The 142,995-nt window shown below is 46.5% G+C and overlaps 23 protein-coding genes across 23 annotated transcripts; 15 read left to right on the top strand and 8 right to left on the bottom strand.

The window, feature by feature from the left end:
- Positions 1–20,564: 20,564 nt before the first annotated feature.
- On the top strand, positions 20,565–21,882 carry JR316_0002851 (uncharacterized protein; the record flags this gene model as incomplete). Its single annotated transcript, XM_047888636.1, has 3 exons — positions 20,565–20,691; positions 20,917–21,605; positions 21,679–21,882. The coding sequence occupies 3 exons, from the start codon at positions 20,565–20,567 to the stop codon at positions 21,880–21,882; spliced, it is 1,020 nt and encodes a 339-aa protein (XP_047753559.1).
- A 401-nt stretch (positions 21,883–22,283) lies between these two features.
- JR316_0002850 (uncharacterized protein) lies at positions 22,284–24,257 on the top strand (the record flags this gene model as incomplete). Its single annotated transcript, XM_047888635.1, has 2 exons — positions 22,284–22,401; positions 22,444–24,257. 2 exons carry the CDS (start codon positions 22,284–22,286, stop codon positions 24,255–24,257), a joined length of 1,932 nt encoding a protein of 643 aa, XP_047753558.1.
- A 13,406-nt stretch (positions 24,258–37,663) lies between these two features.
- On the bottom strand, positions 37,664–38,026 carry JR316_0002849 (uncharacterized protein; the record flags this gene model as incomplete). The annotated part of the gene is made up of 2 exons (XM_047888634.1): positions 37,664–37,671; positions 37,795–38,026. The coding sequence occupies 2 exons, from the start codon at positions 38,024–38,026 to the stop codon at positions 37,664–37,666; spliced, it is 240 nt and encodes a 79-aa protein (XP_047753557.1).
- A 10,618-nt stretch (positions 38,027–48,644) lies between these two features.
- Positions 48,645–52,767, bottom strand: JR316_0002848 (uncharacterized protein; the record flags this gene model as incomplete). Its single annotated transcript, XM_047888633.1, has 7 exons — positions 48,645–48,994; positions 49,045–50,246; positions 50,296–50,760; positions 50,810–52,146; positions 52,199–52,386; positions 52,437–52,539; positions 52,684–52,767. The coding sequence occupies 7 exons, from the start codon at positions 52,765–52,767 to the stop codon at positions 48,645–48,647; spliced, it is 3,729 nt and encodes a 1,242-aa protein (XP_047753556.1).
- Positions 52,768–54,052: 1,285 nt separating this feature from the next.
- JR316_0002847 (uncharacterized protein) lies at positions 54,053–55,558 on the top strand (the record flags this gene model as incomplete). Its single annotated transcript, XM_047888632.1, has 2 exons — positions 54,053–54,250; positions 54,347–55,558. The coding sequence occupies 2 exons, from the start codon at positions 54,053–54,055 to the stop codon at positions 55,556–55,558; spliced, it is 1,410 nt and encodes a 469-aa protein (XP_047753555.1).
- A 503-nt stretch (positions 55,559–56,061) lies between these two features.
- JR316_0002846 (uncharacterized protein) lies at positions 56,062–57,800 on the top strand (the record flags this gene model as incomplete). The annotated part of the gene is made up of 2 exons (XM_047888631.1): positions 56,062–57,442; positions 57,496–57,800. 2 exons carry the CDS (start codon positions 56,062–56,064, stop codon positions 57,798–57,800), a joined length of 1,686 nt encoding a protein of 561 aa, XP_047753554.1.
- Positions 57,801–59,390: 1,590 nt separating this feature from the next.
- On the top strand, positions 59,391–60,017 carry JR316_0002845 (uncharacterized protein; the record flags this gene model as incomplete). The annotated part of the gene is made up of 2 exons (XM_047888630.1): positions 59,391–59,474; positions 59,499–60,017. The coding sequence occupies 2 exons, from the start codon at positions 59,391–59,393 to the stop codon at positions 60,015–60,017; spliced, it is 603 nt and encodes a 200-aa protein (XP_047753553.1).
- A 2,132-nt stretch (positions 60,018–62,149) lies between these two features.
- JR316_0002844 (Importin subunit beta-3) lies at positions 62,150–67,186 on the bottom strand (the record flags this gene model as incomplete). Its single annotated transcript, XM_047888629.1, has 16 exons — positions 62,150–62,639; positions 62,875–62,938; positions 62,996–63,157; positions 63,209–63,280; positions 63,336–63,441; positions 63,510–63,794; positions 63,857–63,881; positions 64,008–64,070; positions 64,128–64,159; positions 64,229–64,318; positions 64,394–64,510; positions 65,376–65,575; positions 65,696–66,194; positions 66,281–66,844; positions 66,936–67,029; positions 67,098–67,186. The coding sequence occupies 16 exons, from the start codon at positions 67,184–67,186 to the stop codon at positions 62,150–62,152; spliced, it is 2,952 nt and encodes a 983-aa protein (XP_047753552.1).
- An 833-nt stretch (positions 67,187–68,019) lies between these two features.
- JR316_0002843 (uncharacterized protein) lies at positions 68,020–68,339 on the bottom strand (the record flags this gene model as incomplete). The annotated part of the gene is made up of 2 exons (XM_047888628.1): positions 68,020–68,076; positions 68,136–68,339. 2 exons carry the CDS (start codon positions 68,337–68,339, stop codon positions 68,020–68,022), a joined length of 261 nt encoding a protein of 86 aa, XP_047753551.1.
- Positions 68,340–73,291: 4,952 nt separating this feature from the next.
- JR316_0002842 (uncharacterized protein) lies at positions 73,292–73,526 on the bottom strand (the record flags this gene model as incomplete). Its single annotated transcript, XM_047888627.1, has 2 exons — positions 73,292–73,354; positions 73,416–73,526. 2 exons carry the CDS (start codon positions 73,524–73,526, stop codon positions 73,292–73,294), a joined length of 174 nt encoding a protein of 57 aa, XP_047753550.1.
- Positions 73,527–76,916: 3,390 nt separating this feature from the next.
- On the top strand, positions 76,917–78,317 carry JR316_0002841 (uncharacterized protein; the record flags this gene model as incomplete). The annotated part of the gene is made up of 2 exons (XM_047888626.1): positions 76,917–76,964; positions 77,022–78,317. 2 exons carry the CDS (start codon positions 76,917–76,919, stop codon positions 78,315–78,317), a joined length of 1,344 nt encoding a protein of 447 aa, XP_047753549.1.
- Positions 78,318–83,022: 4,705 nt separating this feature from the next.
- Positions 83,023–83,876, top strand: JR316_0002840 (Guanine nucleotide-binding protein subunit alpha; the record flags this gene model as incomplete). The annotated part of the gene is made up of 3 exons (XM_047888625.1): positions 83,023–83,140; positions 83,306–83,490; positions 83,706–83,876. 3 exons carry the CDS (start codon positions 83,023–83,025, stop codon positions 83,874–83,876), a joined length of 474 nt encoding a protein of 157 aa, XP_047753548.1.
- A 1,469-nt stretch (positions 83,877–85,345) lies between these two features.
- Positions 85,346–85,781, top strand: JR316_0002839 (Guanine nucleotide-binding protein alpha-3 subunit; the record flags this gene model as incomplete). Its single annotated transcript, XM_047888624.1, has 2 exons — positions 85,346–85,474; positions 85,539–85,781. 2 exons carry the CDS (start codon positions 85,346–85,348, stop codon positions 85,779–85,781), a joined length of 372 nt encoding a protein of 123 aa, XP_047753547.1.
- A 6,371-nt stretch (positions 85,782–92,152) lies between these two features.
- JR316_0002838 (Importin subunit beta-3) lies at positions 92,153–94,077 on the top strand (the record flags this gene model as incomplete). Its single annotated transcript, XM_047888623.1, has 6 exons — positions 92,153–92,241; positions 92,310–92,403; positions 92,495–92,548; positions 92,645–93,058; positions 93,153–93,980; positions 94,063–94,077. 6 exons carry the CDS (start codon positions 92,153–92,155, stop codon positions 94,075–94,077), a joined length of 1,494 nt encoding a protein of 497 aa, XP_047753546.1.
- Positions 94,078–94,618: 541 nt separating this feature from the next.
- Positions 94,619–97,195, top strand: JR316_0002837 (Importin-5; the record flags this gene model as incomplete). Its single annotated transcript, XM_047888622.1, has 12 exons — positions 94,619–94,651; positions 94,824–94,940; positions 95,016–95,105; positions 95,175–95,206; positions 95,264–95,326; positions 95,453–95,477; positions 95,513–95,824; positions 95,893–95,998; positions 96,057–96,128; positions 96,187–96,348; positions 96,406–96,643; positions 96,706–97,195. 12 exons carry the CDS (start codon positions 94,619–94,621, stop codon positions 97,193–97,195), a joined length of 1,740 nt encoding a protein of 579 aa, XP_047753545.1.
- A 3,036-nt stretch (positions 97,196–100,231) lies between these two features.
- On the bottom strand, positions 100,232–100,599 carry JR316_0002836 (uncharacterized protein; the record flags this gene model as incomplete). Its single annotated transcript, XM_047888621.1, has 2 exons — positions 100,232–100,342; positions 100,402–100,599. The coding sequence occupies 2 exons, from the start codon at positions 100,597–100,599 to the stop codon at positions 100,232–100,234; spliced, it is 309 nt and encodes a 102-aa protein (XP_047753544.1).
- Positions 100,600–113,893: 13,294 nt separating this feature from the next.
- Positions 113,894–114,567, top strand: JR316_0002835 (uncharacterized protein; the record flags this gene model as incomplete). The annotated part of the gene is made up of 2 exons (XM_047888620.1): positions 113,894–114,004; positions 114,292–114,567. The coding sequence occupies 2 exons, from the start codon at positions 113,894–113,896 to the stop codon at positions 114,565–114,567; spliced, it is 387 nt and encodes a 128-aa protein (XP_047753543.1).
- A 3,496-nt stretch (positions 114,568–118,063) lies between these two features.
- JR316_0002834 (uncharacterized protein) lies at positions 118,064–119,369 on the bottom strand (the record flags this gene model as incomplete). Its single annotated transcript, XM_047888619.1, has 2 exons — positions 118,064–118,755; positions 118,808–119,369. 2 exons carry the CDS (start codon positions 119,367–119,369, stop codon positions 118,064–118,066), a joined length of 1,254 nt encoding a protein of 417 aa, XP_047753542.1.
- Positions 119,370–119,574: 205 nt separating this feature from the next.
- On the bottom strand, positions 119,575–121,485 carry JR316_0002833 (uncharacterized protein; the record flags this gene model as incomplete). The annotated part of the gene is made up of 7 exons (XM_047888618.1): positions 119,575–119,793; positions 119,851–119,980; positions 120,029–120,084; positions 120,317–120,391; positions 120,471–120,518; positions 120,674–121,083; positions 121,170–121,485. 7 exons carry the CDS (start codon positions 121,483–121,485, stop codon positions 119,575–119,577), a joined length of 1,254 nt encoding a protein of 417 aa, XP_047753541.1.
- A 133-nt stretch (positions 121,486–121,618) lies between these two features.
- JR316_0002832 (uncharacterized protein) lies at positions 121,619–122,383 on the top strand (the record flags this gene model as incomplete). The annotated part of the gene is made up of 2 exons (XM_047888617.1): positions 121,619–121,912; positions 121,967–122,383. The coding sequence occupies 2 exons, from the start codon at positions 121,619–121,621 to the stop codon at positions 122,381–122,383; spliced, it is 711 nt and encodes a 236-aa protein (XP_047753540.1).
- A 220-nt stretch (positions 122,384–122,603) lies between these two features.
- On the top strand, positions 122,604–124,926 carry JR316_0002831 (uncharacterized protein; the record flags this gene model as incomplete). Its single annotated transcript, XM_047888616.1, has 7 exons — positions 122,604–123,021; positions 123,073–123,361; positions 123,416–123,689; positions 123,754–124,074; positions 124,121–124,339; positions 124,397–124,522; positions 124,579–124,926. The coding sequence occupies 7 exons, from the start codon at positions 122,604–122,606 to the stop codon at positions 124,924–124,926; spliced, it is 1,995 nt and encodes a 664-aa protein (XP_047753539.1).
- A 6,190-nt stretch (positions 124,927–131,116) lies between these two features.
- JR316_0002830 (uncharacterized protein) lies at positions 131,117–131,876 on the top strand (the record flags this gene model as incomplete). Its single annotated transcript, XM_047888615.1, has 3 exons — positions 131,117–131,196; positions 131,254–131,273; positions 131,533–131,876. 3 exons carry the CDS (start codon positions 131,117–131,119, stop codon positions 131,874–131,876), a joined length of 444 nt encoding a protein of 147 aa, XP_047753538.1.
- Positions 131,877–136,480: 4,604 nt separating this feature from the next.
- On the top strand, positions 136,481–137,376 carry JR316_0002829 (Importin subunit beta-3; the record flags this gene model as incomplete). The annotated part of the gene is made up of 3 exons (XM_047888614.1): positions 136,481–136,532; positions 136,590–136,827; positions 136,890–137,376. The coding sequence occupies 3 exons, from the start codon at positions 136,481–136,483 to the stop codon at positions 137,374–137,376; spliced, it is 777 nt and encodes a 258-aa protein (XP_047753537.1).
- Between the last annotated feature and the right edge of the window lie 5,619 nt (positions 137,377–142,995).

Raw genomic sequence — 142,995 nt, 5'->3', positions numbered from 1 at the left:
TACGTTCACGACCTCGATGATGTTCGCCCGGAGCTGTTCACACAGATCCTCGTGGACGGAGAAACTGAGTTCGTACCGGATTTGAGGAAGATAGGACTACTCGGAAGTCGTTGGATAGTATCGCGAAAGCGCAATACTAATCTTTTCGACCTTGCAAATGTGTGGAAGAAAACAGTCTTTCGTAAACTGGATGAAAACATCGCTGAAAAAGGTGGTGTTGTTCCCGAAACTCAAAACGTTAATGAAACTTATCATTCTGCTCTAGTTGAAGCTGCTGAACAGATAAGTATCGAAAGTGATAACGAGATAATACTTCATAGACGTTCAATCTCACAAGAGAGGGAACATCCAGAATTCGGCAGAATATCCAAATCTTACAACCGATGAAAAGAATACTAGCGCGTAAGGCGTAAAGCATTAGAAAAAAACCCTAACCGTAAGTATTCCTTGCTATAAAGTAACAAACATCTACTTACAAGCAACACATTGGATTAAATAGCTAAACCTAAACCCTAAACCCTAAACCCTAAACCCTAACCTAACCCCAACCCTAAGCTAACTAAGTCTAACCTTAGTAGGAAGTAAGGTAGGCGTGTGAACTTCCGAACGGCATGTGATTGTGAAGGGCCGGATCTAATTTAGTACATGGGAAAAGTTACTTAGTACTTCGGGAAAAGTTCCTTAGTACCGTGGAAACATTTTTGATGGACCGGATCATGAACTGTCCAATTAAGATTCACAACAATCAATCATTCTATTGTTTGATTGTTAGGTAAGGACCCAGGTAAGCTATTTATACTCTAGACATGTGAATATTCCCATGTCGCGGTTACTCGGAGCCACGTAACCAGAGTAATCTATATCCATGTGATTCACATCACAGTCAATAACCCACAATGTCAAAGAACAAAAGTGTTGGATCCACTTTTGACAGGTTACCATGTGCCACATCGACCCGTGACACTCTGTTCATCAGAGACCTGTCTAACTTGACAATAAACATTGACAGATTTGTGATAGTCGGTAAGATACATGACAGCTGCGCAGCATCACTTCACGCGCTGTCATCGGATGTCTAGAACATTCCTTCTAAGAATAGCCACTGAAGAGTCTATAAAGACGAAAGGGCTGGTTGTTGGGATCCCCCAACAGCCCTCTGGCCTTCTTTCATTTTAACTCACAGTTTAAATAGTCGCTCGCACCTCGCTTCGCTCGGTGCTCGCTCCCCCCCTAAACCCTAAACCCTAAACCCTAAACCCTAAACCCTAAACCCGTACACAACTGCTGATAGATGCGGGGAGGGACTCTGTCAAGATGTGCAGTCAGTGTTTCCTTGAGCTGTAGTCACCACTCACCGTGTACAACTGGAATCATGCGGGCGGCGCTGGCGTGTTCAAATTAGCGTCGACGTCGAGAAAAGACTGTGGAAGGCTCACCGACGCGTCCGAACCTGTAAAACACACCGTCAGCGCGCTGTCGAATGCAACCCTGCCCGACTCACCCATCCATCGTGCATTCCACTGCGCACCATACAAGGAGCTGAGCCGCGACATCAAATTGAGGGTGGAAAGCGAGGACTCGGGATTCTGTTGCGCTGTAGCAGTTCAAAGGACAGGAGGGGAGAGGATGGGACAGCGGAGAGGGGATGAGGGGATGCAGTCAACAAACAAAGCACATACCAGAGGGATATGGGTCGAGTCTCCGTGCATATCGTCGAGTTTGAATTGAATTTGTTTGAGAATTATTGGGATTTATCGAGCTGACTCGTTTTGAATGTGCAGCAGCAGATTGTTATGCCCCATGCTTTCAGTATGTCTGTCCATCCGCCGCCATGCCCCTATTGTGTGTTTGGCTGTGCCAAACAACCATTGTTGGTGTGCACGGTCGCCACTCTTGACCTTGAGCCACACCGTTCAGTAAGTTCTTGTCTTGCTCTTCTTTTTTTACACGATGCTGACGATTCTTTGCAGATTGTGATTCGATTTTTGGACGTCCGCGGTGCGCCATTGCGAGGTTAAACGAAGGTATGTCCCATCTGTGACTTTGCTGATCCATTACTGACAAGGTCGTGGAGGTCCTCGAGGGGGAGTCTGTACAAGGAATGATAAGACGCATGAGTGTAAGTTGTATATCTGAGATCTATGATTCATGGTGCGCACCTGATTCTTCCCCTGGCGCTGTCCCTATGATCACATTTCGCCTTTACATCCTGAAAAAGTGTATAAGATTCAGCGGAAACATAAGGGAGAATTACGTTTGTAATTGGAAAGCATCTGGTCGACGCATGGGGAGTATGGGGCGTCACGCTAATCTTTTGTACAGCAGCGCGTTACGAGACAGTGTCTACCTGCACTTTTAACTCCACCACCGCCTCATTGACGTCTCTGCATTGTTACTTAATCCAATACAACCCCGCCACATCCCAAGTCTATTAAGATACCGCTTCTACCACTTCAACCAGTGACAATTCGACATGCAAGGAAACGATCCGATGGCAGAGGAGGAGGATAGAGGAATTATGACGAGGTCACCGTGCTGCGGAAAGAAGCTGGCTGTTGATGTAGGAGATGTATATTGCCAGCGCCAGGAGCAACAACGTGAGCGCCCGTTCAGAGACATACAGGTGCCTGCAGATAAGGTTGGGTATGGGATGGGGAAGTTTGAAATCAAACGGGATATTGTTTAGGGGATGATACTCAACATTATTGGCTACATACATACCAACCCTAAGCTGCTACATATATAATTGTATTTACCAACCCTAACCAGCCCTAACCAGCCTAATCCGTGCTTTTATGGTATTATCAAATCCCAACCAACCCTAAAACCTAAACCCTAAACCATCCTAATCTGTATTTTTGTGGTCATTACCAACCCTAATCCCTAACCCTAACCAAGGCTAATATGTGCTTTGTGGTGTAGGTGTTACATTGTGTTGTTATAATTGTATGGTGATGAATTAGTAATGTCGCTGGTTTGAATCAGGCAGGCGGAATTTATGTGGGCAACTGCCCAGTATATGACATTACATAGGGCTCCTACAAGTGGCCGTTTTGTGCAGATATGCGTGTTTTGACAGACTTTATGGTGCTCATCGGATGGTATACTATGTACCAATGGACCTGTGTGAAACCTGGAGAAATTTGAGACAGCAAAAAATGTTTAGCGCCCGGAGAGACTCATGATTGAATTAACACATCAGAATCTGATACAAAGACATACAGAGCACTGATTACTCGCCTTGACATGCCATAGTACACCCCTATACTCGAAAAGCTCAGCCCAATCAAGTTACTCGAGAAGAAATTTCAAAAATTAATATCATGTACGTGCACATCCTCCTGCTCCCCCGATTCCCGTTTTCAACCTATTTCCAACGTTTTCTGTCATTATAGACACGTCACGCACTAATCCATACCTACTCGGCTCGGCTAACATGACGTTACCACCTAGAAACTTTGAAAAAAAAATTGCAGAATGAAACAAAGGACACACTGGGATGATGCTCCAGAACGAATACATACATTATACGCAATTCTGCGTGTTTCCCAGGTGTCTTGGGTAGCTGGATACATTATACGGGTGGAGATACTGTTCTTCTAGGCTCGGATGGGTGGTTGACAGTGTGAAAGTTTGCGCTTGGTGTGTGCTGTTAGCGTGGATGCACAATCTATGCCCTCACTCTCAAATTGATGTGTTTCCCTGGAATATGTCACTTTCAAGTGCTTGGTATCCCCTGTATTGTGGTCAGCACACTATGTTTGAATGTATAGAGGTCCAAAAATCGAACCCGAGTGCGCGATTCAAAGTAAATGCCTCAAATCAGATTAAGTGCCTGCATTGAAGCACAATACGCAGTTAGAAACAAACATGTTAACACTGTAAAACAGGACTTTGAAAGTGATAGCATACTCACCTGTATTGCGCTTTTGCTTTCTTTCCCTGTCAAGACCTCTCGACCATTTCAATCTTTTCCAAACACTCCCATTCCATCCATACTCGCTCCTCCTCGCCTGAAACGCGGCTCCATTCAATTCCAATCGCAGGACAGTCGTGCTCGAGAACGCAGGGGAGTCCTCGATCATACACACAGTGAGTAGTCATACATCCGTCTACATCGTTACTCACAGCCTACCTAGTTTCATTCCACCCTCAATAGTGCGCTACACCCTTCCATTCAATGACATCCTGGGACCCTTCACACTCAATACCACGCTGCGCTCGTCGTCCATACTCCGTGTCGTCGTCAAGAACCCGTCAGTGGTGGCTGTAATTGTGTAGGGTGGGCGCAATCTCATGGTGGACAAAGGGAAGCGGGGTTGAGCAGAATGGGATGGTGGGCTGCTGCCCCTCTTGGTGAGTAGTTGCATGTGTCTTTCTACATCGTGATTCGCAGTTATTTCCACTCCACCGTCGACGATGGCGACCTGTGAACATGTCAGATTGTCAGAGCCAAATACACAGAACAAACACTCCCCCTCTGTAACATGCCAACAGACGATAACGATGGGCTGGAGGCCACGTCAAGGGTGTGGTGGTTCAGTAAAATGACAATGGGCTTCAAGACACGCGTTGGGATGAGGTAAGTCAGTGAGCATGTCTGTTTTATGGTGGCTGGGACTCACCAATGACGGCTTTCGAACGCGGGTCAGTGATAATCAAGGTTGTTGTTTCAAGGGGTCTTGTGTGCGTCGGACATGTCTGTGCTGGATTACTCACCTCTAGGTGTCAGACAACACGTTGACCTGGCATTCAAGACGCCGCTAGCTGGAAGAAACGCGTTGGGATGAGGTGAGTCAGTGACCGTGTTCCATTTATCGTGACTTGCACTCACCAATAGCAGCGCCACGGCGCATATTCACCAGCAAGAGCGGGTTGGTGAGTGTCGAGGTCGTTGTGTCAAGGAGTCTTGTGGTCGGCGAGGCTGCTGTTGCGTCAACGTGGCATCTGTGTGTCAAGGTAAGTAACTAGACGTGTCTGTGCTGGGCTACTCACCTCTCAGTGCATCTTCACCAGGGATTTGAGGTCGTTGTATCAAGGGGTCTTGGGTGCGTCGAGGGTGGTTTTTTATGTCTCTACATGGCGTCTGTGTGTCAAGGTGAGTAGCTGGACAAGTCTGTGCACAATCACTCACCTTTGGGCACCAGACGACACGGTGACCTGATATTTGATGGGTGGCTGGCTGGAAGAAACGCGCTGGGATGAGGTGAGTGGGCCATTTCTTGTCTTTTCATTATGATTGGGACTCACCGACAACGGCGCCGCGTCGTGATAGTCGTGGTCGTCGTTTTGAGGGATCTGGTGTGCGTCGAGGGGCTTGGATGTGTCGACGTGGCGTCTATGTGTCAAGGTGAGTAGCCGAAAACGTCTGTGCTGGACTACTTACCTTTGGGCACCAGACAACACGATGACCTGATATTTGATGGGTGGCTGGCTGGAAGAAACGCGTTGGGATGAGGTGAGTCAGCAAGCATGTTCCTTTCATTATGACTTGGACTCACCAATAACAGCGCCACGGCGCATCTTCACCAGTGAGTGTGGTTGGTGAGAGGCGAGGTTGTTGTCTTGAGAGGCCTGTGTGGTTCGACGGTGGGTGTTTGTGTCGACGTGGCGGCATCTGTGTGTCAAGGTGAGTAGCTGGACATGTATGTGCACAATTACCTACCTCCAGTGGGCGTCAGACAACACGATGACCTTTGAAATGCCGCTGACTGGAAGAGACGCGTCGGGAAGAGGTGAGTGAGCGTGTTTTTCCGTGACATTGTTATGTCTGGGACTCACCAATGACAGCGCCACATCCTCACCAGCGATCACGGCTGAGGTCGTCATCATGTCAAAGGGTCTGTGTGGGTGTCAAGGTGAGTTGCTGGACGCGCTTGTGCTGGTTTGCTTACTTAGCCTCGCGGCGTTTTATTCGATTGGACTACATTGGACCCGATGCTGTGTTGTGTTCCTGCCGTGCGACATAAGATTCCTTTGGATCCAGCCAGGGTAATTTCTTTTGTAAGTCCCAAGATAAAAACAGGCTCACTGTTATTGTCTGACGCCAGGTGTAGCAACATACTCTGACTCATACTTCTCTCCTCTTCCAGCCGTTGTGACTAGCCCCCAATATTTGCCAACCATTCAGTGCAGGCAAGCTACCGTGCTCCGTGTTGCGGACTAACAACTTATCCTTGTTACTGCATCTTGTCTCGTCTGACCATTTTCAAGTTTGCTTATGCGAACACATATAACTGACGTCCAAGAGGACGACCTTGAGGTCAATGAAACGTATGACGGGACACCAATAGTGGGTGAGAAGGGTAAGACAGCACCTGTGCTCGGTGGCGAGATCTCAGCGGGTGACATGAAGATGGTGGCGGATAGTACAGAGTTGAGCGAGGTCCGCAGGGAAGTATTTTAACTTGAACGTACTGGGTAAACAACATTGTGCAGCTAAATATTTAATTGTAATTACCAACCCTAACCAACCCTAACCAACCCTAACCGGACTAATTTGTGCTTTTGTGGTATATCAAATCCCAACCAACCCTAATGCTAAACCCTAAACCATCCTAATATGTATTTTTGTGGTCACCACCAACCCTAAACCATAAACCCTAACCAGCGCTAATATGTGCTTTGTGGTGTATGGTTAAACATGGTATGTCAACCGGGGTGCGAACGCTCTCCTTATGCCCTAATTCATCATTACTCCGCTTTTAAATCGTCTCATTTACCTCGCTTCCAGGAATAGGCTAGTCTAGATTGCTCAGATTGGTCGGTAACAAGAGTTGGAAGCTCACGGAACTGAGCAACCAATATGAATCCGCTGACAAACATACCTATATGGAAGCCGTTCCCAAGCCATTTCGCACTTTTTCGACATTTCAGGGTATTTTTCATACAGTCTAATGTAGTATATCCCAGGCCAAGTCGGTTTGTAAGTCATATGGCGACGCAAAATTGAGATAATCAAAAATACATCCATGGCATCTTAGGAGAGTTTTAAACACAAAAATAAGCGTTTTTGATACCCTGGAATCACCGTGAAGGTAGATAGCGACTATCTAAGTAATATACACTGTGTGTACCTGATGAAGAATTCAAATAAAGAAAAGAATGGGCAATATTTCAGGGAACAAATGTTAAGCGCCCAAGCACCCCGCTTCACAAATTCTGTAAATTAGCAATACACATCGATTCTAGCACTCTATAAACACACCTCACATACCATACATAGTGCAGAGTACACTGTAAAGTATGTCTACAGTCCCATAGCTCATCAACGAACCGTCAACTCCACAACCTCACACTCACGAACCTCCTCCCTGTGTGTGTGTTGAGGGGCTTTTATGTGTTGACGTGGTGTTTGTGTGTCAAGGTGAGCAACAAGACATGTCTGTACTGGACTACTGACCTCTAGGTGTCAGACAACACGTTTGCGTGGGCCTGTGAAGGGATCGACTATTTAATAATTGCTTTGAGCCTTGTCACATTGCAATTATTTATCAAATGTTGGAATGCAGTTCTATTGGAGAAATTTCGTTTCACGTTGGTAACTACTTTCATAAATTAGACGCGAAATCGCAATGTGATTCATTCATTAAAGACTATCTGTACGGCACCAACTTCAAAGCACAATTATTCCAAAGTCCAACCCACCCAACACCCAACTCACAATCTCAATACACCGATCACACCTCACGTAACGCGAATATACACCAACAAGCAACAGAAAAAAAAATCTGTATATTCGGTTGACTTACGACATGTAACAGACGTACTAGTAACACTCATACTAGAACCCTGACGGGTATATAAAGGACACGCACCTTGCTGGTATCCTTCACCCCATCCCCTTGTCTTCTCAGCCTCTCTCCCCTCGCCCTTTCAAGCCTCGTATGGCAGTGACTGCATCGAGACGGTAAGATGTGCTGTCAACGACGGTGCTAACGGTGTGCTCGACGGAACAGTTGTGAGGATGGTGAGCGGCATGCCCTAAACGACACCCTGGTACTGACTCGCCGCCCATCGTTGCACAATTCCAACCCATTAGCCTCAGCCTCTTTCGTCGGCAGCGCAATGCGATAGTGAGTGTTTGTCGCCATTCATGCTACACAGTATTTAATTGTATGCACAGAATTCGGATACGGTGGCACCGAGAAGAAAACGGTAAGCAGAAACATGACGACGTATACCTACAGTGCTGACGCACTTTGCCAGTGAACGACTCTTCGCAGCCTGTTGTGTACACAGATATGGCGGGAACTCTTGCTGCTAGGGAACAAGTGATGGTAATTAAAGTATAGAGAATTAAGAGGGTCACTCACATAATGCTAGGAGCGTCGCCCACTTGATGTTGGGTACTTCAAGTTTCCCTCATCTCCTAACACGAGGCCAACGTTGGCGATTTGAAGTCACTGGAAATGGTAAAAGAACGGTGAGCAGCAGGGTATGATGTATTGTTCCAATGACTGACCTAGAGTATTCAGCAGTGGTCGTACCCCGCAACTCCAGAACGCCGATGCATACACTTTGAAAAGAGGCAAAACGTGAGTAACGATATAATGCCAACTGCATAGGTAACTTGTATGTACCCGCAGTTTGTCACCCTGCTCCCGTGGCCCCGCGCGCAGTTGTCGTTGTCGTCAACCTGAAAGATGGAATGTCAGGTAAGAAGTCAGCACAGCGTTTAACTGTGCTGACGCACCTTGGCAGGACATTCCCAACGAGGCACATCGTGTACGACGTTGGGGTTGTGTTTTCTTGCCAGAGCTCGCACCCCGCCCTCTACTAGTATGGCAAACGATGGTAAGTGAGCAGAAAATAGTAAGAGTCTTACTCACTGCTGTCCCAGATTGCAAGCTCTCACTCGCAGCGCCGCCGTCTGGAACCCGAGGTGCGATTGGCTGGTAACAGTGAGATGAGGGAAATAGCGGGGGATTGAAGGATGCTGGAAGGGTTTAGAGTTTGTTCAAGCTCAGTGTGACTAGCTAAGCATGAATAAGCTGGATATGCTGGTGAGTAGGGCAGCAAAAAGAGGTTGTCGGGGTCTCTAACCTTGAGAAGAGATCTCACCGGCGTGGCGTTTTCGAAGCGGGAAGCACAGCGACGGGTTCTTTTGCAAGACGAGCACGCCACTACACGGGACACACCTACATGTGCGGAGACGAGTCAGCAATACAACTCGCTAGGCATGTACAAGTTGGGTATGGTGAGTACAGCATTAGATAGAGGCTGTCAACGACACTAACCTTGACAGGAGCCCTACACATGGATCTGCTCATTGTGACTAGCTGGCCATGAACAAGCTGGCCACGCTGGTGAATATGTCAGTAAAAAGAGGTTTACGGGGTCACCAACCTTGAAAAGAGACCTCAATGGAGCAGCGTTTCGAAGCGGCAAGGGCGGCGACGACTTCACTTTGGGAGGCGGGACACATGTCGAGACGAGTCGGCGAAACGTGGTTGATGCGACTTGCTAGGCATGTACGAGTTGGGTATGGTGAGTGCAGCATCAGATGGAGGCTGTCAGCAAAACTAACCTTGACAAGGGCCCTCAACAATATTCAAGCGCGTCGTTGTCGAGTCAGCAAAGCGTGTTCAATTCAACAAGAACCCTCAACGTCACGCAAACGCATCGTTTTTGAGGTGGGATGCACACCGTTTAGTCTTGACGAGCGTGTCAGAAACGCGTGTTCAACCCATTTTCTGGATGCGGATGTGTTGAGTCTGGTGAGTACACTGTCAAAAAGAGGCTGTGAAGGACACTAACACTTTGCAGGCCCGTCTACAGCGCGTCGTTTCGAGGGGGATGGCATGCGGAACCGCTCATGGAGGGTCCTTCAACGTCAGGCGAGGGCATCGTTTCGAGCTGGAATGGACGGTGGGGCGTCCGCGTCATTGTTTGTTGAACACATCACTACTCACCAGTGCTCTATCAGCCTCGACGATGCTCAACGAATCCACAAACCGTGTTGCAGGTGCTTTAAAGAGGTCAGTAACGACATTCTGAAGCCATTTTCATACTCACTCACATTGTGTTCGACGCGCCGCCCCCTTTGGATGATACTTTGCATGGAAGGTCAATGTCGTTGAAGGCCCTTGAGAAGGTTAGCAACCCTGTCAATCTCGTTTTTACACCGTACTCACCGACGTGTCCAGCCTGAATGCCTCATCTCGCGTTGAACACGGCCCACCGACACATCCTCCATCCATCCCAGCTCGCAAATGACCTGTTTCTCGGAGGGTGTCCGCACCACCATCCATCCCCGCACCCCCGCACGTTGTGCCGCCTCAAGAACGACATGTTTGGAGAACATGGAAGGGCCTGCTAATGGTGAGCGACCCTGCCAATATCATATTAACGCTCTATTCACTATGGTTGTCAGCATACACGACTGATGTCGCGTTGAACACAGTCGGCCGACGCGTGTTCCACACATCCCCGCCCAAACATGTCTAAAAGGCTGTAAGACAGCCTGCTTACCAGAACCACACCCATCTGTCTTCATTACAACCCCCAGGTATCAATACACGTTGACATTGGGTACAGAGCTGTCAGTACAGGGAGAATGCCGACACCACATCCTCTAACTTCTCCCTTTTTGCTCCCGTCGCGTTTACAAACAATCTTAATCATGCACCATCCGATGGCTGGAGACGACAAGTCAAGAGGAGACGAGAAATACATGAAGAGTGTGTGCCGTGTGTGTGTGAAGAAAAAAGCAGACGATGCCTAAAAGCAAGTCTAAGGCTGCATATTTCATATGAATAGACACGATCTCGATAATAGTTTAGAAAGATAAATGAACGAGGGATTGGTCAAAACTGCCACAAGGAGAACGATTATGGGACGGAGGATGGATAAACGACAGCACGAACTGGAGAGCACGTTTAACGAGCACAGAGGATCGCAGAAAAAGAAGAATAGATATTGTTGCACTCACTCACGCACAACATACAGATACACTCCTTCAAAATCATCCCTCGTCCCTCCTACACCTGCACCTACGCCAATGCTGCACCCCCGACCTTCCTTGAGCACATACACGTCCACACCGGCGCACATGCCATCGACGCCAAATTGCACAAGAGACCGAGACGTGTCCAGGCCCGTTAGTCTCATTGTACGCTTACGTGTGGTATTGTCCACTTGATACTGTCCTTGTTTTCATTGGCATCGAGCGGGAAGCAAAGGAGTACAATACCAATAAATAGTGTCTCTGGTGATACAGCATCTGTGCAAGGCAGAATTGAACGTGAATCTTGGTAAAGTGGGGTTGGAGAGTATGGAAAGGGATACAATGGAGGACTACAAACACGCTCGCCCAATTAAACCCTCTTCAAACATATCCAACCTGCAGACATCCATATCCATATCCGCATCCGCTTCCTCACTTACACTCACGCTGATGCTGAGATTTCCAATGCGAAAAATATCACACCTGGTACATACCCACCACCCAACGCATACACCCGCATACAGGTAGTCGATGCCAAAGTCCATTTACGTCGAGGTAAGTCGACGCCGAATTCTCCGCTGCCAGGTCGACCTTGTGTTCGTATTGACGCTCTCCATGTTCCGCTCGTATTGCCTGTGTTCTCGGGTAACGGCACTATATGGGGTAAAAGTGAAAAGTAAGAGTGCGCGATACTCGTTATAAGGAGTACAAATGGGTCACTCACCACTCGTTGTCAGAGAGTACAGATAACCAGATGAAAAGGGGAGGTTCCGGAGTTGTGGAGCCAAGCGAGGCCATGGATGGTGAGTGTGAACGTTGCAATGAGTATCGATAACATTAATGCAGCAGAGTGGGTGCGTGGGAGTCGGAGTAGGTGTTGTAGAAGAAACTCAATGGGCTGACGCACACGCGCGTACACCAAACACCTCCACTCACACAATTGCTCTGCTTTTTATCGAGGTCATCTTGACATTGTTAAGCGCCTTTTGTCTATCCCAGGAGCAATGGTCAATTCAGAAGGAATAAAAGGATGCACAGCTCTCATATATGCTCCAAAAATGGGGGACACGGAGATCTGGATATTTTGGCGCGGCAGTTAGATATTATTACATCACTTTGAAAGTGGAAGACTTACCCACACGGTTAAATAGACGAAGAGATGTAGTATCGGATTCGGAAGTAATGGAACAAATACTCACCCCCGCATGTCAATCTCATCGCCCGCTATTGTTCCCACAACTAGATAAATACCTATAAACACGGTTGAACGGTCAATCTTGGGATGTAAGGTACTCACTAAAATATAGCAAGTATCTCATTCCAGCAAAGTATAAATGAGAAGGTGACAATGCTCACCAAATGTCGCGTCATTGCAGTGAATCTCAATCTCCTGGGGCATGCCATCCTAACAAGGTGGTGATTACTTTAGCAAGTGATGAAGAGAGAGTACACAGACCTTGGAAATATGACCTCAGTGCAGTTGTATCCCTGCGCGTCTGCTTGAAACAGGGCACACGAGAAATACGCGCACAATCACGTCAACGGCGACAAGCCTCTGCTGGACGTTGAACTCAAGGCTCCGTGGCTGTATTGAGTACAAGGTTCATGAGTATGCTTCAATCATAATGAGAACGCGGGCACACCTAGTATTTCTTGAAGAGGGGGAGTAGTTGACCTAAAAGATAGTGAGGGAAGAGGGAGAGGCGTGGAGCCGATATCACTTTGCAGACTTACCATCCACACTGTGCAGTCTTTCGAAATGCAGGCTTTCTCCCAGATTCGCACCGCCTTTCTGGGAAAAGCAGGTATCGCATACAACGTCGCACTCTAAGCGACTTATATTTTGATTCTTCGGCTCTTGAAACTCGTAGACGGATGCCTGAAAGTGTTTTCAGTATTGATCATATATAACTTATGGTTATTTCCTGGGCTGCCACTATGCGCTGAAAGAGAATGACTCGGCGGCTTGTGCTCTGATTAGAACTGGGCAAATGCAGCCATTGCCCTAACGAGAGCTGCTGCTCAAAAATCAGCCATCATATTTGCTCATGACACAGGTGGGGACGTACCAGTAAACTTAGGGTGATGGAGGCAAAGAATCAAGGTGTAGCGATAGATAAATAAAGAGCGATATTCGAGTTTGAGTGATTCAAAGTACGTGCCACATCGCCGCGGGTGTCGAGTTGTGTGTTTCACGAGGCACTGTGTGCTGGGGATTCTGAGTATGTATAGATAAAACGAGGACAACGACTCTTTGTCTGCGATGGACACAGCACGAATCTTTAAATTCTTGAAGTGCAGGTGCTACAATGGCTCCCATTGGGCCCTCGAGGCCTCACCCCTCATAGTGGTATCACTAATCACCATTTAAACGCTTGTTTTCGAAAGTCCATGCGCAATCTCGTCTTGTCGCTGTATCTGGGACCTATATTCGCGATATGCAGAACTTGGAGAGACGATGGGACAGGTCCCAATTGAACATGGGGGACATTAGCCTGTATCTATGTGTGCGTGTTCCTCTGAGTGTGTGCACTCGCCCACTTGCGTCATCCCCTTCCTCTTTTTCTACAGCAGTGCCTGATCCACCATCCAACATCCAACCGATCTGCCTCTCGTGTGTCTTGCAGCTTTTGCTTTTCGAGAACGCTTTGGAGTTTCACTGAGAGTGGTGTAGAACAAGGGGTGGAAGATTGAAATGAGGGCGCGGAAGTGGAAGAGAGGGATTCACTCAAGGTGTGTTAAGACGCGTGAGGGTGATTTGCATGTATGAAATCAACGCAGTTAGTTGCCAGCAAGATATCTCGCTCTTCCTTTCGCGTTGTTCTTGATTGAACAGATACAGTGGGTATAGTGACTGGGCCTTGAAAATGGTGAAAGGCTGGCAGGTGAGTGATGCATAGATTCATGGTGTTGGTAAATACTTTGCCCGCCACGCAACAGCAGAAGAGAGTGTCGGGGAGAACGGGGGTCTATACGCACCCTGAAGTTAATTGAAGACGGCTGCTAGCTATTGGAAGGCAATACATGGCAGCGGTGTATATGTGGACGATGCGGGGCTGCGGGTACTTGATATGTAGCGAAATTTCGGGGTACGACATGAACAACAAAGAGGTTTTGTGGGACAGGGTGCTGGCCGAGGGATGCCCATGCACAGCGCCAGAGTCCTGGGGCGCAGCGCATCTGCATACCTTTCTCACCTGCTTTTACCCGCTTGCTGGATTCTGTGGTTATTTCGCTGCTTGTGAGTGATCATTACTGCTTATCCTGCTTCTTTCTTTTTTCAATGTCTGCAACATTCTGTGGTAAGTTTGAAGCACTGAATAGATAGAATAGTATTTATAGTACTTGATTGAATGTGAAAATTAAGTTCTGCGGTGTTGAGGAAAGTCGGACATGTCAAAAATTGTGGATACATTGGTACATACACACCAACCCTAACCTGCTACATATATAATTGTATTTACCAACCCTAACCAGCCTAATCTGTGCTTTTATGGTATTATCAAATCCCAACCAACCCTAAAACCTAAACCCTAAACCATCCTAATCTGTATTTTTGTGGTCATCACCAACCCTAACCAAGGCTAATATGTGCTTTGTGGTGTAGGTGTTACATTGTGTTAATTGTATGTTCGTGAATGTGAATATGGATAGTAGATAGATGACACTAAATACTTGAATGTGTATTGACTGTGAATATGTGCATTGAATGCAACTATACAGACGGAGCGCATACTTTAATGCAAATGCAGTCCGTGATGTCATGCTATTGACCACCATTTCAGAAGACTTGACGAGACGTGCTTACTTCAAGAGTCACAATCTCGATGCTGGTCAACACCAAACAAAAGTAGAACCATCGAAACCTGCACTGTTCAAATCTCAACATTCGTGCAGACGGAGGGTTTGCCGCAGTTGCATAACGGTTGCAAATTGCGAATCGGGACTAGCAAAACAGAAAAAAGGATGTATTTTCGGATGTCGGGTGGTAGAGTGCGGCTATTGTACGTAACACCCAGAAGGTATATAAAGGGTACTAACCTTGCTTGTTTCCATCATCCACTCACCGCCTTTTCTCCTCTCCTCTCTTACGACTTGTGCTCCCATCTCATGCCACGGACGGTGTGGGCCAAAAAGGTGAGTCGGTGTTTCTGGTCAAGGACGGATACTGACAGTGCACACCACAGTCCCGTCTATGCGAGTGTAGCTGGAGAATGCACGGTGAGTGAGGCCAAGCATACAAACAATGTGTGTAACTGTACTCACCGCCTTCTTCTCTTAGAACTGAGTTGTCCCCTGTACTTGCATTCCTATCTCATGTAACGGCCGGTGTGTTGATCCAAAAAGGTGAGCTGGGTGTTTCTGCTCAAGGACGGGTACTGACAGAGCACAACACAGGCCCGTCGATGCGAGTGTAGCTGGAGAATGCACGGTGAGTGAGCCGCTGATGACGCTTGGACATACTGAGAGACACACCAGACACGATGTGACACTCAAGACTTGAATTCCCATCTCATGTTGATCCAAAAAGGTGAGCGACGGCTACTGACAGTGTACATGGATGCGACGTGAGGTGCTGATGAGGGATGCTGAGAGATTTGTCATACGAAAACAAGGTCGCTGACGGTGTCCTTGTCGTTTCGCAGCAACTGTAGGTTGATGAGGAGGGGGCGTTGACGTGAAGACTGTCGGAGGTTACGAGCTAACCCACCTTGCTGTATTACGACGTGTCTTGAAGACAGGACTGGGACTGAGCGCTGAAAGGGTTGGCTGGAACAACGAGCCAGGCTGCAAGGAGACATATGGCTGGCCTCTGCAACTGCAGCACGGCGCAAGACGAGGTAAGAGGTGGTGAGTGCCTGCAAACAATGTTGTTGTGGGATACGACGATGACTGGGTGGAAACGAGTGGGCGTGCGTGTTTGCGACGTGAAGGACATTAGAAAGGAGATGGAATACGTGGGCAACACGGGACGGCGCGTTGTGAAAACGCGAGAAGAGACTGACTGCTGCGAGGGTAAGCAGCAATTGGACACGGCAGACTCGTTTCATTTGGTGAACAGCAACCACATTCAATAAGTCTAGAAAACCAATGCAATAAATGTGGTGCATCATGTACAAGTGTATGTAAGAGCATAATAAAAAGAGATAAGGGAAAAAGAACCAAAATCAAGAGATAGAGAATCATGCGTGCAAATAGAGTAAAGCATAAAGCTAAAAAGAAGTAAAAAAGACCCTCGTTTCCGCGTCTTTCCCGGAAAAAGGAGCTTCAGAGTACGTTGGTGGTCATGTAAGTCTGCCGATTAAGCCCGGAGTAATGCTTGGTAGGTCGGAAATTTTGTTCTAGTCGCGTTCTGTCGTGGGGAGTCATGCCCTCATTATTCAAATAAGGTTTTTACCTAGTATACGTCTATTTCAATGTAAAGCCGCCCCTAATTGGAGTGAAATTGTTACCTAAAATGTCCGTATGTCTTTGAGATTTACTGTGCCCGGAATGTGATATACAACATTGCATTGAATGTAAACATCAATTAAGCGCCGAAAATGCGCATCTTTGTGTACAACACCAATAACACTGTAAACAGAGATCACATACCTGTACTCAGCTGATATAGACGTCAGCAAACCCCTACCACACCCCTCTAAACCACCATCCCAGCTGAACATTTCCAACAGCCTACTCAATCCCCATCTAACCGGATCCGCTCCTCCTCTCCCAAATCAGCATTCCACCCCATTTCAATCGCATTCTTCAACTTTGGCTCCGACACGACACTAGCTCGAGAACCCTTGGCTATCCATAACGGCAGATCGACTAGCTGAAGCAGCGGCATTCATTTGTTGCTGCTCAGAAGATGGATTCTCTGGGTGAACTCCAGGACAATTGTTTGCACACCGGGAGTGCTAGAACGCGATTTCTGCGTCTATTTCGTTAACTGGGTGTTTTAGGTGTATGTTTCTCAGTACGTACGAGTTCCCAAGTGAAAAATAATCGTAAAATTTGGAGAGATTGATTGAGATACGTTGAGATTTTGATATCCGCGCTTTGGGCTATTTTGATTATCAAGGCGTATACAATGAATTACATGCTTTAATCATAGCTTGTACGATAAATATCTGTATCTTGTTGTTCTGTATACTTGTGTGTATGCATTAAATGCTTCTGTTGAGTGTTGTTAGCCCACGAAGACTGAAGGATGCAACATGCACGTCTCAAAGCTGGGTTTATTCCAGTCAATCTTCAAACACAATATCATGCAAATGGAAAGTACAATGCGTTCAGAAATGTAGATTCAACACAAACACACAATCGGCCCAACAGGCGCATAACAAAATCGAGACAAACAAGCGAGGCAGAAAAAAATCTGTATATTCGGCTACTTACGACATGTAACGGGCGTACTAGTAACACTAGTACTAGAACCACACGGGTATATACGGGGCACGCACTTTGCTGGCATCCTTCATTCCTTCATTCCCTCTTCTTCTCTTTGCTCTCAAATCCTCTTCCTTCATCGACGACGGCGGCAGCATGGTGGGAGGACCTTGACGCAATGGTGAGTCGCATCCCCTCGATGCTGAATAGCTTCTGACGCGCTCCCGGTCCTGTTCAGGACCACGAGTACAACAGCAGGGAAGTCCACTAAGCACACAACGTGTTCCCTCTTTTTCTCTCCGCCCTTTCCTCGTGGACCTTTTTCTTTAACGACGGTGGTGTTTTCATGAATGCGATGGTGAGTTAATTCCACCCGATGCTGAGCAGAGTCTGACGCGCCCTCAATTGTGTACAGGTCACAGGTATGACGGTGAGTCAGGCCAGAGTATAAGCAACACACAGAACGTTGACGACGCACCTTTGCAGACTGTCCCATGACCATGCTCAACGTCGGGCCCACAGAGCGCAACGCCATCGTGAGTTCATTTTTCAAAGCCTGATACATGTGTACTAACCTGCCACAGCATAGGTTGAATGGGATGCGGTGAGTTGATGACGGTAAGAAGCCACACCATGATGCTGATAATGGACCCACCTTGATAGCGCACCCCCTCTGCTATAGAATTATCCGCCCGACGCCCCGGAACATGTTGAATGTCAGCCCCGCAGACCTCAACACCGTGGCAAGACTAGCTGTAATTTGCAATACATGCGGAGACCAGGAACCTGCTGCATAGGTTAAGTGGGACACAGTAAGTCATCAACGACAGTAAGCAGTCATGTCATTATCCTAATAACTGACCGAATTCAATAGCACACCTCCTCTCCTGAAGTATTATACGCCCGATGCTCTAGAACACGCTGCATGTCGGTATCGCAGACCCCAACGCGGTGGTGAGACTAGGAAGGGATATGCAACATGATCGCAGCAGACCTGGGACGTGCTGCATAGGATGAACCGACCCAGTGAGTTAACGGCAGCAACCAACAAAGAAATGACTGACTCACCTTGATAATGTATCCCCTCAACTTTTCTGTCCCAGATCACATCGCAAGTCGATTCCTAATGCGCGCTGGTTAGTAATCTGGAATGTGCTGGACAGGTTGAAGATCTAGTAAGTAAGCAACGGTATGTAGTAGCATCATGTCTGATTATTGACGCACTTTGACAGTCCCTTCCAACTGCTGCATATGCAGGGTAGGCTGACGACACTTGGACTCGTCATTTCTGCACCCAAAATGGTATTCTTGGACTGTGCCGCGGACATTTGAAGGTATGCTGCTTCTTGGTATCGCAGACCCTGTCAACGCTGACCCCTTTTGGTTGCCTTATATGTACCAGGCGTTCCGAGGCTGTCAGGCAGAAACAGCATTGCAAGGTGCCGAGCAGAGAGAAAGAGAAAGGGATGGGACAGGCGGGTGAGAGAAGGTGTGGATGAAGAGGTTGTTAGGACATTTGTGAGTGTTATTGCAATACAACCCGAATGATTAACTCACCTGAGGAACCCATCGTCGCTGTCATTTACAGCACCCTCCCGTCGCTCTGCCTTTCATCTCACACCCTACAGCCCTTGCCGTCATGCCAGACAGCAACCGACACTGTCTTGTCGCATGTATCAGCTGTTTTGACATTCAGAAAGCGGACGCGCTTTAGCGGGTGCTTGCATTGGTTTAGAGATGGACAGATAGACGAGCGAGGGGAGGTGTAAATGAAGATGTGAGGAAGACACAAGAAGAAAGTGGTGAGTGCCATTACACAACACTCTCCCGTTGCCCTGCCTTTCACCCATCCACAACACCCTCCCGTCGCAATTCCTTTCACCCCACACCTCACTTCCCTTGCCATTGTTCCAGACAACGACGGACAACCTGCTGATTGACACATAGATGGAGAGGCCCAACCGTTTCGACACCCAGAAAGCAGACACGTGTTGTGGGTGCCTACGTTGGTGCAGAGAGGGACGGAAGGACAAGCAAGGAGGGGAGGAGGATGTGAGGGAGACGTGAGAAGGAAGGGGGGAGTGTGATTGCAATAGAAGCCGTGGACGAGAGCAACACGGCGGGAGTGGGTTGCGAGTGCACTGTGATGGAATGAGCATGTTTCAAAAGAAGACAGCCCGAGGCGGAGATGCCGTGTTGCGGGGCGCGGGTTTAGGGCTCAAATCGTTGGCGGCGGGGTGGGGGAGGCGGCAGCGGCAGCGGCGGCTGAAGCGCACAATTGACACGAGAGGTCTTTTTTGCATGGTTCGGAGTTTGAATGTCCTTGACAACAGCAAGGACAAACAATGTTGTGGCGAGTGGAGGCGGCGGTGGCAGCAGCGGCCCGGAGGTGGCGGCGCAACGACACGCAGCGGCGAGTGCGAGTGTCGGGACGGCGAGCGCAGGCGGCGGGCAGGCGGCGAGCGCAAGTGTTGGGACGGCGAGCGCAGGCGTCAGGAGACAGGCGGGAGGCCGGCCTCCACTCGTGCGTACGACGCGCGTACAAATCGAGGCCGGCCTCAGGTGGCCTCGACGCATTTATTTTTAGACGGAGGCCGGCCTCCAGTGCCTGTCAAAAAATATTTTTAGACGGAGGCCGGCCTCCAGTGCCTGTCAAAAAATATTTTTAGACGGAGGCCGGCCTCCAGTGACCTCCATCAATTTGGAGGCCGGCCTCCAGTGGCCTCCATCAATTTGGAGGCCGGCCTCCATAAATTACATGTTTAATTATGTAGCACCTCCGTATGTACAAAATAAAATATTTTGAAAGTGTATTTGGGGGTTTTTGAGGTCGAGGAATCCGAATCTGGCATCAGATTTCCGGAATTCTGAACAGGAGGCCCAATGCAACGAAGGCCCCCCCTTTGGGGGTGAATAAGCTTAGGAAGTAAGGTAGGCGTGTGAACTTCCGAACGGCATGTGATTGTGAAGGGCCGGATCTAATTTAGTACATGGGAAAAGTTACTTAGTACTTCGGGAAAAGTTCCTTAGTACCGTGGAAACATTTTTGATGGACCGGATCATGAACTGTCCAATTAAGATTCACAACAATCAATCATTCTATTGTTTGATTGTTAGGTAAGGACCCAGGTAAGCTATTTATACTCTAGACATGTGAATATTCCCATGTCGCGGTTACTCGGAGCCACGTAACCAGAGTAATTTATATCCATGTGATTCACATCACAGTCAATAATCCACGATGTCAAAGAACAAAAGTGTTGGATCCACTTTTGACAGGTTACCATGTGCCACATTGACCCGTGACACTCTGTTCATCAGAGACCTGTCTAACTTGACAATAAACATTGACAGATTTGTGATAGTCGGTAAGATACATGACAGCTGCGCAGCATCACTTCACGCGCTGTCATCGGATGTCTAGAACATTCCTTCTAAGAATAGCCACTGAAGAGTCTATAAAGACGAAAGGGCTGGTTGTTGGTACCCCCCAACAGCCCTCTGGCTACTTTCCATTTAACTCACAGTTTAAACTAGTCGCTCGCACCTCGCTTCGCTCGGTGCTCGCTCCCACCCTAAACCCTAAACCCTAGACTGCGTCTTTTTTGACTATCGTGCTGCCCTCAGGGAGTTTCTTCTCAACCTCGCATCGTGGTGCGATAAGAGAGAAACAGTCAAGGCTAGCCTCGAGCGCCTTGAATCTGCCGTTAGCGCAGGCAACACGCCCAATCGCCTTAAGGTGAAGGCGCCCGAGTTCCAACTCACGAAGGAATTCGCGGATGCCGGGTCAGCGGAGGCTCTTCGAGTCTCCACTACGTTCTCTACCGCTCGTGACGTCTTCCAAAAGGCGATTAACGACGGCGCCATTCAGGCGAAAAAGGACGAGCTGGCCTTTTGGGATGATAAATGCGCGCTCAACTCTTGCTACGAAGCTGCTGCCCTCATCGTTAAGGCAACTTACGATGACCGCAAATCCAGCTACAAGCTCCCTGTTTTCTCTACAGACAACAAGGGAGTCCGACGTATAGCAGAGTGGGTAGTGTCTCCGCAAAAGAAAGCCGAATGCAGTGCGCTGCAAACTATACTGCCGGCGATCTTTTCTCATATCAAACAAATTGTCAACATGCGCCACCGCGCCTTGGCAATTAAGATTGAGAAAAAGCGGACGACTGCGGCAACAGCCGATGTCGAGATGGCCGACGCGACCAAACCAGGTCCGTCGATTCAATCCCTTATTGATAAGGGCTTGAATGCACGTCTCAAAAAGCTCAACCTTGGATCTGTGGGCAAGAAGGCAAGTTTTCGTAACCCTTCACCCATAATTCTGGACACTAATTATTACTCTAATTACCCAGACTTTGTCTGGCCAGAATTCGTCCAAGGCTCCTCAACCTCAGGCCAGGAAAGCTGGCCCTTCGAAACCCAAGTCGTCGTCGACGCCTTCACAACGCAAGCCTCAAACCAAGGCTTCCAACAAGGTCGACAACAAGAAGAAAGGGAAGGGGAGAGCTCCCGTCAAGAACAACGATCCAAAGGGAAAGGGAAAGGCAAGAGCCTAGACGCGCGGTCTACTGTAGCATCATTTACGTCGGTGAGACCCGCCTTCCCCAACTCTATTCCTGACGATATACTCACCATGACTAAAACAGACGCGGTTTCTTTCGTACACTTACATACGCCGATCTCATTCTTGTTGGCTGGCCAGTATCGTAGTAGTGTACATTGTAGTCCTGGTGTGGTGGTCCCTGTAGATATAGCAAATGATTTGTCGCTCGGACTTAATTATATGTTTTTCACACTGCCTTCTAAAAGTCTGATCATGCAAGCATGGAATGATTTTCAACGAAGAATAAGATGGCGTATCTATTTTTTGTTTAAGGAAGGCATGAATAAACCTTTTGATCCAGATTATGGAGTAAGTTCTAAGAAAAAAGAAAAACCTCCTGTATTACCGCAATATATGGAACTTGGCCTTTCAATGGGACGTCGGTACGTGCAACGCACGATCGCAAGTATCCCGGAAGAAGCCCTCACGGAGATGCGAAAGCACGCGTTCTCTCCTAAAAGGGACAAGATCCGTAAGTTTCTTATCGATAACAACTATGTTATTACGATGACAGATAAGAATCTTGGCCTCGCGGTGTCTGAACGCGACTGGATAATAAGGAATGAGCTCAATCTTCTTGAAGATGAACGCAACTACGAAGAGTTAGAATTCGAAGTTGCTCAAGAAGTTATGAAGAGCAAAATGATTCAGATGCAAACGCTCGCACGTACTGTCGAAGATGAACATCTGTTTCTATTTGAACTTGGGTTGTCTCGATTTTTTCTATCAAATGTACCGGAAGACGGATCATCGTTCAAGTATCCTCAATTTCATGGTATACCTAAAATCCATAAAAAACCTACTGGATTTAGGCCCATAATTCCGTGTCACTCTGTAGTATTTAATCCTGCAGCCAAGTTCGTATCAAAAGAGCTTAAGCCGATTATTAAATCGACTCCTTCAATCATACACGGAACGAAGGATCTCTTTACGAGATTAAGCCAATTGCGTATAGACTCCAAAAGACAATGGTATTTTGTCACTGGAGATGTAGTTGCTTTCTATCCCAATATTCCGTTGGACTTGTGCATCGAAATCGTTTGTAGTATGTACGAGGAATGGTTACTCAACGCTTCGGAAGAAAACACTGCATTAGCTCATATTAATCCAAATTCGTTAGAGAATAACTTGGTTAAATTGGGCATCTTTAAACGTGCTATCGAGATTGGCAATACGCAATTGATAACACAACATGGGTCTAGATATTTTAGACAAAAAAATGGCCTCGCAATGGGCGTCGCGGATTCTCCCGACCTTGCTAACCTCTTTGGAGCCCATTTTGAAATAAAGTCAAAAATCTTAGACCACCCAAACGTGGCCTTCTATGGAAGGTACATCGACGATTGTTTCGCAATTGTTTACGCCGAGTCCGAAGCACTTGCACTTAATTTAATTAAAGAAACAATAAAGTTCGATGGTTGTGTTATCAAATGGGCTGTTTCCTCGTCGGGATGTCAATTTCTCGATGCTTTCATATTCAAGGAGTCTGGAAAACTTCATTGGAAGCCATTTGTCAAGACAGGAAACAACCGAGAACGAGTTCCATGGGTATCACATCATCCTTTGGACGTCAAACGTGGCGTATACATTGGAGAGTTATCCAGGTTAGCCGTGCTATGTAGTACCAAGGAAATCTACATCGGAGCAATTAGAGACCTTAACGCTCTCTATTTGATGCGCGGTTATCCCGAAAACCTAGTCATGTCTTGGTGTAAGAAGAATATACAAGAACGTTGGGAAAAGCGATTCGCTTTACGAGTCGCAGAGCACGACGAATCCATTCTTGTACTTAAAACCAGGTTTGATCAGGTATGGAATTGGTTTTCAGCTGCTGAACTTGGAAAAACTGTTACCGAGTACTGGTCGGCATGGTATGAACATGCCGAGAAAGGTCTGTATAGTGCAGACTCGTCCAGACCCCTTATCAAACCAGATCCAAATTACGTTCACGACCTCGATGATGTTCGCCCGGAGCTGTTCACACAGATCCTCGTGGACGGAGAAACTGAGTTCGTACCGGATTTGAGGAAGATAGGACTACTCGGAAGTCGTTGGATAGTATCGCGAAAACGCAATACTAATCTTTTCGACCTTGCAAATGTTTGGAAGAAAACAGTATTTCGTAAACTAGATGAAGACATCGCTGAAAAAGGTGGTGTTGTTCCCGAAACTCAAAACGTTAATGAAACTTATCATTCTGCTCTAGTTGAAGCTGCTGAACAGATAAGTATCGAAAGTGATAACGAGATAATACTTCATAGACGTTCAATCTCACAAGAGAGGGAACATCCAGAATTCGGCAGAATATCCAAATCTTACAACCGATGAAAAGAATACTAGCGTGTAAGGCGTAAAGCATTAGAAAAAAACCCTAACCGTAAGTATTCCTTGCTATAAAGTAACAAACATCTACTTACAAGCAACACATTGGATTGAATAGCTAAACCTAAACCTAAACCCTAAACCCTAAACCCTAAGCCCTAACCTAACCCCAACCCTAAGCTAACTAAGTCTAACCTTAGTAGGAAGTAAGGTAGGCGTGTGAACTTCCGAACGGCATGTGATTGTGAAGGGCCGGATCTAATTTAGTACATGGGAAAAGTTACTTAGTACCTCGGGAAAAGTTCCTTAGTACCGTGGAAACATTTTTGATGGACCGGATCATGAACTGTCCAATTAAGATTCACAACAATCAATCAATTGATTGTTAGGTAAGGACCCAGGTAAGCTATTTATACTCTAGACATGTGAATATTCCCATGTCGCGGTTACTCGGAGCCACGTAACAAGAGTACTCTATATCCATGTGATTCACATCACAGTCAATAACCCACGATGTCAAAGAACAAAAGTGTTGGATCCACTTTTGACAGGTTACCATGTGCCACATTGACCCGTGACACTCTGTTCATCAGAAACTTGTCTAACTTGACAATAAACATTGACAGATTTATGATAGTCGGTAAGATACATGACAGCTGCGCAGCATCACTTCACGCGCTGTCATCGGATGTTCCAGAACATTCCTTCTAAGAATAGCCACTGAAGAGTCTATAAAGACGAAAGGGCTGGCTGCTGATATCAATCAACAGCCCTCTGGCTTCTTTCCATTTTAACTCCCAGTTTAAACTAGTCGCTCGCACCTCGCTTCGCTCGGTGCTCGCTCCCCCCCTAAACCCTAAACCCTAAACCCTAAACCCTAACACTTTGTACAGTATATGACTCGGTTTTCAGTAGCTCAGATTGGTATTTTGTTCACGTAGCTTTTAGTATAAAAGCTGTAGTAGAATTACACGAAATGACAGGAAAGTTACACCCAGTCCCCACTTTCTTCAAAGCAAGTCAATTTTCATCCAAGTCAAGTCAATTTCAAGTCAATCCACATTGATTCATTTCAATTCCAAGTTCAAGTTCAAGCCAAGCCCAAACCCAAGTCTATTTCAGTCATCAGTTCCACCCTCCGTCGAAACCAAGTTTACTTCCATTCATCCGAAGTCATCTCGCTTTCCATTAAGAGAGGATTTCATCCGAGACCAGTCATCCTTCTCATCCAACGCCTCTTCTTCTCAGCGTTGAATATCCAACTTCTATCCAGACATCCAGTACTTCCCTACTTTCCCTCCTCCGTTCAATCCGTCACCGCTCCTACTCCTTCTACACCTTCCAACCATTGCCGTTAGGAGTGTATTCAAGACATTCTTTCCCTCCGTCAACTCATCTGGAGTGATTTCATTCGAGACAGACTTAGTCTTTCACCCTTGATTCAGTTGATACTCCCGCAACGTATAGCTTCATTCCAAGCATCAGAAAGATTGTCAATTTAAGGACACTTTCGCCTTTACCATCCGCTTATCAAGATTCAGCCATTCAACGACATCCCAACTCCTAGTCATCTCCTCATCTCCCCTTGGAACGTTCCCCACTCACTTCAGACAACCCCTCTAAGATTCACATTTATTGATTTCTCATACGCAATCTACGCATCTTCTTCACGCTTTCCATATACACCCGCCATCCAATTCCACGGTTCCATCCCATTTTCGGAAGGCTTATTTACTATCGTACCCAGACGACCCGGTTATCCTCTTCTTACTATTTCGCTTTCGTTACCCTTCACAATCCACACCATCCTAATCTACTTAAATCCTAGGCAGCGTCCTCCCTTAAGAAACTTAGGAGAAGGTTTCGTTCTATCCAGTCTGGACCACTCTTTCCCTGGAGTTTGTGTTTGTTGGATTACATATAGTTTATAACCAATCACAAACTTCGATCTTCATCTGGAGCCCACCGCGAGGGAGGGTTAATTAGGATTTTGTATTAGGAACACAGCAATCTACCACTTTATCACTTCCATTCCATCCATTTCGACTCTTTTTCTTTACAGGTTATTTCACTTCGCTGGTCTATTCTCTAGGCAACTTTAGGCAACAATTCTAGGCAACACTTTCTGACTCTGTAACTGGTTTACGCTATGACTGATTCTGGCAATCCGCTTCCATCCTCTACTCCCACTATGGCTACTACCATCATCCAACGTACTCCTGTCGATATGCTCGTTCCTAAATCTAGTGCTGCTCCAAAATTCACTGGATCTTACGTCGACGTCAAGAACTTTTTGGATCACTGCGACCGCATTTTTGATCAGTACAATGTCACTCTCGACGACGACAAAGTACGATACATGGTTCAATGCTGCAACCAAGAGAGCAGAGAAATCATTGAAGGTTTACCCAGCCACCATGCCAAGCAATGGGAACGACTCAAGACTGATATGCTCAAGATCTTTGACCATGCTAGGACGACGCAGAAGTTCACGTTGAGTACTCTTCGTGCTTACGCTTTTCAACACTCCAATCTTTCTATGCGTTCTCTTGATGACTTCCGCGAGTATCAGAAGCAATACATTCGCATCGCTGGTTGGCTTCTCAACAACAACAAGATATCCAAGACGGAATACAATCAATACTTCTGGCTAGGAATCAATGAATCCCTCCGACCTGCGCTCGAAAGCAAGATCATGGTCTTTAATCCTCATATCGATCTCTCCTCACCTTTTTCTATTGAAGACGTCACCAAGGCAGTTGAAATCATCTTTAAACGAGACCGCTTTGACGTTGGAATCTTTGACAACCCTTCTGCACGCCCCTTCACGTCTCTTATTCCTCCAAAGGATTCGTATTCAGAGCGCTCATCAGTCTTTGACGAGATCAAGAAGTACTTACAGGAGATGTTTCCTAACATCGAGACGCGCGATGCCCGTGAACGTCCATACAATCCCCCGGAAGAGACCAAGCGCATCTTTCAGGATTTAGACAAGGAAGAGAAGCAAGCACACAAGGACGACGAAGTGGAGAACTTGATCAAGCAGATGTCGAAGCTCACCATCCATGATTCTTCGTACGCCATTTACTATCTTCGCGCCATCAAGTTGGAACCCGCTCTTGCTAACATGCTCATTGCTCCGGCCATTATGAATCCAAGTGCACAGCCAGCTCAGCCAGTCCCAATCGCAAGTCAGACAGCACCTCCAGCACCACGACCACCACGTCAGTCTGCATCCGAGATCATCTGCTATGGTTGCCATCAACAAGGCCATGGAATCAACAACTGCCCAACGCTCATTGATCTTACGAACCGCAAGCTCATTTCCAGAGACAGTAGCAATCGAGTTGTCTTTCCTGATGGATCCCGCATTATTCGCCAGAATGGAGAGTCAATCGCACAAGCAGTCCTTCGTCAACAACAGCCTCCTCCTCCTCCTCCTCAAGTTGCTACCAAAAGCATAGCCGTATCCGAAGCATATTATGGTCAGATGTTCAAGAACTACAGAGCCATGGTCGCAGAAGAAGAAGAGGACGACATTGGAACCTGGGATGGAGAAGACGAGTTTGAGTTTACGCTGGCAGGTCCTGGTAATAGAATCCCAACTGAAAAGCGAACACGTGCTGCACGCAAACAGGTCATGGACGCTGTGGTACCTCCGGAACCCGCGTATCTCAAAGGGAAGCGAGCGGAAATGAGTAAAGCTAAGGATTCTTCTCAGATCCCATCTATTCTTAAACGTCCGGCTAACTCTGGATTGCCGAACAACGTGCCTAGCTCCACTTCCATTCAACCTGTCCCAATCCCGTCAATTAATCAACCTTCTGCCGAAATGAATCCATCAATTCCTGTCAAACAAGCTCAACCCAATGTCCCGATTAGGGCAAATCCAACGGAACATCCCGAGACTGCGCAACGACACGAGGTTTTTGATCCGGCCGATGATGATCAAATCATGGAAGATGTCACTCCTAGTCTAGAACGAGGCAAATCAGTTACTAAGCCACGTGCAGCCCCTCAGAAACGTGTCTCTGATATATCCCAAACTGTCGACACTATGGCCATTCTCAGACGATGCCTTAATCAACCCGTTAATGCGACGTTCGGCGAGTTACTTGGAGTTTCAAAGGACCTTAGGACCCTTCTTATCAACAGCATCAAAGGCAAGACCCTTACTGTCGACGAATTCAAAGCTTCATTGGCAAACGGCAACTTAAAGCTTTCCGATAAGGAAGTTCTAGACATCATTCGCAGTGCCGAAAAGGACGTACCTGTTCAATACATGCACGAGACCAATTCAGTCGAATCCCTTCGCGCTCACGAGCCCCTTCTTCGAATCACATTAATGTGTAATGGTCACGAACTCAATGCCTTGATTGACAGTGGATCTACGCAGAACATTCTAAGCGAACAGGCTTGGAAGAAGATTGTCAAGTTGCCGATGGACAGCCGGAATACTATTGTTATGGTTGATATTCATGGTGGCAAATCCCACATGCTTGGATTCGTTGGAAATGTTCAACTTGATATTGGTACAGTCAGGACGCGTGCTCATTGCTATGTATCCGACAAAGTCCAGTTTGATATACTCTTGGGACGTCCATGGACCCGTGACAACTATGTGGACATTCTAGAACGACCCGAAGGGACCTTCATTGCCTTCTATGACGTCAAAGATCCTACACGTGAGCAGAAATTCCTTGTGACACCTGATACTCAGCACAACCGGCATTACTTCACGGATACCATTTACGACAAGACCCCCCACACAATGTTAGCACACAACGACCTCTCCTTAGCTAATCCGGATGCCGAAGAAGGTGAAATTGAAGAAGATCTAGAACCTGGTGAATTATTGGACGACCTTCGCTATCCATCACCTACCCCTTCCATGATCGAGTTATCTATCCTTACTAGGCAACAATCTCTGAATCGGCACGAATCTGCTAACCCAAATGAGGACTTATCCACTTCACAAGATGCACCCTCTTTCTCTGACTCCAACTGCGAATATGACTCGACTCAGGACTCCTCTCACGGTCTCTACGCTTCCGATTATGACTCAATGTATCAAGATGACTCGGGAACTTCTCAATTCAATGCGACAGCCCATTATGGTCATATTTCCACACCATCTTACGATTCCACAAATGAGGCCCCACAAATAGAACAGCCACCATCACCATCTGTCAATCCGTCCATCAAATCCCACACTTCAGACAATAACAACCCACATGAAGAAGAACCAGCTGACGACGATCCAGAAATGGAACAATTGAGCTCACCCAAAGTAGAAGCTATTCAATTCTCTTCTGACAATACTCACCTTACGGCTATGGGAATGCTCAACCCCCACTTGCGCTTTGAAGACTGGATTCTATACAACGCCACTTATTCTTCTCCTACTCGTGTTGTTTCTGACCGAACAGGAACGGCCTTTGTCCATTATGTTTATCCGCAGAGAGACAGTCATATAAACTTGACGACGACTCCAACTATTCTACACTTCAGTCGCACTGGTATCTCGTCTCAATCTAACCACTCTGCTTCAGTCAGTGCCTATCCAATGGGCCAACGTCACTCAGCATCCTGGACTCATTTTATTCCCCAATCCATTCGCTCTCAAAATGCTTCTCCTATTCCCCAACCTCATTCCCGAAGTTCTGCTCTTCCAGAGACGCCTCTTTCGATTATGATTCACCAGGAAACACGTGTATCATCGACGGTCACCGCAAATGTAGACGAGCATCATCGAGGCCCGAAAGCTTTGGTACATCCTCTGCGAGTAGCCCACAACAGTCCGAAGGAGCCATTAAACGAGGATGAAGAAGAGCTACGAATCGCCCAAAATGGCAAAGAGGTCGACCACAATTCTTCCCTTTTACCTCTTCCCATAACCAGCACAATGCACGAATCACGAGCTTCAAATATGGATGATGGAAACGAATGGTACTATCAGTATGGAGAAGAAAGTCCCTTTGGTATCGACAACACGGAAGAACATCCCTTGGACGCCAACACATTGTACTGACTATCTGGATGGTGCATGGACATCAGCTTGCTTCCTCAACGCCCTCTCTTTGTTCTCCGATCCCCTCAATTTTTCTTTGTCACCTTTGCTGTTTCTTCTTCCTCATCGTTATGCCTTTATCCCACCTTCTATTTTATTTCCACATTTTGCGTTTCTCTTTTTCATTTCACGGACACTTATGTAGATTTTTCATTTGTGCAACGAGTTCTTGAACGCCTCCACTTTTCTTTTATGCGCCTTTTCTTCACATTCACACTCTCAATGGCAACTCCACGCCATACAACCTTTTCCTTTACCTTTTATTTTCATTGTCTTTCCACTTTATCCATTTGTATGTACGTCGACCGAAAAGTCGTTAAACTAACCTTTATTTATTCCTCCCTTTTATTTATTTGTTCCACCCCCGCTTTACCACTTCAGTCCGCAAACAAATCCTCAGGTCACCTATTGCAGAGTTCTTGGAGAAACACACGCAACCTCCCAAAGGAATGCTATACGGAATCTCTATCTCCAATATACACCACCATCACGCCTCCAATACACCTCAAACTCCTACAGAATCGGGAAGGGCTTCATCTTATCCACAAAGAGCGAAAAATCAAGCTTACGGACAAGATAAGAAGGACGACCACTCCATTACCTCTGATGGGTCAAGACCTACAGAAATTTCGGATAGATCAAAGCATTTATGCGAGATCATGGTCACTCAATTCAGATATTACTGCTAAACCCACCGTCAACCAAACTAATTCGGCAAGGTCGTCAAGCTCTCCTACAATTGGTTTTGTATTCACTGCCGCGTCAGGATCGACACTATCAACCTTCCGAGCCTCCATGAATCAATTCATATCACCTATTCTTTCCCCCTCTTCTGCCAATACAGCCTATAAACGAGTCGATCGGAAAGTTAGACCTATAAATCGGGTTACTCCAGAATCGGCCAAAGTTATACGACGAATTCCTGTTGATCCCTTATTATCTCTCCCACCTCTCCCACTCCATCCCCCTGCCTTTACGCCAACAACCAGACTCACTCTTGAACGCATACAATCAATGAACATTAACGCCAACAAATTCTTATGGCCGGAAGAAGAAAAGCTTTTCCTTCATATTCTTAAACTCAATGAACGCTCACTCGCTTTTCATCAGTCCGAACGTGGAACATTTTCTGAAGAATACTTCTCTCCATACATCTTTCCTGTTGAGGATCACGAGCCCTGGGTAGTCCGAAATATTCCTATTCCACCCGGCATCAAGGATCAAGTTATCAGTCTCTTACGTGAAAAGATAGACGCTGGAGTATACGAACCAAGCCAAGCTCCGTATCGCTCTCCAATTTTCTGGGTCAAGAAGAAGACATCTGGTGCTATCCGTCTAGTTCATGATCTGCAGATTCTTAACTCTATTTCCTATCGAGACGCAGGAGTTCCTCCAGTTCTTGACGACTTTGTGGTTCCCTTTGCTGGTCATTCTATTTACACGGTCTTTGACTTATATTGGGGATATGACGCACGCAAAATCCATCCTATGAGCTGAGATCTTACCACATTCCAGTCGCCTATTGGACCTCTTCGACTTACTTCAATGCCTATGGGATATACGAATGCAGTAGCGGAATTTCAAGCCTATACCACCTTCATTCTTCGTGATGAGATCCCTCACGTAGCCAATGTCTTTATCGACGATGTTCCTATCAAAGGCCCTCCAACACAGTACTTAGACGAGGACGGCAATCCAGAAACACTTCCAGAAAATCCAGGAATACGACGATTTGTCTGGGAACATGCTCAAGATGTTCATCGAGTTATGCATCGCATGGGATGTGCTGGTGCTACATTTTCTGGACCAAAGACTCAGCTTGCTCAGCCTGAAGTTCTTATTCTTGGACAGTTATGCACTCCGGATGGACGACTACCCGATCAGAGCAAGATACAGAAAGTCACTGATTGGCCACGACCAAAGTCTGTTCACGACATCCGATCCTTTCTAGGTCTATGCGGAACAATGCGTGTTTGGATCAGAAATTACTCAGCCCTTGTCCGACCGCTCACAGAACTCTATCGTAAGGACGAACCCTTTGTCTGGACTCAACAACGAGAAGACTCTTTCCAAACTCTCAAAGAAATCATTTCCAATCCTCCTGTTCTCACTTCTATTGACTATTCATCCGATCGCCCAGTTATTCTTGCTGTGGACACTTCTCACATTGCTATTGGTATCATTCTCTATCAACTTGACAAAGAAGGCATCCGACGACCTGTCCGCTATGGTTCTATCTCACTTAATCCACGAGAAGCACGATACAGTCAGCCCAAGCTCGAGTTATATGGTCTTTTCCGTGCTCTTCGAGAATTCCGCCTCTATCTTATTGGAGTCAAGAACCTCTATGTTGAAGTCGACGCCAAGTACATCAAAGGCATGCTCAATCAGCCTGACTTGCAGCCTAGTGCTAGTATGAATCGATGGATACAAGGCATTCTTCTCTTTGACTTCAAGCTCATCCATGTAAAGGCCGGTAATCATCGTGGACCTGATGGACTTTCAAGACGACAACCAACTTCTGAAGAGTTAGAAGAACCTCAAGAAGATGATGACTGGCTCGACGATATTGCTCTTCTTAATACGGTCAAATTTTTCCCTACTTTTCTTTTTACTCCCTCTTCTATGCCATCGTATGACTCTATCTCGCTTCCTTCTTTTATTGCTTCTTCTTCTTCTCAAGAACGGACACTTCGACAAATTCTTCAATTTCTTACAGACCAAACTATACCCCCTTTTCCCAATTTGCAGTCCCAACGACGATTCCTTGCTCGCGCTACTCAGTACTATCTCAAAGATGATCAACTCTATCGACGACGACAAGGAAGACCTCCACTCTTGGTTATTCTAGATCCAGACAAGCGATGTCTCATTCTTACTCAAGCTCATGAAGAACTTGGACATCGAGGAGTATACGGTGTGTTTGGAGTTATTCGCATTCGGTTTTTCTGGCCATTTCTTTTTCAGGATATCAAGCATCATCTCGCTACTTGCCATGAATGTCAGATCAGATCCACCAAGAAAAGCGAAGTTCCTATCACTATCACAGCTCCCCCAACTATCTTCACTATCATCAATGTCAACGTCATGTACATGCCCAAATCTGGACGCTTCCGATACGTAGTCCTAGCCCGAGACGACTTATCACGTGCACCTGAAGGACGTGCCCTCAAGTCTTTACGTTCCGAAGAGCTGGCCACTTTCTTTTGGGAAGAAGTCATATGCCGATATGGTGCTATTGCTATTGTACGCACAGACAATGGAGTAGAAGTCTCTGGCGCTTTCAGTCTTTTGATGGAAAAGTACGGCATTCCTCAAGTTTGCATTTCTCCTTACAACTCTAAAGCCAATGGATCTATTGAACGTGGTCACATTGACTTCCGTGAATCCATTCTCAAAGCTTGCGGCGACCGACCTCTAGACTGGCCACAGTACGTTCATCACACACTCTTCTCTGACAAATGCATCACTCGACGCTCTACTGGACATTCCCCTTTCTACGTCATGCATGGTGTTCATCCTGTTCTTCCATTTGATCTCCTTGAAGCCACATTTCTAGTTGATGGATTCCGACAAGGAATGAGTTCCGAAGATCTCTTAGCTCTCCGTGTTCGACAACTCATGAAACGAGATGAAGACTTAGCCAACATAGCCGACGTTCTGAAACAATCACGACTTCAATCCAAAGCTACTTTTGAACGACGATTTGCTCGACGTCTTCGACAAGAAAGCTTCAAGTTTGGTGATCTAGTCCTAGTCAGGAACAGTCAAGTTGAGAAGGAGATGAATCGCAAGCACAAGCCACGATATCTTGGACCTTACGAAGTTGTACGACAGACACGAGGAGGATCATATGTGCTTAGAGAACTTAATGGTACGCAACTGGCTCAAGGCGTAGCTGCTTTCCGACTTCTTCACTATTTTCCACGAGACGGTTCAGTCATTCCTCGACCACAGCTAGACCGGATGATCAGAGAACTTGGACATGAGAGTGAGGAAGATGAAGACACATGGAGCGACGACATGGACGACTTCTAATCTATTCCCCCCCCCTTCCTTCCGCAACCGGGGACGGTTGATTTCTCAAGTTTGGGACGGATATCATACCCCAATCCTGATTGGAGATGAGATGTTCATTTTGGATCTACACACGACGCCCTCAACCCAAGCAGTCATTCTTTCCATAAGTCATCCACACATCTTATCTTATCAACACTTGTCACATGGGAGCCACGTTATTCCGGATCATGTCACTTCGTCGGATCATCAAGGCTATGCGACGGATCAGTCAAACATCAAACTGCACAGCTTTCTACCCTGCCTTGCACAGCCGGACTGTCAACTTTATTTTTATCAATTCAATGGTCTTACTCAGCGTCATGCTTCGGATTACTCATTCCAACTTATTTTTGGTTTGTCTTACTCATCCTTTTGTGTTATATATATCTTTTCTATTGTCTCTTGCGCTTTTATTGTCTTTGTCTTACCAATCTTCTATGCTTTCTGACCCATCCTTGCTTCTTTTATCTAATCTGTATTACCATTCACCTTCGTCATACACTTCTTTCTTACTCATCCTATTCATTTCTTATCTGTCGTCGTGTCGATATCGACATGTCTTATTGTTCTTGCTTATTGTTACACTTGCGTAGCCTCATTCTTGACACTTTGTACAGTATATGACTCGGTTTTCAGTAGCTCAGATTGGTATTTCGTTCACGTAGCTTTTAGTATAAAAGCTGTAGTAGAATTACACGAAATGACAGGAAAGTTACACCCAGTCCCCACTTTCTTCAAAGCAAGTCAATTTTCATCCAAGTCAAGTCAATTTCAAGTCAATCCACATCGATTCATTTCAATTCCAAGTTCAAGTTCAAGCCAAGCCCAAACCCAAGTCTATTTCAGTCATCAGTTCCACCCTCCGTCGAAACCAAGTTTACTTCCATTCATCCGAAGTCATCTCGCTTTCCATTAAGAGAGGATTTCATCCGAGACCAGTCATCCTTCTCATCCAACGCCTCTTCTTCTCAGCGTTGAATATCCAACTTCTATCCAGACATCCAGTACTTCCCTACTTTCCCTCCTCCGTTCAATCTGTCACCGCTCCTACTCCTTCTACACCTTCCAACCATTGCCGTTAGGAGTGTATTCAAGACATTCTTTCCCTCCGTCAACTCATCTGGAGTGATTTCATTCGAGACAGACTTAGTCTTTCACCCTTGATTCAGTCGATACTCCCGCGACGTATAGCTTCATTCCAAGCATCAGAAAGATTGTCAATTTAAGGACACTTTTGCCTTTACCATCCGCTTATCAAGATTCAGCCATTCAACGACATCCCAACTCCTAGTCATCTCCTCATCTCCCCTCGGAACGTTCCCCACTCACTTCAGACAACCCCTCTAAGATTCACATTTATTGATTTCTCATACGCAATCTACGCATCTTCTTCACGCTTTCCATATACACCCGCCATCCAATTCCACGGTTCCATCCCATTTTCGGAAGGCTTATTTACTATCGTACCCAGACGACCCGGTTATCCTCTTCTTACTATTTCGCTTTCGTTACCCTTCACAATCCACACCATCCTAATCTACTTAAATCCTAGGCAGCGTCCTCCCTTAAGAAACTTAGGAGAAGGTTTCGTCCTATCCAGTCTGGACCACTCTTTCCCTGGAGTTTGTGTTTGTTGGATTACATATAGTTTATAACCAATCACAAACTTCGATCTTCAACGGGTGAGGGATAGTGGTAGTTGTGAAAAGCATAGATACTGGTGTAGAAATATAGAGGGTAAGACAATGTTTGCTCGCTCGTATTCACACACGCAAACACTCACCAGCACCTCTTACAAAAAGCCCTCTTTAAACCCATCATACACAGTTTTACACCCCTCACATGCGCACCTGTTCACACACTAGAACACCACTGCTCAACGGGCACAGCCAGACGCTGCGTATACACCCCGCTCGTCGTCGAATCAGTACTCGTCAACATCAAGGCCGATACATGCACATACAGTCCGTCAACGTTGATGGTAGGGAGTCTTGCCACCCTCGCTGTTCCATTCTCCAAATATTTGTGCTGGATTTAGCGTTCATGTTCATGTTCGCGTTTGTCTTCACATTCTTTGTCAAGGACACTGTCTGAAAAATAAAGCAAATTCAAAACTATCATGTGTCACGCTTATGGAGAGTGTAACTCAGCAACATACCAGCTATTCTCAGCGGCGAGGCACCTTCAGACGAGGACGGGTATGGGATGGAGAAGTTTGAAATCAAACGGGATAATGTTTAGGCAGTGAAACTTGAGATTAATGATAATAATAACGAGGCGAAGTAAAATTGTAGTTAGTATCCAATGAAAATAACAAGTTTAAGAACACATATACCGTGGATGTCACTGAATATTTTGATAAGTTTGTGCCCCAATTTAGTGTATTTTGATGTAGAACGAACAACATAGAGGTCACACAGGTAAAGTCGTCGCATAGTGAGATGAGAGATCACCAAGCGCTTTGGCAGATTTTGCGGCATGTACACAAATTCGCAGTGATGGAGAGACACGCCATGCGCATATATGCGTCAACAACCGTGGAATATATGCACAATTTGATAGAGGGTTTAGGGTTTGAGTGGATATTGGCGGACGTTGACAAACCTGAGGGTGTGTTTGCATTTCTCCTTTTATAAAATCAGTGCACTGGGTATACTTTGCTTAACTGACGGGCTACTCCCCCGAATGGCGGACACTGGTATGTCTTGTCAACAGGAAGGGTTGTGTGCTAGGTTGACTGCAACACAGTGTTGCCATGAAGGAGAACGTCAAGGTTCGTTGCTTTTCTTCCCCCTTCTGTATAATTCACCTTGCTTTTCAACATATATATCTCAAAATAACGCCTAAACCTGACATGTATCTCGCCTATGGGGTGAATCGTGATGTTCAAACTCAACACACGGTTCACAGACCCCTTCTCATCTTTCACGCACAACGCACACATTAATACATACGTGCTGGTGAGTTTGACCATACCGAGTTAACGCCCTCTGGGCTCATGTTCCAAATACCACGTCTTTGTTCATGTCACCGGGTACATCACGCACTGCAAGCCCAAGGTATGCCCTGCCTGCCGTCCCTTCCATCCCCTCAGCAGACATCTCAAACAAATCCCAATCTGCGTTCAAGACGCATATGTGCTTTCTAATTGCCTGCGCACAGCAGATTTCTGTCAACACCACTGGAACCCGGGTGGCTCTACTCAATGTTCAGTAGCCTACTAACCTACACTCTCCTCCCATCTTATCTCCTCATAATCTGTACATCCCATATCTTAAATCTTCTATGCCTCTCGCACATAGCATGTAGATCAAAAAAGTGTGTATACATAAGCATTCATCGTATAAAATCATCCATTGAAAATAAAATAAAATAAAACACAACGAAAAAAGAAAAGAAATACGAAAAAAAGACTCATAGACGGCGCACTAACCAACAACACCTGACTCCTCCTCACCAACACATCGTAGATTTCCTCAAACGACATCTGGTTTGCCTCCCTTTCTCCTCCTCCCGTGCCCACACCTGTACCCGCGTCGTCAACCGAAGAGGCAGAGGAAGAGGAAGGAGCACGTACAAATCCGATTTTGAGCGTGATAGTCCCCTGCGACAGCGTCAACGCACACGTCAAGACAAGCGGGATCATAAATGGCTGGTTTTTTTACCACTAAAATGAATCAATCAAAACCAGCAGCAAAAGAAGGGAAAGAGACGTACAATGTTCCCTTCCTCGTTGAACCCAAACACCCTCTCACCTTGTCCCTGCCCAACACAAAACCACTGCCCAACACCAACCGCCACCTCCCCCAAGGTGAGTACCTCTCGCAGTTGTGTTACAGACCTTTGATGCCGCTCCCTGATGGTCGGTAGGGAACGTTTGAGACAGCGCAGGGTTGTTTACTTGGTCAAATTTTGCCAGTGGCGCTTTGTTTGTCCTTGCTGTCGTCAAAAGACATTGAAACTCCGCTGCGCGGCGGCAGCGACAGGCGACGAGTGGAGGCGGGCGGCAGCAGCAGCGGCCCGGGGATGGCGGCGCAACAACACGCAGCAGAGTGCGTGTCGTGGTGGGCGGCGAGTAGACAAGACGGCGGGACGACACGCGGTGACAATGTGACGACAGGCGGCGACGGCCGGATGACACGCGGTGACGGCGTGATGACAAGCGGTGACGGCTGAACGACAGGTATCAAGTGGAGACGGCGGGGCAGCAGCAGCGGCCCGGAGGTGGCGGTGCGACGACACGCAGCAGCAAGCGCAGGCGTCGGGCAGGCGGCGAGCGCAAGCATCGGGACAGCAAGTGCAGGCGTCGGGAGACAGGCGGGAGGCCGGCCTCCACTCGCGTTTTAGTTGGAGGCCGGCCTCCAGTGACCTCCATCAATTTGGAGGCCGGCCTCCAGTGGCCTCCATCAATTTGGAGGCCGGCCTCCATAAATTACATGTTTAATTATGTAGCACCTCCGTATGTATAAAATAAAATATTTTGAAAATGGATTTGGAGGTTTTTAAGGTCGAGGAATCCGAATCTGGCATCAGATTTCAGGAATTCTGAACAGGAGGCCCAATGCAACGAAGGCCCCCCCTTCGGGGGGAAATAAGCCTAGTGAATTAGTCTAGTACATAGCGATCAATATAAGTATTTGGATTGAAATTCGGGCATGTTGTTCTCAAACACCTTTACACCTCACGTCGATTGACACGAATTAAATGTATATAGACACTATTCCAGCTGTAAAGAGCCTGGACTACTCTATTCAAACCTAATGAAAGAAAATGACATCCCTTTCCGCCAAAGCCTAGCCGCTCCTCCTGCCCTGCGATTCTGAACATTTATTGCTTCTACCTACCATCCCTGCTTCCAGACAGAGCATCCGGGGATACACAAATCGAGATGTTTCAACGCTGTATCACCGTGAGCCCGAGTTCAACGCATTCCAAAGTTGAGATTCCAGCTCATGTGTACCTTTCAAAAAACAGAGAATCTGCGGCTGTTCCGAGAGATATACGAGTGGTTCTGTAATAAAGCTGTTATAGTAGGTATTTAGAAGACGGGTACATACTTTAAAAGACCTCTGAATAAAATTTGAACTTGTCATTCGTTAAGCGCCCAAACCGTCATTTCCACAATATTCGTGTATTTTGCACTTGCCATGTGTGTTCTCTGTGCCCAGTAGGCTTATTAAGTAGTCAAATACAATATAAAGTAGCCACTCACACATAAAGTATCGACAGCCCAAGCTAATCGCGGTTTGTTTCAAAGATGACGAGCAGACGCGGATGCATATCATCCGGGTCTTGTCCTCCAGCTCCAATTGTCGTTTCTAGCGTAAAAAACGCATTCTCCCCGCATCTCGGGCGAGTATCACGACATTCTGTGAAGACTAGACACATTCGAGATTGGCCGAAAGGTTTGAATGCCAATATACATTTAATCAAGGAATGGGTATGGCATACCTTGCTCTATTATCCCATTTCCCTGCGGTTTAGCTGTTATCCAGCAGTATGGGTGTATAGGTAGTACTGAGAGTCAAGTTTAAATGCGTTATTGAAAGATTTTTTGAAAATTAAAAACTCACCGGATTCTCGAGATATTTGCCTAGCCGCCGTTGAACCACTGTTCAAACAGTGTAAACGAACCAATTACAGGGTAAAAGTATGTCATTCAGATGTATACTAAATGAGCTCACCCATTCACTGACTATGCCGCCTCAAATCCAACGGCGGAACCAACAGAGTACATTGGAGTCCAAGTGATCCAATCTGTTCCTCCTGGCCCTCTTCGCCAATATTTTCCATTCCAAACACCGTTTCTTCTGTATCTCATCTGAGTATCTCAGCATCTCACCATACTCAGGCAAATAATGTGAGCTGAAATGTTTGGTAGATGGACAATTAGTCGATTCGAGATTGAAGGCACGAAAAGCCTACCCTGTTATTCCGGTGCTTCTCCCGTGCTTGTAGATGACTGAAATGGCCTGGTACGAGATGGTATGTGCTATGAATGAAGAAGGTATGTGATGACTACCATTTCTGTGAATGAAGAATAGTCGACGGTTGTTCAACAACTTGAAGATGCACACCTTGATGTCACAATTTCAATCTTTGCGCAAAACTGCAAATCTTGCGTCGTATCTCTCCAAGCCACGGAAAGGTTCTCTATATGAAATTGTCAAAGGTAGAACATCAATTCACAAACACAAAGTCTTCCCAAAACTTACTGAACTTGATGGTCTCAATCTTGATTGCCATACCTCCTCCATCCCCCATTTGCCCTATCTCTCGTTTACAAACGATTGCTTCGCCTGTAGGTATACGACAATCTGAATTTCCTGGACATTGTTACGACACCTATCAGCAAAGATGTAAACGAGAAGACAAGAAACACTGACCAGAGTCCGTGAACATAACGAGGCATGCCCAGCAGTTCTGCATGGAGAACGGCGTTTATCGTCATAATTGAGTTGAATTAAATGATTGAAACAGGGATTATTACGCTACCATGAGTCCGAGTTTGCACACAGGTGAGGGGGTCGAGATTCGCTTCAACTCATTGACGATTCTTGAATATCTCATCAAACGTCTCAAATACGCATGAAATAAGACAAAACTGGAATTCAGGAGCGCTAGAGAGCGGCAGCTGGAGGTGCAATAGATAGACCAACTCGAGCTCAGAATCCTGGAAAAAAATTAGAGCAGCAACATACCTGCACCAACATGCAGACAAGGGCATTCTCCTCCATCCCCAACTCTCCCAATTCCTGCGCTCCAAAACGCTCGTTTCTCGCTCAGCCCTGGATTCTCCGTCCATCACGGATTTACATCCGGCGCTACGTATGCTGGAATGCAACATAGATTTCTTCAACATGGAAAGTGGTTCACGTTGAATTCCACTTGCGATATGGTGCGATCGACGCAATCGGATTGAATTTAGCTTGTTCCTGTGTAAATACCCACTCCATATTGTATAACCCAGTACGCGTGTGTCATCAGCCCTTGCGTAGAGGATTTACAGAGCTCAGGAATAGAATATACGATGGGAGATACACAGCTCTCCTCGATTAAACACCTAGAAAACAGACTGTGTGTTTTTTGGTTAGACGGGCATTGTCCTAAAATTGAGCAACAGAAACTACACCAATGACACTCCAAAAGTGTCAAGTTTCAGGCCGACACTCTGAGAGCGAGCATGTGAATCTCAAATATTGAAAATCTAACACACAGGGGGAGATGTACATCGAGCAAAAGATGAACCAAGTATGTCACTCAACCTCTCGCTTAGCGCCGACAAGTTGTCGTTTTGCACATTTCCCCATTGAACTGCGGGCAGAAAAGCATGACATTAAACATGGACACTAATGCAGATATACAAGGGGTACAGAATTTTATAAAAGGAGGGGAGAGCTGACCGGGTATCCCTGAGTTCCCCACTTTCATTCGCAGCCCTCGGTGAGTCTTGCACAGTGTAGTTTGTACAGTGGCTAACTGGGTTGTGTAGACTGCACACTGCGATGCACACCACGCTCGCCGCCCGAATCCAACCCAGCGTTCTACCAACGACTTGAAGGACATGTGCGAAAGTATGCTAGGTACGTGAAAAGCCTGTCATTTGCTAAACTCACCTCTTTATGACGCGTCCCCAGGTTGCACAAGAGCAAGAGACTGAACGAGCCACGGGCTCCTCAACGATAATGCAGGGTGAGTACTCTGTCATGATTTTAATGCCACGACTAACCTACACATATAGAGCAGAAACGTCTCTGCTCGCCATCCAACACCATCCCAGCGGCCCGCTAACGACCTTTGGGAGATGTAGGGCAGAATATGATGTGCGCAAAAGTCTGCTATTTGCTAACTCACCTCTTTACGACGCGTCCCCAGTTTGCACAAGAGCAAGAGCCGGAACGAGCCACGGCGGCACACAGCCCCTCGATGATGATGGAGGGTGAGTAATCCGTCATACTTTTAATGCCAAGACTCACCTTTCCATCTGCACATACACACACAGCAACAACGCCCACGCTCACCGTCCGACACCATCCCAGCGCCCCATCAAACACCTAAAAGATGCGGCAGTATACTAGGTGCGAAAAAGTCTACTTTTTGCTAAACTCACCTCTTTACGACACGTCCCAGGCTGCAAGCCATGGCGGCACGCGGCCCCTCACATTCACACTGCGCCTCGTCGGGTGCACACAAGATAAGTCATCCGCCATGGGTTTTTAATGCCAAGACTGACCTCTCCATCCTCACACACACAGCAGCGCACTTGCGCACCGTTGTGGACAAGTCGGTGACGGCGTGGGTGTCGAGTCAAATAGTAGGATGTACAGGATGCGTTTTTGCCCCGCGTGGTGGCTTGTTGACATCGACCAAGTGCTCCGCCGCCCTCGTGTGGATTCGAAATGTTGAAGTGGTTGAGGAGCGAGTCCGAGAAAGGTGCGGACGCTCGGCCTTGACGGAGGCATGCACCCGTCGCTTGAAGGATACTGAAGATATGGTACGGTAAGGAATTTGTGTCTCCAAAGGACTCTTGCGCACCATTGTAGACAACTCGTTGATGGTGTGTGTTGAGACAGACAAGAGAAATACAGAACGGGGGACATGCTGCTTCCTGCCCCACACGGTCGGTCGCTGATATTCGCATTCATTACTGATGATACTCAACCAAGTGACAGTTTGTGTATCGAGATGGCAGGCGAGAGGACACAGGACGGACGTCATGCTGCTTCCCACCCCGCGCACACTCTTGTTGACACTGGCATTGCATTGAGCCTCATGCTACTCAACCGAGTGCTCCACAACCCTCGTATGGACTCACGGCGGTGAACATGTTGAAGTACTCGTCAACATCAAGGCTGATACATGCGCATACAGCCCATCAGCGTTGAGGGTGGGGTGTCTTGCCACCCTCGCTATACCATCCTCCACCTGCGCATGCTAGATTTAGTGTTTGTGTTTGTGTTTGTGTTTGTGTTTGTGTTTGTGTTTGTGTTCGTGTTCGTGTTCTTCGTCAACAACACTGTATGAAAATAAGGAAAATTCAAAATCATTGTGTGTATTGCTGATGTAGAGTGTAACTCAGTAACATACCAGGCATTCTCAGCGACAAGGCACCTCCAGATGAGGACGGGGATGGAATGGAGAAGTTCAAAATCGCCTGAACATGCGCGATTGGTCGAGAAGTAACCGAACAATGGCGCAATTCTTTGCTGTCAAGACTTCTGCGGAGGGGTATGCGGTGGTATTGGTGATGGATGGAAGGAGTGGCCATGGGCAGTGGGCGTGTGAGAGGTTTGGGCGCTAAAATACCAACCCTAACCAACCCTACCCAACCCTAACCGGACTAATCTGTGCTTTTGTGGTATATCAAATCCCAACCAACCCTAAAACCTAAACCCTAAACCATCCTAATATGTATTTTTGTGGTCACCCTAAACCATAAACCCTAACCAAAGCTAATATGTGCTTTGTGGTGTTGGTGTTACAATTGTTGAAGCACAAATCTCATGCAGGTTGCACTTATTGCAATCTTTAAAACTCATTCATCTTGTATTCAATTCAAGCATTTTAATAGAATTGGAACACAACACACAATGAGACACAGGTACATGCTAAATAATCCAGTTCTCAAGTTCTGAAATTGTGATACAGATTGCAGGTTCTTAGAATAACCCAAAGCACGAATATCAAGAATCTGTCAAACCATCTCCAAAGCTCCATGGCTCGGGAACCTCTCCAGCAGACCTTGTACATTTATAAGGGTCCCGGGTGCCTTGTTCGACGATGGCAACGACTTTGAAGATGCTAAACCTAAGGTGAGTATGTCTGATGTTGTGCATAGAACAAATGCTAATACAGCTTGAATGTCTACTGCAGTACTGCCACACTTACCCAACCGCTATGTCCATGTCTAAAGCGCGCCAGAGGAGGTCCAGGGCGCAACATACGCCGGGAACTGTCGATGTGAGAGAAAGCTTGAGAAACAAGGGTGAGTTGCGCCCACTTTTACACAGAAAACACGTACTGACCTGTTACCTTGTCCTGCACACCGCAGACGTCGAGAAGAGACGTATTGCAAACCCCATCGACATGTTTACTAAAACACAGATAAGCAACGCTGTCCAATACATAAAAAAAGAGCTAACGTACCCGAAATGTGATTGCATGCGCAGACACCCCCGGAGCTCACCAATCGGCATTTCACACTCTCTAGCAAAGCTTGCACGTCAATAAGGGACCCCGCCGCGCAGAAAGATTGCTAAAGGCTGAATACGGACTGACATACCGACCAGTTGATACACGCTTGCCGGTGCACATTACAGATGCCCCCCCCCATCCTGCCTGTCCTGTTCTCCAGCGGTGCCACGGTGATTCGTGAATGCTTTGGCGTGATTGGTTGACAATGTATTAGAGCCTCTGACCACCTTGCTGCACTGTCCAACACCTCATGCTCGTCGAGTGACGACGTCATTGTTGCCGATGGAGAAATTTGAGGAGGCTAGAACAAGGGTGAGTTCATTTGATATCATTACAGAAGAGACAGTAACAGACCTTGAATGGCTACTGCAGAGTCGTCACAGTTCCAAACCGCACCACAAAAGTTGACAAGAAGTCCAGCATGCACGTCGAGGACAGACAGACCCAGTCAACGTCACGGAAGCGAAGAGTGTATCCTTGAAACAAGGGTGAGTAGCGCACATCCATGCACAGAAATCACGTACTGACCTGTTGCCTTGCTTATTGCACACCGCAGACGTTGAGAGAGACCCGTGTCAAACACCATCAACATATATGCTGTGAACGCGGGTGAGTATTGCTCTATAATACGTACGCAAAATACGCTATATTCGCCTGACAAGAACACCAGACGCGGCCGCCGCATTTATTGACTACAACATACAGCATGCACAACGAGCGCAGCGGGGTATTAAGTGAAACAGAATAGCTGTAGACAGAGATATACGACTACTCACCGTGATCAAGAGCGCCGCGGACGGTCTGCAAGCCTGCACGTTGCCACGTCGTATGATAGCGTTGTTGAGACGCTGTTTGCATGGCAGGTCATGGTCACCTATGACAATCAAAGGTGAGTAATCCCGTATAGGTGTGTCTAGTCACTGACCCGGACACACTCACAGGTCATTGCTGGAGGAGTACTAAAACTCTCAAAGATGAGGACACGGTGAGTAGTCGTGTATCTTTGTCCACAGGGTTACTCACCGCCCCGCTGCGCTCGTCATGCATCTTATGATCTTACCTATCGTGGTCGAAACACGCGGGCCAGGCAAATCTCATGGTGGACAAAAAGCAGAGGGGTTGGACGGCACTGTCTTTTCAGGTGGTGGGGTGTCTACATTGTCACTCACAGCATTCCTATTTCCACTCCAGCCTTTCCATTCAATGACACTCATCTCCATCTTATATTGTCTACTTTCCACCCCCCTACCCAAATCCTCACACCCGCACACAAACAGCTGAAACGAAACATCCATAAACATACAACCGCAGGTACAAATACACCACAGCGGGTACAACACCCACTGCGTGCACCGCAGACGTGAGCAATATGTAAATATGCATAGGCTGTCGTGATGTGGTAGGACGAGAGCGTCAAAATCACACAGAGTGGGATAGGCGTAACACAGCGAGATGGAATTTACCATGCAAAGAGACAAAGATCGGAGAAAGAGGAGCATACCGCGCTACCCACCTCGAGACAACCTGCGCTCGCACGACTTTGGATGCATGGAGGGCCTTTGCATCCGATGTGATGAGATTTTTCGAGGTGGTTGTGATCTGGAGGGGAACACGTAGGAGATGGAGCGGGATAGAAGGGAGGGGAAGTAAGGGAGGAAAGAGGCGGAATTATCCAGTAGATACCATTGACTACCAAAAGCACGTTCATCTGTATACTCTCCGGGACATGTTTTTTAGGTCCACAAAGTGTTTTTTTTGTTAGTGAACACCTTTATCCTGGGTAGTGGTGCGGATATCAGTCTCGGTGGGCCAAATTTTGGATGCTGAAAAGTCGCGTGCGAAGGAGGATTGAAGGTGGAAAGGGTAAGAAAGGTAAGCAACAGACGAACAAACACAACCAGTAACTCACGATCGACGATCTCCCAGAAACATGCGTACTCCGTCACAACTCCCCCATCTCAAACCCTTGCGCTGACTTTTAACTTATCCTCAAGATCGACAACACAATGCATTTCCACATCCAGTCTATCCCCCTACAGACCCACACGTGTCTACCATCTTGTAAAGACCATCGATGTTCAGATCTGAGTGCGTGTATGCACTCGTATCGCCTCGGGGTGTTCGCTACCTCGTATGGCGAGCACGTTAACCGTTAATGGTGTACCAGGTGTGTAACAATTTTGCGGAGCAGCACACCATTAAGCATGCGTGGCACCTCGATCTCCCCTCCCCTGAAATCTTCTTGAACTACAAGGCATACCACTTCGTATCGACAATGCAATTCAAGGTTGCGCTGTTCCTACATGATATGGTGCCAGTGGAGGTCAAGACGACTCGGGGTGAGAGCGTCTTGGTGTCAGCGAAGGTCGGGATGGGGATTGAAATGAGATGGAATTGATGGTACACAGACGATGGGAACTGGGTGGATGCGCGGGTTTCAAGGGCAGTGTGGGTGTAAGAAAAAGAACTCACCGCACACATCATCCGGCATCCTTTCCAGCCAAAACATGTCCTTCACGATGAGCGTCGTTGCGTCGTTGTTGGTCAGTCTGTCCAGGCTGTTTTCATGGCGGCAAGTAAATGAACCAAAAGGCGGAAAGAAAAGAAACACGCACAGAATGCCGCTCATGTTTGTCTACACTGTGCATTGTTGCAGGTGCCACCCTTTGTATACACCAGGTATCTGTTTACTGTGGTACTTTTGACAGGGAAGAAAGAGGGTCGACAAAGGGATTTAAACTAGACATAACACGCACTAAAAACGAAGGAGGTGAAGCGAGACGAAATGAACGAGACGACGTGTTTTGCGGGTTTAGGGTTGAAGGATGGGAAAACGACGGTGAGTAACAGAGCGGGTCATATGTTGTTCAAATCACTAACCTATCTATGATTAACACCCCTTGCAGTGACTGCGCCATGCAACACCACATTCCAGACCGCCGCGAGTTTCGATGCCGAATAAGGCAAGACATTGCCCCCTCTTCAAGTTGAGGTCGCGGTCTTTCACGATGCTGGCAGTACAACAAGGTCTCGCATATATGTATGTGGATGCTGTGCAGCTGCAGCGGTGTCAATGTTAAGTATGTGCCAGCATAATAGGAAATTCAGGGTGATAGCGGTGGAGAGGGGAGGGTTGTGGGTGTTCTCGAGTCACAAAAAAATCAAAAATCAAACGTGAACCGCTCACCTAATGCCTCTCCCTGCTTTGTGCCTCTGCCTTGCTACCTTGCGTCCCATCTTTCCAATTGCATATTCCCAGCCTCTTGTAATGTTCATGTTGTCGTTCAAGTGGTTGGGAAAGAGATGGTGGTAGAAGACGACAAATGTCTTGTTGTTTGTCCCTGCTGTTGTCAGGGACATTCAAACTCCGCGCACGGCGGTGAAGATGTCGAGCAACAAACAGAACACAACAACTCACGAGGCGGCGTGGTAGAGGCGGCAGCAGTGGGGAGGCGGCAGCGGCGGCATCAGCGTGGGGGTGGCGGTGCAACGACACGCAGCAGAATGCCGTGTCGCTGTGGGCGGCGAGTGGAGGCGGCGCGGCGGCAGCGACAGGTGACGAGTTGAGGTGGCAGCGGCCCGGGGGGTGGCGGCGCAACGACACGCAGCGGCGAGCAAAGGCGTCGGGGGCAGCGAGCGAAGACGTTGGGGCAGCGAGCACAGGCAGGAGACCGGCCTCCACTAGCGTGTTGTACGCGCGTACGAATCGAGGCCGGCCTCAGGTGGCCTCAACACGTTTATTTTTAGACGGAGGCCGGCCTCCAGTGCCTGTCAAATTTTATTTTTAGACGGAGGCCGGCCTCCAGTAACCTCCATCAATTTGGAGGCCGGCCTCCAGTGACCTCCATCAATTTGGAGGCCGGCCTCCAGTGGCCTCCATCAATTTGGAGGCCGGCCTCGGTAAATTACATATTTAATTACATAGCACCTCTGTATGTACAAAATAAAATATTTTAAAAGTGGATTTGGGGGTTTTTGAGGTCGAGGAATCCGAATCTGGCATCAGATTTCAAGAATTCTGCACAGGAGACCCAATGCAACGAAGGCCCCCCCTTCGGGGGGGAATAAGCTTAGACTAGCATCGTCTTTCCCTTGCCCGTGCCCAAGATACCCAGCACGCTCTGCTGCCCGCGGCACATGAGCTCCAGGAGGAGCGCCTGCTCGGGGCAGCTAAAGTTCGCTGCAGGCCGCTTGAGGAATTGACGCAGAGAGCGTAGGCGCGAGGGGTGGGGGTCAATGTCTGCAACAGGGCGGAGGTTGTTCTCGTTGAGCGGACGAGGTGTCTTGGGCAAAATCTGCGCCATGACGACCGCCATAGAGTCGAGGATGGTCTCCTTCACGCGATCCTCCAAACTTCCTGTGATTTTGAGCATAGCTGACCGCGCTATGCGCTCCAGCGAGCTAACGTCGTGTACAATTCCTAAATAAAAATTAATAACGCATAAATTGCGGTCTAGTTATGCCACTGACCTTGAGCGCCGCCAGTGGAAGTCTCAGGTACCTCGGACGGTACAGTGAGCGTAAACGGACGCGCCTGTCCAATCCCAACATGCTTCTGCATGTCTAAAGCGGCCTGGATGCACCCAATGGTTGTACGAAAGTCGGACTGCGATGCCTGGTCAGAATGTCGCCCGTATCGATTGTTGCTCATCGCCGTTGAGTGCATCATGGCCGTGTCGACAAAAAACTCCTTTTGCGACTCGTATGAGCGAGAATCCGGCAAGAAACGCGCAAACGCCGTGATCAGAGAGCGCCAGCGAAGAGGCTTGAACGGCTGCAGGAGATAGCGCATTGTCATGTTGCCACATCGAGCACTGAATGCCTCAGACGTCATCGTCGATTTGATGCCCGGCCAAAGCTGAACGCGATAGCGATGAAGTGCTTCGGGGTTGAGGAATTTCGCCACCAGAACTTCTTCAAACGGGCGAAATACAGCAAGGTTTCGGATGAGGGACTCTGCCCACTCGCGGGTAATGACGTGAGGAATGTGGCGATCCTTGAGATGTAGATGCGATGTCTTGTCCTGCAACGCAACGTGCGCCAGCAAGTGCATCTCAAACCGCAGGTTTCGTAGGGCTGCGGGTGTGTTCCTGAGTAACGCGCGTGCAAATTCCGACCCCCGAACCTGCAGAAGAGTCGAGTAGGAAACCCCCGGCGCTAGGACCTCGCGTACGCGTTCCATGCGCCGCAATAGGTCAAGGGCGGCAGAAGGCTTCCAAACGAGTTCGCCTTCATGCATATAAACGAAACGCTGGGCTCGCACAGGGTCGGAGAGCAACCAACGTCCGTAAGAGTCCCGATAAGCAGAAAAATTGTTACGAGGGTCGTCCAGGAAGCAATAGCCAGCAGATGTATTGTTGGAGCTGTTGACTATGCTCTCGAGGTCGAGTTCAGGGAAGAGATCGCTGGGTATGTCTTCGCCAAAAAAGAGACGATCCTGCACCATGTTCTCATACCGAACATGCTCCTCGTCGTGCATTTTCTTGATCATCGATAGAGATATGAGGTGGCCATTGCAGCTAACCTCTCTTCCGTTCTTGTCCGTGAAACGAAACTGGGAGGCGGTGACTTCGTCTGAGCGCACGGATGCGAGAACACGGTGGACGTTGTAAATAAACGCCATTGGCGTCTCCTGCCCCGTTGAGATGTACCTTTCCACCTTTTTGAGAGCGCTAGGAACCATATATTAACAAATGAACATGAAAAAAGTAAGGAACTTACTCGAATGACGATACGTTGGATTCTTCGGATATTCTTTCGATTTCAAAGAGCATTGTCGTCCGAATGCAGTATTCAACGGCGGCGCATATGCCCGTAATCTCTGACGCCAAGCGGAAGCTCCCGTTCGCGCGCAGAGAGTAGAAAACTACGAACAAGATGACGGGCGAGAAGAATTTTCGCAGCTTAGAGCTGATCGGGTACTGGCGTCGCTCGTGTGCAAATAATGAGTAGCACGCCTTCTGATATGCCTCGTCGATGAGCTTTTTGTCTGCGCCATCCAGTTTGGCTTGTAGCTCTAGCAAAATTACTTTCTGAGATGCGTCGAGAGAGGGGTAGCGCACGGGAGATGTCCACGCGGGGTCCATGGTGCGCAAAACGTTGAAAATAAGCCGCACAATAATGTTTCCGTATCGCTGCTGCGTCTCAGGTTGAATGTGGTTGAAATTGTTTGACAACATGTTGCTTCTACCGTGTGCAGTGAATATCAGCTTTGATTTAATGCAATTAAACTTACGATTGATTGAACTGAGCAATATTGTGCGTCATGCCGAACGTATGGTGTTCGTTCACCAGTAGCTGGATGCTGGCCAGTGCGCGATGGGCTGCGAGCTGGAGTTGTTTGCCCCATGGCTCGGTCTTGGCGTCTGGTAGCCTGGTAACCTCCTGGATGTCGACAGGGGTCAACCCTTTGACAGCGTCAAGCCATCCTTCGCGGAAGAGAAACGAGGACAGATTTTGTGGGTCCTCAATGTCTTGGACGGGCAACTGTGTGTAATCGGGTGGAGGCGGCATTGTTGTTCCAAAAACAGTCGAGTATGCAAAGGGAATGTCCTGGCGAAGCGAGAGGCACGAAGTATCGACTGGAAAATAACGCTTGCTTGGGCCTTTTGTAAGTATCTGCCCGTACATCGTGTAGCAAGCGCGCTGCGTGATAGGCACTTGGCAACGCTGCCCGTTAGACTGGTGACCCCGCAGGCTCAACAACAAGTTGTAGCCGCGGTGGCATTTGGAACAAAAATGGAGCTGATCAGCCTCGATAGGAATCCCAAAAATCGGACGGATTGGTCCAGCGCTGTAGGCTATCTCAGCCAGCGACACGATCCCGTATTTCCGCCGAAGATCTTCGAGCAATGTGGGGCCTGGTGTATAGTGTGCGTTGTGCTGCTTGACGTGTGCGCAGACCAACGCCGGCTCAATCGCTTCGCCACATTCTATGCAGATAACAACCTTGAGAAAAGTGTTGATCACAATTCCAAGGGCCGGAAGATTGTGCACGTCGTCGTAGATCACTGTGTGGTCATCGGGTGCAATGTCGTAGAGCGAAATGTCTACTTCCATCGCAGTGGTGGGCGTGGCTCGAATAGCAGGTGGCTGATGCATGTCCGGAGGTGTCGGTGTCATCCTCTGCGCAGATATGTTGCGCAGTGGCGCAGGAGAAACGGGCCCAGGTATCATCGTTGGGGGCGATCCTGGGCTCGAGACCAACGGATGCGGCGACCCCTGGCTGCTGATAGCGCGCGCGCCAAGAAACGTGCGCGTAGATGGCCGACTCGCCGCAGGGGTTACCGGCGCAGGAATCATTGTTGGGGGAGATCCTGCCCTCGAGCCCAAGGGACGCGGCGACGCTTGCCTGCGGGGAGCGTGCGGGATAAGAAACAAGCGCGTAGACGGCGGATGAAGCTGTGAAGCGGGAGGTGGGGCTCTTGTAGGAGGTGCGGCTCCCCAAGATGGGCGAGGGAGCTGCGATGGAAACATGGGCTCCGGCGACGGTGGAGATAACGATCGCTCGTTGTCTGAGGTCTGCTGGGGAACCTCCAACGACGGTTCTGCGTGCGAATCAGCAAAGTGACGCTGTAGTATGGATTTAGCGTGAAAAATCAAAACAGATTGGAAACTGGCTCACCTGTAAACTGTAGGGCGTACTGTACTCCTTGCGGCAGTGTGTGCACGGAAATTTCATGTCGGCGTTGCGTGGCACGACTGTATCGCCTACTGTGACCGATCGCTGGTTATCTTTTCGCCTCGCACGCCCTTCACGTCCACCATCGTCTTCTGTTTCCCTCCTGCGTCGCTTCGCTGGTTCAGATGGATCTGGAATCAAACAGTTAGTACATGTAACCGCTATAAAACACCCTACTTACCTTCCATCCCCGTTTTTTGTTTGAAAAATGTTTGGAAGTTTGGTGTCTGGGTGAGGGAAGGGAACAGGATAGGTCCTCGAACGATGCTGGGGGTGGAAGGGATCTATATCTGAGAACGACGCCCTACGCTCTGCGATGGAAGGCCCAAGCAATTGCCCTTCAGAAGACGTATAGGGGGTTAAAGAAGAGATCGATAGTTGATTGACTGTCGTTCCGATAAGAGGACAGGGCTGAATTAATCAGACACCTGAGTGCCCGATAGTCCGGAGGCGTCCCAATCGAACATCGCGCCCGACACAATCGACGGCGGCAAGGCGTTGTGCGCAAGCATATCGGGAGGCCAGGTTGTGTGTAACGCGCACAAACCAGAGAGCTCTGGTTGCACGATAACGCGACAGCCCACGACCAGAGATCTCTGGAGGCGGGTATATCGACTCACGATCACAGAATCAAGGTAGGAGGTCGACTGGCACACGTATCCCAGGCCGACGGAATCGTTGGACGAAGTGGAGTCAAACCAAAGAGCTTTGGTTTGCAGCGTTGGGGGGAACCACGACCAGAGAGCTCTGGAGGCGGATGGATATGTGGGGGGGCATTGGCAGGAGCGAGCTCTTGAAGATCGAAGCACCGTGAGGGGTGGTGCGACACGGAGAAGGATGGACAAGGCAGTACCAAAGAGCTTTGGTACTGACGGCCCACGATCCACGACCAAAGAGCTTTGGAGGTGGATAGAACCTGAGATCTCTTGAGGATCAGAGCACCGTGAGGGGGGGTGCGACACGGAGGAGGATGGGCTAGGCAGTACCAAAGAGCTTTGGTACTGTTGGCCCGCGATCCACGACCAAAGAGCTTTGGAGGTGGATGGAGAACAGGAACACTCTGGGGGTTGCGATCAACAGGGCCCGCGAGCGGTCACGTGATTAATTGAAACTCCGCTCTGGGCGTTTTTTCAACCTTCCAACGCTAAGTCCACTTCCTTCTTTAGCACGCACGCACACTACAGAAGCTCTTCTGTAGCACGCCGCGTCTGCCATCCCAGAAAGGTTACAGAAGCTCTTCTGTAGCCACTCTGGCTCTTCCCTGCCCCGACGTTTGACACTTCACGTCAGCCGTCCGAGAATCGTTACAGAAGCTCTTCTGTAGCCAGCCTCGTTCTTCCCTCCACCCCCATTTTCGACTTCGCGTGTACCATCCGAGATAGGCTACAGAAGCTCTTCTGTAGCCACCCTCGCTCTTTCCTCCGCCCTTGTTTCCAAACGCGTCCACCGACACCCATGGCCCCGACCTCTGAGAACTACAGAAGATCTTCTGTAGTGATCTGAGGCGACTGCAGAAGCTCTTCTGCAGGCATCTGGATCCATCCCGATCATCCCAACCGTTCTGCTTGTAGCCACCCTCGCTCTCTCCTCCGCCCTTGTTGCCAGACGCGTCCACCGACACCAACACCCCCGACCTCTGAAAACTACAGAAGATCTTCTGTAGCGATCTGAGGCCACTGCAGAATCTCTTCTGCAGCCATCTAAGGCCATCGCCATCGTCCTAACCGTTCTGCTCTGCCCCCACCGTAAGTGTTCACGTTCGTTGCCCACATATGCTTGTTACTTACTCTGCTGCAGATGTCCCAGCAAACCCACATTGATTGGGCCCAAGGGTCCGCGTTTGTCCAGAAGGGCACCATATACGTGTCCCCCAACTGCAAGCGTGTCGTCATCATCCCACCCGCTGAGGTCGACGTCACCAACCCCTTCGAACAAAAGGCGACACGAGCAGAACCTCGGCGACGAGACCTGGATTTAGAGGGCGTCAAACAGCCAGTGCGCTGGCACGATCAGTACAGGTGGATCGCCTTCATACCCTTGGCGCCATCATTCGTGTCCTTGCCGTTTAATTTTTTGTGCTGGTCTCCAAAGATTTTGCGCAATAAACCGCACAAGTCTCCGGCCACGTATGAAATGGAGTGGCACAGCGTAAAAGAATGGCGCCAATTGGATGAAAACATCACCCTTCTGTGTGAAAAGATCCGCTTATGGTGTCGCGTTCCTGGAACCCCACCTCCTAGCCCCAAAAGCTTCGGTTATGATCTCAGGTATAGCTGTGAAGCAGACGCGCAAAGGAGCTTTGAGGCCACCCGAAACGCGTTTATCCTGTGGATGGGCTACCTGTCGTATCTCGTCGCCCAAAGTCGTCGCGAGATCTATTCAAAGCACATCAAGCACGATCCCAAAAGCCCCGTCCCTGCATGGCATGAACGCCTCCGCGCTGAGCATCCTGACATCTCAGAAGTATGGCTGGATGGCTTGTATCATTCCAACGTATTTTCGTTTAACGCCAGAACCCCTCGTGTCGGCATGGTCTACGAGTTGAGCAGCACCCACGCGACACGCCCTCCCATCGAATGGCTTCTGGAACACCATGTTCCAGTCTATTATCCGTGGCGGATGCGGGAAGAGGAAATCTTCCTCACCCACAAAATACTCAATCTCGAGCTTCGCCCCCCGCGCGACTTGTTGGCGGCAACACTTACCGACCTGTTCAAGTCTATGGACGTGTCTCTCGCAGCCGCCTTTGCGCGCAAATTTTTTAATAAATCTCATTCGACGGAGGGCCTCACGATGAAGTCGCTGGGAGATGAGTACTCCACTACTTTGGTGTATTCTATCCTCAGTAACGATTTCGCCCACAACTCAGAGGCATTGGATCAGCACATGTCCCAGCCATATGAAGAATTGGAAAAAAAGCTCCAAAAGAGAGACGAGGAACAGCGTCAGCTCGCCATTGACAGCGCCAACCTGCCTACGCTGCGCATGATCGAACTGGCGAATGAAAACCACAAGCTGCTGACCTCTGTGCACGATGACTGGGACGCTTACTGGGCTGCAAGGGTGGAAGAACGGCGACGGATTCTGGCCAAAGAGACGCCAGAAGCTAGACAGGCTCGCCTGAACCGAGAGAACAACCCATCGGTGGTACGTAGCAAAGTATTTGTCTGGAAAACGCTGGTGTCCACAGAGGGAGCCAGCGTTTACATGCGCGAACACATCGCAACGTCACGAAACAGCATCGAGGAGGCCAAACTTCGCCCACACCGCAAGGTCTACAACGGTGTTAGGGCAACACTATAATCAGTGTGACAAGGCCACCAACAAAGATTAAGCAAGAGAGAAAGAGAGAGAGCAGAGGGAGAGTAAGAGAGCAAAGAGAGAATAAGAGAGTGAGAGAGATTTAATGGTTCTAAGAGATCACACCAATGATAGTGGATATGCTAAGAGATTGAAGCTGAAGCTACAGCTACCTACAAGTCCAGTATTTATACTCTACAGCTATTCTAGAATATTCTCTACATTACATCATAAAGGAAGGTTAAAGAATAAAAGTGACATCATATAGAAAAAGGATGAGTAAGACTAGGAATCATATAGAATTTACTAGAAAGAAGTGGAGCAAGAAGGCTGTGATGAAAGAAATAAACTATCTAATCAGATAATTGATAAGATAATGAAAGGATAAGATAATTCTGTGAAGATAAAGAGGGGAAACTGGAGAAACCCTGACAAACGGTGTGACAGACGAATGGGATCTCTGTCGAGATTTGGAACCACCAGCCGAGTTGGCAGGCGCATCCGCGATGTTGGACCAGCGCATTCAGGCACAGACAAGGCCTGCTAGAGGCCAGCATCGCCGCGGTAGAGGTGTACGTCCCGCAAAACAACCCAGGCAGCACCCGAAACCAGCACCTGCCGAGGAAGAGTGGGAAGGCGTACCCTGGTACGACACCATTGAACCTGACCCCGATGCGCCGGTGGCCTCAACGTCGGCCCTTCCCCCCGCTCGTAATCCTTCCCCACCCCCTTTGCCTCCAAACAACCCGCCTGTCATTGAGGTTCCGACACCCTCGTCATCGCGAGATAGACCCCGCCGCGCACCCACAACACCCCCACGGCCCACGCTAGGACGGCGCCTGCGCAGTCGCTCGCCAACACCCCCAGAGGTTGCAACGCGCTCTCGCCCACGAGCACGTCGTTCCCCAGAGAGCGAGTCGCGGGTCCAACAGAGCCCCCCTGCCGTCGTCGAAGATTTCGAGATGGAGGAACCAGGCCCATCTGTTGAGGATGAAAATGCGGATGTTGAGATGACCACGGACGCGCCCGCCACGGATGTTGTGCAACCCCTGCCCATTACACCCGACAACGATATGGTCAGATGCCTGCGCCAATCCTATGGATACCTCCCTGGCACAACGACGACAGCCTGCGCCGCGTCAGACTGGGATGAACTTGTCAAAACCTTTGGGTTTACAGAGTTACTTACCCCAGAAGTTGCCCTGGACGCTCGACAACATATCCACATGTTTTACATGGCTTCCATCGAGCCTGCGAGCACAGAAATGCCGGCCGCCCTGTCTGATCTCAACACGCACAGCCTGACATCCCTGTCTCGTCTGCTGGACCTGTCGCAAATACACCGCCCTCACCAGAATCTTTTTGTTTTTTCAGAACCTCGTTCAGAGGAACACGAGTGGATGTTGGGTGTCGAAACGGCGGAGATCGCCCTCTACGTGTGTCGGCTCAGGTTAGAGCACTCCTGGGCTCGCATCGACTCCCTCACAAAAATGCTGCTGGAGAGAGGTGTGCCCTGTCGCACTCTCATGGGCATTGAAATGTCGGGTCGCTGCTCCACTGTCCAGGAGCCATACACCCCTCGATCTGTCCGCCCGTCAGCGTACAAATTTGGCGTTGATGACTTCGAAGCATACCGATTGCAATGCGAGAACATCATCAAACACCAACAACACGGTCGGGCTGCCTTGCTGAGGGGTGGATTGGTGGGTAGGATAGCCAGTGAGTTTCTGAGCGTCGACGATGGGCTGGCTGGCCCCTCTAAGGAAATCATTCAGAACCGGCAGGGGTTCATCGTGCCAGCTGGCGACACGACTTGGTGTTATTGCGACGACCAGCTCACGGAGAACGAGCTGTCCATTATATGCGGCACCTACACGCTGTACACAGGTATGTTTTCCTTGTTTATTCTCAATTTTATGCACTAACAACATTTTTCTCAGCTACTAAAGGTCAAATAACTGTAAAATCGTGGTTCCCTCCCCCGAACCTGTGGCAGGTGCCCCCCAGCATGAACGGATCACAATGGGTGGAATGGACGCCTGCCAACGAGGCATGGTACCGTGAACGCGTAGAAGACATCCGCACTCGGCAGGCCCAGCCATTAACAAGAGTGCAATGGAAATCAATATTGCGCGGCACTCCTCCCAGTAGGAAGCTTCTGGCGGCAGCGTCTCAACGAGCTCAGGCCTTTGTCAACGGGCACGTACCGGTGGTGCCAACTTATCGTGTTTGCCCAGGCCTGTAGTTACATTGTCAATGTAAGTGTTTTTTCATTTAAGAATAGCCCATTCTAACAAAAATATGTAGATATATGCGTGTTTTTTTGTTCAAAATGTCATATAAATTTATTTTTTGGTGTCTACACAAGAGAGCTCGCGTGAGATATACACAAGTTGATATCAGGGTAAGATGACTAGTTATAAAAAATCTAACAAAATTACAGTACAGCAAGGCCAAGGTGTATCAAAGACAAAACAGCGAAATGGCAGCGACAGGAGGCGAGTAGAGGCAGCGCGGCGGCAGCGACAGGCGGCGACGGCGGGACGACAGGCGGCGACGGCGGAATGACAGGCGGGGAGGGGAGGCGGCAGTGGCAGCGGCGGCCCGGTGTGGCGGCGCAACAACACGCAGCAGAGTGCGTGTCGTGGTGGGCGGCGAGTGGACGCGACGGCGGGACGACGCGCGGTGACGTCGTGACGACAGGCGGCGACGGCGGGACGACAGGCGTTGACAGCGGAATGACAGGCGGCGAGGCAGGCGGCAGCGGCAGCGGCGGTCCGGTGTGACGGCGCAACAACACGCAGCAGAGTGCGTGTTGTGGTGGGCGGCGACTAGACGCGACGGCGGGACGACGCGCGGTGACGTCGTGACGACAGGCGGCGACGACGGGATGACACGCGGTGACGGCTGAACGACAGACGGCGACGGCGGGACGACACGCGCTGACGGCGGAATGACAGGCGGCGAGGGAAGGCGGCAGTGGCAGCGGCGGTCCGGTGTGACGGCGCAACAACACGCAGCAGAGTGCGTGTTGTGGTGGGCGGCGACTAGACGCGACGGCGGGACGACGCGCGGTGACGTCGTGACGACAGGCGGCGACGGCGGGATGACACGCGGTGACGGCTGAACGACAGGCGTCGAGTGGAGGTGGCGGCAGCAGCAGCGGCCCGGAGGTGGCAGCGCAACAACATGCAGCGGCAAGCACAGGCGTCGGGCAGACGGCGAGCGCAAGCGTTGGGACGGCGAGCGCTGGCGTTGGGACGGCGAGCGCAAGCTTTGGGACGGCGAGCGCTGGCGTTGGGACGGCGAGCGCAAGCTTTGGGACGGCGAGCACTGGCATCGGGAGACAGGCGGGAGGCCGGCCTCTAGTGCCTGTCAAAAATTTATTTTTAGACGGAGGCCGGCCTCCAGTGCCTGTCAAAAGTTATTTTTAGACGGAGGCCGGCCTCCAGTGGCCTCCATCAATTTGGAGGCCGGCCTCCATAAATTACACATTTAATTACGTAGCACCTCCGTATGTACAAAATAAAATATTTTGAAAGTGTATTTGGGGGTTTTTGGGGTCCAGGAATCCGAATCTGGCATCAGATTTTAGGATTTCTGAACAGGAGGCCCAATGCAACGAAGGCCCCCCCTTCAGGGGGGAATAAGCCTAGGAAACAACCGAGAACAAGTTCCATGGGTATCACATCATCCTTTGGACGTCAAACGTGGCGTCTACATTGGAGAGTTATCCAGGCTAGCCGTGTTGTGTAGTACTAAGGAAATCTACATAGGAGCAATTAGAGACCTTAACGCTCTCTATTTGGTGCGCGGCTATCCCGAAAACCTAGTAATGTCTTGGTGTAAGAAGAATATACAAGAACGTTGGGAAAAGCGATTCGCTTTACGAATTGCAGAGCACGACGAATCCATTCTTGTACTTAAAACCAGATTTGACCAGGTATGGAATTGGTTTTCAGCTGCTGAACTTGGAAAGACTGTTACCGAGTACTGGTTGGCATGGTATGAACATGCCGAGAAAGGTCTGTATAGTGCAGACTCGTCCAGACCCCTTATCAAACCAGATCCAAATTACGTTCACGACCTCGATGATGTTCGCCCGGAGCTGTTCACACAGATCCTCGTGGACGGAGAAACTGAGTTCGTACCGGATTTGAGGAAGATAGGACTACTCGGAAGTCGTTGGATAGTATCGCAAAAACGCAATACTAATCTTTTCGACCTTGCAAATGTGTGGAAGAAAACAGTTTTTCGTAAACTGGATGAAGACATTGCCGAAAAAGGTGGTGTTGTTCCCGAAACTCAAAACGTTAATGAAACTTATCATTCTGCTCTAGTTGAAGCTGCTGAACAGATAAGTATCGAAAGTGATAACAAGATAATACTTCATAGACGTTCAATCTCACAAGAGAGGGAACATCCAGAATTTGGCAGAATATCCAAATCTTACAACCGATGAAAAGAATACTAGCGTGCAAGGCGTAAAGCATTAGAAAAAAACCCTAACCGTAAGTATTCCTTGCTACAAAGTAACAAACATCTACTTACAAGCAACACATTGGATTAAATAGCTAAACCTAAACCCTAAACCCTAAACCCTAAGTCCTAACCTAACCCCAACCCTAAGCTAACTAAGTCTAACCTTAGTAGGAAGTAAGGTAGGCGTGTGAACTTCCGAACGGCATGTGATTGTGAAGGGCCGGATCTAATTTAGTACATGGGAAAAGTTACTTAGTACTTCGGGAAAAGTTCCTTAGTACCGTGGAAACATTTTTGATGGACCGGATCATGAACTGCCAATTAAGATTCACAACAATCAATCATTTGATTGTTAGGTAAGGACCCAGGTAAGCTATTTATACTCTTGACATGAGAATATTCCCATGTCATGGTTACTCGGAGCCACGTAACCAGAGTATTCTGTATCCATGTGATTCACATCACAGTCAATAACCCACGATGTCAAAGAACAAAAGTGTTGGATCCACTTTTGACAGGTTACCATGTGCCACATCGACCCGTGACACTCTGTTCATCAGAAACCTGTCTAACTTGACAATAAACATTGACAGATTTGTGATAGTCGGTAAGATACATGACAGCTGCGCAGCATCACTTCACGCGCTGTCATCGGATGTTCCAGAACATTCCTTCTAAGTATAGCCACTGAAGAGTCTATAAAGACGAAAGGGCTGGCCGTTTGTACCCCCAAACAGCCCTCTGGCCTACTTTCTATCTTCAAACTCACAGTTTAAACTAGTCGCTCGCACCTCGCTTCGCTCGGTGCTCGCTCCCACCCTAAACCCTAAACCCTAAACCCTAAACCCCTAAACCCTAAACCCAAGCCGAAATTCAAGCGGAGTTTAAAATTCGGAGATATTACTAATCCTCGGAGAAATTGCCAAACTTCGGAACAACAAAGGTGAAAACTCGCTCCGAGGTTTCTTTAACTTCGGACCTCGGATTAATATAGGTAAAATGGCTATATATGGACCTGATGAGCCTTATAAAAAGGCAAAAAAGTGGAAGGGAGCTTCTCCAAGCCCCCACTTTTGTCCACAAGCCTTAGGCCATCCAGCCTTTTCTAACCAACTCGCAGCTCGCTTCGCTCGCTGCTCGTTGGGCACCCTAAACCCTAAACCCTAAACCCTAAACCCCGTAAAGCCTGGAGTGAGAGTGAGAGTGAGGCCAGCCGTGAAAGCAGAGATAACCAGCAGTGTAACTGACATGACAGATACGTAGCACCCCGCATAGAGGCCATTATACGACTGGCGAAGCTTGACAAGTACGTTAGAGCCCTCGATTACTGACATTGCTTGTGAAGGTCGAAACAGAGACGTCCGTGAGACTTAGACAACTATTGCGTTTTATACTCTGGATTTTATGAACAGTATCATCGCTTGCGTAAGAAGAATTAAATTGGAATCCTGATTAGACCCGACCGCGGAATGACAGGAATATAACATCAGTTTTTGGATTCTGACAGCCATGGGATGTTTGGCATTGCAGTGAGACCTCTAAGGCACTGAAGCTTCAGGCATGACCGCGGATGACAGATTCGATAGCAGACTATCAGTTCCACATTCAATGTGTCGTCCTTTCGCCTTAGGGATAGATTATCGAGTTAACAGCGTCTAACAGTCAAATGAAACAACAGTAATTCTCCCTGCCGAACATGGTATGAATATATCTAAGTAGTTGATGATCTAATGATATCCAACAGCAAGCCAACAGAGAAGACGGGAAAATATTGTGATTGGTTGATATGATAGAACGTAGTGAGAAAGCCAGTTAAGTCAAAATAGAATATAAGATGGTAAATAAGATCTGTCCCGTAAATGAACCAACTTTGATCAAGAGGTCACTAGTATCGCGTAAGAAAAGAAACCGATTTCGGTCAGAAAGTCTCCAACGCTCATGTAAAGAATAGTAAATAGGGATAACCAAGAATCAGTGGAAAAATGAGAAAGACGGAAATTTGTGTCTCCACGGATACATCATCTCATCTCACTTCACCCTCCTCCCACAGCACCACAAATACACAAGTTTTCATCAATCAGATGACCATCACATTAACCAAATCAAAAACTCTCACTCCTCCTCACCATCCTCATCACTATCATACGTATTGAACCCTAAGTCCCTCACACCCGCAACAGCCACAAGTAGCGGATGGTTCGGGTCAAAGCACATCAACATCTTGCCCATATCCTCCAGCGCGAAATCTTCAATTTCCTCTACGAGCGCCATCTCATCGCGGTCGTAGTCGCCCATCCCCATGCTCATGCTCATGGGTCCGCCAGTGCCATTAACGCGTGCAGCGCGCGCTTTGCGTCTGTCGGCCATCGAGTGTAGTTGTCGTTTCGTTGCCTCCATCACCGCTTCGTGGAACTGCTGCGAGAGCGCCTCGGGTCCCCCGATCACGCGTAGGGATTCGGAAAAGTATTTGTACAGCGAGGCGAGGAAGGTCGCGTCATGCTCGGTGTTGATGCAGGTGATGAGCTGATGGAAGACAGTGGCTACCATCTGATTCGTGAGGGTACCACTCTGCTTGCCGCACGCAAGAAGCATCGGGACCAGCCTGTATGAGGTGAAGATGGAGACTGAGCAAAGCAAAAAAACTATAGGCGAAGCAAAACTCACATCACACACGCCTCACGAACCCCTTCATGGAAGTAAAACCTCAAACACGGAAGCGTCACCTCGAGTGTGGGGCCCAAAAACGGGGCGAAACGCGGACCCAGTGTCGAGCAATATATCACAAGTGTTTCGAATGCCTGACACTTTTCATCCATCGCGGACGTGCGGACGCGTACGTCTGCCCGTCCATCACGATGGTCTCCCACCCGTCACGTTCGTCACTATATTCATCCTCGTCGTCTACATTGAGATGTCAGGTTAATAGAATATACATGGGAAAGGGAAAGGACTACGTACTGTATAGCGATAAATCTGCTTTTGCACCAGCCGTCGCAAGCAGCGAGGGCATCACGAGAGCTAGGTACGGCTCAAACTCTGGACCTAGAGCCTGGCACACCTTAGCCCACGTCGCAATCAAGTAGTGTCCTACTTGATTATCATTGGGATCATGAGGTCCCTCTGAGAAATAAATGAGAAAGATACCAGTGCTGAACGTGATATGAAACTCACGCTGAATATGCATTAGCAGCTCAACGAGCGTCTTCGAGTCGGGCCTGAACACATCAGGTCCAACAGCGATGGCTTTTCAAAACATTGTCAGATACTTAATCAACACTTTAAATTAAGCAATACGCACCAATCAACCCAGCACACTCCATAGCCTTCACCCGCAACTTTCTATAATCCGGGCCTTCTGCATTCCGAAGTACATTCAACAAAAGCGGCATAATCGTTGGATAATGCTAGCACACATCCAGGGGGTAACTAAAATCAGACAGAAATCACAATGCTTTGCACAAACAAAACGGACCTTTCCAAACGTAACCTCACTCGCATCCGCAACCATCGCAAGCGTCGTGATCGCCTGCTCCTGTACATACCGCCTCACCTGCGTCTGGTCACCGCCCGGATTCAACAACTTCAGCAGCCGCTCGACAATCGGGTCGAGATAGGGAAGGAGGGTATCACGCTCGACGCCCTCGCAGAAGTTGATAAGCGCCGATGCGGCGTGCGCGTGGACTCGTGGTTCGGGATCTTCGAGGGCGGGGATGAGGACAGCGAAGAGTTGGCGGTGGAAGCGGTGTTGGATGATTTCCTGGACGTGTGGCGATATCAGAATCTCCTACGGTTAATTCTTATAAACGGAGTCGAGCGTACCTCGAGATCTGTACACAGCTGCCCTCTACATGGTAAAATCAGTCAGTCAACGTCAACGTCGGCAGTCTGGAAATATATCAAAAGAAAAAACCGACGCGGTATGCACCAAGACACTGCTAAAGAGTCAACACAAGCGAAATCAAAAACTTACATACACTGGCACGCCGCATACCGGACGCGAGGATGTGAATCGTTAAACATGGGCGTCACAAGGCTACACCACACATCATCAGCTCTGACCAGCTAACCAAAACATAAGATTTCAACACACTCGACGATCTTCTCCAGTTCCTTTTGCATAACCTACAAGAACGTTATTAAGACAATTCAGTACAGTGAGATAACGTAAAAAATGTAGCTGCACAAACGTACCTTGCCTATCCCTTCCCCAATAGCAGCGATCGCCATCAACCCAGCATGCCTCACACGCCAATCATAGCTCGCCATCATCGATGGAATGTACTGTACAACCCAAAGAACGAATATAAAAGCAGTTAAAACACGCAAAAAAGCGAAAAATCAAGAAGTACGGCGCACCTGGAACGCAGGTGGCAAAATCGCGCGTCCACCCATCGCACACGCGAGCCGATCCAAACTCTGCTCATACAACGCAGGCGGCGCATCTGTTTCTGCTGAACTCGAAGCAGTCGAGGGCTGTCAAAAATCGAATCAGTAAAAACGTTCCCAGAGAGGTAAAAAAGGGAATTTAAAAGAAAAGAAACGAAAAAACAAGTAGCTTAGACGAATAGAAAAAAAAAAATCAAAACACCACTTCCGATTCGCAAGTACATTATCCATTACCGCAATTATTCCGTCAAACCATCTACCCAACCCCTACTCCGTATGTCACATCTATCCAGCTTTCCATTTATCTGTCCACACCTCCAATCTCTTTTCCAAATCCAGGCCCCACCCACCCCCGACCACGCCAAACACATACACCGACAAATCAAGTTTGAGCACAAGCACAACACCTATCCACAACACCCGTCCACATCCACATCAAAACAAAAACAGCCAACATAAGAAAAAAAATCAAAAAATCAAATCAAAAAAATCGCAAGAAGTCAGACCAGGGTAAAAACTCTGCCCCTTCTCTACGGCTCTGCGGCTCTGCGGCTCAGTCCCTGTCCTTCCGTCCATCCAATACCCATATAACCCGCACGTCAGCCGCTAAGCTAAACGTCAATACCCCACCCCACCCCCACGATTTGCATCCCATCGCATCTTGACTTTCAACACCCACCACCACCATCTTAACACGACTATCATCATATATCACCTTCCAATCATCATCACCCATCACCCATAACCCATCACCCGTTACCCCTTGTCCATCACACCAGCAATCAGAATCACGATCATCACAATCACTACCCCACCACCATAAAAAACATCACTCGCAAAAACACACAAAACTTAGTGTGCTACCCACCCGTCCTCTCAAGAAAGAACCAACCCAAAAAACACAACCCGAAAAAAGGCAAGAAAAAGAAAGAAAAGAGAAAAAAAAACTCACATCCTCCCTCAACCACTCCCCCACATCCCCATCCTCCTCAAGCTCGCCCATGCCCTCCAAACACGCACGCACAATCACCTCTGTCCACCCAACCACCTTCCTCACCATATTCGGTCTCGCCTCCGAAAGCGAGATCATGAATTCCAACGCTGAGAACCGGAGAGTAGACCGCTCGTCATGCGACGCGTCGTCGTCGTCTTCTGCGTCGTGGTCGTGATCATGATCATGATCATTGTTGTAGGAGGGAGAAGAGGAAGAATTGGATAACGAGGAAGAAGAGGAGGAAAGATGTCCGTTCTGCGTTGAACCATGCGACCCACCTCCACCATCACCATCGTCATCGTCCAAACGCATCCCCCCTCCTCCTCCCGGCACAGGCGGAAACAAAAATGCACCCTGCCTCCCATTCCCATTCCCATTTACCTTGCCCCCACCACCGACAGGAAACGGCCGCCCAACAGTCGGCGTCGGCCCACAATCCACCGGGGGCAAAATCAAACTCGGCAGGAACGTCAGAAGCGTCTGCAAATGCGGTGCGAAGAGTATAGGATGTGTGCTCGCGAGCGGGGTGAGCGTCGAGAGGAAGGTGGATAGGTAGTGGTAGTTGGACGTTTTTGGTCGTGAGGGTGCGTAGGTGTATGTAGAGGAAGATGTTGTCGGGGGAGGGAGGGGAGCGTGTAATGGTGGATGTGAGAGCGCGTTGGAGAGGGCTGGGAGGGTGTCGAGCATTGGTGAGAGTAGGGAAATGGACTGGGCGAGTTGGGTGGCGTCTGCCGAGGAGAGGAACGCGACGGACGCCAGGAGCGCTGCATGGCGAACCTATTCAATACCATACATTGTATAAACCATCAAGAACCCAGCTGTCAGCACCGTCGTACTGAATTTATAATGGAAAGCAGACGCACCTCAATATCCTCAGGATCCTGCAAGCCGCGCTGGAACACACCGAGCACGGCATCGATCTGGAGGTCCATCACAAGGCTCGGACATCCTGCAAAAACTCTATACGCGCTCTCCCTCAACATCCACCCGGGCACCGCACCACCACCCACACCGCCTGAGCCCTCCTCACCTCCAAGCCCTTGCGCATGCGTCATACTAAACGCCTGCGCCTGCAACGCATGCCACGGTCTACCCCTCGCCATCCCCTGATTCGCGACATCACACACCGTATCCACCGTCTTCCGCCTCACACTCCCCGCGCGCTCGTGCGCCAATGAGAATAAAAGCAGCCGTTCCAGGGTATTGAGCGTCTGGTGCGAGAGGTGGTCATACAGCGAGGAACGGTTCGCGTGTGTGGCATGCGAGGGTATGTGCTGCTGTTGCTGCTGCTGTAGATGGTGCTGTTGTTGTTGCAGTTGTTGGTGGATGTCGGAGCCGGGGGCGGGCGGGCCGCCGTTGTTCGCTGTGAGTACGGGGGCCGGGCGGAAGAGGAGGCGGCGGAGGAGAACAAGCGAAAACGAGCGCATCTGGATAGATAGTTGGGTACATGGAAAGATAGATGGATGTTATCCCTTAGATCAGACAGTGTAGGGTATGAGAGCAAGGCAGGGTACTGACCACTTCTGTGTCCGCCGTGATCGCGAACTGGGCAAGGGCGAGCAGGTACAGGTCGGGTGTATGTGTCAGACGCTCGTTGACGGCTATCTCTGCGCTTTATTCCACCCCAGTCAACCACGTTGAGAAGAAGAGATATAAGGAAGGGGGGAGGCTAAGACACACCTGGCACGGATGTCATTATCACCCAGGATGAGATTGGACAGGATCTGCGTCAGCTCGGCGGTTATCTGGGGCGGGACGACAGATTCCATCGTCAGTCGTCGGTCTGAGCCCTCCTCACCTCCAAACCCCTGCGGTTGAATGCCTGGTGTAAAAGCTGGTCATACAACGAGGAGCGGTTCGCGTGTGTGGCGTGTGAGGGCATGTGTTGCTGTTGCGATGGCTGGTAAATGTTGAACTCGGGGACAGGCGAGCTACACTTGTTTCCTGTGCGTATTGGAGCCGGCCGGAAGAGGAGGCGGACGAGGACGAGCAAGAAGAAGCATTCCATGCTCATTCACCTTTCCACAACTTCATCAAACAGGAAGCGGCTTCCCAATTACTGGCAAGGGCCTGCAATCCACAGGATGCAACATCAAACTCGGGTTAAGCATTATCGAGGATATGCGCTCGCAAGTGCGGTCAACGTGTAAATCAGCCTGGATAACATCTGGAACGGGTATAGGAGAAGTATATGCGGATGAAGAGGAAGGGCACATGAAAAGGTCAAAGGTGGTGAAAGTGAACGTAAAGGTTGGTGATTTCAATCATCGATTAAGCTTTAAGCACGAGAAGGACGACCCGTTGGAGGTTGGCAAAAGGACGGATACGGGATGTGTGAGCTGTGGGCTCCAGCGCGGAGTTCGAAATACGCGGCTCCAGGTCACGCTGTTTCCCGGCATTTGACTCTTGAGCAGGATTGACTTGAATATTTACCTTCGGTAAGTATAGGTAATTCCACGAATTGATATCCAAGGATTTGTATTTAAATGATTCTTTTTTCCTACAATTTATTCAAACTCGCCTACAGCAGCTACAATTCTCCTCTTTTGCCCCGTCGCTTCTTTCCATCTGAACTGCTGGACAGAATCCAGTTAAGCTATAGTTACCGTGTACTATTATCAGTTTCCACTTCCGTTACCACTTTAATATCCACTTTCCCCTTGTAAAGAAAATATATCATCAATAGATTGTCCCTCACAGTGCCCGAGGACGACTTACAAAATGCGAATATTGTGCTTGATCCGCTTCAACATCTACTGAATAGTTCACCACGTCAGGGGATCGGTACACTTCTACAATGGGATACCGGAGAGAATTGTCTTTATCCGTGCGCACGAAGGAAGTGCCTGACAACACTGCTTCTTTGGAGATTTCTTGAGAAAATGTGATCGCTCCGCGAGACTCGTGTGATCTGGGATGCATCTTGTCACGACGAGTCAAAGATGCTAGGAGGCCAATGGAATATGCTTTTGGAGAGTTTTCCGGGGTATATTCCCCCACTGAATAAGATTTTGCTGACTCATAGAAGTTGAAAGGACTGACTGTTATTGATTATGAAGTATGAACCCGCATATGCAAAAGAATCGGGCATAACTTTTTTCTAAAAAGGTCCCAGTTATATGACGACTTCATAAAGAGTATACAAAGACCTTACAAGAATCAGAGATATGATCACTATGATACTTGTGAAAATCCCCGTTGTCAAAGTATTATATATTAACGTTCGGATGAGGGAAGAAGTCCTACACGTCCGTCAGTTCCTTGTCAATTTGTAGATATTATAGGTATTATAATGCAACACACCGTGGAACTATAGTCCTCTTTCTCCAAAGCAGAATGCATAGCGAAGCGGCAATTACTAAGTCTGCTAGAAGTACCAGAACAAGCATGGCATAAGTTATACCCTGGACCCAGGTGAGGAGTCAGACGCATTGCGTTATCTATTAAAACTTCGTACATTCATCGCAATATCTTGGAGCACATCTGATTTGAAGCTGAAAGCAACATTATAAGCCTTGAATCACGGCGATGCAGCTTCGCTCTAGAATGTACATACAAGACAGTAACCAGATCTGGATGAAACTGTAAGGTGAATTTCTGCGAACGCTCAAAAGCAAATTATTAGATGATACGTACAGATATTGGTGATGAAGGCGCCAACGTTAGGGAGGCTCTTATAGCGGATAACAGTTAAATCTGAATGCTGAATGGGGTCACAAACTCTTTCACATACCACGATGATGACCAGCAGACGGTTTCTGTCACTGACTATCAATAATTAACAATCAATATGACCACTATGACAGCAGGTATATGCATGATGTACATACGCTTCCATACCCGATAGATGTAGAGTCTAAAGAGTGAATATTAATGAAACAATATCAGATAAACGAAGCAAACTAACCCTCGAATAATGGGATCAGTCATTGACTAAAAAGTTTATCAGTGGGAATGCGTCAATCGTGCAATTAAACAATACCCAAGTATACAAGCCAACCTGCGATGGCATTGGTAAGATGGTAAATTTAAACGGCGTAGAATTATGAAAATGCGGAGCTTACAGCAATTTGCCTTTGAGATGGTTCCGGTCAACAACTCTGCTTACGGCGAAGGACACTCACCAAGAGAAGTTGTCTAAAAATAGACTCTGAGGCCCCCCTGCGAGAGCCCGCTGAACTACGGTGTGAAAACCCATTCCTTCAAAGATGATGGTTAATGTGCTCAAGGTCCTGACATTAATGGTCAATATTATGACTGGTTTCAATCATTCAATATATACCAAATAACAAAAATCTAAAAGGGAAGGTTTAGGGCGGTTCAACAAAGATATAAAGTAAAAGATAGAATGCCCACTAGAATCCGAATAGGTTTGGGATCCTTGGTGCTTTGCTCAAAGTACACCAATGTTTGGTGGGACATCACACCATACAGCCTATATCATGGAATAGGGTTCAATTGTCCGTACATTACGAATGAGTGAAACAGCATTTACTCACAGAACCGCAAGGTAACATCCAGCAAAGAGGCCATTATACGATTGATTAAGTTGTGTGGCCAAGTTGGGGTCTGCTAGTTCCGCCATTGGTGTCAGTGAAATCGAAATGAACAAAATCTCTTTATATTCCACAACAAGAATGAATCAATAGATAAGAAGTGATCATATCATTCTCCACATAGGACGAGAAGCATCACATTTTGATGTTATCTCTTTATAGACCCAAAGGACACCCCAACACTATAGCCATAGACTACAACACTCATGAATTCAGGTGTATAGACAATTTCTGACATTTTTTGCAGATTTGACTGTATCTGTATCTGCATGTCTTGGTGACCATGTCTCCAAAATTTAATGTCTACCCAGCGTCGATTTAGAACGCTTCCCTGTCTAGTAGTATAGCATCCGAAAGCATCACGTTGTGATGAATTCCATGCGCAATCTGCACGGCCTACTCACCTGAATGCCTAGAAGCTGTAGCATGGACAAGCCGGACCGGCATAGATTTTCTATCGTCTTTCACAAGGTTTGTGTTCACACGCCGTCATGAAAAAGAGAGAGTTTCATCATCAAAGAAGCTTTTCCCATTGCTGCAACAAAAAATCAGAGCAAAATAGACATAATCATGATAGCGCTACCTATTCATGCTGCTCTTTTCAACAAATGTAGTAATCTTGTCTCTCAACATGGAGTGGAGTGAGAACAAATAATTATGTTACAGATTACTTTTAGACTGACAGTGCTGCAGGGTTTGGGGGCAAGTTGCGAGTCACCATCCTCATCACTACCGTGCATATTGAGCCCCAAATCTCTCGTACATGGAAAGCTTACTGCTCATGCTAACACCTATATGCGCGGTACTGGCTCTTACACCTGCGGTGCACGTCTTGCGTCTGTTGGCCATAGCATGAAGCCGCGACATCGTTGCCAACTCGGTGTTGATGTATGTGCTGAGCTAATGGGACACAGTTTGGCCGTGCGGTCAGCGCCCGTTCTGTTTACTGCAGAACAAAGCCGTATTGGAGCAGGCCTGTATGGCATGAAGGTGGGAGGGTGCGAAAGTCGAATCAACTACAGACAAAATAAAACACACCTCACACGCGGGCACGGACAGAGTGCCCTGCGTCCAGCAATATACAACCAGTGTCTGACGCCTGACACTTCTCATCCATTACGGAGGTACGCACGCCGTATGTTTGCTGATATCACACGTAGTTGGCACTCACATCCACCCCCCACCATTCCACGAAAACTCTGCATCGTGTTCAAGCTCCCCTATTCCCTCCAAGAATGCACGATCTACGGCTGTCCAATGACTTTCTCCCGACATGCAATTTGGCGTCGGACAGCTGGTTCATAAATTTCGCAGCGGAGAGAAAGACCATGGAGCGCTCGTCGTACTAGCACTTCACCCTGTCTCCCAATTGCGCCCCCACTCTCGCTCCCACTCCCATTCGTCTTTCCCCTACTCCCGCCACCGCTTACGGTAAACGGACACCCAATAGTCGGTATTGGCCCACAGTACACAGGACGCAGAATGAAACTCTGGAAGCGCGACCATAAAAGGATGGGATGTGTACTTGCAAGCGGGGTTCAGCGGTTGGGAGTAGGAGGGTAGAAAAGTATGTAGAGGTAGATCTGTTTGCGTGGTTCCTGATAGGGTTTTGATTAATGGTAGGAGGGAAATGGATTGGGCCAGCTATTTGGCATCTGGGGCGGATGAGAGATGTGCTGCGCGGAGAACCCATGTAATGCATTGAATACAGTGAATAACCACCGTCAACGGCGTCGGTGACTCCAGACGAGAGAGGGGAGGTCAGATATATTGCCGGGATGCTCTGCAAAAGGGAGTTACGTGGCAGAGTAGCGTGGAATATGCACTTTCGCGGTACAGGATATAGATATAGTTCAAACATACTAATCTCTGGTAATATAGCCTATCTGGTACTTTTTGAAGCATATAAAGGGGCCATGAGTCGACATGTATGTATTGAGGTGGTGTGTCGTTCGTGAACTGGAAGTTGAAGTCAAGTCGTTTCAGGTTACGCAGAGTTTTAATGGTGTTGTCGCGCCATTAATTTCCATGCCGCTATCCGTGGGAACCATTTGCCTCTCAAATCATTGAATAAATTACTTTTTGAGTGAGAAAAGTTTGTGTAATACGCATGTTAGAGCTCTCTGCACTTTTGGGTTACTCCAGAAAATCCATATGACAGACGTATATGCATTACCACCTCGAACAATCGGATCTCTCCAGCCATCTGCAAAATTGATGTCTTGGGAACGATACAGAATCGAGTGTTTGGTGACCCTCAACATCCACAACCTGGGAACCGCACCACCTCCCACACCCCCAGAACCCTCCTCAACGCCAAGCCCCTGCGCATGCGTCATACTAAACACCTGCAGTAGCAACGCATGTCAAGGTCTACCCACCGTCCTCCCCTGATTCGCAAAGTCACAGATTGTATCCACCGTCTTTCGCCTCATACTCCCCGCGCGCTCGTGTGCCAACGAGGACAACAGTAGCTGCTCGAAGGTGTTGAGCATCCTGTGCGAGATGGGGTTCTACACAAGAGTGCACCAAGGACCGAATCCTGTGAATCCTGCTGGCCCATTTCCATTCTCATGGCACGCAGAAAACACGTCCCGCGGAGCATGAGCGATGGTGGAGATGCAAGCTACAATCTTCAAGCTTCAGGGGTTAATATAACAGGCATTGATGTCGTTTGTCGTTTGCCAACAAGTCAAGTCAACTGTCATTGAGTTCAAGCGGAGTTTGATTAGAAATATGCCGTACCCGCGGCGTGAACCGTGGGAACTTTACTGTGGTAACCTCAACGTTTCAACCGTGGGGTTCATTGCTCCGAGGGGGCACCGTTGGGGAGTCCTAAATATCGTGATATAGCTCACCCCATACATTAATCTTCAAACTTAAGATTTCATCTAAAGCATTGGGTATTGGACTCTACAACGGCGCAAACGGCCCACCAATGGCAATCCCAGCGTCACGGAAATAGATCACCAACTATCACAAATAGTCGACTTCAGCAGCCATCCCAAGATTAGAATCAGACGGCTCATAGCTGCTTCGCAGACATGTGCGAGCTTGTACACATATCTCTGTGCCGGCACATTATCCTTCATAGCTCAATTTCGCTCTGGATCATCCTAAAGTAGCTACCAACGTAAACCACCACTTCAACCACTTCAACCACTCCTTTGACTCTCAAGAGCTTGCAGATGAAATTCAGACAAGTTTTTTGGATTTATATTCAAGATCAAACCGGTTTTGTGAGTGTAATAATCCATAGTGTTACAAGTGAACCCAAATTCAATAAGAAAAGTCTATAGTTCTGCCCCACGTCTCAAATCATTTGCTCCGTTTAATTTCGTCTTTTTCGTCTTCCACGAATACTTCAATGCTTAATTCCCCCTGCGAAGAAAATTAGATCTTCAGTAAAATGTACCGTATAGTTCACGTTGGAATGGCTTACAAAATGAGAATGTTGCGCCTCCTTCCCCTCAATATCCTTTGAATATTCCACAACTCCTGGATTGCAGTGCATTTGTCCAATGGAAGATGGGAAACCGTTGTCTTTGTCCATAGGTACGAAGGAAGAGGTTCCTGTAGCGACAGTTTGCTTCGGGATTTGTAAAGGAAAGCTAATCCTGCCATCTGCCTCCTCTAGTCTAGCTCGTATGCTATCTCGGCGAATGAGTGAGGCAAGAAGGCCAATCGAATATGCTGGAGGCAGGATCCCGGAATATATGTACAGCAATCAACTAGATTTTCTTTGTTCAGAGAAATGGACGGAAACTGACTGATACTAATTATGAAGTATGAACCCGTAAATGCCGTTGTATCTGTCATGAATATCTTCTAGGGGATAACATGGGTTGTATCAGAAGTTATTAAAAACCTATAAAATAGTCTTACAAGTAACAAAGACACAGTAGTTACCATGCTTGTGAAAAGACCTGTCGTCACAGTATTATATATTACTGTTCTAATGAGAGAGAATGTCCTACAAGGGCGTCAAGTCAATCAGAATGTAAATAGTCTAGACATGCCACAAACCGTGGGTTTGGGGTCCGACTTCTCCAAATTAGAATACATAGTGAAGCCGCAATTACTAAGTCGGCTAGAAGTACTAAAATCATGAGGGCAAAAATTAGACCCTAGGATCAGATTAATAAATCAGAGGTATTAAAGTATGTTATCAACTGTCTTACATTCATGTCCAGCTCTCTGACGACACTTGATTTGAAGCTTTAAAGGACATAAAATGTCATGAGCATTACATCATATCAGCAAAATATCGCTTAATAAACACACTTACAGCGCCGAAATGAGGTCTAAATGAATTACACGGCGAGTTTTCAGAAACGTACAGAAATGGTTATTAAATTTTACATACAAAGATTCGTGATCAGGGCGGCAATGTTAGGGAGGCTCTTATAAACAGATTACCGTTAGGCTAGATCCGAGGTATTATCACCAGTCGTTGTACATACAACAATACAGACCAGTAGGCGGTTTTTGTCACTGACTAGCGGAATTTAAACGGTCAATATAGCACATTGATAATAATGAAAGCCTAATTGACGTACGCCTCCAGACATGATAAGTGTACAATCTGGAGATTGCATATTAGCGCCAATAATGTCAGATAAATAAAGAAACCTGACCCTCGGACAATTGGGTCACTCAATGACTGAATGATTTTATTACTAATAATACCCCAAGACAAACAATTGACTCATACCGATGTATACAAGGCGACCTATGTGTTAAAGTGGCAAAAGGTAATTAATTTAATGTACTGCCAAAAGGAACAATGTGAGGAGCGTACACCGAATTCCCTTTGGCATGGTTGTGGTCAACGTCTTTGCTACAGATTAGAAACACTCACCATAGCACATTGTCGGCAAATATACTCTTCGGGCCCTGCGCCATACCTCGCTGAATTGTGGTGTAATATCCAATACCTTCAAATACGATGCTACATGTGTTCAAAAGCCTGTTACTGGACGGTCAAATGTATGGATCCATCATAGGCAACAAACAAATACCAAATAACCAAAATCTAGAAGGACCAAATTAAATCAGATTCAATGAAGACATGAAACAAGTAGGAGGGATATGAACCAGAATCCGAATAGGTTTGGGATCCTTGGCGCTGTGCTGAAAGTAGACCAATGTTTGGTGAGCCATTACACCATATAGCCTGTATGAACTAAGCTTTAGTGGGCCAGTAGTAAAGGATTACTAGTTCTGACAAGACTGAAAGATAACAACCAGCAAACAGGCCATTCGACGATTGATTAAGCTTTGTCGCGATGTTGGGATCTTCTAGTTCTGACATTGGAACAATGAGGCTGAAACGACGGATGAAGAACTCCCCTTTATAAATTACAGCGATAAGGTTATCAATAGATTACAAGTGATTCTATCATTCCTGGGGAAACATCACTCTTTGATGGTGAATCATGGGCAGAATATACAAGTGACCCCAGACATACGCAAGAATATGGCTCTCAACCAGTCAAGAACGAAATTTTCTGTCAAGAGTTAGCACGATAGTTAGAATTTTGAGTAGACTCGACATGGTTAATTGATTGCCTGTGTTGGAGTTTAGGCGAAAATGACATCTACTTAACATGCCCCTATCATATGTGAAACTTCTTCGACCACATAGCATCAGATAACGCGATATGTTGATGGATTTCATCCACAATTAACAGAGGATATTCCGTAACCTAAATTTGGCAATACAAACAAGCAAAAGGACTTCAAGGTCAAGTAAGTATTGGCGTCAGGTCAGCTACAAACCTTCACGATGTATCTTAAGAATGCAAGTAGGATAAAAGTGATGCTAAATATGCATCAGCACCTCAACGACCATCTTCGAGTCGGATATAAACACTTCATGGTCAATAGCAATAGCATTTTGAAAATACCCTTCAGCCTCATATTAGTTGAAGCACTGAGTACTGAACCGCAACTGTGAGTGATCTTTTATTGGCTTTGTGAAATCACAATCACGTCCATCGAAAAGAAAAGAAAAGAAAAGAAAACGTAGCATTACCCCCAACCAGCGTAATACATCGCCTTCGAAGCTCACACGCAGCCTTCTATGAAATATACCTTGGGAGCAATCAAATTAATTGATCTGGAATCCTGCTCAAACTTAATAGAACGACTAAAATATTGCTTACTTCTTTTCCACGAGCCCGACAGACGTGGAAGACTCAGTTTTAATTATCCTAAGATATGTCAGGTACGATATTTTGGTTAATATATTCAATTGTTGTTCACAATTTTCACAGCATACATTGCGGACAGTAATTTCCATATTATATTTCCTGGGATTGTAGAAATTCATCTACCTTTGCGGGTTGGAACTCTATCCCACAATGATGATTGATGTCAAGGCTTGTCAAAGAATCAACCTTCTCTGCCTTCTAAAATGTTGCTTCAGTCCATCGCACAAAAAGCACCCCAAAGATCACACTAAAATCCCCCCCGGACCACTCCTTTACAACCCCAAAATCCTCTTCAAATGTGCCGTCTCTACGAAACACAATATCACCATCACCTCTATCCAATGCACCACCCTCTTCGAAGCCTCGAAGTGCGAGATTATCAACTCAACAACGGAAAGAAGGTATGTAGGTGTACCAATTAACATGGACATGACTGTTCCTCATTCAACCCCAGGGCCCGTGCATTGTTTTCACGTCATCAACAAGATTGCCCGGATTTTCCGATATCTAAGATAAAGAATGCTATGTATACCAGTGCAGTGCTTTAAATGTCCAATGGCAAAACTTTCCTTCCAACACAGCTTGATTATTACGTCGCCACCGTGAGAAGTTACAACTGCTATACAGACAGACCCAATGAGAAAACTCCCGCAAATCTGCCGTCTGGGACCTGTAAAACCAACTGTATGGCGATCAAAGCAGCTACAACTTCCCCACATTCGTTCCATATGTCCTTCGAGAGTGCATGCAACATCGTCATCACCGGAGGGACATTTGTAAGCACACGATGCTCACAGTGTACCGTATCTGGTAGTCACTGTGCAGCATTGCAGCTATTTTGCTCAAACATCACACCTGGAGCACTTCACAACTCCGCTGAACGGTTTGATCCTCCAAAGTGCCACGCAAACACACGCACAGCAATCCTTGACGACATCATAACATGGTTAAAAGACAAGAACGCCTGGGCACAAATCATGTGGCTGTATGGTTCTGCGGGAGTAGGAAAATCGGCGATAGCGCAAACGCTCTCAGAGTTGTGTTGGAAATCGGGCAGTTTGGTGGCCAGCTTCTTCTTTTCACGAGGTGTACAGAACCGGCACTCCGAGACCCCGTTTATAGCTACACTTGCGTACCAACTTATGAAGTCATTCCCTGAAGCTCGAGAGATTGTATTGGACGCAGTGGCCAATGATCCCTCCATATTCTCATTATCGCTGGATATTCAGATGCAGCTATTGATCATCAACCCCATTAATTCCGCGGCACTCGACGAGGTCACAGGTGCAGCATGGAGATCAAGAGCTCCATATCTAATCGTCGTCGATGGTTTGGATGAATGTGACTCGTCGGAGGAGCATAGGCATATACTCAACCTGCTTTTCTCCCTAATCACCCAGCTCACGATACCAATCTCGGTATTTGTCTCCTGTCGACCTGAACAAGTCATTCGGGAAGTGTTCAATGACGAACCTTTGTCTTCATTTACCAAACGCATCAATCTGGACAATTTCACCGACGATACAGATATTGATATCAGATCATTTCTTCAGTCAGAATTCCAGAAAATCAAAATCAATCATCCTGCTGGAAGTAGCATCCCATCACAGTGGCCGTCTAAAGAGGAAATGAGCGCGCTCATGATGCACGCACGAGGCCATTTCATCTATGCATCCACAGTCATGAAATATGTTGGATCACGCCGGCATTCACCCACCATGAGACTGTCGTATATCCTGGAACAAACAGTCCCCTCTTCGGATGCCCCATTTGCCGCATTGGACGCTCTTTACCGTCATATCTTACTAGGAGTCGATAACCTTGAAAATGTGTTCAAGATCTTGGTCGTATTATTTTTGGTAAACCACACCCTCGTATCCCCGACAGCAGCGGGGATTGAAATTTTTTACTCTCTCCAGCCAGGGATGGTGGACATTGCTCTCTGCGACTTGCATTCGGTCATTTATGTCTCCAAGGATCGAAACGAGCCACTGCGAATATATCATGCTTCGTTCTCGGACTTTCTTTTTGACGAGGCACGCTCTGGGTTATTCTTCTTTGACCCAGCAGCTGCTCGAGCAACATTGGCAAGTGCGACTCTTCATATTCCAATAAACAGTACGTTTTAGTAAACACGCAAAACATATTATTAAAGCATCTGATGATGTGCCGTGTACCATTAGGAATAACCCCCGTTGATGTCTCGGTTCGACTCGAAATGACCCTACACTTTGATGCTGCCTTTACTCGACGATATCCAAAGCGGCCTGATAGAGTGTCTGGTTGGGCCAGAGGTGATCAAACAGTTTTACTTGGTTTGAAGGAAACAATGTGGGCGAAAGCAATAGGTTTTCCAATGCATGAGAGTGACGATTCAAGACCTCGAGCCCAAATGTCTCTTATGAATGACGAGGTTGGATTCTTTGGAAGGTTTAATAAATCTCTACAAGGGGTCAAGGCTTGCATTCCTTTACGGCGGAAGGAACACAAAGATAAGCAAATAAAGTTATAGTATGTTGCAATTGGTTTGGACATTTGAGACGGATATGTTGTACATTAAACTGAGTAAAGGGTGTGCTGGTAACGTATCATTTGTATTATTTGTATACTGGTATTTATTTGCTTAAGGATTGAAGCATGAAGCTTGAAGCATTTGGCGAATTTTACAATCACCACATTCTCGAGTTTCCCAGAATACTAGTATATCGGCCACTGCCACTGCCACTAAATGTCATCTACAAGGAATGATATCAATGATAAGTATACAACACAAACCCGCGTCAACCCGCGCCCACCCATGTTTTGATCCCGTATGTGCATCAAGCGATGATGGACTGTAACCACATCAGCTTCCGAGTCGATTCCAGCGAGTCCGGTTCATCTGTGGACGTTGAACAGAATATGTGTGGAAAGATAAATGGGGTGTGTGCAGTGTACTATGTGTCGCCAACCTCTGACCCAGCCCAAGCAGCAACTGCAACCATAGATGCGCCGGGTGTGGATGCGGATAGTTGTTCAAAATGTGGTATAAAGCCTTTAAGTTTCAAGTTTCAAGCTTCAATTTCACAAAACGTCATACTTGGATAATATCTATATCTATATCAATAGAAATAAGCACAGACAGCAGACAGCGGATTAGAAGACAGCAGACAGCGTCGCATGGCCCATGCCCAAACACTTACGACGAGTCAGACCGAGCCTCGGGGGTGCTTCAAACCAACCGCCATCGCCAGTGACAGCAGACATGACACTGACACTGATACCCGACAACCGACAGCCGACAACCGACAACCGCGATACGATACAACCTTGCTGGGTAATATTGCTGCGAGCGAGTTTGTCTGCACGGCGTCACGGTGTGGTGCGCGGTACACGATGTGCGTGGCACGTTCGCCTGTCGAGTGCTTACTTATAGGTCGAGTCGAGAGACGGTGTCCGTGTCCGGGTTGAATTTAAATTTGTATTTGACTGAGTTTATGACGCAATAGGATTGATTATATGTCGGCTCAGCTGGGATTATATATAGAGCTGTAGAATGCAATGATTTATTTTGGATGGATATGGCTTAAGCACAGTGTGGGCATAGGCATAGGCATAGGCATGGGTATGGGTATAGATGTGTTTTATTCTTGGAGCGAACCAATATGTTGATTCTGCAGCTCTTAGGGAATGAAAACGGGAACGGGAACGGGAATGTGTGGATGTGGGTCCAGTTGATAGGGTTGGATGTTATTGTCGATGATACTGATGCCTTTCAGTAGTGCTGTACGATGATCCCATTGTATAAGAGGGAGGAGAGAGAGAGAGAGAGACGCCGTTCCGCCGCTCGCTGTTCGCTCATCGTATTTACTACTTACAGATATTCTAGCGGTTTAATTAATGACCACACACCGACATCAGACAACGAAATTGACGGAATTCCGGTTTGACGGAGACGAAGCGGAAACGAAGAGAATGCTGACTCTCGAAGTTGACCTGTGGATGAAATTAAAACATACAGATTTAGAGTTTATTTTAATTTGGTACATTCAGTTAACAGAAGTCTGGATATGAGAATGAGAGGGCAATGAACTGCAGTGAAGCCGGACTCGGACTCGGACGCACTCGGAGCGGGTCAGGACAGGGCGGGGAAGGGTAAGAGGGGTAGCCCCAGTAGAGAGGGGTTTAATTAACACCTAAAGGACACCAGGCAAGAGCAAGAGCAAGAAACGGGGCGCATCAGAGGCAAGCGAACCTTGAAGCTTGACTGTGAATTCCAAGATGTGAATTGTGCATTGTGAATTGTGCAGTTGACAAGCGGTGACAAGCTTGTCGCATTGACAATCACACACGGTTCGCGGGAGACCGAACGTCGCCGCATCCCTCATCCCGCTTCAAGAAACTGTGCAGACATATTACAGTCAATGGGACGGCCTGATGGTATTAAATTTTGATTCGAGGGATAAGCGAATCGAGGAACGAGGAACGATGGGTGGCAGCTGAAAGGGGACAGTATCCAAGAAAAAGAAAAACAACAAGAAAAACAACGATAGCGAGAACGAGAACGAGAACGAGGACAAGGGAGTCAAGGATGGAACGGGGTTACGGATTCGATTCGGTTGCTCAGTGGTAAGTTATGCAGACAAGTTACTACGTAGATGGCTCGAGCGGGACCGGGAGCCTCGTAGACGCATTTGGATATATGTGCGGCAGGTGAAGGTTGGTGCTTTGAACTTGGCGAGCGTTGGTGCTTTAGAGTGGAGTGTAGGGGTACTTTTTCAGACGAGATAGTAGCTTGAGTACACGCTGCAAGGTAGCACCGTTGGAGGATCGTCGATACATATGGGATAACATGTACAGGAGCGGGACCAACTTCGAAGCATCCGAGTCGGGTCGGAGAATAGGCGGCTGGAGACTGGAGTGGCGGTGGGGGGTTGTGAAGTTGTTAACTAGTACTAGCAGTCACACATACGCACCAGAAAGAGTACAAAGTCGCACACATATGTACGATAGTGATACTATCACAAAATCACCATCACCAATTCACGCGCAACCAAAAAGAAAAAAGCAAAGAAAAGAAAGGAACGCACGCTTTGGGGAACAAGGCAAGCCAGCCATAACATAATCTGACAAACGTGTACACGGCGATTCGTCGTGGTTACGTAATATGCGAATAGACGTGCGCGGTGCGGCGTCGGCAATCAGGGCAGGACAGTGGACAGGGCATCAGAGATCAGGCGAACCGAACGAGCGGCGTTGATGAGCGGACTGGGCTGGTTCGATCAGCCGTGATTGCCGCGTGCGGTTTTTCGCTGTGTGTGTGACGAACCGCCGCGAACGAAACGAGCTAGCTGTGAGCTGTGCGATCGGAGCGTCGACTGATTCTCTCCTCTTCACTCACTCACGCCATCTTCTGGCTTTTGCCTGTCCGACTGCGAACCCTTTCCGCAAACTCTTACATACGCTACTGCTATCAACTACTCCTCCTCCTCTACAACACCCGAGGTCTTCCATCTTTGCGCTTGAGTCTGAGCTTGAGCTTGAGCTTGCATTTCGAACCCTTTCCCCCGCCACAAGCACCACCCCTTTCCCTTACCCTTTCCCGTCTCCCCTTTCCGTTCTCCTTTTCTTTTCTTTTCTTTTCCTTTTTCTTTTCCGTTTCATTGTCCGTCTGAGCATCGTTTTCCGTCATCGTCGTCGTCGTTGCTATCTGTATTCACACCTACCTACATCCACATCAACATCAACGTCCATATCCACATTGGGTTTAATTTCCGTCTTTTTCCTCGGCTCTTCCATACCGCACTCGATTCTCTGACTGCTACCACTTCCAATACCGCCCACCCCTCCACCGTCGACCTCAACACCGACTCCAGCACCGACGCCGACGCCAACGCACGACACTCCGCTTTTCCACGGCGTAACGTTTTACAGTATCTGCGCTCGACGTACGACACGGATAGGATAGGATAGGATAGGATACCGTTCTTGAAACCCTTCTCGATACCGACACCGTTTTCGATACCGTACCCCAACACCGCTCTCGATACCGTACCCAACACCGTTCTCGATACCGACCGATACCACACCGATAGATACCACCTCACCTCACCCCACCCACCCCACCCCACACGGCATAGCTACACCGCACCGCACCGCTATACCACGCACGTTGCAGGATCATCGCTCATCGCTTGCTTGCATCAAGTCTAGGTCTGCATCAACCATCAACGATCTGCTTCATCTTCATCTTTAACCTCCCATCATCGTCAAGGAACAGCGAGAGAGAGAGCGAGCACGCGGTGATTGGCATCTGGATTTGATACGACACGCTACGACACGATTTTAGTACGAGTGCGAGGTTAGGACAGGTTAGGAGACGAGTAGGGTGATACGTTTGCATTGCATTGCATTTCATTGGAAAGGAAAGGATAGGATAGGAAACGTTTGGATTACTTTGGGAAGGAGGATTGGAACACACACCACACACACACGCGCGCGCACGCACACGGGATAGACGTCGCTTATTTAGCTTCGTTTCGCTTGAGCTTGAGCGGCTCCCACGATTTTCGTCGGAACCAACTACCATCATCCACTACCATCACCCCACGCACACACACACACACGTCCTACCACTACCCACCGCTGACTACCGACGACTACCACCGCCACCGACTCACCAACTACCACCGACTCACTACCGACACCAACTATCGACTACCACCCATCAACACACCACGCACAAACCTCGACAACCAACAACCCCCACCAACCACCCACCCCCACCCACCCCCACCAACACCCACCACCAAAACCACCAATCAAAACCCTAACTAAAACCAACAACCAAAAACAATGGGCGGCTGCGTATCCACCGCCGACCGCTCCGGCAAAGAACACTCTGACGAGATCGACCGCCAGCTCGAGGAGGACTCGAAGAGGTTTAAAAGGGAGTGTAAGATTTTGTTGTTAGGTGCGTTGTTCGTTTTCTTTGGGTTTTGGGGGGGTTTGGGTTGTGAGCTGATTGCTTCGTTTTTTCTTTTCTCTCCTCGTGCCACATACATCCCATTCCAACGAACGCAAAACGTTCCAAACGTTCCAAACGTTCCAAACGTCCCACAACCCCACACCCAAACAGGCTCCGGCGAATCCGGAAAATCCACCATCGTCAAACAAATGAAGATCATCCACCAAGACGGTTTCGCGCCCCACGAACTCGCCGAGTTCCGTCCGGTGATATACAAGAATGTGATTGACTCGGCGCAGCAGGTTGTGGTGTATATGAAGAAGATTGGGATGGAGTGTGTTGAGTTTTCGAATCGGGTGCGTGTTGTTGTTTTTTTTTTTTTTTTTTTTTTTTTCGTTTTTGGGGCGATGGAATGGGAACTGATTTGTTTTTTTCTGTTTCTCTCTTTATATCCCTGTCGCTGTTCCTTCCTCTTCCTCTTCCTCTCTCTGTCAATCTCATACTCATACTCATACCTCAACACCACCACCGAAACACCGACATCGACATACCACACACCCTATCCATCCAGGCCCTCGCCGAAAAAATCCTCGACTTCCGGCTCGACACATCCGCGGGCACGCAACCTTACTTCCCGACGGAAATTGCAGAAGCGATCTCGCAGCTCTGGAAAGATCCCATTATACCCAAGATTATGGACGAGCATTCGAGTGATTTTTATTTGATGGATAGTGCTGCTTAGTACGTTTTGGGTTTCTTTTCCCCGTTGCTCGCTCGTTCGTGTTCGCGTTCGCTTTCGCTTTCTCTTCACTTGCCCTTTCCCCTCCTTTTTCCTTGTTCGCTTTTGTTTGTTCGCTCGCTCGCTCGGAGGCTGATGTTAGATTGCATTATCCAGCTTTTTCAGCGAAGTCCTACGAATAGGCTCGCCGGGGTATCTCCCCAACGAGACGGATGTGCTCAGAGCGCGCCAGAAGAGTGTGGGTATCACGGAGACGAGGTTTACGATGGGGCAGTTGTCGTGAGTTTTTTCTTTCGTTTTTTCTGTGGTTTCTTTTTTGGAGATTTTTGGTTTTGTTGTTTTTTTGGTCATTTCTGTTTTTTTTTATCTTGCGTTTCGCGTTTCCTTGCTTTCGAGGCGTATTTCTTTTCTTTTCTTCCTTTCTGTTTTCTTGGTGTTTCGATATGGGTCGTCGAATGGCCACACGGACGGACAGACGGACAGAGGGATGGATGGATGGATGGATGGATGGATGATGTACAGCATACATCCGCTACTCCGACTCCTACGACTACGACTACGACTACGACTACAGTATACGGGTATACGGTTTACGGTTGCACGGCTTTACGGTATACGGTATAACCTACCCCTGTACTCCGTGCTCCGTACCCTATCGACGACCCTCGACAACGCGCAATGTGCAACGCGCTGGTGTCGGAGTCAGAGTCAGGTTGTAGGTGTCATACCGATGACGACGATGACGACATGGGTCCGAGGACAAGTGGGCGGGGTATTTATCTATCTGCCTTCCTTCCTGCCTGGTGGGTGGTTGGATACTAGGCTGGCTAGCTCGTTCGTATGTTAGATGGACATGCAGGCAGCGCAGAGGACAGGCGGCGCAGGACAGGCAGAAGGACACCCAGGCGGGTAGAAACGGTTGAGACGCGGTTGGACGGTAACCCGGGCCCGGGGTTGTATCTCCCTGGTTTCTCGTTCTGGTTCTGTTCTGGTTTCTGGTTTTGGTTTTGGTTCTGGTTCGTTCGGTGACTTGTCTATTTGTGAAGTGGTGTCGTGCCGTGTTGGGGCGGTTCTTTTTTTGGGTTTTGGGTCGGGTTGGTGGTGTTTGGTGTGCAGCTGGTCTTTGGTGTTTGGGTTGTGCTGCGACTTTCACTTTCACTTTTGGTGCGGCGATGGTGTTCGAGTTCGAGTTTGAGCTTGAGCTTGAGCATGATCATGAGCCCCCGATTCCAAATCCGGCTTCTCCTACAGACGTTTAGGAGACTTTTAGGTCACGGTTAAGTCTGCGCTATTTCCGCGGCGTGTTTGATCGGTTTCCTTTTTTGTTTCGATGGGCCTCCTATCTGCCTGGCTTGCTTTACGTTGGGTTTTTTTCGTGACTCCTTTCTTCGTTTTCCGTTTTCCGTTTTCCGTTTATCTCATCGGGAACATGCATACTCACACGCTCTCGAACCCCGCAATGCAGAATACATATGTTCGACGTCGGCGGACAGCGGTCGGAGAGGAAGAAGTGGATACATTGTTTTGAGAGTGTGACGAGTATAATTTTCTGTACGGCGCTGAGCGAGTACGACCAGGTGTTATTGGAGGAGAGATCACAGGTGCGCTTTCATCCTTTCATCCAACCCCCTCACCCCTCACTCACCCACCCAACCCCACTCATAGAACCGCATGCAAGAATCCCTCGTCCTCTTCGAATCCGTCATAAACTCGCGCTGGTTCCTCCGCACATCCATCATCCTCTTCCTGAACAAAATCGACGTCTTCAAGAACAAACTCCCCAAAGTGCCCCTTGAGCGGTATTTCTCGGAGTATGCGGGTGGCCCGGATATTAATAAGGCTGCCAAGTATATTTTGTGGAAGTTTATGCAGGCGAATAGGGCGCGGTTGAGTGTGTATCCGCAGTGAGTGTTTTCTCTTCTTTTTTTGTTTGTTTGTTTTGGGTGGTTTGGGTTGATTGATTGATGTTTTTTGTGTGGGAAGTTTGACGCAGGCGACGGATACGACGAATATTAGGCTTGTCTTTGCGGCTGTCAAAGAGACGATATTGCAGAATGCGCTCAAAGATTCAGGGATCCTGTGACACCCCTCAACCTCGACCTTCGACATTAGTCGCGTTTTTTTCTTCATCCTTGTTTTTTTTTTTTTTTTGGTTCGTTGGTTTGGTTTTTCTTTCACGTCGCATTTCGCATTTCGCATTTTGTGGCTCGTCCTCTACTTCTACCCTCCACCTCTACGCTACGCTATCCCACATTTGCCACATCGCCTTATATACGTCACATTTTACGTCCCTGCGCCTCCCTGCTTCTTCTTCTCCGACATCTGCCATGCCATCCGATCAACTTTCCTCCTTCATCCGCAACTCGAACTCGAACTCGAACTCGAAATTGAACTCGAAATTGAAATTCAACTCGAACGCAAATTATGCTATTCACATTGTATACGCCTCCTCCTCCCCCTTTTTTTCGCGCATTTATGCATTTTATGCATCACTTTCTCACCGTCGCCCGTCGCCCGTCGCCTATCGCCCTTCGTCCTTCGTCGTCGCCCATTACCCCTCGTCTCAACACTATCCCCCGTCTCATCACTACCCCCCGTCTCACCCCTTTCCACCTCCCGTCGAAAGTTTCACCCCTGCCTTTTACATCTTTCAGATTTGTGGATATGGACCGCTTGCTTTTATTTGTGTGGTTTTTAGTTTAATTGTTGGATGGGATTGGTGGTGGGAATGGTGGGCGTGGTAGTGATAGAGATGAAGGGTGCGGTGCGGTGTGGTGTATGGGATCGAGAATCGAGAGTCGGGAGTCGAGAGACGAGAGTCCGGAGTCGGGAGTCGAGGATTGGACGTCAAGGATTCGTTCAGCGATCACCGATCAACTGTATAGCCTTTCGACTCTGCTGTGCACCCGCAGACCCGTTCGGTTGGTCGATCTGTATGGAAGACATACGGCATGCGATGTACGACATACGACGTACGGCCCACCTACATCTCGCGCTCAAGCTCGATATAGCATATTGCGTATTGCGTATCACACGGAGCAATAGAGCATATGGAGGCCAATGTGCATGTACATTGCGTTGTGGCACCGGAGTCGGGTGGGGTGGTTGTGGAGGAGGTTGAGATGGCGTTTGAGGTTTAGGTTGGGTTTGGGGTTGGGGTTGGGGCCGGGGTTGAGAGGGCATCGTGGAGGAGGTTGGAAGGGGGGATGATGAGGATGGGGTGTGGTAGAAAGGAGGTAGCGGACGATGGTGTAATGGAAGTTGGTACGAGGATGAGGATGAGATGAGGATAAGGGTGAGGGTGAGGATGAGGAGCGGGATGGAGGTGGGGAATGTTTGTTCGATGCTTACTCTATGTTATTCTTTTTTTCCTCTTTTTCTTTTTCCATTTTCTTATCTTTTTCATTTTCGTTTTTTATCTTCGTTGAGTGTACTGTAAACCTTATTTCTTTTTTTTTTTGTTGGTCATGGTATGGTCATGGTATGGTGCGACGTTTCTACTCTCTACTCTCTCTACTCTCTACTCTCTACTCTCTACTCCTCTCGTCTTGTACTTCATTTTCTCATTTTCTCTCCTCTCCTCTCATCTTCTTTTCACGTTTAGTTCTATTTCATCTCATCTAGTTTCATCTCAATTTTCGCTTCGTTTTCGCTTCGTTGATGGTGTGTCTACAACTACAACTACGACTACAATTTCAACTACGATACATATATGTTTACGTCTACCCATCACCAACACGTTCGAGGCAAGATTTAAATGATTTGGTGTATGTGTTATGTGCATGTCTCAAGTGTTGTCGTTGTCCGTGCGTCGGTGGACGGGTGGATAGATAAGTAGGTATGTAAGTGTCAAGTGTCATATCGCACATGTCATTTAGACTACGAACACGAACACGAATACGAATACAGATCATGTTACATTTATACCTTGCAAGTACTTACAAGTTATATCCTCCGTGTCGTGGGTGGGGACAGTGGCGCGGCGGCGTCGGGTGTGCCGAGCGTTGCAAGGCGTCGTGGGATGCGACAGCGACAGCGGCAGGATGGGGGGAGGGGTGACACGATGAATTGGGCTGGATTGAGTCGAGTCGCGTCGTGGGTTGGGAATTAATTTACTAATTTAATTGGAATTTTGGGGGAGGCGTTTGCGTTGTCGTTTGCGTGTGCGTGCTGTCAGAGTTTGGAGTTGGAGTTGGAGTTGGGATGTCTATTGTGCAGTGCAGTGCAGTGATAGCGATAGTGATAGTGATTGTGTGATGGATTGTGTTTGGGAGATTGTGTGCAATGGTGCGAGCACTGGGCAGAGTGCTCTGGCGTCACTAGGACGCTTTGAGGAGTTTGTGCCCACGGGGATCTCGGACTTTATGCTTCATGATTCATGATTTAACGTGCAACTTGAACGCGTCGTCACTCGCTACTCGTCGATCCCGACTCTCGACTCTCGAACCCTCGCGAGTCCAAAGACCGAAGTAGAGCACTATTTTCTGTGCAACTTGCAATGTGATGGTTCAGGTCGATCTTTTAAATTTGATATTTTTGATCGTGTTCATGTCAGATTTTCGGCTTCGTTTTTGTGTGCGTGTGTTCCAGGTTCCTGTTTCGACGTGACGTCGTGTGTGTTGTGTTGTGCTGCACACTAAACTAAACTAAACTAACTTACTTCTTGTCTGATCACGTCTGATGTGTGTTGCGCTTGAAAGTTGAACATGCCGCCGACACAGCGCGGAGCGCGTGCTTCGGGCCCATCTTCTGTCACCGTCAGTGAGGGAGCTGACAAGTGTCCGTGGTTGTGTCAGGGTTTAATTGCGCATTTGGCGACGTTCCTTGTTTTTCGCGGTGTGTTTTCCTCCTTTGGGGGTTATTTGATGGGCATTGTGATGGTGAGCGTTGGTGGGATTGGTTTGGTTTGGTTTGGGCTTGGTGGTTCGGTGGGTTGGTTCGGTGGGATGGGTAACGGTGTGGGTGTGGGTGGGTGGGGGGTGGGTGGGGGGTGGGGTGATGGATTGGGTTCTAGACCCCGGTTCGGTTGGAGGTTAAATTTATTTTTAACTTTAATTGGTGAGTTTGCCGTGCGCGCGAGTGTGTGTATTTAGGTTCACCTATATTGAGCAACGTTTGAAATGATAGTAACACGTTTTGATTTTCTTGAGTTCATTCCGAGTATGATCCTTTTGTTCGTTTAACATTCGTGGTATGACGATTATTGTGATTTTCGTGATTTGTGATTTTGTGATGGGGATGGTTTTTAGTTCAGGGTTGTACAAAATTTGTGGTGTTTTTGAGATTGAAAGGGAAGGTCTCTTATTATTGTTATTGACTCACTGAGTGGTAGATTTGTTCACTTTGGGGGTTGGAGGTGCTCGTAATTCCGATTTTTGATGGTGATGTGGTTGTGGTTGTGGTGAGGTGGTGAGGTGTAGATGAGTGTATGTGACCCTGGCGGGTGCGGTCATATCTGTGCATGTGGTGTGGTACCACTTGAAGCGGCTGTATCTGGAGCAATACGGCTGCAGAAGGGGGCACGATGAGGGCACGGTGCGACTCGATGGTACCTGTCATCCTGTGCCCTCAAAATTGCCTCGGGTCTGCTTCGTTTCGTTTCGTTTCGTTTGTGGTTTCCGGGTTATGGAATTGGGAATGGGGAATGGGGAATTGACAGCTGCTTTTGCTTCCACTTTGGTCTTTTGAGGTTGGAAGGATGTCTTCACATCGCCGTCATTCTGGACTAGAATGGCCCCTAGCTCTCGCGAATATCGCGAGACTGAGTATTTTATTGATTTGTATGAGTGATGTTCACGTATAGGCGAGAGCGACGAGCTGGAGGGGCGGTGCAGACGTCGAGGGTTCTGTGGGTCTTGCTTTCCTATTGGGAGGTTTGGATTAGAAGGTATGTGAATTTGTATCTAGATTTGAGTAGTCAAGTCGTTTGCGCTGTGTCTTGGTGAATTTTAATGCGCAAGGCTTGAAGGTACACGCTCAAGAGGTTAAACTATTTAAACCTAATTGCATTTTCATATTCACTTTCCGTTGGCTTTTATCCATGGTCTCTGTCCCTGACGCACCAGGCTTTTCGTCTTTTATACTATCTTTCGTATTCTATTGCTGGGTTTGGTTGTGCTTGGCTCTGCAGACTCAATGTGCTTGCGACGTCAATTCTGATTTGCAGTCGGCTGGCAAATTTGAGGTTCAGGGAAATGTGATTAGGTCTGTGCACTCTAAGAAGGAGGGAGGGAGTTTGAAGAGAGGGATAGGTTATGTGGTTTGTGGTACATTTGCAACAGCGAGAGGGATAGTGTGGTGTTGGTGTGTGGGTCAGTGTGATAACAGAAATTTTGGTATTGCATACTCCCAGGATATCAATTTGACTCGAATGTGCTGACCACTCTAGGTGTATAACTGTTTCAGGGTATCAGATTTCAGAGTCGGTGACAAGGCGGGCGTTCCGAGGATATCCTCCAGAATCGGAGTGTTTGGGAAGAACAGTGAATGTAAATTGTGGATTTCGATAATTCAAATTTTGATTTTGAATTGTGACATGCATCTTTACACCGTATTGGTGTGGATTGCAGATGATGATGATGCGTCGAGCGAGGCGCCGAATATCGTGTATCAATTTAATCCATTTTCTGTTCTTTTTTAAAACAAAAAACAAACAAGGCACGATGACTCGAGAGTCGAGTGATAGTGGTGGAAATAGTGATAGTGCATCCCGACACACGGAGGTTTGGGGTGAGAGATCTAGGTTATGTATGGGTATGTGGATCTGGGAGATGATTGGGGTGAAACTGAAGAGGAGCGGTGTCAACAGTCAAAGTCAGATGGGTATCGCTGGTCGAGCGGTGATATGGATTTTTGTTTTGCGATAAGATGGTGTTTTGTTTTGGGTTGAGGGTTTAGTAAATTGAAGGTTTTTTTACATGCAAGGAGAGAGGATGCGAGGCTCGCTCTATGCAGCTTGTACCCTTAATGCAAGTGTGGGTGTAACAATTAGGAACACCAAGGCAATGGTGCTCTGTAGTTCTGGCATACGTGGTTTTGTCTTTGTTTGCTACGTTATGGTTGTGTGTGTATATGCGCGTGGGCGAAGATGCGTCAATTACGCGGTGGCGCTACGTTGCTGTGGGGTTGGTGTATTTGTGTATTCGCATATTAGATTCTCGGTTGTCGTTTTAGCAACGTTCGCTACATTCAGTTTCGCGCTTAACGCATGCATGTGTGATGAGGCAACACATGGAGCGATGACTCGACGATGACGCCCATCGTCAAACCATGAAAATTCAATTGAACCCTACGTACAATATTTGATTCAGGTTTTACTACGAGCGTCGAGGAAAGCGGAGGACGAGGGTTAGGGGAAGAGACGGAGATAGCCGATGGGGATGATGATGGATGATTTGATAACCGTGCCGATCATCCCGCATGGATATAGCCATGCTGTCCGTCCTGTCCCATGTCGTCCCTGTCGCTTTTTGCTTTTCGCTTGACCCCTCGAGCTCGCTTCTTGCGTTCCCCGCTTTTCTCGCTTTTGTGGATTTGGCTCGGATTGAGGTGAAGGATACACGTCACTTGCTTTCATTTAAAGAGTGTGTGTGGGCTTCTGAGGTGTGTGTTCACTTTATTTGGACTTTAGTGTGGTTACATGGGTTTTTATCATTGAATACAAATGCTTGAGAACCCGGTTGGTAGAGGTTAGACCTGATTTGGGCACCGGGGAAATTGATCAGACGGGTCCTCCTTTTCCCCTGGACCCTTATGGTTGCTTATTTTGCGTTTTGTTGTGTTGTGTTGTCGTGTAACGCTTCTAGCTGTACCATTCTGACTCTCTATCTTCGTTACATCCACCAGCTGAACTAGCTCTCTAGTACACCAGCGAACCGCTGTTGAACGTACACACGATTAGTGCGAATACCGACTGCCGACTATCGACTATCAGCTTTCGTATCACCCGCGAGATCGGACTGCTGTCGAGTCTAGATTGCTGTTGTCGAGTGTTTTGGTACTCGATTTTTCGGAGTGTGTGGTGGATTTGGATTGGATAAGGACTGGGATTTGAAAGCAGACGAAAAATTTTGGGAACCGGAAAGAAAGGAAAAGAAGGGGAAAGAAAGGGAAGACGTTGACAGTACAGTATACGACAGGACGCTCGACAGGACCCGTCCCGAGATACAACGTAACACCTACACCACTTACACCGATACTTACACCGACACCGACGCTTCACATCTACAACGACTAGGACCAGTAGACAATACCATTGACCAGCAAACCGACGACCGACGATGGAATCTGTCGTCCCGCCTCAGATAACCGCCGAGCTGACGCAGATCCTGTCCAATCTCGTCCTGGGTGATAATGACATCCGTGCCAGGTGCGCCTTACACTCCCCCCTTCCTTATATCTCTTCTTCTCAATGTGGTTGACTGGTGTGGAATATAGCGCAGAGAAAGCCGTCAACGAGCGCCTGACGCATACACCCGAGCTGTACCTGCTCGCCCTCGCCCAGTTCGCGATCACGGCGGACACAGAGGTGGTCAGTACCCCGCCTTGCTCTCATACCCTACACTGTCTGATCTAAGGGATAACGGCCATCTATCTTTCCATATACCCAACTATCTATCCAGATGCGCTCGTTTTCGCTTGTTCTCCTCCGCCGCCTCCTCTTCCGCCCGGCCCCCGTACTCACAGCGAACAACGGCGGGCCGCCCGCCCCCGGCTCCGACATCCACCAACAACTGCAACAACAACAGCACCATCTACAGCAGCAGCAACAGCAGCACATACCTTCGCATGCCACACACGCGAACCGTTCCTCGCTGTACGACCACCTCTCGCACCAGACCCTCAACACCCTCGAACGGCTGCTTTTATTCTCATTGGCGCACGAGCGCGCGGCGAGTGTGAGGCGGAAGACGGTGGATACGGTGTGTGATGTTGCGAATCAGGGGATGGCGAGGGGTAGACCGTGGCATGCGTTGCAGGCACAGGCGTTTAGTATGACGCATGCGCAGGGGCTTGGAGGTGAAGAGGGTTCTGGCGGTGTGGGTGGTGGTGCGGTGCCCGGGTGGATGTTGAGGGAGAGCGCGTACAGAGTTTTTGCGGGGTGTCCGAACCTTGTGATGGATCTCCAGATCGATGCCGTGCTTGGTGTGTTCCAGCGCGGGTTACAGGATCCTGAGGATATCGAGGTGCGTCTGCTTTACTTTATAAATTTTGAAGGACGGCCCTGACGGCTGAGTTCTTGTGGTGGTGGTGATTTACACAACATATGGTATTGATTAGGTCCGCCATGCAGCGCTCCTGGCGTCCGTCGCGTTCCTCTCCTCAGCAGACGCCACACAACTCGCCCAGTCCATTTCCCTGCTCTCACCAATGCTCGACACTCTCCCAGCCCTCTCCAACGCGCTCTCCCATCCACCATTACACGCTCCCCTCCCTCCCCCATCCACATCTTCCTCTACATACACATACGCACCCTCACGACCGAAAACGTCCAACTACCATTACCTATCCACCTTCCTCTCGACGCTCACCCCGCTCGCGAGCACACATCCTATACTCTTCGCACCGCATTTGCAGACGCTTCTGACGTTCCTGCCAAGTTTGATTTTGCCCCCGGTGGATTGTGGGCCGACGCCGACTGTTGGGAGGCCGTTTCCCGTTGGTGGTGGAGGGAAGATAAACGGGAATGGGAATGGGAATGGGAGACAGGGTGCGTTTGTGTTTCCGCCTGTGCCGGGAGGAGGGGGGATGCATTTGGACGATGATGATGGTGATGGTGGAGGTGGGTCGCATGGTTCTACACAAAACGGACATCTTTCCTCCTCCTCGTCTTCATTATCCAATTCTTCCTCTTCCCCCTCCTACAACCACTCCGACGAAAATGATCATGATCACGACCATGACGGAGAAGACGACGACGACGCGTCGCATGACGAGCGGTCTACTCTCAGGCTTTCAGCTTTGGAATTCATGATTTCGTTATCGGAGGCGAGACCGAATATGGTGAGGAAGGTGGTTGGATGGACAGAGGTGATTGTGCGTGCGTGTTTGGAGGGCATGGGCGAGCTTGAAGAGGATGGGGATGTGGGGGAGTGGTTAAGGGAGGATGTGAGTGTTTCTTTGTTCTCTTTTCTTTCTTTTTCTTGCCTTTTTTGGGGGGTTTTGTTTTTTGGGTTGGTTCTTTCTTGAGAGGACGGGTGGGTAGTAGGCGAAGTTTTGTGTGTTTTTGCGAGTGATGTTTTTTATGGTGGTGGGGTAGTGATTGTGATGATCGCGATGGTGATTGTTCGTGCGATGCACGAGGGGTAACGGGGAAAGGGGTGATGATGATTGGAAGGTGATATATGATAATAGTCGTGTTAAGATGATGGTGGGTGATGAAAGTCAAGATGCGATGGGATGCAAATAGTGGGGGTGGGGTGGGGTATTGACGTTTGGCTTAGCGGCTGACGTGCGGGTTATATGGGCATTGGATGGACGGAAGGACAGGGCCTGAGCCGTAGAGCCGCTGAGCCGTAGAGAAGGGGCAGAGTTTTTACCCTGGTCTGACTTCTTGCGATTTTTTTTGATTTTATTTTTCTATTTTTTTCTTATGTTGGCTGTTTTTGTTTTGATGTGGATGTGGACGGGTGTTGTGGATGGGTTTTGTGCTCAAAGTAGGTTTAATGTGTTTGGTGTTTGGTGTGGTCGAGGGTGGGGTCTGGATTTGGAAAAAAGATTGGAGGTGTGAACAGATGGACAGAAAGATGTATAGATGTGAAAGATGGATTAGGGGTTGGGTAGGTGGTTTGACGGAATAATTGCGGTATTGGATAATGTACTTGCGAATCGGAACTGGTGTTTTGATTTTTTTTTTCTATTCGTCTAAGCTACTTGTTTTTTTGTTTCTTTTCTCGGAAATTCCCCTTTTTACCTCTCTGGGAACATTTTGACTTATGCGATATTTGACAGCCCTCGACTGCTTCGAGTTCAGCAGAAACAGATGCGCCGCCTGCGTTGTATGAGCAGAGTTTGGATCGGCTCGCGTGTGCGATGGGTGGACGCGCGATTTTGCCACCTGCGTTCCAGGTGCGCCGTACTTCTTGATTTTTCGCTTTTTTGCGTGTTTTAACTGCTTTTATATTCGTTCTTTGGGTTGTACAGTACATTCCATCGATGATGGCGAGCTATGATTGGCGTGTGAGGCATGCTGGGTTGATGGTGATCGCTGCTATTGGAGAAGGGACAGGCAAGGTACGTTTGTGCAGCTACATTTTTTATGTTATCTCACTGTACTGAATTGTCTTAATAACGTTCTTGTAGGTTATGCAAAAGGAACTGGAGAAGATCGTCGAGTGTGTTGAAATCTTATGTTTTGGTTAGCTGGTCAGAGCTGATGATGTGTGGTGTAGCCTTGTGACGCCCATGTTTAACGATTCACATCCTCGCGTCCGGTATGCGGCGTGTCAGTGTATGTAAGTTTTTGATTTCGCTTGTGTTGACTCTTTAGCAGTGTCTTGGTGCATACCGCGTCGGTTTTTTCTTTTGATATATTTCCAGACTGCCGACGTTGACGTTGACTGACTGATTTTACCATGTAGAGGGCAGCTGTGTACAGATCTCGAGGTACGCTCGACTCCGTTTATAAGAATTAACCGTAGGAGATTCTGATATCGCCACACATCCAGGAAATCATCCAACACCGCTTCCACCGCCAACTCTTCGCTGTCCTCATCCCCGCCCTCGAAGACCCTGAACCACGAGTTCATGCGCACGCCGCCTCGGCGCTTATCAACTTCTGCGAGGGCGTCGAGCGTGATACCCTCCTTCCCTATCTCGACCCGATTGTCGAGCGGCTGCTGAAGTTGTTGAATCCGGGCGGTGACCAGACGCAGGTGAGGCGGTATGTACAGGAGCAGGCGATCACGACGCTTGCGATGGTTGCGGATGCGAGTGAGGTTACGTTTGGAAAGGTATGTTCTGTTTTTTGAGAGGCATTGTGACTTGTGTATGATTTACTTACACCCTGGATGTGTGTTAGCATTATCCGACGATTATGCCGCTTTTGTTGAATGTGCTTCGGAATGCGGAGGGCCCGGATTATAGAAAGTTGCGTGTGAAGGCTATGGAGTGTGCTGGCTTAATCGGTGCGTTCTAGATCCTGACTGTGGTGCGTTGGATGTGACTCTGACCGTCAAAATTAAGCCATCGCTGTTGGCCCTGATGTCTTTAGGCCCGACTCGAAGACGCTCGTTGAGTTGTTGATGCATATTCAACGTGAGTTGCCGTCCATTTCCAGCATTTCTTGTTTTTATTTTGATATGTATTTTTTCAGAGGGACCCCACGACCCCAATGATAACCAAGTAGGACATTATCTGATCGCGACGTGGGCCAAGGTGTGCCAGGCCCTAGGTCCAGAGTTCGAGCCGTACCTACCTCTCGTGATGCCCTCCCTGCTTGCAACAGCTGGTGCAAAAGCAGATTTATCTCTATACAGTACGTCGTCCTTTCCTTTCCCCTTTTATATTTTATTAACCTGACATCTCAATATAGACGACGAAGATGAATACAGTGACGAACGTGACGGGTGGGAGACCATCGTGATGGACGGGCAGACGTACGGCGTCCGCACGTCCGCGATGGACGAAAAGTGTCAAGCATTCGAGACGCTTGTGATATATTGCTCGACACTGGGTCCACGTTTCGCCCCGTTTTTGGGCCCCACCCTTGAGGTGACGCTTCCGTGTTTGAGGTTTTACTTCCATGAAGGGGTTCGTGAGGCGTGTGTGATGTGAGTTTTGCTTCACCCATAGTTGTTTTGCCTTGCTCACTCTCCGTCTTCACGTCATACAGGCTGGTCCCAATGCTTCTTGCGTGTGGCAAGCAGAGCGGGACCCTCACAAATCAGATGGTAGCCACTGTCTTCCATCAGCTCATCACCTGCATCAACACCGAACACGATGCGACCTTCCTCGCATCGCTCTACAAATACTTTTCCGAATCCCTACGGGTGATCGGAGGACCCGAGGCGCTCTCGCAGCAGTTCCACGAAGCGGTGATGGAGGCGACGAAACGACAACTACACTCGATGGCCGACAGACGCAAAGCGCGCGCCGCACGCGTCAATGGCACTGGCGGACCCATGAGTATGAGCATGGGCATGGGAGACTACGACCGCGATGAGATGGCGCTCGTGGAGGAGATTGAAGATTTCGCGCTGGAGGATATGGGCAAGATGTTGATGTGCTTTGACCCGAACCATCCGCTGCTTGTGGCTGTTGCGGGTGTGAGGGACTTAGGGTTCAATACATATGATAGTGATGAGGATGGTGAGGAGGAGTGAGAATTTTTGGTTTGGTTAATGTGATGGTCATCTGATTGATGAAAACTTGTGTATTTGTGGTGCTGTGGGGAGGAGGACGAAGTGAGATGAGATGATGTATCCGTGGAGACACAGGTTGCCGTTCTTTCTCAATTTTCTACTGATTCTTGGTTATCCCTATTTACTATTCTTTTCATGTGCGTTGGAGACTTTCTGACCGAAATCGGTTTCTTTTCTTACGCGATACTAGTGACCTCTTGATCAAAGTTGGTTCATTTACGGGACATATCTTATTTACCATCTTATATTCTTTTTTTTGATACTGTTCATAAAATCCAGAGTATAAAACGCAATAGTTGTCTAAGTCTCACGGACGTCTCTGTTTCGACCTTCACAAGCAATGTCAGTAATTGAGGGCTCTAACGTACTTGTCAAGCTTCGCCAGTCGTATAATGGCCTCTATGCGGGGTGCTACGTATCTGTCATGTCAGTTACACTGCTGGTTATCTCTGCTTTCACGGCTGGCCTCACTCTCACTCTCACTCCAGGCTTTACGGCGTCACGTCCTATCAAACTTTGATATACTTTCAGCAAGGTGCCAGAGATCCCAGACCTATCCGGGTTCTTGTATGTGTTCTACCATTTGTCGGTACGACTTCGTGCAAATAATGAAACTCAAAAATTGCTCAATAGGTCCTGATGATGTGGTATATATAATGTTTGGTGCCTATTCCGATTTAGGTGCACTAAACCTTTCCACCGACAGGGTTTTGAACACTAGCATCGCTCTCTTTGGAGGAATTGCGTTTTACAAAGTTATTGAGCATTCAATGGAGGAAGGTCCGCTGAGTATATTCGTGAACAAGTACAGCTGGAAAGTCCTCGGTTTAGCCTCCGTTCTCTCTGCCAATTTACTAATTTCATTTGAACAGGGAGTTTACTGTGCGTTTCTCAAGTCCACGATGCGTAGACTAGACCACTTACAACTATTGCAGGTTAGTTTCAGTGCATTGGTATGCTCTAACCTTTACAGTTCCACATTCTCCACGTTAATATAATACAGTCGATTAATGATACCATTGTCAGGGGGTATGTAAAACTCTTTGGTATGATTTGAGACAACACCGTTAATATAGGCATAAGGTTATACATTTATCGAGTCTGGAGGCGTATGCGACTATTTGACATCATTGCCTTTTAACTGATCGTTGATATCTTGGTAGTGAGCCGCAAAAATTATATATGGACTTTCATTGCGGTAAGATAACGCCCAACGCTACTACGAAGTTACGATACACTTACCTTTATATATATCAGGTGCTGCCTAGTCTCGTGGCTCTCGCTTCATCGCTGTGTTTGTGAAACCTTTTTAACGGGAGTTACTCTTTGCTCAACTCATACAATTGAATTCTTCTAGATGTCATCACTATATTGTAGGTTTAAATCACATATCCTTGAATTACGGTATCATATTTACGCCAGTTATTATCAATAGCAGTTGGAATAATGTCTTACGCGACGTCGAAACAAAGGTATGGACTTTGAATTTACTAGAAGCATACCCTGTCTTTAAGCACCAATCGTGACCGATGACCTTTTAGGCCCCGCTTTTCACTATCTTTATTTCAATATTGGTCGCTGATTCGATAATCGCGGGATCGCTATGTATCCTACTTTGGAGAGAAAGGTCTCAAATACCACGGTGCGTGCTAATTTGACAAAATGTTACTAAGCTTTCCTTGACCTTTCTGTAGATCGTCTTCCCTAATCAGAACATTGATATTCTACACTTTGACAACGGGGCTGTTTTCAACCATTTTAGACGCCGCTACTCTGATATTCGTGAGTTTGTTTAAATGCCCCTATACATGCTATTATACAACATATATTTGTCCAGACAATAGCCATGAGCGATACTGCAGCCTTCATGGCTCCATTTTTGATTCTTAACAACAGTAAGAACCTGGGTTTATGTCAATAATGGGGTCTAATTTGATGATGTACCTAAACCCCTACTGGCAGCATACACCAGCGGCCTGCTTGCATCGTTTGAACGTCGTGATAGAATACGACTCCAATCCATCGGCTCCAGTGGAGTTGTCAGTTTTCCTCTGGAAATATACCGGAAAGAGACAACCTTGATGGAACCTTCTTCTTTTGCGCCAGAGGATAGAGCCAGTAGTGTTCAGGTTGCGGTCGGAAAAGCACGAAGGTGCCAAACTGAAATGTCAGAGAAGAATGATGCAATATATGTGAGCTCCCGTTTCATGTTTAAATCCTGTCTTTTAATTGTTATTGATGGTTCTGTTGAGGGCACCGTGGAGATCACGGTGGTGAAAGAAACGCACGACGATCATTCCTACTGTTGATGATAGCGGAACCTGTCATGGCAAAGATATAACACTGAAACTTTGCAACGCCGCTTTCACTTACTTGTGCAGTACTCGGGGAGGATAAGCCCTATATAGGGAGTTAGTAGAGACCAACAAGAAGGAGCTCCATGTCATTTACTTACTTTACTGGCTGTTGAGGCCAGACTGGTCAACTGGAGCACATGAATACATCATCCTCTGTGATAATACCTATGAAAATATGAAGTTTAGCCATTATCGTAAGTTACGTTAAGTTCATACAATCACTGTGATCCAGCGTATTCCTCGAGCGGGTTCTAATTGAAGCCGAAGTCAAGCCCTTTGAATGCCTTTGTCCTTGCTCTGCTTTCATTGCTTGCCATCGTTATTTAGGTTCCCACGAATGTACTAGCGCCATAGCGGGAGACGACAGGGCACCAGGAAATCAGCGTGGTTAGCCCGCGTGCGACCTATTTCTGCGTGCCACGCATAAATGCGAATCAGCAAATTTGCGTGTCTTTCACACAACTTTGCGTGCAAAATGCTACATGTTGCGTGTGCATGATATGTAAATGCGTGCAGCTTTGTTGAGGTAGCGTGCTATTTGCGTGCAAAATTCTGTATAAAATTCACATGAAGAGCAGTGTATATTAGGCTATTTTCTGCAAGAAATGTAGTATGCTACGGATCCAGTTGTACTAAATAATTAATGATCATCCCATTTCCTTTTCTTTGGAATAAGCTGAGGCGTAGAATGAGGTCTCTTGGGCTGTGCTTCTACCTTCATTTTGGGTTGATCAATGTACTTTGAACCCGGCTTCATACAAAGATATAAAAACATGATCATACTATCAAAAGATTGTAAGGAACACATACCAGTATCTCATCTTCATTGACCTCTCGGTATCCAATGAACCAATCTCTGCATAAATAAGGCTTCCAGTCATCTTTGTGGTTTCCAACATCTAATCCCCATTGATAGTTTCCAGAAATTCCGGCACGCAAAGAATTTTCAAACATCTCCTCTTCCAGGAAAGAGAGACATTCCAGATCAATGTCGGTCCGTTCAAACATTTTAAGTGGATTTGGACTGCATTGTACGTCCCAAGCACAATCAAGAAGCGAGTTGTCGACCTTCTGCTGACTTTTCCAAATGAGAGATGTTATGTAGACCGTGTGTGTATGGGCTAAAGACAGAAGAGAAACCCAGTATCGTCTAACCTTTTGGTCCTCGTGATCTTAGGTTCAAACCAATTGGATATTTTTGCTCTTTCAATGACTGTGAGTGGACCGGTGTATGGTGTGATAGTTTTGAAGATATCCTTATTCTTGCTTTCAAGTTTCCAGCCAACCTTTTGCAGGAAAAAGCTTTGAATCAACTTTTTCTGGGTCACATAGAAGGTTGTACAGTATCTTCTTATGTGAGAGCCTTGTCTACTTCACATGAATTAGGAGTTGTTGATGCATCTGATAGTATATCATTTTCTGTGGGGATCTGCTATGCTTGTTCCCATTTTCCGAGCTACAACTATGTGAGTATGTGTAGGACTGTTTCAGCCACATAATTGAACTAATCTTGATCTAACGACGTCCGTATCTATCACCCCACAAAGAAGGAACATGAATCCAAAACAGAAAAATAACTACATATCACAATATACTCTTTAACGAGTTCATTGACATTGAGTTTCAAATTTTTAATTTATTTGAGATCTTTAAAACACTCAACTTCAATGCCAAGGTCAAAGTTCAATATATCTAATGGTACATCCAGACATATTTTTGCAGTAAAATACTCCAAAACGCATTATTTCATACTAGCGTGCAAGAATAATTTGCTTGCGGGGCCATCGCGTGCAGATTACAACTGTATGCGTGTCAATTGCACGCACTTAATTGGGTTGCGTGCTATTGCGTGCCGTCGCGTGCCATCGCGTTAACGTGGGAAAGTGGGTCGCGTGCTGCTTGCGTGGCAAATGCGTGCGATTGAGTGCACCTAGCGTGCTGTGGTGTCACGCTGGTGGTCGTTCAACAACACAAGTTGCATGTCAAAAAGACAAAATTGACATTTTTCTTAAAGTTCACAATTTGATCGGATATTACCGATCATAAACCATTGCCGATTTTATTGCCGACTCTTGGTTGCGGAGTCGGAGATTGTTGCGAGGCACATGCCGAAGGACACGGCATACCAAACCATCCCTCGAGTTCATTGTTTGTATGGTCCCTGTAACAACAAAATATTTCATTGAAGTTCTACTGGTTCCAAGCCTCAAAGATCTACACATACCATGTATTGTAGACTTTTAAAGGAATATATGTTGATTAATTCAAATACAGTATAACCATGTAATAATCTCTACATCCTACCTGGTTGATACCTGTCACAGTGGTACCAGGCTGAACATGGAATTAATGTAATACAAGGGCATACTATCAATACGTTATTACACACCAAACAGTTGTAAATGAACGCTAACAACCACTGTTGCATTGCAATCCTACGTGTGACACATCTGTGACATTGCGTGCAGAACACATCAATATGCGTGCAGAACACAGTTGTTGCGCAAAAATGCGTGTCACGCAGGCACACGCAAAAACGCACGCACGCGAGCAGCCACGCTGATTTCTGTATGCCCGAGACGACACATGACACTCCGCTAGGAAGGGCTCTCTAGTAGACTGTGTGAAGGGCGTAGAAATAAAGAACATGTTCAGAGTTACAGTCTATAACACCTCTAGAATCCATAAAAATTCCACGATGGAATCTGTCCAGGCTCGCGAGATACATGATATTCTGGTCGTTCTGCTAAGTCTGATTCACATTCCAGATCTTTCCAGATCAATTATTGTGATTGTTTCCAAAGTTACTTTATAGAATGTTGGGCGTGAAGGTTATGGGCTGCGCTTGATTGATTTTAATGCTGCTGGCTTCTCTTTTCAATGGAGGTTGTGGTGATTCGACCATTCACTGAAATACAGCACAGGTAATCGTGTCGAATGTGCATCTAGTAAATGATAGAACCACTAGTCATCTGTTGTTAAGTCTACCTCCTTATGTTATAAAGAGGTGCGTGATATGTCCTTTCGCTCCCACTATTACCAATGGCAGAATTCGCAGACCCCAACATTGCCACAAGGCTCAATCAATCATCTAATGGCCTGTTTGCAGGATTTTATCTATCAGTATTGTCAGTAACTATTAATTAGGTCTTTATACGGAGAACTAAAGGACAGTCAATGATGCAGACTATATGGTGTAATGGCTCACCAAACATTAGTGTACTTTCAGCAAGGCGCCAAGGATCCTAGACCCATTCGGATTCTGGTATATATCCCTTCGTTTATTTCATATCTTCAGTGATTCCACTGCAACTTATCTCGTTTAGATTTTGATTATTTGGTATATATTGACTGTTTACACAGCTATACATTTAACCGTTGAATAACAGGCTTCTGAACACATTCACCGTCATATTTGAAGGCGTTGGTTATTATACTACAATTCAGCAAGCTATAGTGGAGGGTTCCCAGAGTCTATTGGAGACTAATGTTTCATGGTGAGTATTTCTCAGCTATTGCACAGTTATTGTCAACAATTTTCTCAAAGGAAATATGGTGTACGCTCCTCACATTGTCCTTTTTTGTACTACCTTAAATTTCTCTATTTTACCAACTCTAACGTAGGTCGCCTTGTATACATCGGTATGAGTTAGCTGTCTGGATTTGTGAATTATTACTGATAAAACTGTCCAGTCGTTTAGTGACCCCATTGTCAGAGGGTCAGTTTTATGACTTTTTCTAGTAATATTTCCCCTAACGAATCTCCAGGCTCTATATTTATTGGGTCTGGAGGCGTACGTCACATATGCACTTCCCCGTTATAGGAGTGGCAGTATTGACTATTTAAATGTTTATAGTCAGTGACAAAAATCGTCTATTGGTCTGTATTGTGGTATGTGAACAGGCTTTTGATACTACTGTGGATTCACAGTGTAATGGCAATCCATCTGTAAGAGCCTCCCGAATATGGCCGCCTTCATTATGAATCTCTGTATGTAAAATATAGTGACCGCTTCTTCATGTTGATAGAAGCTCACCATATAATACGTTTAGACCTGGTTACGGCACTGTAGGCGTTTTTCTACTTCGATAATATATTAGTGGAATTATGATGTCATATGTCTTTTGCAGCTTCAAATCAAGTGTTATCAGAGACCTGAATATGAATGTAAGGTGGTTTATGGCACACTGTAATGCGTCTGGTTTCTCACTGTGGTTCCAGGGCCTAATTTCTGCCCTAATGATTTTAGTTCTCTTAGCAGACTCAGTAATTGCGGCCACTCTGTGTATACTGCTTTGGAGAATGCGGAGTCCATTTCCACGGTGTGTCCACTACCCTGATTATTTATATTTTAATTGACCCCTTTGTAGAAAATTCTCTCCCCTCAGAACAGTCATCTATAATACTGTGACAACAGGTCTTTTCACAAGTATGGTAGCCACCGCTACTCTTATACTCGTAAGCGTTCTACATAATGCTCGACAAGATCTAACGGATCCCATTTTCATCCTCAGAAGATATTCATTACAGATACAACAGCCTTTGCGGGTCCATACTTCATAATTAGTAACAGTTTGTACCTTCCATCTCACTGAGCGACAAAAATCTCATCCAGTATTGTGCACATATCCTTACCTACCGCCGAAAGCATACTCCATCGGCCTTCTCGCCTCACTGATTCGTCGCGATAGCATACGAGCTAAATTAGACGAGTCTGGCGGGGGGATCAGCTTTGCTTTACAAGTCTCCAGGCAAAATGTCTCTCAAGGCACACCTTCCTTTGTTCTTATGGATAAAGACAATGGTGCACGGTCTTCTGTCGGACAAACACACTACATTCCTGGAGTCGTGGATATATCACTGGATGTTGAAGGCAGCGGGTCGCAACATTGTCAATATGTAAGCCAACACTACGACGTTGTACTGAGAATCTAATTCGCCTTTCAGCGGGAATTAAGCGCCTAGGTGGTCACTGAAGTTGACAATGACGATTATATATGAAAGCCTGCCGATCAGAACAGATGAATAAAAACGATGGGTAGAACCATAGACTTGCTACAGGATCTGGGTGCATTTGTAAAACAACGATTTATGATCCATATTTTTATTCAAAAAACCGGTTTTTTTTGTTTTACCTGGCATATAAATTATAAATAACTGTATGGTTTCAGCTTTAAAAGCTTTCTGCTGTAGCTTGTGTTGGGGATCGATGGGTTGGTGGAAGTCGTGGTTATGATGCTGAACGAGATTGTGCTATGAAGGAAAATGTGCCTGCCCCGAGACCCGAGTACAAATCTGTGCAACTTCTACGGGGGATTTGAAGCGATGCACTCCCAGCCCGTCTGAATCTAAACTTATAGCGGCTGCCAAAGTTCACCACCCACTCGAAGCCGACGATTTGTGATACGTTGACGTAACACTGGGCACGCCATTTGCGTCGTTTTAGGGTCCAATACTCAATTCTCTAGATGACATCTTAATGTCTGGGATGCATGCACGGGGTGAGCTATATAATGATGGATGGTTGAATACGTTAGAGAGGTATAAGATTAAGAGTGTATTGAGAGGCCCCGGGAAGCTCCCCTAGGGGCGTATCGACTTTTCGCGGATTTGAGACCCGAAAAAATAGCATTTTACTGTTCGTTTTTCGCGGATTTGAGAGGTCTGGAGGCCTACCTTTGACCGGGGCACTGCGGATTTGAGGAGAAGAATCTGCATGGGCGGCCGGTCTGGCCGGCAAATAGGGCGCGCTGCCAAATATGGACAAAATTAGTTTCCTTGTGAGGACATAAACGCATTCTGACTGCCAAAAACAGAAGAACTGTGAAAAAGACTGCTTGCAAAAAAGCTTTCGAATTTTTTGCGCCTTTTTTTGCTCCTTTGACTCCGTCCGAGGGTGAGAAAAATTACCTAAATGGGAAGGTCTTGGCAATATGACTGTCCGGTTTCGCGGATTGGAGACCCAAAATCTCGCGGATTTCAGACAAATTTTTTGGGTCCGGCAGGGATACGCCTGTAGGGGAGCTTCCCGGGGCCTGTATCGAGCATTGATGGGAATTCAAAATAGATATGCCGCACCTGTTATTCGTGGGAACTTCACGACGTTGGGGTGTCCCAATCAAATATCCCTACACGTTCCACCGTCCTCCCGCTCACCTGCTCTGCATCCGCCCGTATACACACCCTCTGTACCCAAAGCCTCCTACGGCCATTCTCTATCTTTCCAAATTCCTATAAATGTTGTGCGTCCCGCTTGCAAACATACACCCTATAATCCTGCATTTTCAGACGCTGTTGGCGTTCCTACAAAGTTTGATCTGTCCCCCAGTTTCTTGTGGCCGATTACGACGCTTAGGAAGTCAATTACTGATGGCGATGGTGGCGGGGGTCATGGAGAAGACGAAACGGAATGGGAGGTAGGGTGAGTTCGTACTCCCGCTTCTGCAACGTGGGGGCAGGTGGGGGCATACATCTCGACAAGGATGATTGGCATGGAGCAGGATTGCATGGCTTGTCACTTACATACCAAATTCCTTTCTTTATCATCTTTTAACCCACATCATTATTCTACTACTCCCACAAAAACGAAGGAAAGGACGGTCGATAACACCTTAGATGACAAGCTCTCAACTCCCCGTCTAACTGCTTTTCAATTCATGAGCCTCGCTTCCCGAATCGCCCTCGCACAGTGTAAGGCAAGTAGTTCTATGGTCAGAGGGTGCTGTGCGTGCGTGTCTGGAGTTGAAGGGAGAGATGGAGCAGACGGATGGTAGCGGAGTGTTATTGTCGTCGTGGATAATTATAATGCGGGTTGTTGATAGCAGGGAAATGGAAGACAGGGTAAGAAGCGATGACACTTATATGAAAAACAGTGCGCACACTGCAATGGACGCTCGTTGAAGGAACACTTTTATGTTTGAGGATTATTTACTTGGTGTTGGGACGCGTGTGTAATGTGACTTTTTGTCCTTTGCGTCTGTTCGTTTCAACTGGATCTCACTCTTTCCTTTACAGTGTGTGTGTATCCTTGTTCCGATGCTCTTTGAGTGTAATAAAAGAGCAGGTTCCTTGCAAATCACATGGTATCCGCTGTCTTCCATCAACTTATTACCTGCCTCAACACCAAACACGATGCAAACTTCCTCACCTCAGTGAAAATACTTTGCCGGAGCCATGAGAATGTTCAGTGTGCTCGAGGCATTCTCATGGAGGCGTTTCATGTGGGCGGGATGGAGGCGACAAAGGGGCAACTACACGCAATGCACGTCAGACGCAACACGCGCACGACACGCGTCACGGACCGCCAGCCCCAGGCCCCATGATTCTGCAACAGGGAAATTGAGAACGGCTGCCATTGTGTTATACATTGAATATTCCTATCTCTTCAAGGCAAAAATGATGGTACACTGGATCCCAGTACCCCACTACCGTCAGGAACCCATAATCCAGGTCATTATTGCATTGTCAGCTGCGGTCATCACGGACCATCATCACTAGAGCAGAATGCTTCATGATATCATGATTGTGGTATACATCATATGTTTTGGCCATCCTTTGGTCGAGTCTGATCAACAGTGCAGTTCAAATATTCCTGTACCAGGGTTGATGCATTGTCATTCTGGCATCGTGCCTGACCAACATGTTCTAAAAGTTCGCATTCTACCGAATGCAACAAGCCAGACTTCCAATAGTTTATGATGGGAGTTCCTATCCCATCTTTAACAGCCTAGACTTGCAAGATTCTCTGAGGATATATAGTCTGGGATATTTATGCATCCTTGAAGGTCAGATGCGCCTTGTCATGTCGTGAGGTTTGTTGGCAATATTTGTATTCGCTGTGCCTCTAATAAGAAAGGTAACCTTGATTCATCATTTGATTTGAAGATGTATACTGAGAATATATGATATAAGGAGCATGTTCATGAACAAATTAGTCTTTTTACAGTATCCCTGCTTCGTTTATCGATTTGACGATGTCTGCGGCTCAGCCATTCCAACTATGTTCACCAGCTCCCATTGTCCCAGAAATTCTACAAAGAGTCCAGCAATCATTCAGGGCGTTTTACGCAGGATGTTACATCTCTGCAATGTCAGTGACTGTTTGTTCCATCTTTTGAGCATTCCGATGTTGACGTTTTCCATTTTGTGGCCATCTTCTGTAGATTATATGGCGTCATATCATACCAGACCTTTGTATATTTCAACAACAAATCTGTCAAAGACTCCCTTATTATCCGAGCCTCCGTGTGTTAGCCGATGCTTGAATTCTTTTATATCAATGTCTAATGTATTTTTTCTGTAGGTGCTACTCATATGGTACGATCAACCAAGCACTGGGATATCTATACACCAACCAGATATGTTGTAGGATTTTTGCAACATCAAACACAGTGTTTGGCGGGATCGGTTTCTTCCAGACGATGGAGAGGTCTATAACGGATCCTCTAAGCGTGATCATCGATAAATTTTCGTGGTAAGTATTTTTGATTAATGATTACGCAGATTTTCGAAGGAATGTCTCAAGAAGTATTTCTAGGACTCTCACCGTGAGTCAAATCGTGCATTCTCACATGTGTGGCTTGAAAGTACTACTGTGAAAAGATAACGCTCACTTCATGGGTACGTAGATTGGATATTATTAGGCTACCGTGGTTCCGCAAATTATTAATGGAAATTCATAGGCAACCAGCGGCATCACTGTGAGAGGGTAGGTGTGGATCTATATAGCCCATAATGCGAGAAGACTAACAAATGAATAGACTGTACTGCTACAGAATATGGAGATGTATGTTTATTCATATATGTGGGTATATACTAATTACCCAATTGGAAAATCTTAAAAATACAGTAAGCCAATCTAACTGGACACTGACCTTCATATCTGTAAGAGACATTCAATAAATCTATTGAGAGAAATGTCCTTACGATTTACCTGTTACATCTCCCAGTCACTTGTCAGTATCGGTCCGTTGGTCAGCAGCTATTGTATGTATTGTTTTCTCCGTGTCAGATATTACCTTATACTCCATGAATCAAACAAATCCAGACTTTGCTTTCGTATCGTATGTATTGTTATACTTATTTCATGCTCGAGGGGCGCTGATTTTTGTAGGCGCCATGTAACTGAGCTTAAATTCTTGGAAATCAATGTAATCATATGGCCCACCCCACTTATCTGTCATTGCGCATCTTATACCTGATGTAATAGGCCCTCGTGTATTCCCTCATTATTTCGATCATGATATCTGATTCAGTCATTGCTGGAACTTTGTCCTTTCTGCTTTGGAGAAAACGTTCAGGGATCAGGAGGTACGAAATTTAGCAAATTTGGCTTTTTTCTGCACTGATTATCAAGTAGAACAACGTCGGTTGTGAAGTCCTTAATATTCTATACGGTGACGACAGGTGTCTTGGGGATTATAGTGAACATTGGTACTCTGTCTCTTGTGAGTTCATTATACCTTTGGAAGTTTGGTCAAATTATATTACATGATTATCTCTAGAAAATAACAATGAATCAAACACCGGCATTCGCGGGGCCATTGTTTATACTTAGCAATTGTCAGTGCACCTACATTTATCTGGGTGGAATAAACTGACACATGTGGATACGAGTAGTATATGCAAGTAGTTTCCTCGCTTCACTTGATCGCCGTGACAAGATGAGGGCGGAGATTCACCCGTCTCGGGGTGTAATCAGTATCCCGGGGATACTGATTACACCCCGAGGGCCTCTCCACTATACCAAAGACAATGCAACAGCTGATGGTAGTGACCCGTGTATTGAGCAAGCATAAACTCACTTATATGTCGAGGAACGGAAAATCTGGTAGAAAGTATAAGTAAAATTATTTGTAACCGTATCTTTTGGAATTGGTGAATTTTTAAATGTAATACCTGCTTATCGTTGCCGTTGCCGCTGGCCGAGTGGGACGCTAAGTTCAAACTCCGCTTTGATGTATGGACTCGGAGAGTCGGACCAACTCGGACAAAGCTCGTACTTGTTGACGAACAAAAACTGGTCAGTGCAGCAACCAGCAACATGTCCATCGTACGGCTTCCACAAAGCATATACGTAAATACCAGTGAGGGGGTGTAGCTATTGTATATCTCACAAAAGGTGTGTCCCCTGTGCATGCCATGTTCATAGTGTTTAATGGGTGTCTCAATCTCAGCTGCTGACGTCCCTCGCCTTCTCTCCTCTACAAATGCCACACTGCGCAGGCTGCTCGCCTCACTTTCAGCGCATATATTCCTCATTCCTCTCGCCGCTGTTTAAAGTGACTGTGCCTGTGTTCTTGCGAGTTCCCCGCAAGTGGGGGTGGGGGTGCATGAAACCGGTAGTTGGGCGCTGCTTTCTGTTAGTGGTAGGGTTCTCAGGTGTGTTTTCTCTCCCAACCATTTTGAATACCAGAATGAGCAGGGGAAGAACGGGTGGGAGAATGGGGTGCATTTGGATAATGGTGGTGGTTCACGATGGTGGAGTTCGCTACAGCTCTCCTGATACCCTTCGGGCATCTACACAGAATTAAATGGACATGATTCTTCAGCCTCCTCTGCAAACACAAACCCCTCCTCATTCCAGAACGTCCAACATCACGATAACAGGCCTCACACAACAAACAACTTACATACCGTGTCGTCGCTACTGACCCAGTTATGTCGTTCCCCGGGAGCGGCCGAATACGTTAAACAAGGTGGTGCATTGGATGATGTTGATTGTAAGTGTCAGGCATTTGAGGCGCCTCTGACTTATTGCTCGACTTTGGACAGATTGTTCGCACTGTCTCTGGGTCCGATGCTTAAAGTGATGAATCTGCATTTCACATTTTATTTCAATGAAGATATTTGTGAGGCGTGTGCTATGTACTCGCTTCTGATATGACACCCCACATCCACCCTATCCAAACTTATCCCAATGCTCCTTGTGTGCGGTAGGTAGGATTTGACGCTTCCGAAGCAGACGCTTGCTACTGCCCTAGTCAGCTTATTACCCGCGTCAACATTGATGGCGAGCGCGCTTTGTTGCATTGCGTTACAACAATGATGCGCTGCGCGTGATCGATGCGTTAAGAGGCGCGTTCTCGACAGTTGCATGATGGCGTGATAGAGGGGCGAAGCGGCAATGGTGCACACCGGCTGACAGGCGCAAAGCGCGCAGCGCACGGATTAACAGCATCACTGAGGCTATGGGTATGTACATGACTCTAGGCATGAGCGACCACAACTGCGACGAGATTGCACTCGTACAGTAGATGGAGAATTGCAAGATAGCTATGTGCTTTTACCGAGCCACATGTTGTTGCGGATGTGATGGGCTTGATACTGCATACAAAGTTCAATGATGAGGATTGCGAGGAAGAGTGAGGTTCTTAATTTTGTTGACATTGACTTTTTGATAATCCTGTATGCAATTGAATTAGCCAGAGGTATGGTGTGAGTGTGTATTGCGCCCCCTATTCAATTGACCGTCTCTCAGCCTCATTTGGCTCTTGTCGTATCACTAAATTATCTACAATCATGATAATCAAATCAAGTTGGGTTCCGAGGTATGTACGCTACTGAGTGGCGCAATTTGAGGAATGGTTTGCTGTAGTGCTAGACATTGGATAGGGGATAGATTCCCACGCCTTTTCAGGAAAAAGACAACCACTAAATCAAGCTCGAGAACCAATTTTATAACACTCCTACGGAATCTGTTAGCAGATCCATAAGCACGTTGGCTGTGTAATATAACCTGAAGTGAGTATACAATATCCAATGGTTGTTTGGATTGTTGAAAACATATCATTTTTTTCCTATTCCGTCGCCATTAAGTTGCACCTGGGAAAAACGTCACAGTATCTCCATGCTACTTATCAGCGCAGGTATGAACAGGCGGCTCTAGGAGCGTAAGCAGTCGGTATCTGTTAGTAGAGATAAGTATCCTATATGATAGTTCGCTAATGCGTGATGCGATCTTTTGTCTGTTTGAATATGTGTGTAATGTGGAGTGCGTGTGTATTTATGTTATCTAGCACTGACTACTCCGGCTCCTCGGTCTTCACGGTTCGAGGACCATTTCTTGTTCGAAGGATTCTCACGGCTATGTCTAATCTTCTTGGTTCTCTTTGTCGCAATTAAGTACTGCGGGGAGTAAAGTATATTATTTTTTCTCACAACATCACCTTTAACTTCTCCAATTGTACGCTATTGGGGTATCCTTTAATGATTACAGATAAAATCCATCATCATTGTGACGCTCTATTAGTAGCAACCTACTCTCATATTATGACACAGATAGTTAGGGTAGACGTCGTTTTTGAACACAAGGAAAAAAATGTTGACGAGCATCTTCAAATCTGTATAAGATGTAAGAAATCCCTCTACGAACGTGCGAGCTCAATGAATGGGTTATTTTTGGTGTCTTTTGCGCCCATAATCCACATCAAAACTTGATGCTCCCCGGGAATGATAGAATCACTCGTAATCTATTGTTAACCTCAACGCCACTATGTGATATAAAGTGGGCTCTTCGTCTGTTGTTTCCCTCTCACTGTACCCAATGTCGGATTCAGCAGACCCCATCACCACTACGAAACTTAATCAATCATATAATGGCCTTTTCGCTGGCTGTTTTCTTGCAATTTTGTCAGTAATTGGTATTGCGCTCTTTGCTGCCCACTGAGCGCCTGTCGATGATGCAGGCTATACGGCGTGATGGCCCATCAGACATTAGTGTACTTTCAGCAAGGTGCCAAAGATCCGAGACCTATTCGGATTCTGGTAAATACTTGTACCAATTTTACGCTGTATTTTAATTGCTGAGACTTCACTCTTTTAGATCATGGTTATTTGGTAGATATTACTTCTCTCTGGCGCAGAAATCTGACCAACCGTTTAATCAAAGGCTTTTGAACACATTTACTATCATCTTTGAAGGCATCGGGTTTTACACCACAGTTCAACATGCCATATCAGAGGGTGCTCGGAGTCTGTTCGATGACAAATTCTCTTGGTGAGCAGTTCTCAGCTTGATAATGAACAGTGTGGTTTAGTACGACGTTCTCAAAGGGAATTCTCTGTACGTTCCTCAATTACTTCTTTTCTGCATTATTTTAATTGATGAATTCGCCAATGTTATCATAGATTGCCTTGTACACATGGGTATGATTTAATTTTTGGTTGATTCTATTCTTGGTGATAACGTTTCTCAGACCTTGAGTGACCCCATTGTCCGAGCGTAAGTTTCATCCATATATCTAGCGTTATACTCACTGACATACGATTACCAGCCTCTACATTTATCGGGTTTGGAGGCGTACGTTAACTATAGTGCCCTCCCGTTGTCGCAGCGGTTTCTGATTGAATCAATTTCGTTGATAGTCAGCAATGGGAACCGTCTGTTGGTCTCCATTGTGGTGTGTGTAACTTCTCTAATAATATTCCAGACTCACCGCAACGGTCCTGCATATACCTACTAGAGCCTCCCTAATATCGCGGCTCTGATCATAACTATCTGTATGTGAAAACTAATGAACTGGCTCTGTAAGTTTGCTTAAACTTATTGGATATGCACTTAGACTTGGATGTTGTGTTGTAAGTCAGAATACGGCGGTACCGCATCAGCGTGATATAAAACTAACAACATTACCGTTCCTTCCCAGCTTTAAATTCAATGTCCTTCATGACATCGAGATGAATGTAAGAAAATATTGGATGGACAGAAATGATACTGATTCTCCATCCTGGTCGTAGGGTCTACTCTACGCCGTCCTTATTTCAGTACTTCTTGCCGACTCGGTCATTGCGGCATCACTCTGTACCCTACTATGGAGAAGGCGGACCCCAATCCCACGGTAGGTGGCAGCCTCTGACTTTGTACGTCTTAATTTACACCCTTGTAGAACAGTATCACTCGTCAGAACATTGATTTACAATACTTTGACGACGGGTCTCTTCACAAGCATTGTTGCCACGATATCCTTGATACTTGTATGTTTTCTACCTATTGTTGAAAAGGTCTGATGCAACCCGTATTTCATTCCTTTAGAAAATAGTCATGACAGATACGACGGCGTTTACAGGGTCATATTTCATAATTAGCAACAGTAAGTCCATCTCACTTCCATCAGAGACGGAAATCTGACTCAGAGTTTGATTGTCCGTCTTGTTGTCTTAGCATACTCCATTGGCCTCCTAGCGTCACTTACTCGTCGTGATAAGCTACGAGCTAGATCTGAAGAAACCTGTGGAATGATAAGCTTTCCTCTGCAAATTTCGAAGCACACAGTCTCCACAGGTACCTCCTCCTTTGTCCCCATGGATAAAGACACTACACTTCGGTCTCCGAATGGACAAATGTACCGCAATCAAGATGCCGTGGATTATTCAACGGACGTCGAAGCTACAAAGGAAGAATCTAATCACTTTGTAAGCTTCTGTCTTTTGTGGTCAGCGCGAATATGTGTTACTGAGCACATATCTTCTTTCGCAGGGGGCGCTTAACATTAAAGTGGTCACAGAAGTGGACAGCGACAATCATCCAGGAAATTGATGTCACGCCATTTGCATTAAACACACGTTGTATCCCAGCATCATTACTACTCGAGTAATTAACACCTGTGCATGTTCTTTAGATGCTGGACGTATTTACAGATGCAGTATGTATATTGGGAAATTGCTGTTTCCGACACATCTACTCTCTGCCAACGACGTAGATTCTTAGCTCAGTTAACTTTAAGAAGATGCGTTTGAAGAACCCAAAGTCTTTTTCACTCACTCAGTGTAGTCTTGAAGTCGACTTTGGATTGTTTGTGGGTCAAGCTAGCGTCCGTGATCCAACAGTCACATATTTTGATCACTTTGTGCGAACAGCCGCTTTCGCACCTCTTGGACTTGTTAATCTGATGAATGACGAGGAACCCAAACTTTATAAATGCTCCATGCTCAATCTTAAATCACTGAAATGTAATCTTTCTCTTATCGACACGTAGATATATTTTTGATTTTCCAAGGATTTGTATGGAAAGCCGGAAGAGCGAGGTGCCCAGACACAAACCAAACATCGTCCGGCAGGTATGCCGAGTGATCGATAGGCAACACACAATCCCGCTACGCCTGAATGACTTCTGGCACCCTGCACCGTGTCCACTATACAAATAGGTATATTCCGTTACATACTTAGGTATGTTATTTTTTGCCGTCTATCATTTAGTTCTGCCCTGTAAGAAAGGCAATAAATTGAATATTGTTGCATGATTAAGATGACCGCGGTATTTGGGCCTTCATGGCTAGCGCATTGATGATACGAAAGGAAGTCAACCTGCTTTTAAAAAGAGCCAGAGTGCTTACATACACAAACCAGACTTTGGTATGCGCTCAGCGCAGCGGGCGGTTGGTCACGGGCAATGGATGTGATGGATATGAGAGAAGATAAAAAGGAGGTGGCTAGGGCAGGTGAGAGAGCACGGTGAGTGGTGAAAGCTCGACCTCGTTGAAACCTTGAGATGAGGATGAAAGCCTTGATGTGAGCGAAAACCAATGGTGGGTGTGACGATCCGGACTGTTTCCCACACCCCCAACTATCTTCCTTTTATCTTATCTATAATTTTCTTTTCTGTGGACTCCACCTTCGCTCCGTCCACCCAATACACGCAGTCCTTTAGCTCATTTTCTTTATTTTTTATTCCTATTTCTTCATTTTATTCCCCTTAAAACTGACTTGTACAGTTGTACTCCACCTTCATGTATTTCCCATTTAACCCTCTTGTATCTCTTTCTTTGTCTACTTCCTTTGAACACCTTATTTTTACAGTATAAATGCAGCTATGTAGTAGCTAGAGAACCGGTGTCGAAAACAGAAATACAGAGTAATTTAATTTGTCTATTCTACCTCTAAGCTTCATTTTTGAATATTTTCCGTGTGCCGCTACGGAACCGCTGTTACTTTCGGAGCCACATTTGGCACTAACGTCACAAACCCTTTCTTACAGGCCATAACTAAATAATAGAGGGCAAAAAATAACTCAAAACGTCGGCTTCGACGCAATTACCTGCCATGCCAATAACTAGAGAATTTTGCGTCATATTGTGTACTAATGTAATAATTATGTGTGTATCCAAATTACCTACCCATGGCAGGTAATACCTAAAGTACGTGACGGAGTATACTTATTTTGTAAAGTGGACTCGGTGCAGGGTGTCGGAAGTCATTCAGGCATAGCGGGATTGTTTTGCATGTGGTGTGTTGCCTATCGATCACTCGGCATACCTGCCGGACGATGTTTGGTTTGTGTCTGGGCACCTCGCTCTTCCGGCTTTCCATAGATTTGTGCCTGTGTAAAGTTCCCACGGACACGTCATCGTTCAAACTCCGCCTGTCGGGACTTGTCGAACGACATCTAAGTTGGACATCATGAACCTTTGGCGAAATCGTGCTCTTAACCTTCCGTTCGTACCAACCCTTCCGACTTCATCGATCATCGATCAACCCTTTCGTTTTAGACCATCCCGAAAATATGACATCATTGCCTCCCTATGGCAAACCCTGTAAGTGACCTCTATCGTCTCAGATCTATTCCAGGCGTCTAATTGTTTCACAGCGTGCAATGTCCCAATGGATGCTTTATGTATGGTGGTAATGAGATAAGCGGTGAAGCAGAAGGGTGAAGGGGTGAAACGACGAGTTGCATCAACATGTGAGTCTCCCTCTGAGATTTGTAACACTTCTCTGGATGGTGCGGTCGAGCTGCATATATCCATCAAGTTTCTTCCTCTCAGTGCGTGCTTACAGTTCACAAAGATCCACATCCATCCTCTTACCAATTCCCAGCACCTCCATCCTCTCGCCGCCCGTCCTTGTAACGCCCCTTCACCTGCAGAACCTCCGTAATCTGACTTGTCAAGAAAACATTCTTCTCGCGCTCACTCGCCCTCCATTACATTCGTCTCCAACATCTGCAACCCCTTCCATGGTTCTCATGCACTCCATCCTTCACCGTGATCTGCATTCCCGTCGTATTTCACGCTTGTCACTGCCTCTCAATTTTGATGTGTACGCTTACTCATTTCATGCTTCTTCCTCAATCTCCTCTGCACGACCATCCCGCCCCCTACTCTCCTCTTAGCAGAGCCACCAACTCCACGACAGCGGGGTTCACCCTACGAAAAACTTGAATGCCGTCTCGTCACTACTGGACGGCATGATCGCTGCCTCAGAGGAGGGGTCAAATACGTTATGGAAGGCGGTGCAGTGGATGACACACTAATGTGATACGTTGTTTGAAGGGGAGGGGAGCTTGAGGTGAATGCAGGTTGGAGAGAGGAGACGTTGAGAGAGGGTGTGAGTGTTTCTGAGCCGCCAATTCATTGATGTAGGGTTCTTAATCCGAGCTCACCCTAGATGCAGGTGTGGATGTATGCGTGGGAGCAGGAATAGCAACGCTTGCGGTGCTTGCGGCCGTGAGAGAGATTACATTTGTAATGGTGAGCTGTTTCCTCATTGTAGCATGCATCGATAGGATTATCCCTGATTGTGGTAACATTAGCCGTCGACTACGCAGATTTTGTTGGTTGCGCTTCCATATGCGGACTTCCCAGATTATACAAAGTTGCGTATGACGGCAATGGAATGCGAGTGGTGACTGGTGCGTGCTAATATCATACATTCAGTGGACTGAATGAGAAGTTGTCGGTGGTAGTGATTCATCACTGTTGGTTCGGATGCGCTGTCCGATGTCCAACATTTCTTTCATTTCGATATGATACCTTATAACCCGAATGATAACCAAGCAGGCCATTTCCGCATTGTGACGTGAGTTAATCTATTTTCCAGCTTCATGCGATGACGACAACCCAAAGCTATGACTACACGCGTCAACGGCAGCGTCAGACCATGAGCATAGGCAACTATAATTTCACAAGATCTCTCTCTTGCTGTACTGTGACGATATCAGGCATCTGTTGGTATCTGTGGTTCAATGATGTCTGGCGGAATTGAGGTTGCTGATTTGTTTGATGGACCTATGTGTGATGTTGTTGCCCTTGGGTATGAACAGGTATAGGAGGGATACGGGAATAGTGTTCTCTTTAGTTTTGGCATTGTTCATTTTCTGTTCTATTTGAACTCGAATGCCCATCTCTCCGCCGTGCGTTCTCCTTCAGATGCCACTAAACTATCTACTCTTCCGATGTCTGATGATCACCTTGAGTTACAAGGTCTGTGGACCTGTGTTATGCGCATTTAAGGAATGGTCTGCTGTTGTTCTGAGAGTCCATCAGTAAAACTACACCCTCTAGCGCTTGCTAAGAAATCACTTACGCTAGGACTTTCAAGGGCTTTTTCAACTTTTGCTTTTACTTTCGTAACTTCCACTTTTGCTTTTGGAAGCCCGCCACTTCTGTTGCAACTATTTATACACTTTCACGAGTTCTTTCACTTTACTTATTCTCTCAATGATAAAGCATCCAAAAAGAGTATATTTGGGGTGTCTAAAACGCTATCTCATGTGCATGATGATCTACATATTTGTTGACATAGAAAGAACGAAAAGAATCAAGAGATTTTGAAAAATCAAACTTGGTGTTGAGAGGAATGAAATCCTTCCCGGCATCCCCGATCAGGTGAGCACCTCGATAAATAGAATCCAGATGAACAACGCTCATCCGCCGCCGTTGGCCATGTCGTTGGTCACGTCTTTCTAGGTCTGGTTTGACTTTCCACATTCCAGTGACCGGACATGGTTTGTCCCCAATGTGCGAAAACCATTGAACCAACGCACATGGATATATAGTACCGGCATATTTGAACGAGAAAAAAAGGAATACACGTGCCACGTGTAAACCAGCAAATCCATCTGCATCAGAGTCCGAATTCCCAATAAAAACACAATCACGTCTTGCAGGACCTTTGCGCCATGATGATGTCGAGCGAATCATCTCATAATAAAGACCATTTGATCCAGAAAGATCACTTGGTGCGAAGTAGACAGCGCGAGCTGAAGTAAACAGTCGAAAAGTGCAACCGGATAGACTGGGAAGGGACTCGTTTGGTGGGATATGTAACTGAAGGTCGGCGTTTTGAAAAACAAGTTGATCGTAAAGAAATTGCTGAGTGAGCTCCGCAAGGCGTGGTTGCTTAACATGGAATGCAAATGCTGTAATTTCTAGTGGAACACCACGTACTAAACAAAAGTGAGTTGAATATATGCGTTGTAGGAGCTTGCAAAAACGCACCATGAGATTTTGCAAGTGAAATCTCAGATTGTGATTCTGGATCAAAAATTTCGCCGCATTCTTCATTTGACTCTTTTCTTCCATCCCCCAAATCCCCGAGCGCGCCTGTGGAAGGAGGTGTATTTGACTCAACATTCTTCAATATGTTCACAGAATTGAAGGGCTCCGGGACACTATTCAGCATGCTGTGTGACGTAAAAAAAACTCTTGCTGCCAGAAGTTTGTCGATACGTTGGTTTGTTACAAGCATTTGACCAAGTGCTTTGTAGCGACTGGACCGCCGATAAGGTTTTTTGACAGCCTTAATATGCTTATTCTCGGTAATTGAAGAGCAAAGACCGTTTGGCGCTCCAAAAAGTCGAATTAATGTAGGGTAATGAGTGAGTGAATGCTGGCGTGGGAGTGAGAATCCTTCAGGGCGTATATTTAGGTCTCGAAAAATTTCACGGTGGTGATGGAAGCGTGATAGAGCAGCCTCTATTTGATCCAGAGTATCATCGTCGATAACATTGCGTCGTACCAGGTAACAAAAGTCAAGAAATGCGGCTACAGCTTGAACCATCTGGTCTGGGACATGGCCTTTGATAGCGGGCAAATACACCTAATATATTGGTTGAGTCATCATGACTTGAATTCTGATTTCAATCTCAAACCTTCATTAATCCCTTTGAATCATCACCCGTCCACTGTTTGAATCCACGTCCTTGATAGAAATGACGAAGACCAGGAAAAGAAGGCGCAACTGCAATGCTACAATAAGATCAATATTAGCCATCAAATGTTTTCTTTAGACCAGCCAAGAATGTATACCGTTGATCAATATCAGCCAAAATCTTCTTTGCAGTCGGTGGTTCATGATGTTGATTGATATACTGTGTGACCCAGTCTACCAAATGGTCTTTAAATGTTCCTTTAATAATTTGATGAAGTAAATCGGGTGCAAGAAGTTCGTGTATATCAGCTCGGGGGAATGATGTAGTAAACGGCTAATGGTCAGCAAAAACATTAGCATTGTGCCACAATATGCATAGAAAATCACTCACAAATAAGTCGCCAACTATGCCATAATCATCCCACAGTTCTATAAGTGTACATCCGTCTACAAGGGCTTTTGTATGCATCTGTGATCGCCGAGGGCTAGGTGCATCTAGGTCGTCGGGGTGAGATGTGCATCTATAATTAAAGAGTATTAGATTACAAGTTGAGGATAGAGCAACAGACTTTCCTTGGGCACCATCCTTGAACAATGCATGCAAGCAATGCCTGCTCCGGATAATCTGCAATGTAAGGTCCAATTCCATATATGACACGGCGGTAATGGCCATCTCCGCACAAGGTTACCCGTGGTGTAGACATGTAAGGCCGAAGCGAAGATAGAATGTGTTCTAGAGATGTGTGAAACAATTGCCGGCGAAACTTGCGGAAATCAGCTCTATCGCTATATTCCTGTGATGCTTCAGAAAAAACCATGTAAGCCATAAGCAGAATCAGTTGTAAAAAAGAACTTACTTCTAGGAATAGCAAGAAATCCAACCAGTGAGACGGCATTCTTGTGAGCTCGTCGCATTTTGTTATGGATGTTGCCTAACGACATGTAAAGTGGATAAAAATCATTTTGCCCTGTAGCTACAGACACTGTGGTTTTGTCGCTTCCAATTATTACCGGGCAGAACATTGAGCCATGACATTTGATGTCTTGAGCAATTTTGTTCTATATTATAGACAATAAAAAGTTAAAGTATATCAAAGTGTATAACAAATGAAACGTACAGCCTGCTGCCATACCCATTGTCCCGACATAAGATTCCGGTATCTGCATTTACCATTCCTATAATACCTTTTTGGAGCATAGTCAATGTTTCCTACGTATGTGGGGTTGCCGATTTGCTGCTCTAGAACATGCAGTGGATTGCGAAACCAAACTTCGTATTTTTGCATCATCCACTCGGGAACGGGACCATCTTCTGGTATTTTGCCATTATAGGTTACTGAAAATGAGGTCCACGGAATATCACCCTGCTTAATGCTATCAATACAGGCGTAAAGATCAGAGTGATTTGCAAATGGTGGGTCTTGGTCGGGATAATTGGCACCTAAAAGTTGGGAAAGACGGTCTATCCTACCTGCTGACATCTCTTCTTCGACGAATAAAAATTCAGCCATTTCAAATTCTGTCCGAGTTGCAAAGGGAGTAAAGTCATTCTTATTGTGAGGTTCAACGGGCGGTGGCTTTGTATTTGGGGGAAGGTAGTTGCCCGCCAAATCGCATGGTCTTCCTAGATAATCCACAAACAATTAGCTATATTTTTTGAAGGAAAAAAAAACTGTTAAGAACCATCGATTGTTGGATGTGTATCTATACGTGTATTGGATTTAGGTACTGGATTTGCACTGTTTGGATAGGATTTTGGAGATCCGGATGGTGTTCGCCGAGGAGAGCGACGAGGCGAAAAGGTATTGGACCAGGGTTGCAAACTTGGAGAGGGAGAACGTGAGGATGGTGGAATATCTGTTGGTGATCGTGGAATAGCGGGCTGGGTGTTTAGAGCAGCGGGAATAACGTGTTTTCGATTATAATGTTGTTGTATGCCCCATGAAGTTGTTGAGGTTTTGATACATCCATTGTACGAGCAATGAAATGTTGCTGCCCGGAATTTCTTGCGTGTTCGTGAAGACATAAAAATTTGAGTGTGCTGCAGTGCAAAACATCAGCGTCGAGTTTGGAACGTTGAAAGGCAGCGTTACAGCAACATGTCACATTACATTCAATTCCTCGCTGGTTAAAATACTGTCTTTACAATACTACACGCTATGCCTCCATTTGATGACTGGAATACCCTTGACAAATATGTATCCAATTCTGAGGAAGAAGAGTCACAAACTGGAAGTTTGGACTGGCACTACAACTACCAAGAAGAACATGAGGAGGACGATTACTATATGCCTTTCAGACCGACAATTTCTCCTCTGTCGCCTCATCCCGAAATAAAAGCCCAAATGGACACCATAGAAGTCTCGGACTATAAGGATGGAATTGCAACAATGGCGGAAAGGGCATTCAAAGGAGAATTTGAGCGGGTTACACAGCTGTCAGCAAATCTAAAGGTAAGTTTGTGAAGTGATATCAAATCCGTCAAAAAACTCACCATGCGGCTTTAGTATAACAAAGCAAATCCACCTTTATTCAAAAAGCAGCACCCCAATAAGCTAGCAAGCTACGCACAGCTCCGCGCCGGCATGCAAGCTACCCAAGTTGAGCTCACCATTCGTCTGTACCGTGCCATCCTAAAGCAAAAACGCAAATGCCTTATCAAATATACGAAGAGCCCTCGACTTTTTGAATATGTCATGCTCAATCACAAAGCAGGTAATGGCTCAAAAATTAGGATTGCATTGTCACCTATTCGGGCGGGAGTTCGGAAAGCGCATCTAGCTCAGGAAATTCGCATTTTTGAAATGATGATATTGCGAAGAAAGGCTTACCTACTGGGTCTGTTGAGCATTTCTCTGGGTGGTGGAGAGGCAAATGACCCAACGATACGAAGAGTCAATGGTCTTCGTTTAAATATTTTTTAAAAACTATATTGTGGTCCAACTAAAGTTGTTAGTTTACAATGGAAAAATGTCTAGATTGCTTGCCGTGTCCGTGAACTTAGAATTGTTGTGACTTGCAGTGTGTTTGAATGATTGGCAAAGACGTAAAAAAAAAACAATGACAATGCAACAACCTACTCTGCAAAATTTGAATCACTCACATCACATTAGACGACATCCTGATACCTCACATACCTCTTTGATGCCACCAAAAAAGAATGCTGTGGTTCTTTCGGGGCCTCCTCGTCGCTCGTCTAGAAAGGTTGATGATGCACCAGTCATAAAATTAGCTGAGCCATCGAATTCTACTGCAAATCAAGATACTGACCGTCGATCAACCCTTCGGGTAGTACGCAATCCAAACCCAGGAATTGCGGATGCTCCACGACCCAAGCGGACATCAGAAGAAGTAGCCAAAGAAAAGAAAAATCAACAAACCGAACAAAGAAGGTTGGCTTTACTTCGAAATGCTTCAATTCAAAAGGCGGCAGCAATCGAGGACCAGCTTCTTCAAGAGGAAAATAGTCTGAAAGATGACAGCTTTAGCGACTCAAGAACTCATTTGTCTAAAGCCTCCTTCGACTCTTTACCTGATCAAGGTACCACTTTGGATCTACCAGGTATGATACAACACACAAAATATGCCCGAGACTGATTAAAAAATTAACAAGGTCACGGTGACAATGATGAAGTACCTTTGACATCAGGAGACATATCATCGGGTGGTGGTAGTGATGATGAATATATTGACAAGGGTTATATTGAGTCGGAAGATTCAGATGATCTTGATGACGGTGAAGGCTTGGATGACGATGCTGAGCTTGCTCAAGCAACGTCTAAGGGAAGTCGAAAGGAAAAACGGGGAAGGCTTAGAAAACAGGTTAACGCCCATCGATTATCTGATAAAAATCAAGAACCATCAGTAGGAAACAAACGAAAGGGGCAAACAACGCAGCCCAGGTACGTACTTGCACTTGTTATTGCATGCATGACAATTACAGACATGTTTGCTAGCAAACCTGCAAAAATAAAGAAGGCTAATGTGTGTGGTATACGTGAAGATTGGAATGAAGAAACATACGAAGAGCACTTTGATCTCATGCCCGATATGGGACAAAGTCTTCCTCCTAGTTCCAATGCTAGCGGCACCAGTGGCACTAGTGACATGGAGGTCAACGATGAGGACGAAGACGACGTAGAAAACATCAATGGGATTAGTGATGATGAAAGAGAGGTAGTCGAAAGGCGTGGAATTCTGGTTTCCAACACATCAAATTCCCGCGGAAAGGTAGCGTATTACTTAATGCAGTTTTCTAGATTGACTTTCGTTGACTACATTTATCTTTTTTCAGTCTTCTATACCTACATCCAACCCTGCATCTACCGGTCGCTCCTTGGCCAAAGTTGAAGCTACAACATCGGTGCCAACATATATTCCTCCAGCTTCATTGGATGGAAGGCTCAAACGGAAGCAAGAAATCCGCGCTAAAGTTGACCTTCCGTCTGAGCTGAGGTTATCATACGATGAGCAGTTTTCTCCCATGCTCCGTGAACTAATTGGCATCATTAATCCTTGGGAGCGTCCATCAGAGCAGCAGGTACTGGATGTTTGGCATAAAGTTTTTCCTGACGTACCTCTAGAGGGTTGGCTGAAGACAGTGGTAACCAAATTGGTGCGTCATTTATTATTTTGCATGGACCTTACTGACTACCGCATAGGTAGAAAATAATATATATAACTGGCGTACAAAACTTGCTCAAACAGCATCAACATGCTTTGAGAGGTCAATCATTCCAGCAATGGAAGATCGGTCAAAATCTGGAATTGCAGAATGGTGCAAATGGGCACTCTCGGGTGACTACAAGTGTCGTCCATTCTACTACCTAAGCTATGAGGAGGGGGATGATCAGATTAATGCGACAGTAGGTGTTTTCCGAGTTCTAGAATTGATAATTGTTTGCATTTTAACCAGAATCTTTTTTCTAATCAACCAGGGGATATTTCAGCACCCGCTCATTTTATCAACACTCGCATACCATTACTCCAGCATATCCGCGATCCACTCTAGTGCCCGACGTGATGACAAACCAGTAGGCGCACTGATAATGGCCATTCAGGCGGTACGTGATATATAGCACTATTGCATACCATCACTGATATCAACTGTTTCTGTTAGTCCCATCGTGCTATATCTCATTGGCTTACGGGCGAATATCAGAAGATCCAACGGCCATTGGGTGACTTCTCAAAAGACAACTGGGGGGATAATCTTACTCGGGATCCAAAGTACTACCCCACGCTATCACCCGGTTTGGTTCAAGAAAGCAAAGCTACGTCTAATCTACTGCGTGTAGTCAATAAGCTTACAGATAAGCGATGGGAAAAAATCATTCAGGGTGCTATGCAGGCTACACGTAGGCACAAGAGCATTACAATTCAGACGATTGCACCAGCAGCTCCTGATGCAGTCGAGGAACCTCTCTCCGATTTTTCTATTGTTGATAACGATAACGATAGTGATTAGATTACTAACTAGTTTAAGCGACTCAAATTCATACTTTTGAAAAAAAATTGTCGTCATGAAAGATCTTAAAAGCTTTCCTTAAGATGTATAGCTTACTCATAGTGTGGTATCTTTTGGGCACACTTTTGCCACTTTTCGGTCTTTCGAAAGATCAAACCACTTGTGCATGGAAATGGGGTCTGGCTTGCAGCAAGCCCAAACACTTTCGCACTTTCGGCACTTTCATCACTTTAGAAAGCAATGAAAGTGCCCGAAAGTGGGGGTGTAGTTTTACTGATGTCGGGGATCATGGAAAACGTGATGTAGAATTTTTCCCCATTCCACCGTCAGGTCTGATCAGAATTCCAGTTTACTTCTTATATATGCGCTGATACTCTAAAGTTAGTATAGCTTCTAATACATAAGATGCGTTGGTTCCCTGGTTAATAGGACTCTACACTTTTGTCATTACTCACCAATGACTGGACTCGCAGACCCTAACATCCTTATAGAACTTAACCAATCGTATAATGGTCTGTTTGCGGGGTCCTACATCGCAGTCATGTCAGTTTCAATCGCTGATATCTCCGTCGTGTGGCTGATCCTAATGCATTCTATAGGCTGTATGGCTTAACGTCCCACCAGACGCTGATTTACTTTCAGCAAGAAGCTAGAGATCCCCAGCTTATTCGTTTCCTGGTACGTGTCCCACTGTTTATAACCATATGACACCGTGCAAAGACTAGAGCTTGAACTTTGATATTAGATCCTGTCGATGTGGTATATCTAGTGTCCCAATCTTGTTCTCTAGGTTGACTAAGCCTTTCTGTTAACAGGCTCTTGAACACAGGCACAGCCGTTTTTGGAGGAATCGCGTTTTACAAGATCATTGAGCGGTCTATGGCGGATGGTGCACTCAGCCTGTTTTATGACAAATATTTCTGGAAAGTCGCCTTGCCAACCTGAATTTTGCTGAGTGGTTGATACTTAATTTCATCTTCATAGGGAGTTGACGGTGCATTCCTCTCGTCTCTCGTGTTTACACAAGGCTAAATTCTATCTTTCAATATTGTGACAGGCTGCTCTCTATGCATGGGTATTATTTAAATTATAGTACTCGATATTTGTGTCGCGTTAAAGATTATTTAGGCATTCAACGCAGCCATTGTCAGAGGGTATGTACAGCTTCATTGCTGAATCAAATGACTCAAATATTTTTATACATGATTCTAGATTATACATATATCGAGTCTGGAGGCGTATGTCACTATATGATATACCAGTTTCTTGACTAACTATTGAATAATGTTGATAGTCAGCCACAGAAACATGGTACTGACGTGTGTGGCGGTATGATGAAGCTCTGCACTATGAGGAAGCTGCACTATACTGACCAAGTCATAATAAGGTTATGCCTAGTCTTGTTGCTTTCTCTTCAACACTCTGTAGGTGATCCAAGTGTAATTATTTTTCTTCGCTTGCTTATGTGAAAATGAAATCCTCTAGATGTCATAACTGTATTGTAAGTATACTAACCAAGTGATCAAATATCGTGCGCCTCTTGATCCGGTACATATTTTCTATAGCTCTCAGCATACTGCCTTCTACAACCTAAAAACAAACGTAGGTGCTTATTGTCCCTCAAAAAACCTTGTACTTGTCATCTATTTACCGTAATTACAGGCCCCGGTTTTTGCCATCCTTATTTCAATATTGATAGCAGACTCGGTTAATGCGGGTTCCCTATGTATCCTCCTTTGGAGGGAACGATCTCACATTCCACGGTGTGTAATACATCAAGAAATTGCTGAATCTCTCTTCAACATCCCAATAGATCATCTTCAATCATCAAAACGTTGATTTTTTATACTCTGACAACGGGGATGTTTTCAAACCTGATAGCCGCTGTTACTTTGATACTGGTGAGTTGTTTTACAAACTTTTGGCATACCTTGATATTTACATACTGATTGGTATCTCTAGAAAATAGTCATGAAAGATAGTGCAGCATACATGGGTGCATTTTTTGTCCTTAACAATAGCAAGTACTTTTTATTGCTCTAAGCAACCAAATTCTAACTCGACGTTGCACCTATCCCCTTGTGCACACCTATCTTCAGCATATACATTCGGCCTACTTGCATCTCTTGATCGACGTGAAAAAATACGATTTCAATCGGCAGGATACAGGGGAGGTATCGCTTTCCCTTTAGAACATTATCGAAAAGATGCAACCTCGACAGAAACCTCTTCTTCTACGCCACCGGATAAAGTCGAGAACCTTCAGGTTAAAGTTGAGCAGACACAGACAACCCACACTGAGATGTCAAAAGACCATGATGCACTGCCGTATGTAAGTTTCCGTTTCCAGTTTGAATCCTGATTTAGAATTAATTACAAATCATTTCGTTGAGGGGACGGTTGAGATCAAAGTTGTGAAGGAGACCCAGGATGATCAATCCGACTGTTGATGCGGAGCTGGACATAAAGGTGTAAATTAAACACATTACATGTTCAAGAGGCTCATGGAAGGGGAATCCCTTCACCATAACCCATTTTTTTCACACAATGACCGAAATACTAGTAGGAACACTCTGTATCATGCCTGTATTACTCCCTCTTGTGACGGAGGACCAGAAAGAAGTGTATTCTCATTCCATTCGTCCCCACGAGTAACGGTCCGAATGGCGTCATATTCAAACTCCGCATGATGGAACTTGGTGACGAACGCAAAAAGAACGACATCATGAACTTCGCAAAATCGGCCACACGGAAAACTGATGATATATAAGATGTCTATCAAAAATTAGGCCCCGGGAAGCTCCCCTACAGGCGTATCCCCGCCGGACCCAAAATATTTGTCTGAAATCCGCGAGATTTTGGGTCTCCAATCCGCGAAACCGGACGGTCATTTTGCCAAGACCTTCCTATTTAGGTATTTTTCTCACCCTCGGACGGAGTCAAAGGAGCAAAAAAAAGGCGCAAAAAATTCTACAGCTTTTTTCAAGCAGTCTTTTTCACAGTTCTTTTGTTTTTGGCAGTCAGAAACGTTTATGTCCTCACAAGGAAACTAATTTTTGTCCATATTTGGCAGCGCGCCCTATTTGCCGGCCAGACCAGCCGCCCATGCAGATTCTTCTCCTCAAATCCGCAGTGCCCCGGTCAAAGGTAGGCCTCCGGACCTCTCAAATCCGCGAGAAACGGACAGTAAAATGCTATTTTTTTAGGTCTCAAATCCGCGAAAAGTCGATACGCCCCTAGGGGAGCTTCCCGGGGCCTCAAAAATTATAAAGCGTGCTCTATTTCTTGCCTACTACCTACAATCCATGTAACCTTCCATTCATGCTCTCCCTACTTTGGAGCATTCCAGGATCTCGCCGACATCTCCCCAGTAGGCACACGGACACCTACTCCGGTTGAGCTCTATCGTCTCAGGTCTGATTCACGCAGCTTCACCATGTTCAAATTGCGGAATGAAGTTCTGGGATGCGCTCGGTAAAGGATGAAGTTAAGTTCCTTCATTGCAAAGGTCAGCTCCTTTGCTGAGCGAATGGCATACATCTCGTATAGTCCATGGTCCCTCCTGTCACTAAGTCTTAATCAGTCCATTCTCTTCCCTTCACTGATTATTAGTTCACCAGTCACATGCATCTCTATCTGCACTCCCGCTCGCGCCACTCGCAAGAACTCATTCTATCAATTTCTACGTTTCTCGGGTCGCATTCTCACACATGTCGTTCCCAACAATTTTAAGATTCTGGGACGACGTCGATGTCTTTGGTGACAGTCTCGGTTGGTGCTGAGGAAGGGAAAATGATATGACAGTGTAAATGAAAGTCCCAACATGGGTATATGCGCATTTTTACCAATGGAGCGCACTCAAGTTACTTGTATGCGAGTGAACAATGGTGTATTTCTGTCGGTATTTGATTCCCACATATCAATGAACAACATTCCTTCGGAAGTCGCTGTTATTATGTGCGGTGACGACGGGGGCTGAACATTGGCAATTTTGTCACCATGAACTCCTGCGGTAGGAAGGTTGGAATGTATAACTTGTGATGGGTAAATTGATGCTTTGCTGGATGTTTGGGATTGTAAATATACGAAATCTTCATCGGGATACCCAAATTTAGTTGTTTCTGGATACTGAGTAGCGTATTTGTGGATAAAGCGCTCACAGGTAGGTCAAATATCAACCTAGTTGGACCAAAATGATTTACAGATGCAGTGATGCCTACATAGAACAGCGTCTGTAGTAAGTCGTTCATGTTCTATGAAAGGACGACCGGTATTCTCACAGTCATGGTAAACATGTCCACCCTTGCTCAAGTTATTTCCTCATTGACTGTGTTGGGTAAGGTGGAGGGGGCGGCTAACCGCGTGACACAGCTATGCCTATTTTGCGGTATTCTTTTCTTACACCCTGTTTCCTTGAAAGCTGGATTGCGCATTATGGGGCCATTTTAAACTTCCTCAAATCTTCTGTGTACTAAATTGTGTACTATAGATACTGTAATGACATTCGAGACCTCATTGTTAGCGAACACGTATGCATGGATGCGGACTGAGGTATAGTATCTAGAAACTTCTTCATATTTTGACTCCAGATGTGAATTAACAGCCTCCCAATATTTTAAGCAGAACCCGTTAAGACATTTTATGGTGAGCACAGTTATCAATTTCAAGTGGAGCATCAAATCAGATTCCAGAGCGCTCATACGCAACGAGTGATGGGTCAATTGGATACTATCAACTCCGGCCTGTGGCTGTTCTCACGGTGCATTCACAGCTACCATGATCTGTCTAAATGGTCAGCTATTCGAGTCAAAAGGTAGAACCTTGGAAGCTAGTAGCCAAAGAACGTTTGAAAGGTCCTTGCACAAGTTTCCATCCTCTCTTATTTCGCAATAAATTAAGTAGTATTGAGGTGTAACATTTATGAAGGTAGTTGGAAGTTGATAAACATCTCATAAAATTGTACTGGCCGACTCATTACTTGGAATCCGGCTTCCCGGCTGCCTCGGCAACAAGTAAATTTATATCGTTTGGCTATTAAAGCCATCGCCCTCTTCAAATTTCTCCCGTAAATTTTTTCTAAATCCCGTCTAGTTTTTCACTATTTCCCTTCATAAATAATGCCGTCGTTTACCATGCTGTTAGAGGACACCTCTCCGATGATTCGTTACTCTAATGGAGACTGGATACCTGGAGTATCTGCGGATGCATCTGAGGACCGGTGAGTTTGTTAAATAGACAGTATTGTCAAGTCAAATGCGTAGAAAAAACCCGCTTATTTGCACATACAGATACTCAGATAACACGTTTACCCTCACCAACCGAACGGGGGCAACAGTGTTTTTTTCTTTCTACGGCACCTCCATGAGCGTGGTTGGCGCTAAACGCTCAAATCATGGTCCCTACCATGGTGCGAGCGATGGAGTAAACTCAGGCCCATTGCATGGGCAAGCAAACCCCGAGCAATTCAACGTGTCTCTGTTTAGCAGTACAGCTCCAGGTGCAAAGCTGGGACATCATACAGTCACCATTACCAACGATAATAACACTTATTTTGACATCGATTATGTTAGTCCTACTTTTTGTTTATTTGATTTATCCCTTTATAAACCATATTTTGATATAGGTTTATTTTCAATCGTCTGTAGGCACTGATAATGAGCAGCTCATTGTCAACACCTACCAGGACACGCACCCAGCTCTCAAATATACACCACCCTCTTCTTGGGGAGCGCCACATAATATTGGGAAATTTAGCGGTGGTTCAGGCCAGTACGTCAGCGATGTTGATTATCCTTATCTATTAGCTTGCGCTGATTAACCATAACTGTAGCGCATCAACGCTACCAGGTTCCAGGCTAGAATTCCAGTTTAAGGTCTGTGAATCATTTATACTTGCAACATATGTTTCCAAATGATTAACATTTGGATTAAACCTTGTACAACCTCAAAGGGTATGAAACAGTTCTAGTCACACATATGTGTGCTCCCATTGTGATGTAGCTCACCCACACGACACAGGAGATGCAATTGCAGTCTTGGGCCTGTCAGCAAGACATCGTCAAACTCCTACACAGCAAACGTTGACAATAATACCCAGCAATCTTTGTCGGCGCAGAAGCAGGTTTACCGTCCACAACAAGTTTTATTCTTTGCTGCGAATTTGGGGTCTAGCTTGGAGCATACTTTGATTATGGAGTTGGAGGCACAATCAGTTGGAGAGCTTGCTATAGATTATATCAATGTTTACACAACACCTTCTTTAGGGGGAACGTGAGGAATTGTCCTTTTCTAAAAACATAGGTGCGAACTAACTAGCGTTTGTTACAGATTTCTGGGCACGGAGCCAGGTATGAGTATGTTGCCAGAGTGTATCATGGTTTATCAGACCTGAAAATATGTTTTCAGCAGTGAACCAATCGACCCATGCGGTAACGCAGACAAGGTATGGGTACATATTAAATCTAATACACCCTACCACCACCTCTGGCCCTCTCTTATACACACCGGTATCTATTCTCAGGCATCCATTATCTTCGGGCGTGATCGCGGGTTTGGCAATATCCTCCCTGGTTGCAGTTCTTGCAATTTTTTTCTCTATATTCGTAGCCCGACACTATCGCCGCAAGATTAAGCAACTTGGATTGAATGAGAAATCTGATGATCAATATGAACTTATCAAACGGCGATCTTGGCCTCCGAAGCACGTTCGAGGTACACCCGGAGGCGCCATCTCTACAAACAACGAGAATGGTGCAGAACACGTCTTAACCCCAGCCCCGTTCCCTATAGGGTTGGTGCCTAATATCCATGAACGGACATGTCCAGAAACGACGGGATCCTCGGCAATTCCGACATCAGCAGCTACACACATGACGCGACCTGCCACCAATGCACTTCATCGAAGTTTGACAGGGCTCACCATGTCAACTCAACCTCCTGAATACAGCTAATATAGATGTTATATTCCGATGTCCTCTTGCATATTTATTGCTATTCCCAATCAACTATTACATATTGTTGCCCATTTCGTAGTATTAGTATGATTTTCGGTTTCTAAGCAGGAGGTTATATATGTAAAAATCTATAAACGTGGGCTTCATGCCGTCTAAACGTCTATTGAATGCGGTATGGGACCCTTAACATGATGCCTTTTTCCAGGTGCAGATGCAGATAACAAATCATTTGCTTTATCTGCATGACTATACGAAATGGTGTCCGTCGAGGAAGGTTCCGTCACCGAGGAAAGCTCTTTACGACGAGAATCGAGGGGGATACTGACGACCCCTGAGGAGCCAATTCGCTGAGAACTCATTTTGTCACGCTGATCGAATGAGGCGAGGAGGCCGCAGGAGTAGGCTGCGAGGACGGAGAAGGAGTGTCATGTGAGATGGAGGGATGAGGATGGCTTGGAATTAGATTTTGAGTATACGTGGATTTGGGATGGGTTGCGCACTGTTGTTTAGTATTAGATATGCGCCTATGAATGCTCCTGTGTTGTTCAGTTTTATTTTCTGGCAAGGCGGAAATTGGATTTTTATGGAAGTATCACGAACGAAATGGTTATGAAACATACCAGAACCAACGCCGCTGCTGCCAGTATGCTTGTAAAGAGACCCGTTGTCAAGGTGTTGATTATCAATCTTCGGATAAGCGAGGTAGTCCTATGAGAGGGTGAGTACGGTAGTAAGGAATACATCTGTGTACCTCGCACCTTTGAATCGGAGATGGTAATCTCCAGAGCAGGAGGCATAGAGATCCTGCGATTACAAAGTCAGCTACCAGCACCGTACCAAACGTAGTATATATTGGAGCCTGTGATCGCGAAGCAGTGTTAGCATCGATTGTCATAACCACTGTACTCTTACGTTGGCCTCAAAATCGTGAAGAGCGCTCGATTGTCCACTAAAGGGAAACAAGCAGCGTTTTTAAGCGATTTATAAAAGCCTCCCCGCTTCACGGCTACTTACAACACGGTGACAAGGTCTAGAGTAGTGCTATTAGCTTAACCGCATTTCAGATATTTAGAGAGGGAGACAGCACACACAAAGATCAGAAGCCAAAGCACCGACATTGGGTATGATCTTGTCCGTGGATGAGCAATACAATCGTTATGACATACGAAAGTTGGACGTACCGCTGTACAGGTCAATAGATAGCTTCCATGGCTCACTATAAGTATAGGAATGGTCAAGGTGCACGTATTGGAGCGGGAAGAACATACGTCTCCAGATTCGATATATATATAACCTGAGGGGCGTACATGTGAGTGACATTCATCACAGATTAACCAGCTAATATCACCCTCTGACAATGCTATCGCTTAATGCCTAAAAGCTCGTAAATTAGTGAACTCGACGCCAACCAGTTCAGTCATACCCATGTATATAAAGAGACCTATGACGCTTTTGAGATTTTGCAGATGTGATTATATTCAGGAACTCACAGACATCTCCCTGAACGACCAGAATCTATATCCTCTCTGTGTATCAGGAGAGAAACGGACACTCACCACGGATATATTTCAAGAAAAAAACTAATAGGACCCTGTGACATACCCCGCTGAATTATTTTAAAAATTCCAATACCGCCAAATAGGGCGGTAATTGTGTTGAAAATCCTGTTGAAAACGGGTAAATGCGTATCTACATGGTTATATCATGCAGTTAGACATACCAGATTAAAAAAATCTAGCGACAATGTGTAAATTTTGGCAGCTTTTGGAAAACGATATGATGGAATACGCACTGAGATGCGTACGGCAATGGGATCCTTTGCATTTCGTTGAAAATAGATTAATGTTTGGTGAGACGTTATTCCGTAGAGTCTGTAGAATGTGAGTATACAAGGCACGCGTTAGAGTTCCGTTGGAAAGGAGATATTTAGTACTGACAGAACTGATAGGTATCCTCCCGCAAACAGACCATTGTAGGACTCGTTTAGCTTGGAAACAATGGAGGGGTCTTGGATATTTTCCATTGGCGAGGCGTGAGCGTTGTCAAGCGGTATGAAAAGCTTCTTCTTATATTGTAGATGGTTAAAAGGATCAGAATTCCAACATCAAAAGAAACAAGTACAAGATACCAACTCATGAGAAGAGATCAAGAGCTGAATAACAATTCGTGGTGATTGTGATTAATCTGCATCCCAGCGAGGTCAGTCTCTGGCGCCGTTTGAGAATGAAAAGTTTGACTTTGGCCATTTTGATGCCCTACATATGCCGATGATCAGCTTGCCACATTGATCTTTGAACCTGAACGTGAAATATCTTCCAAAGGTGGCTGACAATCCCACACACGATACCTATTAAAGCAGACAGACTGAACCGATTTCCTTTCTCATCACAACTAGTAATCAATGACATCAGTAACTACGGTTCAAGATCAACTGAATGAACTCGAAAAAATCAGAATCAGAACTCAAATATCTGATCCCAATATCGTGGTTATTGCGCATAGTGATACATGTACCTCATTTCCCTAACACCCGAAACGGCCAAAGGAGGGGACTCGGGCGAGCCTTAAGATGAAAGCAAATCGCAATGGCGATCCCACGCACAGGAGACTGAAGTTTTACGATTTACTCATCGCAAATGCATACCGTGCCCTCGACGCCACTATGAAAGTTTCTGTCAACGTTTACAGCACGCTTATAATTCGTCAGCGATTACGTAGAGTGTGTAGTACACTTGCTGAAGCGTCGGGCATTTATTTCACATATGGGCCATTCTTAGACGATCGCACGCATTTTCTATACGAGCCTTGAATAATGGAATCCTCGGAATTGATGTAGAACGTAAACTGCATAATGATGGGTTAGAATGTCATCGTACAAGGTTCAGGGGAGGAGCGACTGGCAGAAGTCGAGAGGAGACTCCAGAGAGTAATGGGGGGAAATCGGCAGCTATTAACCATCAGCAGAAGGTGTTCTCGACGCATATCAACTCCCACCCCTCGTGATGATAAATGCGAGGTACTTCTCTCGCGGTTTTTCTGAGATTGACACCGTCAAGTGATAGATCACACTATGGGAGGGACAGACGAAGAGAGACGAAGGAGGTGGGGATTAGACCGGGTAGGCATCGGTGAGACTCGGGACGTAAATTCAAACTCCGCGAGTTGATCGACTGGACTTGGCCGTACCGCCTTGAACGACGATGAAGACGAAGACCATGCCATTAAGATCCCCTCACCTATCCCCAGCATCTACACCGCAATTCTAGAATCTCTATGAAATCAATCGGTTAGCTAGATGTTGCTGAACTAGGTCTGTATGCCAATCCTTCCCCCCTTTCTCTCAAAAGGTGCCCTCACCTCTCCCAAGCATCCACACCGCAATTCGACAACTCAGGTGCCAGATGGCTGGATGCCATTGGACTAGGTCTGTATGTCACTCCTTCCAGCTTCCCTCTTTGCACTCAAACTCGTTTCCGATTTCTTACTGACGTACATCCCCTCTTTACTCGCACCCTTTCGTCACCCACTCTCACCAACACCTGACGACGCCCCAACACTGTCACTCGCATCAACCATTCATATCGGTTTCGTTATCACCCAGACTCCATCCCGCCCTCAAACCAACCACCTTCATTACAATGCTCGCTCATTAGACAGAATGGTACGTCCTCTCACTGCGTATCTTACCCCAATATCTTCCTCCCTCTTTCCATATTCGCTATCCCTCCCCAACGTCCATTTTGCTCGTTTAGGTACCCGCGTTCCTACATGTCACGTCATTTTATCCTTTTGTTCCATAGATTCGTAGTATCGTGTTTTGATGTCGACAATTTGAACAGGAAGTACTGAAAATGGCGTGCCGCAAGAAACATGGCCCTTCAAGCTTTAAGGTGAGCGTTGCGTTAACGCTGTGTCACAAACTCACTTGCTCGTCTCTGATTTCATCGTCCGCCTGTCAAGAATGCCATCTCTGTATGATCCATTGACTCCCGCACGCCTCGCCTCGCCTCTTTCCTCCACGACATGACCAGCTTTTGCTATCCTTTCACACACACTACTCACGACAGACGCGCTGCATATCGTTCACATTGTGTTCCTTCTTATATGCTGCTCCGAGCGCTTTTCTGCCGCGAAAAATCTGTTCACTGGGATGAGTATGAGTTGGATAAGATGGGAAGGTGAGGGAGTGCGAGGGAGAGTATATTCATGGTATCCCCTGCTTCGTGTCGTGGTACGTGAAGCACAGCTACCTCATGAGCTCTACTAATATCGAAATTCGTAACCCATATTCCGTGCTAAGAAGACAAAAGTGCCTCGAACGGACCGCTCAACGCCATGAATGTCCATTTTCAAACGTAGCGTGGCTCATCTAGGCTAAGCGTAATCGAGTGGTCGACGGAGGCGATATTATATGCGGGTGTGGAAGGGATGGGGAAGCTGTGGAGAGTGGCAGGGGAATGACCCATTGCCCTGGGCTGTAGGAGGCCGTGATAATTCTTTTGACCGTATTCCGTTTATGTGAATGACTGCTTGATCACGACGTGGGCTAAGCAATGTGACAGGCTCTAGGTCCAGAGTTTGAGCCGTACCTACCTCTCGTGATGCCCTCCCTGCTTGCGACGGCTGGCGCAAAAGCAGATTTATCGCAGTACAGTGCGTCGTCCTTTCCCTTTCCCATGTATATTCTGTTAACCTGACATCTCAATGTAGACGAAGAGGTTGAATGCAGTGACGAACGTGACGGGTGGGAGACCATCGTGATGGACGGGCACACGTACGGCGTCCGTACGTCCGGGATGGATGAAAAGGGTCAGGCATTCGAGACGCTTGTGATATATTGCTCGACATTGGGTCCTCGTTTCGCCCCGTTTTTGGGTCCCACACTCGAGGTGATGCTTCCGTGTTTGAGGTTTTACTTCCATGAAGGGGTTCGTGAGGCGTGTGTGATGTGAGTTTCGCTTCACCTATAGTTATTTTACCTTTCTCACTCTCCTCCTTCACCTCATACAGGCTTGTCCCGATGCTTCTTGCGTGTGGCAAGCAGAGCGGTACCCTCACGAATCAGATGGTAGCCTTCCATCAGCTTATCACCTGCATCAACACCGAACATGACGCGACCTTCCTCGCCTCGCTCTACAAATACTTTACCGAATCCCTACGCGTGATCGGGGGACCCGAGGCGCTCTCGCAGCAGTTCCACGGCGCGGTGATGGAGGCGACGAAACGACAGCTACACGCCATTGCCGACAGACGCAAAGTACGCGCCGCGCGTGTTAACGGCACTGGCGGACCCATGAGCATGAGCATGGGCATGGGAGAATACGACCGCGATGAGATGGCCCTCGTGGAGGAAATTGAAGATTTCGCGCTGGAGGATGTGGGCAAGATGTTGATGTGCTTTGACCCGAACCATCCGCTGCTTGTGGCTGTTGCGGGTATGAGGGATTTAGGGTTCAACACGTATGATAGTGATGAGGACGGTGAGGAGGAGGAATGAGAGTCTTTGTTTTTGGTTCTCTGCGATCATCATTTGGTTGATGAACATCTGTGTATCTGCGGCGTTGAGGGGGCTGGGATTTGTGCAGACAGATGTGATGTGGTGTGGTTGCGGTAGAGACGTGAACAGGCGTTCTTTTTCCTCTACTATGTTGTGTTCTATATCTACTGATTGTTGATTATCGTTAATTAGCCGTTTATACTCGTACGTTCGCAACTTTTCATATCAGAGTTGGTTTACATGGGATGTATTATATTTATTGACTTTCCCTATTCTATTTTCATTTGACTGGTCTTCACGGCAATCCTGTGATATAAATTACTCTGTGTTACTAGGTTTCCCTGATTCTGAGGCGGTCAAGGTCATGCAAATTTGAAATACTGGAAAACGTAGATAGTTCAGACATTCATCATGTGTTTGTGTCATTCTTCGGTCGAGTATGGTCAACATTCCAGCTCAACTCTTCTCATGCAAGCATCGATTATTTCTAGTTTCATATAAAATCTGTAATATAAAACATGGTGGTCTATGTGAGTACCTGTATATCCCCCTTATTGTCATTGATAGCTATGGCAGACATTCTCGACACTAATCTTCTTTTGAAGGTTCTCCAATCGTATAATGGAATATACGCTGGATGCTACCTCACATTATTGTCAGTTATATGATTCTCATCTCAGATTTTATCGACAGCCATATTCTGACAACAAAAATTCCAGGCTATACGGAATAACATCGTATCAGACATTGACATACTTTCAACAGGGTGCCAAAGATCCAAGAACTATTCGTAATCTGGTTCGTGTTCCGCCACTTGTTGAAGTCCAGCTTACGAATACCTCAACTCGCATTTACACGTTAGATCATCGTGATGTGGTATGCATGGCATAGCCTCTTTATGGTTTACGAATGAGATACAGATGTACTAAGCCTTTTCGTCAACAGGATCTTGAGTACAGCTACCGTCGTTTTTGGAGGAATCGGGTTTTATAAAATTATGCAGAGATCTATAATGGAAGGTCCTCTGAGTCTGTTTTTGGATAAGTATTTCTGGAAAGTTTTATTGTGCACTCTCGTTCTTTCTTGGTAGTTGATAATGGTGTCTGAACAGGGAATTTACTGTGCGTGGTTCCAGAAACTGATTTTAACCTCAGCTCATGTAAAAATTTTGCGTTCTAAACGCAGGCCGCAGTCTATACATTGGTATGCTTCAACCTTGAAATGTCAAATCATTTGTCTTAAATGGTTCAGCCGATAAATGACACCATTGTCAGGGGGTACGTACAATCTCGATCATTATTTAAACACCTGTGGATTGCTATACGCTGCAGACTATACATTTATCGAATATGGAGGCGTATGATGTCGTTTGATACTTCCATTGCTTGACGGATTATTAACATGTTAATAGTCAGTGATAAAAACTATTTATTGACTTGTATAACTGTAGGCTAGCATTTGGGGCTCGGACAACGTTACACCGTCATACTGACATTTGTGTATCAGGTTGTGCCAAGTCTCGCTGCCCCTGCTGCAACCCTCTGTTTGTGACATTTCTGAAAAAATTGTTCGTCTTACTGATGTTTAAATTCAATACTTTCAGATGTCATCACCGAATTGTAAGTATAAGTGCAATCAATAACATTAACTGCACATATTTTCGCCGTTAATCATTTCCTGCAGTAGTCTACACACCATTCTGCAAGATGCCGCGATGAATGTGAGAAAATATTATCCATAAATAAGATTATTTGGTTAATCATTCACTCTTATCATAGACTCCGGTTTACGCCATCCTTCTTTCAGTTTTTCTAGCTGACTTGGTTATTGCGGGGTCCCTGTGTTTCCTCTTATGGAGAGAGAGGTCCCAAATCCCACGGTGTGTGCCAACATGATCAGATTAAGCTCTGCTTGACATGCCCCCAGATCGTCCTCTCTAATTAAAACATTAATATTCTACACTATAACGACAGGGCTCTTTACAACCGTGATTGCTGCTGGGACCGTGATGCTGGTGAGTGACTTTACACATTTTTGACAACCACAGAGGGCACACGGCATTCCATTTCTCTAGAAGATATTCATGAAAGATACTGCAGCCTTTATGGCTCCATTTCTAGCTCTCAGCAATAGTAAGTACTTTGAACTATTCAAGTAATCGTATTTAATGTGCCTGTCCACCTGTCCCTGTCTGCTCATGCGCTTCTATTTGTAGCCTACACTGGTGGCCTCCTTGCATCACTCGAGCGCCGTGAGAAGCTACGAAGTCAATCTGCCAATTCCGCAGGCGCTCTCAGCTTTCCTCTAGAGTTTTACCGAACACAAGGCGATGAATCGGATACTTCCCTACCTGCGCCAACAACTAAACCTGATGATTTGCAGATTATAGTCAGACAATCGCAAACGCAACATACTGAGGTGTCTTCAATAAATTTTGCACCGAGAGCTTCGTAAGCTCCCTCCTTCACATGTTCGTAATATGATATCCATCTATATTCACCATGGAGCTGTCACCACGGCCTCTCTGAGTTTTGAGTTTCTTTTCCCACCCGTCCAATTACCATCTGGGAATTTGTAAGTTCACCTGGTGTCTATATTGTCTACCTACTGCGTAGCCATCAGTTGTACATAACGAACTGGGACGCAGATCTCAATATCATCTGTGGGAGCAGGTTGAAGCTTATGAAAGCTGATCTGAGGCATTAACAACATTTCCCAAATCAATAGCTTCTCACAGTTATATTTATTCTTCACTAGACATCTGTTGCAGTGCTTCATTACTGTGAAGCGCACCATGATCAGAAAACACCATCCAAACGTGATGATTACCGTGCCATATACCAGAAGATGATATAAACTGATTCTCTGTTGTCAACTCCATTGTTGAGTATAAAGGAAGATGTGTCTATTGATTTTTGATCCTCACCAATAATGACAGAGCTCGCATCCCCCAACAGCAAATTGAAGCTTCTGGAATCGTTCAATGGAATTTTTGCAGGATTCTACATTGCAATTTTGTAGGTGGTTTTGTTTCTGCCTTTATTTGCCAATCAAAAGTTACCTCATTTAGGCTGTATGGAATATTGTCCCACCAAACATTAATCTACTTTCAGCGTGACCACAGGGACCCTAAGGCTATCCATATTCTGGGAAGTGTTCCAGTATCTTTAATAACTCAGAGAAATATTCCAACTCGTCCATGTTAGGTTGTAGTCATTTGGTATAAATTTTTTGTTTGCAATGCTGTCATAAAATTGAATGTCCATTCACAGGATTTTAAGCACATTTGGCGTCGTAGTTGGAGGAGTTGCGTTTTACGTCACGGTCCAGCAGGCTATTTTAGATAGTCCTTTGAATATTTTGCTCTTAAAAGTCCCGTGTGAGTTTTATTTGACTCACTCGACGGAGTGGTGAACAGAAATTCTATTAAAGGCAATTTGCGGTATGCTTAAGACTTCACTGATTTCTACATAGTCTTCAAGTTGACCATGTTTACCAATGTTAAAACAGGCCGCGGTGTTTACATGGGTATGTGGTTCAACTTAAGAATCAGAGTTGATATACTCCCCGTGCTGAAATGTTGCAGGCGCTTATTGATATCACTGTCCGAGGGTCCGTTCACAGAATTTTTTACCATAATTTCCATTGATAAGTACTCTTCAGACTGTACATTTATAGGGTCTGGAGGCGTATGTCGCATTAAGCATTTATCCACTGTCACAGTGATTATATTAACATTTCGAAATTAATAGTCAGCGACAGAAACCGGTTTTTGCTTTTCTTTGTGGTGTGTAAACATGCAGCTGTTCTACAATCACAATAATGCTAATTTTCACATCAGAGCCTGCCTCATGTTGCGGCCATCATTTCAGGGTTCTGTAAGTCAAGTATTATACATTTTTCATTCAAAAAATTTCTCAACGTGTCGCGTAATCTATTCAGACATGAATGTTGGATTGTAAGTGACTTTATTCGAACATATTCATATGATGTGATGTAAAACATGCCATGTTCCAATCTATTTAAGCTGCAAATTGAAGGTCTTTCAAGATATGGAGGTGAGTGTAAGACGGTATACATAAGTTTATAACTCGCTTAATTCCCCGTCCTTTCCCCGTTTAAAGAGAGCAATTTACACCACCTTTGCTTTAGTACTTCTATCCGACTCAGCGATTGCGGTCACTTTGTGTACCCTGCTTTGGAGAAGGCGAACCTCAATCCCACGGTGTGTAGCATATCCGGAAAACCTACACCCTAACTGACACATTGATAGGACTACCAATCTCATCAGAACATTAATCTATAATATATTAGCAACAGGCCTCTTCACAACCATGATAGCCACTGTTACTCTAATACTTGTAAGTGTATAGACATTCTTCAGTAATCTCTGAAACATCCATCGTTTAATTTTGCTAGAAAATGATTATGACCGATTCATTACGGTTTTTAGCCTCATACAGTGTGATTACTTACAGTCAGTCCTTAGTATTGCCGTGACCAAAAGGGTTATTAATTGGTGTTACACCTGTATTTTATGTCGATTCCTACAGCGTACCCTATTAGCCTTCTTGCCTCGCTTACTCATCGAGATATAATACGGTCCAAGGTTGACGGAAACGGAGGTGCAATTAGCTTCCCTCTACAAATCTCCAAAGAGGAAATATCGTCAGGAAACTGCTCATTGGCGGACGTAAATAACAGGAGGACCCTTGCGTCATCGGATGGACAAACCAAAAGGTGCTGCATTCCAGATATTGAGAATTATTCAGTAGAGGATGAAGCGCTACAGAAACATTATTCCGAAGAGGTAAGCTGTTGTTCTCGTGGTATCTAGACCAAGATGGTGTGATCAGACCTATTTCTCGTTACAGGGAAAAACGATATTGCGATAGTCCCAGGAGACATCCAAGACAATCTTGAAATGTGTTAATCATACCGCAGTCCGTATCCCTTGAGAACTGTAATGGTCTCCTATGTGGTTCCGTGTTGTTAAAACCAGTCTTTGCGTTGAATTGAAAAGTGGATAAATGCAATGAGATTCACAAACAACACTGAACTCGAGCCATAGGCACCTTCAGAGAGATAGCCCGTACATATCTGCGAATGCGACTTCTAAATGAAGGACATACGTCAAGGACTAAGTGCGTAGCGCTTCAGCGTTTACCATATAATCAAATCAGTCATCATGTCTGCGCTTAAGATGGGTACAGGTCCGTAGTGTAAGTATACGCCTCCAAAAAAGAGATCGAGGCGTCGACATTGTATCTAACATTAATTTCCCCACCTTCTACAAACAATCGCAATGTCGTACCTCATGGTTTCAGCAGACCAAGGAAGCATCCCTAACTTATCAATTGTGGAGAGCGGGACCAACGAACAATATGGGCATCCGTATTGGGACTCAATGGTGGGGACGGAAAGTAGAATGAGCAGTCATACGCTGTTATGCTGCTTGAGGTGATGGAAGAGTGTAGTGGTGGGTGAGATCAGAAGGTAGATAACTATTCTTTGTCGTGTGGGGAGTGGAAAGGGATTTACAGGGGAAAAAATGACTGTTTGTTGTTGTGAAAGATGAGAGTGTGCGATCAGGCAAACGAGCAACAATGTAGGTTGGGT

The sequence above is a fragment of the Psilocybe cubensis genome, chromosome 2, assembly GCF_017499595.1.
Source record: "Psilocybe cubensis strain MGC-MH-2018 chromosome 2, whole genome shotgun sequence".
NCBI classification, from domain to species: domain Eukaryota; kingdom Fungi; phylum Basidiomycota; class Agaricomycetes; order Agaricales; family Agrocybaceae; genus Psilocybe; species Psilocybe cubensis.
The sequence above is the reverse complement of the archived record's forward strand: the minus strand, read 5'-3'. Positions and strand labels throughout refer to the sequence as shown.